The 107,108-nt window shown below is 46.7% G+C and overlaps 2 protein-coding genes across 5 annotated transcripts in view; both read left to right on the top strand.

Annotated features, from left to right (window-relative positions):
• Positions 1–9,272, top strand: part of qars1 (glutaminyl-tRNA synthetase 1) — a 65,536-nt gene extending 56,264 nt beyond the window's left edge. Inside the window, exons 22-24 of the mRNA XM_072280202.1 lie at positions 1,408–1,474; positions 3,181–3,306; positions 8,597–9,272. Coding sequence (XP_072136303.1) covers positions 1,408–1,474; positions 3,181–3,306; positions 8,597–8,647 — 244 coding nt within the window. The 3' untranslated portion in view covers positions 8,648–9,272. The remainder of the gene's footprint in view (positions 1–1,407; positions 1,475–3,180; positions 3,307–8,596) is intronic.
• Positions 9,273–26,486: 17,214 nt separating this feature from the next.
• Positions 26,487–87,432, top strand: LOC140210930 (transcriptional regulator QRICH1-like). Of its 4 annotated transcripts, none has more exons than XM_072280200.1 (11): positions 26,487–26,634; positions 40,950–41,040; positions 43,020–43,331; positions 57,266–58,249; positions 61,151–61,322; positions 66,557–66,711; positions 70,488–70,602; positions 72,459–72,567; positions 74,050–74,201; positions 78,876–78,966; positions 81,844–87,432. In XM_072280200.1, exons 3-11 carry the CDS (start codon positions 43,041–43,043, stop codon positions 82,031–82,033), a joined length of 2,259 nt encoding a protein of 752 aa, XP_072136301.1. In that variant the 5' UTR covers positions 26,487–26,634; positions 40,950–41,040; positions 43,020–43,040; the 3' UTR covers positions 82,034–87,432. The 4 variants fall into 4 exon arrangements, with proteins under 4 accessions (XP_072136301.1, XP_072136300.1, XP_072136299.1 ...); XM_072280199.1 differs by having other exon boundaries at positions 40,950–41,045; XM_072280198.1 differs by lacking the exon at positions 40,950–41,040.
• The last annotated feature ends 19,676 nt before the right edge of the window (positions 87,433–107,108 follow it).

Below are 107,108 nucleotides of genomic sequence, written 5' to 3'. Positions count from 1 at the left end.
AAACTTTAGCAAGTTCTAGATATTTCTGCAGGTCTTTTGCTGTTATCCTTGGGTTCTTTTCATCTCCTTCAGCATTGCAGGTTGTGCTCTAGATGTGATCTTTGCAGGATGCCCACTCCTAGGGAGAGTAGCAACAGTACTGAGCTTACTCCATTTGTAGACAATTTCTCACTGTGGACTGATGAACGATCAAGTCTTTAGAAATGCTTTTATATCCTTTTCCAACTTCATGCATCTCTACAATTCTTCTTCTAAGGTCCTCTGAAAGTTGTTTTGATGGAAGCGTGGTACACATGAACAGATCTTTCTCGAAGGCTGTCAGTAACCTGACTTATTGTGTCTTTTATAGGGCAGGGCACCTCTACAACCCTCACCTCCAATATCATCTCATCGATTGCAACACCTGACTCCAAATAGCTTTGGTGAAAAGCTTTACCCCAGAGGTTCACATACTTTTTCCAACAAATACATGTAATATTGGATTATTTGTCTCAATCAATAAATGAGCAAGGATAATGTCTTTGTGTTATTTATGTAATTGGGTTCTCTTTATCAGGTTTTAGGACTTGCATGATGATCTGATCACATTTTAGGTCATGTTTATTCAGAAACAGAGAAAATCCCTCAGGTTCACAGACTTTCTAGTACCACTATACTAGAATTTTACAAGAGAACCAGTTACAACAAAAATAGTTGAAGTTAGTGCAAAGTGATTAATATGGTGCTAGTTTTCTAAACTGAGATAGAGATTACTCTTTTGGTAGTTCGTTCAAGAACCAAGTGGTTGAAAAGTAGTTGTTCTGGAAACTTCCATGGACTTGCTGTGAAACATTGTAGTTGGAGTTGTACAGTGGGTCAGGTGTCTGTACCTACACCCAATGATGTGTTAATCACAGGAACCTACAGTACAGTGGGTCAGGTGTCTGTACCTACACCCAGTGTGTTAACCACAGGAACCTACAGTACAGTGGGTCAGGTGTCTGTACCTACACCCAGTGTGTTAACCACAGGAACCTACAGTACAGTGGGTCAGGTGTCTGTACCTACACCCAGTGGTGTGTTAACCATGGGTACCTACTCATTTAGTAGGTTTTAGGAGGTTTCCAGAGGGTGGCTGATTTGCAGTGGGAGGGTTTCTCGGGATGGGGTCAGTTTTGAGAAGGTTTCTCGGGGTGTGGGGGTCTGGGTGGATTTCTCAGGGTGGGGCTTTGAGAGGATTTCTCAGGGTGGAAGTTTTGGAGGGTTTCTTGGTCTGCGCAGGTTTGGGAAGATTTGTTGGTCTGAGAGTTCTTGGAGGGTTTCTCAGGGTTTGGGAGGATTTTTTGGGTTGAGGGCCTGAGGGTTTCAGGGTGGAGATACATCGTTTTTGCTGGAATTGATACCTTGACCTGATGTCTTATTTTGCAGATTCCTCCATAAATGTCCTGAGGATGCGAGTGAGGTGCCCGGTGGCTTCCTGTCAGACATTAACCCAGTGAGTATTGTGCCCGAAACATGAGGACTGTACCTTGATCACTGAGAGAGGAGTGGGGTTAGCATTTCCAGGTGTGGTTGGAGATTGGAATGAACCCATCTCCACAGGCTGAAGAGTGGTTGATATTTTGCAGATGTGACTGAAGAAGGAGTTCTTTGCTGCTCCTCCCTCTGGAGGACTGAGTCAGTGAGTCACCCGATGTGGCAGCCACTGCACACAGGAAGATCCCATGAGCTGCTTTGTCACAAATGACCATTTAAAAAGCTCTTTGAGACTTGTCTGTGTGACCCTGCCCCAACACAGCAAATTCAGTCTTGTTGATTCTGTGGACACAAGGCATGTCACTGTCATTCAGGACATGTGAATGTTCCCAACAGAAAGGTGCCTCACATAACCCACTTGAGACATTCCTAGTCAAAGAACATGCAAAGATGGAGGGGTGGGTCTTGTTCAAAGGAGATATGGCGACACGGCAGCATGGCAGCTAACATGATGCTATTACAGCTTTCGGTGTCGGAGTCTGGAATTCAATTCCAGTGTTCTCTTGTGAGGAGTTTGTATGACCTTCCATGAATGTGTGCGTTTCCTCAGGATGCTCTGATGTCCTCCCACATTTCAAAGATGGACCAGTTTGTAGGTTAATTAGTCATTGTAAATTGCCCTGCGATTAGTCTTGGGTTTTAGGTGGTTTACTGAGTGGTTTGGCTCGCTGGTTCTGTGATGTATCTCAAAATAAGATTTTAAAATTTTAAAATGAGGGGCAAGTCTTTCACAGAGCGCTGGGTCCCTGGGATGTGCTGCCTGGAGTGGGGCTGGAGACAGAACTGATAGGCACATGGTTGTGCAGAGAGTGAGGAATATGGGCCTTGTGCAGGCAGAAAGGGTTAGTTTAGTTCTATCCTGGTGAGCCTTTACTGCACCCTCTCCAAAGTCTTATCTGTCCTGTAAATTGGAGACCAGAGCTGCACTTGGTCCTTCAGATGTGGACTAACCAAAGTTTTGTCCAGCTACACTGTGACTTCCCAACTTCTATACTCAACACCCAGACTGGGGTATGTGTGCCTTCACCACCCTAGTTACTTGTGTTACCCCTTTCAGGGAGATGTGGACTTGCACCCCGAGATCCTTCTGGACATCAGTGTTCCTGAGGGTCCTGCCATTCACTGTATACTTTCCTCTTGCACTTGATGACCTGAAGTGCAACACCTGACATTTGTCCAAATTAAACTCTTATTGGCCATTTCTCTGCACACACTTCCAACTGCTCCATATCCTGCTGAATCCTTTGTCAACCTCCACAACTCTGCACATTTTTGTCATCTGCAATCCGGCAAATCAACCAACCAAGATTTGCACTGCAAACTGCAGTGGTCCCGTCGCCAGTCCCTACACAAAACCACAGCTCATACATCTGCAGCGGTCCCATCATTGGTCCCTGCGCAGCACCACAGACTGCAGTCCCCATTGCTGCTTACAGACCTGCAGTCAGAACCACTACCAGAAGGATCCCATGTATATAGCCTTCAGCACCTGAGTCCCTGTGCCGCCAACTAGGACCCCATCATTCCTTGTGTGAGTCTCCTCCCCAAACATCAGCTTCTACTGTCTGGGTTAAGTCCCCCCTGACATTGCTTTGTCTGGTTTACAAAGTGAGCATGAAGTGTGCCTCATTACTCAATTTGACAATGTTGTTTGCCTCTTCCCAGAAATCCATGCAGGAAATCCCCAATGCACTGGTGGATGTTTCGGTGAAAAATGCCAAGCTGTTTGATAAGTTCCAGTTTGAGCGTGTTGGTTATTTCTCTGTGGATCCAGACAGCACTGAGCAGAAGGTGAGTGTAGAAGCACTGAGCAGAAGGTGAGTGTAGTGATGATCCGGCTGTGCTGTGTATTGGTGAGGGATGTCGATGGTGGGTGCCCCACCCACACCAAATCACCCTCGTTATCACATTCCAATCCCCCCCACCCTGTGCTGTAAACCATTCAGATTCATTTGTTTATCATGTAAATCAAAGCCTACAGTTAATGACTAACACACTTAAGCCTGATTTATACTTCTGCGTTAACTGGATGCTGTAACCTATGCAAGTGATTTACCACGTGCATTGTGAGCATTTATACTTGTGCGTTGGTGTGTCTGCGCCGCTCTGCAATTTGCGCACGTCACGCATGCTCACTCACCTGCCCGCGCGAGGCTTCATGGTCATAGTAGTCTTTCTCAGGGTAAACAAGACGCGAGCATCTTTTTTCGTAAAAGCGAAATGTGTCCTCCATAATTTCGGAGGTCTGTAAAGCTTTTATGGAAAGCATTGCAGCCAGAGTTCCTTCCCTGCCCTTCAGTCACCCAATGGCAAGCTATTGCAGCGTAGGAGGAAATGCGATGCTCCCAAGCGGACCAATCACAATTGTTGTGGTCTGCATTGCTGCGATGCACAGTTACATTTTGGGAGAGGTGCGCGTCGCAGCAGCGCAGGCTCTCGCGTAGGGGTCCGCATCGGCTTTGCATAGGGTTTGTGGCGATGCAGAACTTAGGGCAACGCGTTGATGCAGAAGTATAAATCAGGCTTAACAGGTGTGCTTGGGGACAGCCTGCAAATGTCATACATTCTAGTACCAATACTGAATGCCCACAGTGCTAGGCAGAACAATACAAACAACAGCAAAACAAACCACCTTTTTTTTCTCTCCCCCCCTTCTCTCTCCCCCCCTTCTCTCTCCCCCCCTTCTCTCTCCCCCCCTTCTCTCTCCCCCCCTTCTCTCTCCCCCCCTTCTCTCTCCCCCCCTTCTCTCTCCCCCCCTTCTCTCTCCCCCCCTTCTCTCTCCCCCCCTTCTCTCTCCCCCCCTTCTCTCTCCCCCCCTTCTCTCTCCCCCCCTTCTCTCTCCCCCCCTTCTCTCTCCCCCCCTTCTCTCTCCCCCCCTTCTCTCTCCCCCCCTTCTCTCTCCCCCCCTTCTCTCTCCCCCCCTTCTCTCTCCCCCCCTTCTCTCTCCCCCCTTCTCTCTCCCCCCTTCTCTCTCCCCCCTTCTCTCTCCCCCCTTCTCTCTCCCCCCCTTCTCTCTCCCCCCCTTCTCTCTCCCCCCCTTCTCTCTCCCCCCCTTCTCTCTCCCCCCCTTCTCTCTCCCCCCCTTCTCTCTCCCCCCTTCTCTCTCCCCCCCTTCTCTCTCCCCCCCCTTCTCTCCCCACCCCCCCCTTCTCTCTCCCCCCCTTCTCTCTCCCCCCCTTCTCTCTCCCCCCCTTCTCTCTCCCCCCCTTCTCTCTCCCCCCCTTCTCTCTCCCCCCCTTCTCTCTCCCCCCCTTCTCTCTCCCCCCTTCTCTCTCCCCCCCTTCTCTCTCCCCCCCTTCTCTCTCCCCCCCTTCTCTCTCCCCCCCTTCTCTCTCCCCCCCTTCTCTCTCCCCCCCTTCTCTCTCCCCCCCTTCTCTCTCCCCCCCTTCTCTCTCCCCCCCTTCTCTCTCCCCCCCTTCTCTCTCCCCCCCTTCTCTCTCCCCCCCTTCTCTCTCCCCCCCTTCTCTCTCCCCCCCTTCTCTCTCCCCCCCTTCTCTCTCCCCCCCTTCTCTCTCCCCCCCTTCTCTCTCCCCCCCTCTCTCTCCCCCCCTTCTCTCTCCCCCCCTTCTCTCTCCCCCCCTTCTCTCTCCCCCCCTTCTCTCTCCCCCCTTCTCTCTCCCCCCCTTCTCTCTCCCCCCTCTCACCCCCCCTTCTCTCTCCCCCCCTTCTCTCTCCCCCCCTTCTCTCTCCCCCCCTTCTCTCTCCCCCCCTTCTCTCTCCCCCCCTTCTCTCACCCCCCCTTCTCTCTCCCCCCTTCTCTCTCCCCCCTTCTCTCTCCCCCCCTTCTCTCTCCCCCCTTCTCTCTCCCCCCCTCTCTCTCCCCCCCTTCTCTCTCCCCCCCTTCTCTCTCCCCCCCTTCTCTCTCCCCCCTTCTCTCTCCCCCCCTTCTCTCTCCCCCCCTTCTCTCTCCCCCCCTTCTCTCTCCCCCCCTTCTCTCTCCCCCCCTTCTCTCTCCCCCCTTCTCTCTCCCCCCTTCTCTCTCCCCCCCTTCTCTCTCCCCCCCTTCTCTCTCCCCCCCTTCTCTCTCCCCCCCTTCTCTCTCCCCCCCTTCTCTCTCCCCCCCTTCTCTCTCCCCCCCTTCTCTCTCCCCCCTTCTCTCTCCCCCCTTCTCTCTCCCCCCCTTCTCTCTCCCCCCCTTCTCTCTCCCCCCCTTCTCTCTCCCCCCCTTCTCTCTCCCCCCCTTCACTCTCCCCCCCTTCTCTCTCCCCCCCTTCTCTCTCCCCCCCTTCTCTCTCCCCCCCTTCTCTCTCCCCCCCTTCTCTCTCCCCCCCTTCTCTCTCCCCCCCTTCTCTCTCCCCCCCTTCTCTCCCCCCCTTCTCTCTCCCCCCCTTCTCTCTCCCCCCTTCTCTCTCCCCCCCTTCTCTCTCCCCCCCTTCTCTCTCCCCCCCTTCTCTCTCCCCCCCTTCTCTCTCCCCCCCTCTCTCTCCCCCCCTTCTCTCTCCCCCCCTTCTCTCTCCCCCCCTTCTCTCTCCCCCCCTTCTCTCTCCCCCCCTTCTCTCTCCCCCCCTTCTCACTCCCCCCCTTCTCTCTCCCCCCCTTCTCTCTCCCCCCCTTCTCTCTCCCCCCTTCTCTCTCCCCCCCTTCTCTCTCCCCCCCTTCTCTCTCCCCCCCTCTCTCTCCCCCCCTTCTCTCTCCCCCCCTTCTCTCTCCCCCCCTTCTCTCTCCCCCCCTTCTCTCCCCCCCTTCTCTCCCCCCCTTCTCTCTCCCCCCCTTCTCTCTCCCCCCCTTCTCTCTCCCCCCTTCTCTCTCCCCCCCTTCTCTCTCCCCCCCTTCTCTCTCCCCCCTTCTCTCTCCCCCCTTCTCTCTCCCCCCTTCTCTCTCCCCCCTTCTCTCTCCCCCTTCTCTCTCCCCCCTTCTCTCTCCCCCCTTCTCTCTCCCCCCTTCTCTCTCCCCCCTTCTCTCTCCCCCCCTTCTCTCTCCCCCCCCTCTCTCCCCCCCCTCTCTCCCCCCCCTCTCTCCCCCCCCTCTCTCCCCCCCCTCTCTCCCCCCCTCTCTCCCCCCCCTCTCTCCCCCCCCTCTCTCCCCCCCTCTCTCTCCCCCCCTCTCTCCCCCCCCCTCTCTCCCCCCCCCTCTCTCCCCCCCCCTCTCTCCCCCCCCCTCTCTCCCCCCCCCTCTCTCCCCCCCCCCTCTCTCCCCCCCCCTCTCTCCCCCCCCCTCTCTCCCCCCCCCTCTCTCCCCCCCCCTCTCTCCCCCCCCCTCTCTCCCCCCCCTCTCTCCCCCCCCTCTCTCCCCCCCCTCTCTCCCCCCCCTCTCTCCCCCCCCTCTCTCCCCCCCCCTCTCTCCCCCCCCTCTCTCCCCCCCCTCTCTCCCCCCCCTCTCTCCCCCCCCTCTCTCCCCCCCCTCTCTCCCCCCCCTCTCTCCCCCCCCTCTCTCCCCCCCCTCTCTCCCCCCCCTCTCTCCCCCCCCTCTCTCCCCCCCCTCTCTCCCCCCCCTCTCTCCCCCCCCTCTCTCCCCCCCCTCTCTCCCCCCCCTCTCTCCCCCCCCCTCTCCCCCCCCTCTCCCCCCCCCTCTCTCCCCCCCCTCTCTCCCCCCCCTCTCTCCCCCCCCTCTCTCCCCCCCCTCTCTCCCCCCCCTCTCTCCCCCCCCTCTCTCCCCCCCCTCTCTCCCCCCCCTCTCTCCCCCCCCCCTCTCCCCCCCCCCTCTCCCCCCCCCTCTCCCCCCCCCCCTCTCCCCCCCCCTCTCCCCCCCCCTCTCCCCCCCCCCTCTCCCCCCCCCCCTCTCCCCCCCCCCCCTCTCCCCCCCCCCTCTCCCCCCCCCCTCTCCCCCCCCCCTCTCTCCCCCCCCCCTCTCTCCCCCCCCCCTCTCCCCCCCCCCCCCTCGGCAGGTCACCTCTGTGCCTCCAGCCCAGCCACTCACTCTCTCACAATCCCAGGACAGGGCAGGTGGCCTCCGGTTGCCGATCTGGACTCACAGATTTTGGGCCTCAGTTTAGCAACTCAGCAGCCATTGTGCCTCCTGCACCCACGGACCTGTAATGCTGAACTCAGGCAGGAACTCTCCAACCTGGAGATGGCCATCTGCTCTCATCCATGAGGCGTGACATCTGTTCATGGGGATCACTGGTCTCTACCACAGGGCACTCCAACCTGGACCCTGGCACTCTTCATCTAAAACTCTTCATTTACTGAGCCAATCTCTTAACTCTTTTCCTCTGTCCCCTAAATCCTAATCTGTCCTCTTAACTTCCTCTGCTGTCCCCAAAACCATCCCTACAAACATTTCTTTTTAAATATGTCTGAGCCTTGAATCTAGACGTTGCAGCTCGGAGCCATTTTGATCAGAAGTAAAAACCTTCCCTGAAGGGCTAGGTCAGGGTAAACAGGAGCCCCCTACATTTCTAAGCCTGACCCCCCCTCCTCACCCCCAGTAAGTCGTCGTTCTGGCACCTTCTCTGCCTTGCATTTGATGCACTCTGGGTCTGGTCGCCACCAGCATTTATCACCCATCCCTAATTCTCCCCACCCCCGGAGGATGGGGGAGGGGAGGAGAGCTGCAGTCTGTGTGGGGAAAATGCTCCCATGGTGCTGGTGGGGAAGGGGTTTCAGAGATCAGATCAGACCCTGCAGTGGTGAAGGAACGGTGGGAGAGATGGTGGGTTTGGGAGGAGACGTTGGAACTGGGAGAGTTGCTGCGGGAGGGTTTATAGAGGGTGCACACTGCTCCAGTGGTGAAGGAGCAGAGGGTTACCATGGCATTTGCGTACAGCATGGTAGTGTCGCAGTGCATGTACCACTTTACAGAGCCAGTGACACAGGTTCAATTCCTGCCACAGTCTGTAAGGAGTTTGTACACTCTCATCTTGACCACGTGGGTTTTTTTTCCAGATGCTCCGGTTTCTCCCATGTTCCAAAAACGTATACCGGTCAGGGTTATTAAATTGTGGGCATGCTGTATTGGCACTGGAAGCATGGTGACACTTGCAGACTGCCCCCAGCACATTCCTCAGATGGTGTTGGTTGTTGTTGCACTGTATGCTTTAATGTACACTTGACAAATAAAGCCTCTGTCGGTTCGCACCATGCTGAGTTAGGCAGGCTGTTTGCTCATATTGGTGCCAGAGTCTCTTCCTCTCCCTCTGCAGTTGGTATTCAACAGAACTGTGATGCTGAAGGAGGATCCTGGGAAGATTTGAGCTGAGCTATGCTGTGCCTGCCCGCGCCCACACCACGCTGCGTCTTCTGATGGAAGGAGATAGTCGCTTCTTGCCCCTTGAATCGTCACAGCAATAAACTGACATGAGACTGCAGACGATCAGCTGAGGCAGCGAAGAATTTCCCTGCAATCCTCTGTGCACCATCTACACTCTTTTGACTTGGAGCCCTCCAATTGATCTCGGTAACCCCAATGAGTTAACTGTCGAGAGGATCCAGCAGCAGGAAGATGGACCCTCACGGTGACCAGTTGTGCCTCAGGAAGCTGGTGGGGAGTTGGGAGGGGAGAGGGTGCGAGGGGACCTGCTACACGGGGAGGGAGAGTGTTTCGTGATCTCGGATGGGATGGACCATGTCAGAGGTCGTCCAGCTCTGGTATGGAAATACCACAGTAACCTGCGAACCGATCTGCACTCCTTTTTCCAGCTCAGCCCTTCCCTCCCCACCCTTCCCTCCCTTCCTCCTCCCCCCCCACCAACCAAGTGACACCCCCTCGGCTGTTGCCATGCCCCCACCCTCTCTCCCACTACCTCCGTTCAGCTCAAATTTCTTGCAGCAATTGATGTTGATGTCAGGTTTGCAAAAATAAAGCAATGATTTTTGGAACCCCTCTCTTGTCATTGTGGAATTCCAGAGTTCCCATTTCTGAAAGTCACAGGTGCTGTTCTGAATGCTGTGGGAGTCCCCCTCCTTTACTGAACTGGCTGAATGCTGTGGGAGTACTCCCCTCGCTCCCTCCCCACTGCAGCGGGTCGGTACTGTGGGGCCAACCCCACCAGAGGGGTTCAGTGGCTGCCATCATGCAGCCAGTGAAGACAGCTTCAGGACAGGCCCCTGGGCTTGAAGTACACTGGGGTAACTTCCCTGCCCTGCTGTTGTTTCTGAATGTTGGTGTGCTTCTGCAGAAACCCAGCCTCGGGATTAGGACAGCACAGTGGAGTGGTGGTTTGGTCTCGACCTGCGGCACTCTGTGTGGAGGTTCCCCTGTAACTCTGTAGGTTTCATCCAGATCCTCCAGCTTCCTCCTACATCCAACACCATGCAGGTTAATGTTGTGAACTGCCCCCTGGGCGTAGATGGTGGTGGAAGAATCTGAATTGGGAATGTATGTGGGGAAATACTGATGACATTGCCAAGAGCCAGCATGGGCGTGGTAACACCGTAAGTCATACGAGCAGAACGGGCGATTTGGTCAATGAAGTCTGCTCCACCATTCCATCATGGCTGATTTGTTATCCCTCTCAACCCCATTCTCCTGCCTTCTCCCAATAATCTTTGACGCCCTGACTGATCAAGAGCCTATCAAGCTCCACTTTAAATATACCCAATGATTTGGCTTCCATAGCTGTCTGAATTCCCCAGGTTCACCACCCTGTAGCTAAAGAAATTTCCCCTCATCTGTTCTATTCTGAGGTTGTGCCCTCTTGTCCTCGACTTCCTTATATAGGAAACATCCTTTCCATGTCCACTCTATCTGGTCTTTTCAACATTCAGTAGGTCTCAATGGGATTTCTCCTCTCATTCTTCTAAATTCCTGAGAGTTCAAGCCCAGAGCTATCGAACATTAATCCTTTCATTCCTGAAATTGTTCTCCTGAACCTCGTCAGGACCTGCTCCAGTGCCCCCTTTATGGCCTAGTGGTCACCTACATTACAAGAGTATGTGTGAAATGCTATTTTCACCATTGACAAGGTGTAGTTATAAACTACAATGCCCAAGGTGGCAAGGAACCATCGATACTGAGTCTCACGGAGGTGCATACGGGTGATGGAGCTGGGTGTTTACTGGGAAGTGCAGGAACTTGGGTTGACGGAGTAGCAGGAGGGTGGTGATACAGGGAAGTGGAAGACCACAGGGAGAGTAAGAGCTGTGGAAACCTGTACAGCTCGGCATGTGCGATGGGTGCCTGGGACTGAACTGTGGCTCTGCACAAGGATCCAGCCAGGAGACTGAAACATTTACGGATAACAGAACCTTGAATGAGGACTTTGGCATCTAAACTGGTTGTGTGCTGGACAGTGAAGAGGCTGTCAGATTGCAGAGGACTGAGAACAATTGGGAAATTGGGCCAAGGAATGGAAGCTGGATTTTTAACTCTGAGTTTGGAAAGTTAACCAAGCCAGGACTTGCACAGTAGACAACAGAGCCCTGGGGAATGTTAGAGAACAGAGAGCTTGGGGTACGCCAGGAGTGGTGACACGGGTAGTTAAGGCTTACCTTCACTAGCGGGGCATTGAGTGAAGCCGTGAGGGTATAATGTTGCAGTTGTACAGTATTGATCAGGCTGTGCATGCAGTACTGTGCAGGCACCACTGGAATGGTGTGATTAAGCTGGAGAGGGTGCAGGAAAGATTGATAAATGTCACCGGAACTGGAGTTATAAGGAGAGACTGGACTGTTTTCCTTGAAGGGAGGGAGTGAGGGTTGACCTTGTAGAGGTTTATAACATCACGAGGGGCAAAGAAAGGGTAGATAGAAAACATTCTCTCTCACCCCCCCCCCCAATTCCCCACTGCTTATCACCTCATCCTGATGTCCCTCTTTTCCTTTCTCCCAGGGTCCAATCTCTCCTGTTGTATTCCTTCTTCAGATCACCTCACGTCTCACTCATCTCCCTCCTCTTCCCTCTCACCTGTCAGCTTTTACTCCTTCCCCTCCCCCACCGCCTTATTCTGTCATCTCTCCATAGATGCTGCCTGACCCACTGAGTTCATCCAGCATTGTGTGTGTGTGTGTTTCCAGCATCTGTGGAATCTCTTCTGCAGGTAGAAAACAGTCTTGTTGCTTGTTGAGATTAAAACTAGAGAGCAAATGTTTCAGTTGGGAGGAGAAAGGTCAAAAGGAGACCTAAAGAGAAACTTGTTCCCAGAGAGTGGTAGGTTTATGGAATGCCAGAGGAAGCATTCAGGCAGATACAATTACATTAAAAAATATATTGGGATCTGGGCCAAATGGGACTAACTCGGATGTGTATCTTGGTCAGCCCAGGTGAGTTGGGCTGAGTGCCTGTTCCTGTGCTGTGTAACTGACATGGATGCTATGGTGCTGTTGGAGATGTCTCTGCCTTTGCAGTATGTGCTGGGATCCTCACCTCAGTTAAGTCCCACACAGAGGTTTAGCCTCAAACAGGTACACAAAGCCTGGGGGGGGGGCGGGGGAGAGAGGTCAGGGAACAGGAAGTGTGACGGGATTACTCCAGATGCCCTGGGAATGGATTGATGGGTGATCGTGTTCGAAGGTGGGTGAGTATTACAACATATGAGGGTAAATGAATGAGAAGCCACACAGATACCCAGGATACCAGTGGGGAGGTTTGTTAATGCTGCACGGTGGGGTTTCAGGAGAATGGGAGCCAGAGTGCCAGAGCAGATACTGGAGAAATTGTGGAGGCATTTGTTGGAAAGACCTCAGAAAAGTCAGGAATCAAAAGGTCACAGGAAAGGCGGATGAGATCAGGGTATGGATCAACGCCTGGAATTGTGATGTAGCCATTAGTAAGACTTGGTTGCAGGAGGGGCAGGACTGGCAGCTCAACATTCTGGGGTTCTGTTATTTTAGAAGTGACAGAGTGAGAGGTATTAAAGTGGGGGAGCTGGTTTACTGGTCAGGGGAAATGTCACAGCAGTGCTCCATCAGGACAGAACTCAACTACTGAGGCATAATGGGTGGAGCTGAGAAATAAGAAAGGTATGACTACATTAGTGGGGCTAAATGACAGACCACTCAACAGTCCTAGGGATTTAGTGGAACAAATTTGTAAAGGGATGATGAACTGTTGTAAGAAGCAAGGTTGTTATAGTAGGTGATTTTTAACTTTCTACATTGACTGGGAGTCCAATAGTGTAAAGGACTAAACAGGATAGAGTTTGTCAAAGTTCATGAATACAAAGAAGCCACAATGAGAGAGGGCGATATTGGATCTGTTACCGGGGGATGAGACAGGGCAGATGTCAAAAGAAGGGAAGCACTTTGTATCCAGTGACCAGAATGCCATTAGTTTAAAGTAAATATGGAAAATGGTTGTTCTGGTCCATGGGTTGAGATTCTAAATCAGAGAAAAGGCTAATTTTGATGGTATCAGAAATGATCTGACAAGCATGGATTGGGACCAGCTGTTTCCTGGCAGAAGTGTACTTAGTAAGTGGGAGGCTTTCAAAAACAAAATTTTGTGAGTACAAAGCTTGTATGTTGTGCCTGTAAGAATAAAAGGAAAAGGTAAGTGTGGGGAACCTTAGTTTTCAAGAGCTATTGAGGCCCTGGATAAGAGGGGGAAAAAAAGGAGCATTACAGGTATAGGCAGTAGGAACAAAAGAGGTGTTTATGGAGTATAAGAGGACACTTAAGAATAAAACTCAGGAAGGTTAAAAGAAGGCATGAAGTTGCCTTGGACAAGATGAATGAGAATCCTGAGAGATTCTGCTGATGTGTTAAGAGCAAATTGATTACGAGGGTCAAAATTCTTCCTCTGGAAGACCGGAATGTGTCGAGCCCAGACAGATGGGGGAGATCTTTAATTCTTTGCATCTGTATTTACTCAGGAGACGAACACAGAGTCTATAGAAGTGAGGCAAAGCAGCATCAGCTTCATGGACCCTGTACAGATTACAGAGGAGGTATTTGATACCATGAGCAAATCAGGGTGCATAAATACCCAGGGCTTGATAAGGTGTTCCCTTGAACCCCACAAGAGGCAAGTGCAGAAATTACCTGAGCCTTAGCAGAGATACTTAAATAACCCTTAGTGACAAGGGAGGTACCAGAGAGTTGGAGGATGGTCAATGTTGTTCTGTGGTTTTTTTAAAAAGTTTCTAAACCTAAACCAGGAAACTATGGGCTGCTGAGTCTGACAAAAGCTATGGGAAAGTTATTTAAAGGTATTTTAAGGGATGGGATATACAAGTATTTGGATAGACATGGACTGACTAAGGATAGTCAGCATGGCTTTGTGCATGGTAGGTCGTGTCTAACAATCGTAGAGTTTTTCAAGGAAAGTGGATCGAGGCAAGGCAGTGGATGTTGCCCACACAGACTTTAGTAAAGCACTTGACAAGGTCCACATGGGAGGCTGGTCAAGAAGGGTCAGTCGCTCGTCATTCAGAATGAAGTAGTAAATTGGTTTAGACATTTGCTTTGTGGGAGAAGTCAGAGAGTGGTAGTAGAGGGTTGCCCCTGACTGGAGGCCTGTGACCAGTGGTGTGCCATAGGATTCGATGCTGGGTCTGTTGTTTGTCATCAAGATCATTGATCTTGATGATAATGTGGTTAACTGGATCAGCAAATTTGCTGTGACGCAAGATTTGGGGTGTAGCGGTCTGTGAGGAAGGTTATTATAGCTTGCAGAGAGATCTGCATCAGCTGGAAAAATGGCAGATGGAATTTAATGCAGACAAGTGCTAGGTTTTGAACTTTGGTAGAACCATCCAGGGTCGGTCTTACACAGTGAATAGTAGGGCACTGAGGAATTTGGTAGAATAAAAGGATTTGGGAATTCAGGTCCCTAATTCATTGGAAGTCTTTATGTACATTTAAGGCAAAGGTTGATATTGGTCAGGGCATGAAGGGATATGGGAGAAAGCAAATTGAGGCTGGGGGAAAAATTGGATCTGCCAAGCTGAAGAGGGTGTAGCAGGAGATTCTCAGGATGCAGAGGGGCTCTGTGGTCCCTCCATGCAGGACAGCATTGCAGGGGTGTTGGGGAGGATGGGTGGTTGGTAACATCACCCTCTGCCTAAAGAAATATTCCTGTTCTAAATGGACATCCCTCTATTCTGAGGATGTGCCCTCTGCCTCTAGCCTCACCCACTATAGGAAACATCCTCTCCACATCCATTCTATCTAGACCTTTCAATATTCAATAGGTTTCAATGAGATCCCTCCTCAAGCTTCTAAACTCCAGCGAGTACAGGCCCAGATCCATCAAATGCTCCTGATATGTTAACCAGTTCATTCCTAGGAAAATTCTCATGAAGCTCCTCTGGACCCGCTCTAATGCCAGCACATCCTTTCTTAGTTAGGGGGCCAAAACTGCACATCCACTCCCTTGAAGAGTATCAGTGAATGATGAATTTATACAACCCTGTTGTTTTCATGGCTGCCCGTGTGAGGGTACTCTAAATGTAGAGTGGGTGTGCAATTTTGGCCCCTTATCCAAGAAAGGATGTGCTGGCATCGGAGAGGTCACTCCAAATGTGGTCTTAACAATACTTTGTAGTCCCTTACATGGTAATAACCATGAAAACGACAGGGTTGTATAAATCCATCTCGTTCACTAATGCTCTGCAGGGCAGTGGATGTGCTGTTCTTGCCCAGTCGGGTCCGTGTAGCTCCAGGTCCTCCCCTGTTGCCACTCCACAGCTGTACCAGTACAATTTGTCAGACCACATGGGGAGATGAACAGCAATATTCTGATTCTAACAATGGACTGAGCATCAAAGTTGTATACTATATACAATCTTGTGATTCATTTTCTTGGCATACTCAATCCAATAACCATACCAGAATCCATGAAAGACCACACCGACAGGATAGACAAACAGTGTGCAAAAGACAGCTGATTCTGCAAATGCAAAAGAAAGAAAATAATAAATAAATAAACAATAAACATCAATAACCTGAGATGAGTCCTTGAAAGTAAGACCACAGGTTGTGGGAACGTTTCAGTGATGTTGAGTGAAGTTTTCCCCTCTGTTTCAAGAACCTGATGGCTGAGGGGTAGTAACTGCACCCTGCGCCCCCCCCCCCACCCCTGAGCCAGATGATGTGAGCTCTGAGGCTGCTGGCAGCAGTGAGAAGAGAGCGTGACCCAGATGGTGGGGGTGCCTGATGCTGGATGCTGGTGACTGCTCCGTGTGGATGTGCTCAATAATGTGGGGGGATTTATCCTTAATGCATTGGGCCATATCCACCACTTTTTGTAGAATTTCCAGTTGGTGTTTCTATAACAGGCTATGATGCAGCCAGTCAATATGCTCTCCACCACAGCTATAGAAGTTTGTCAAAGCTTTAGATGTCATGTCATGTCATGTCATATCTTTGTAAACCCCTAAGGAAGTGTAAGTGCTGCTGTGCTTTCTTTGTAATAGCACTTGCATGCTGGGCCCAGGACAGGGCCTCTGAAATGATAACACTGAGGAATTTAAAGTTGCTGACCCTCTCCACCACTGATTTCCCCAATGAGGACTGGCTCATAGACCTCTGGTTTCCACCTCCTGAAATCAATAATCATCTCTTTGGTCTTGCTTACATTGAGTAAGAGGTTGTTGTGGCACCACTCAGTTAGATTTTCAATCTCCCTCCTGTATGTTGATTTGCCACTGCCTTTGATTCAGCCAACGACAGTGGTGTCATCAGCAAGCTTGAGCATGGCAGCAGAGCTGTGCTTAGCCACACAACAAAGGTGTAAAATGAGTAGGGCAGGGAGCTAAGCACACAGTCTTGTGGTACTCCTACGCCGCTGGAGATCGTGAAGATGTTGCCAATCCAAAGGTCTGCAAGTAAGGAAATGAAGGATCAAATTGTAAAAGGAGGTATCTTCTGTGGCCCTGTTGTGATGGTAGGCAAATTGGAGTGGGGACCCAAGTTGCTTTATAGTCAGGAGTTAATAGGGTTCATCCCCAACCTCTCAAAGCACTTCATCACAATGCATGTAAATTATACTGGGTGGTAGTCATTGAGGCAGATTACCACTTTTGTAAGTACTGGTATAATCAAAGCCAGGTGGGTACCTCCGACTGCTGAAGCAAGAGGTTAAAGATACCTGTGAACACTCCAGCCAGTTGATCAGTGCAGGTGTTTAGTACGCAGCCAGGTACCCCTTCTGGGCTGGATGCTTTCCAAAGGTACTCCAAAAGTCAATAAACTACATTGTTTTGTTGGTATTGAGGAAGTGGTTATTTGCCTGACAGCAAGTCTTGAGTCCTTCCAGCTCCTCTTTGTAGATTCCATTGAGTCTTGGTGATTTATTCATCTTTAATCTGACTTAGCGATGAATGGCTTCACTGTACCTTATCGATGGGGGAGCGGGGATCTGGACTGTGAACAGCCAGGGAACGGGGAGGAGATTTGGACTATGGACAGACAGAATGGGAAGGGGATATGGACTGTGGACAGATGGAATGGGAAGGAGATATGGACTGTGGACAGACAGAATGGGAAGGAGATATGGACAGACAGGGGATGTGGAATGGGGAAATGTGGCCCATGGACAGACGGAATGGGAAGGAGAAATGGACATGGGATGTGGAATGGGGAGATGTGGCCCATGGGCAGGCTGTGAATGGGGCATACTCCAAAGGTTCATTTTATTTTCAAAGTATACAACTCTGATATTTTCCAGTTCTCTGGGTAGCTATGAAACCAAGAAAGTTAGCACAAAAACGGATCAGGCACGTTGACCCTCAAATCTGTCCCCTTACACAAAAACGAACAAAATGGATCAGGCACATCAAATCCCAAATCCTTGCCCCGCACAAAAAAAAAAGAACACAGCCCCAAAATTCCTCTCCTGGCATAAAAAAAATTGAGAAGATTTGTGAGAATAGATTTAGAATGGAGATGAGGAGAAAATGCTTTTCCATGAGAGTAGTGAATCTGGAATTGTCTGCCCAGGGAAGCGTCAAATATATTTCAGACAGAGTTAGATTTTTGCATAGCAGGGGAAGTAAGCGTTATGAGGAAAGGGCAGGCCAGTGGAGCTGAGTCCACAGCTAGATCAGCCAGGATCTTATTGAATGGCGGGCTCGATGGCTGACTCCTGCTTCTAGTTCTTGTGTTCCTATTCCTTGAAGCATAGGACAGTGAGGGTAAATATAGAGGTGTGTAAAATCATTAGGGGCAGAGATAGGGTAAAAATACAGTCCTTTTTCCCCAGGGAAGGGGATCTAAACTGTGGAGAGCATCGATTTAAGGTCACAGTGTAATTCAGCATGGAAACAGGCCCTTCAGCCCATCTGATCCATGCTGATGACAGCATTCCCCTATTAGTCCTAGTTGCCCATATTTGGCCCGTAGCTCTAAGCCGCTCCCCTCCGTGTGCCTACCCAAATGCGTAAGAGTTTCACCTCGACCATTTATTTATTCGTTGAGATGCAGCACAGAGTTAGCCCTTCCGGCTCTTTGAGCCGTGCTGCCTAGAAGTTAGAAAGTTAACACTAGCCTAATCACAGGGCAATTTACAATGACCGATTAACCTACCCACCGGTCCGTCTTTGGACTGTGGGAGGAAACCACGTGGTCACGGGAAGACTGTACAGGCAGCGGCAGGAATTGAACTCTTGGCTGGTGCTGCAAAGCCTTGCACTAGCCACTAGGCTACCGTGCCACCCCTCTGTCAGCTGAGTGGAAAATCGAACATTAGAAAGTTTTTGACAGGAACAGGCCATTCGGCCCAACGAAGCTTGCCAAATTCCGACTCACATCGTGTGTTGAAATAATGATCGAGTTTAGATTTGAAAGTCTCCAAGGTATGACTCACAACTACACACTAGGTAGTGCACAACTCACAGTGTAAAGAAATGCTTCCTGATGTTAGTCTGAAATCTCCCCTTAACCAGTCTCCACCTTTGGCCCCGTGTCCTTGATGGGTTAATTTTAAAGTATCTGCTGGCATCCACCATACTTATACCCTTAATGATTTTAAACACTTCTATCATGTCTCCTCTCATTCTGCATCTACTTAGGCTAAAAAGATTAAATTCCTCCAATCTTTCTTCATACCTCATACCCTGCAGACCCTGGAATGAGTCTAATCGACCTTCTCTGGAATCTCTCCAGTGCCTTCACCTCCCTCACACAATATGGAGACCAAAATTGTACAGAATATTCAAGATGTGGCCTCAGAAACACATAACACAGTTTAAGGAGAACATCCCCAGACTTGAACTCCACTGAACGCGTTATACAGCTCAACGATCTGTTAGCCTTCCTATTCCAGATGTTGATAGGGAGCCCACATCCCTCTCATACAACACATTTTCTAACTCAAGACCCCCAGTTGTATATTTATATCTAATATTTCTACTTCTCATATGTAATATTTTACATTTACTTACATTAAATTTTATCTGCCCTTTACCTGCCTACATCTGGATTTGATTTCGATCTAACTATTGATTCTACCAACTGAATATTATCAGCTATCTCCCTAATTTTGTGTCATCAGTAGTAACCCCAAAACCAATCCCCGTGGAACCCCACCTTTAACATCTTCTGACTGTGACAGTCTGCCCTTACCTATGTCATTTGTTCCGGCGTGGCCAATGACTACTGGATCCACGCCAGTTCTAGCCAGAAGCTTATCTACTCGTCCAGGAAGGTCAGTTGTGTACTTGAGTAGGTTTCAAACCGTACGAGACTCCTTGTCAGTACCCTCCTGATTTTCAACTCCCGATACGGTAATTGAGGTCCTTTGGGGCTGCTCTGTCCTGCCGACCACCTCAGGTTTCATGGTTATTGCTAAGCATCGCTGGATGTTCAAAATGGTTGGACATCTGGAGCTCTGGAGTTGATAACCCCCGGACAGTGTGCATCTCCTTCCCACGTTCGCCTACCTGTCTCTTTCTTTCTGGTCTGGAGTCTCAACCCGTGCCTCTCTTTCAGTGCACACTCTCTCCCTAAGGGATATCTGGTAGCATATTTGCCAATTCTCTTAAACATCGCAGGTCAGCTATCTCCTCCTCAACCTCTTCTCGAGGTGTTGGATTAGCTAACGTTTCTCGCCTATGAACACCCCAGGGGAGCAATTTTCCGTGAATCCGGACATAAGGCAAGACTGACATTGCAGAGGCTGCATTATTATACTTCTAAGCGGGGAAGAACTACTCAACGACTGAAGATTAAGTGATAGTATTTATTTAAATGCTTAAAAGTGAACACTTTGCGCCTGATGTACCAGATAGCGCCTAACGTGTGCTTGGACCTTCCCCGGGCTTTCTAGATTTGCGTTCCGACTCAATTCGCTTTCTCCGCCGGTAAACTAGACCGCGAAACGACTCTCGGTCCCGCCTTGTTAGGCTACAACCACTTCACCACCGTCTCATTATCGGCTCGCTTTCATGCTGAGCGCCTCGTTTCCTGCTAACGCTAGCGAAATGCTTATGCAAGGGGGAAACAACAGCCGCCCAAAACGAGGGAAATTCACGCAGAGAATGGTGACCATTTGGAACGAGCTGCCAGCGGAAGTGGTTGTGACAGGTACGATAACAACAGTTAAAATACATTTGGATAATTCACTGTTAGGGGATTAGATGGAAGGACACATGATCAGCGTGGATGGTTTGGGCTGGAGGTTGTGTTCCTGTGCTGTCCTGTTCTGTGACTCTGTTCTAGACTAAGGTGGCATTGAGACAGGCACATGACTGTAGGAGACGGACCATGTGGGTAGCATGGGTTTTGTGGGCCGCAGGGCCAGTTCCGGAGCTGTACCTTTCGATGTTAGAATCAGTTTAATTAGTGATCAACTAAACTAATACCTTCTGCCTGCACAACTCCATTCACATGCCTGTCTGAACGACTCAGAAAGGTCTCCATACCACCACCCCAGACTCCCCACGTTTTCTGCATGGATAAATAAAACTTGACCCTTGCATCTCCTTTAAAATTACTCCTTCTCACCTTAAATGCATGCCTTCTAGTATAAGGCATTTCAATCCTAGTGGAAAAAGGTACAGTCTCTCTACTCTACCAATGCCTCCCATAATCTTGTGACTCTCTATCAGATCTCCTGCCAGGGAGCCTCACCCACTTCAAAGAAACCAATCCAAATCTGTCCGACCTCTCATTATTGCACAATTCAGGCAACAATCCAATTCCAAATTTCAAATGCCAGCTAGATATCTGCTTTCTCCTTCACATAGCCTTTCTTTGACCATTTTCGGGATCTCTCTATCATGTTTGCTGTTGTGTGCTGGGGCAGCAGGCTGAGGGTAGCAGACACCAACAGAATCAACAAACTCATTCGTAAGGCCAGTGATGTTGTGGGAATGGAACTGGACTCTCTCACGGTGGTGTCTGAAAAGAGGATGCTGTCTAAGCTGCATGCCATCTTGGACAATGTCTCCCATCCACTACATAATGTACTGGTTGGGCACAGGAGTACATTCAGCCAGAGACTCATTCCACCCAGATGCAGCATAGAGCATCATAGGAAGTCATTCCTGCCTGTGGCCATCAAACTTTACAACTCCTCCCTTGGAGGGTCAGACACCCTGAGCCAATAGGCTGGTCCTGGACTTATTTCCTGGCATAATTTACATATTACTATTTAACTATTTATAGTTTTATTACTATTTATTATTTATGGTGCAACTGTAACGAAAACCAATTTCCCCTGGGATCAATAAAGTATGACTATGACTGTGACTGTGACTATGTGACTGTGACTGTGACTATGACTATGACTGTGACTATGTGACTGTGACTATGACTATGTGACTGTGACTGACTGTGACTGTGACTATGACTGTGACTATGTGACTGTGACTATGACTATGTGACTGTGACTGTGACTGTGACTATGACTGTGACTGTGACTGTGACTAGGAATTTCTCACCACAAATGTTCATTACAGCCCCATGGTTATCTCGGTGATTTTTCAACCCTGCCATTCTTTCAGTTCCTCTGACATTGTCTTCCTTCCTGATGCATGGCTTCCTCTCTCTATGACGGACAAAGTCCTTCACTCGGCCCTCGCCAGGATCTGGGCCAGAACAAGGTTCAGAGTTCCCGGCAGCCTCCACCCTCAACAGACCATTCTCTGTGATTGTTGACATGATTCCCACATCAGACACATTTCCTTCACCTACCCTTTCGGCATTTTGAAGGGATTTCTCTATCTGTGACTCTTGTATCCAGTAACATTATGTGTCTCTCGGCATTTGTCCATGCTCCCAAGACAATGGCACTCCTGCGTTATCACCTCTTCCCTCCCCCACCACCCAGGGACACGACGCCTCCGCCAGGTCAAACACTGATGCACTGCTTCCAGACAGGATGGAACATTATAGCACTGGCCCACTAGTCGTGATGGCATTTCAATCTCCACATCTGCACCAATCGTGATAGCATTTTAATCTCCACATCTGCACCAATCATGACAGCATTTTAATCTCCACATCTGCACAATCGTGTGGCATTTTAATCTCCACATCTGCACCAATCATGTGGCATTTTAATCTCCAATCTGCACCAGTCGTGATAGCATTTTAATCTCCACATCTGCACAATCGTGATAGCATTTTAATCTCCACATCTGCACCAATCGTGATAGCATTTTAATCTCCACATCTGCACCAATCGTGATAGCATTTTAATCTCCACATCTGCACAATCATGATAACATTTTAATCTCCACATCTGCACCAATCATGTGGCATTTTAATCTCCACATCTGCCTGTGCATGATCCTTATACCGTTGTTTTGATATCATTTATTTAGAACAGGGTTTCCCAACCATTGTTATGCCATAGAGCCCTCCATGAACCCCTGATTTAGAGATACAGCACAGAACAGACCTCAGGCCCAGCAAGCCACAATTTAACACCCAGTCTAATAAAAGGATCATTGACAATGAGCAGTTAACCTACCTACTGGTACATCTCTGGACTGTGGGAGGAAGCTGGAAACATCCACACAGGAAGAACTTATAAACTTTCTTACCGAGGACGCTGTGTTGCACTAACTGCTACACTACCGTGCTAATGGAACTGGATGTTTCTGGCTGTCATAGTTTCTGTTCTACATAAGACAAACTGTAGGGCAGAGCACTACGGTACAGGCCTTGTGGCCCATGATGTGCCAAATTTTAACCTACTCCAAGATCAATCAAACCCAGGGGTTCTCAACTTTACTTCATGGTATTGGTCCAGGACATAGAAAGGTTGTGAACACCGGATCTAACTGTTCCCTTCTGGAAAAACACTGTGCATTAACCCTGTCTGTGCCATCCATGATTTTATACACTTCAAAAGGGTCAAGGATAAAAATCCTTGCCTGTCCAACTTCTCCCAATAATTAACCCTTCAAATCCTACCAACATCCTTGTAATTCTCTGTGTTCCTCTTTGCATCTGAATGACATACTTCCTATAAAACAGCATAAGCAAAACTGCCTGCAGTGTTCTAAGTTCAGCCTTCCTTGTTAATGTATTGTACATCCACAACATAATATTACAACCCCAATATTCAGTGCATGACTCTGGGATCAAGAACATAGAATACACGTCCACAGATCCCTTAAAGTAACTGTGCAAGATGACAGGGTGGTTCAGAAGGCATGTGGTGTGTTAGTCTTTAAGGAGTTAAATCACTCCATCTGCTCCTATTCTATCAGATTGTCAATACTAGTTGGTTTTTCATCGGCCGAGGAATTATCTAAGATGTGCTAGCAATGGACAGGGCCTCAGAGGAGGCCCACGAGAATAATTCCAGGAATGAAAAGGATTAAGGTGTGAGGAGTATTTGATGGCTCTGGGCCTGTACTCACTGAAGGTTAGAAGAATGAGGAGGGATTTCATTAAAACTATCGAATTTCAAGAGGTCCAGATAGAATGGATGCAGAGAAGATGTTTCCTGTTGTCTAGGGCCAGAGGTCACGGCCTCAGAATAGAGGAGTGTCCATTTAGAACAGAGATGAGCAGTTTCTTTAGCTGGAGGGTGGTGAATCTGTGGAATTCATGGCCACAGATGGCTATGGAGGCCCAGTCACTGGGTATATTTAAAGCAGTGGCTGTAAGGTTCTTGATTAGTCAGGGTGTCAAAGGTTATGGAGAGAAAAAAGGAGAATAGAGTTGAGGGGATAATAAATCAGCCACAGTGGAATGGTGGAGCAAGCTTGATGGGCTGAATGGCCTGACTCTGCTTTGATGTTTTATGGAATGGCAGAGGGAATTTAACCGGCTCATAGAGCACTGCAGTACAGAAACGGGCTCTCTGGCCCCTCTAGTCTAGGCCGACCTCCTATTTTGCCTCATCCCATCAATCCCTTACCTCGACCACAATAGCCCTCTAAAACCCTCTCATCCATCTATTTCGGGAAGTTAATGCAGGACACCATTTCCAGGGTGAATGAGACAACCCCGGGGGAGGCGTAGCACACAGACAGGAGTACAAGTTCTAGTTTATGATCATCCAAATGAAACAACATTCCTCTGCAGCAGGGTGCACCCACAAAATATATAACACACATATTGCATAAACTAAAATATTACCATAAATAAATTAGTAAAATATAATGCAAAGTGCATGTAGTGCACAGCACAGATCAACTAGCTTGCTGTTCTAGTTGAAAGTTCAAGTAAATTTATTATCAAAATACATATATCTCACCATATACAAGCCTGAGATTCATTTTCTTGTGGGTATTCACAATAAATCCAAGAAACAGAACAGGATCAACGAAAGACCACAACAAACTGTGCAAATACAAAAGAGGAAAAAAGAAATAATAATAATAAATAAACAACCAATAAATATCAAGAACACAGGATGAAGAGTCCTTGAAAGTGAGTCCGTAAGTTGTGCAAACAGTTCAGTGACAGGCAAGTGAAATTATCCCCACCGGTTCAAGGCTGAGGGTTAATAACTACTTCTCAACTTGATGGTGTGGGTCCTGAGGCTCCCATCCCTTCTTCCATATGACAGTGGCGAAAAGAGAGCACGACCTGGGTGGTAAGGTCCTTCCCTGCAACAGCGCACCTTGTAAATGTGCACAATGGTGGGGAGGGCTTTACGCGTGATGTACTGGGCTGTGTCCACTACCTTCTGTAGGGTTTTCTATTCAAGGGCATTGGTGTTTCCATACCAGGCTGTGATGCAGCCAGTCAATATACTCTCCACTAACATCTATAGAAACATAGAAAATAGGTTCAGGACTAGGCCATTCGGCCCTTTGAGCCTGCACCGCCATTTATTATGATCATGGCTGATCATCCAACTCAGAACCCTGCACCAGCCTTCCCTCCATACCCCCTGATCCCTTTAGCCACAAGGGCCATATCTAACTCCCTCTTAAATATAGCCAATGAACTGGCCTCAACTGTTTCCTGTGGCAGAGAATTCCACAGATTCACCACTCTGTGTGAAGAAGATTTTCCTAATCTCGGTCCTAAAAGGCTTCCCCTTTATCCTCAAACTGTGACCCCTCGTTCTGGACTTCCCCAACATCGGGAACAATCTCCCTGCATCTAGCCTGTCCAATCCCTTTAGGATTTTATACGTTTCAATAAGATCCCCCCTCAATCTTCTAAATTCCAACGAGTACAAGCCTAGTTGATCCAGTCTTTCATCATATGAAAGTCCTGCCATCCCAGGAATCAATCTGGTGAACATTCTTTGTATTCCTTCTATGGCAAGAATATCTTTCCTCAGATTAGGGGACCAAAACTGCACACAATACTCCAGGTGGACCAAAACTGCACACAATACTCCAAGCTTGTCAGAGTTTTAGATGATGTCATGTCAAATCTTTACAGACTTCTAAGGAAGAGAAATAAATGTGCAGAATATTTTTCTAAATGGGGAGAAAATCCTAAGATCTAAGATGCAAAGGGACTTGGGAGTCCTTGTGTAGAACACCCTGAAGGTTAACTTGCAGGTTGAGTCAATGGTGAGGAAGGCAAATGCAATGTTAGCATTCATTTCAAGAGGTCTAGAATACAAGAGCAGGGATATGATGCTGAGGCTTTATAAGGCACTGGTGAGGCCTCACCTTGCGTATCGTGAACAGTTTTGGGCCCCTCATCTGAGAAAGGATGTGCTGAGATTGGAGAGGGTTCAGAGGAGGTTCACAAAGATGATTCCAGGAATGAAATGAGGAACGTTTGATGGCTCTGGGTCTGCCCTTGCAGGAATTCAGAAGGTTGAGGGGATCTCATTTCCAATGTTGAAAGGAGTAGACAGAATAGATGTGGAAAGGATGCTTTCCATAGTGGGAAATCTAGGACAAGAAGGCATAGCCTAGGATAGAGAGGGCATCCATCTAAAACAGAGATTCAGAGAAATTAGTCAGAGGTCAGATAGATTAGTGAGAGGTTGGAGAATTTGTTACCACTGACAGCTGTGGAGGCCAGGTGTATTTAAGGCAGTCATTACGGCCTCAAAGGTTACAGGGAGAAGCCAGGGAGTGGGGCTGAGGAGAGGAGAAAAAAGAGTCAGACATGATTGAATGCAGAGCAGACCCGATGGGCCAAATGGCCTAATTCTGCTCCTATGTCTTACGGAAACACCAATGATTTAAAGGGAATCTCAGGGGCAGCATTTCCACATAGAGGCAGTGATGGAGGCAAGTATGATTACAACATTTAATAGAGATACAGGAGATTTAAAGATTGAAATGCTGTCAGATGGGACCAGCTCAGAATCACGCTGTGGCTGGCATCAGTAAATAAGCTGAAGAGCCTGTTCCATGCTACGTGTCTCTATGAACTCCGAGGAGACTTGCTGTAGTTTTGTAGAATAATACCAGGATAATAGCATGATTCTAAGTTTGGTTAGAGAGCCTGGAGCAATGAATGGTCTCCTGCTACTATGGGTAGGTCTAGTACGGCAGGGCAGAGACTGAATGGCCTCCTTCTAGTCCGGCAGGGGACGGACCGAATGGACCTTCTGTAGCGTGGGTGATTATTGGTCCCCTGCATCTATAGCTGACAGTGGCTGGACCATGCTAGTACGAATGGGGATGGGCTGAACTGCCGCTTGCGCCCGGCCCTTTAAGAAGCGCCAGGTCGACAGCAAAGTATCGCGAGGCTTGCGCGGGCGTCAGCGCCGATTGGGTGGGGTGCCGCGGGCGGCCGATGCGGATTGGATGAGGGTTTTGGAGGGCGCGGATTGGCTGCGGCGGGCGGGCTGTAAGATGGCGGAGTGGGCGCTTTAGACGGACGGAAACACAATAAGAGGGCGGGCGGCGGAGTGTGCGGGAGCCGTGGCGAGTGAGCCGAGCGCTGGGGACCGGGATACTGCGGCCCGTAGGCTCAGGTAAGGCCAGGCCGGGCGGCAGGACGTCGCCGGCCGGTGGGCGGACACCGCAGGAAGGGCGGAACGGTGGCGCGGCCGAGCGCGGGCCCGATCCCGAGCCTGAGCCTCGGGCTCTTCCCCGGCGCGGGATCCAGCAGCGGGGCCACGGGCGGGAGGCCGCGCCTTCCTTGGACGCTCACGGGCGATGCCTGTAGACGCTACGTTTCAGCGCGCTCGCTCCCTCTGCGCCACGGCGCCCGTTTGCGTGCGCGTTCCCGGCTGCATGACGCGCTGACGCCGAGCCGGCGGTGGAGCGGCGGCGGCGGGGCCCGAGGAACGGTGGCTCGGTGATAGGCCGCGGGCCTCCCTGGGTGAGTGGCTGCACCTCCTCCCCCGGGCCAGGCTGCAGGACAGGGAGGGGCGCCGAGTCTCGTCTGGAGGTGGATGCGGGTAGCATTCCGCTCACTGCCTCTGAGGCCTCCCCTTCGCCCCACGTCCCCTCCCCTCTGTTTTCTCCCCCGCTTTTTTCCTCTTCTCCTTCCCCCAGCCCCGTTCTCCCCTGGAAAAGGTCCCTATCAGAACCATAAAGCACCCGCATCTCACTTGAAATGTCATTAATCTCAAATGTTAACTCTGTCTCCTTTCCACAGATGCTACCTAACTTGCTGAGTATTTCCAGCATTTTCTGTTTTTCTCTCAGGTTTTGAGCAGCTGCAGATCTGTTTTTAGTTATTCACATGTCACTCTGTCATTCCTACAACCCCAGCTCTCAACACCTGCTGAACACCCCAGTGTGTCATCGGCCCTACACTCATAGCTCCCATTTTCATCTGCACTCCAACAAACCTTCACTCTGCCCTGCCCTTTTGCTGGGAAGGCAGGGTAGGATTTTATCATAATATGATGGAATTCTCCCTGATAATTGAAAAGGACAAGCTAAAGTCAGATGTATTAGTATTACAGTGGAGTAAAGGGAATTGCTGAGGCATGAGGCTGTTGTGTGCTGGGGCAGCAGGCTGAGGGTAGCAGACACCAACAGAATCAACAAACTCATTCGTAAGGCCAGTGATGTTGTGGGGATGGAACTGGACTCTCTGATGGTGGTGTCTGAAAAGAGGGTGCTGTCCAAGTTGCATGCCATCTTGGACAATGTCTCCCATCCACTACATAATGTACTGGTTGGGCACAGGAGTACATTCAGCCAGAGACTCATTCCACTGAGATGCAACACAGAGCGTCATAGGAAGTCATTCCTGCCTGTGGCCATCAAACTTTACAACTCCTCCCTTGGAGGGTCAGACACCCTGAGCCAATAGGTTGGTCCTGGATTTATTTCATAATTTACTGGCATAATCTACATATCACTATTTAACTATTTATGGTTCTATTACTATTTATTATTTATGGTGCAACTGTAATGAAAACCAATTTCCCCCGGGATCAATGAAGTTTGACTATGAGAGAGGAACTAGATAAAGTTGATGGGAAGGTGGCACTAGCAGGGATGATAGCAGAATAATCATGGCTGAAGCTTTGAGGACAGTTCAGAAGGCTCAGGATAGATACATCCCAAAGGTGAAGTATTCTAAAGGGCAAATGAGTGGGCATCTAACAGGCAAAAATTAGTGGGAAGTTAGAGGATTGGGAAGCTCTTTAAGAAGCAGCTAAAAAGCAAGACGAAACATGGAAGAGATTTGGCTAATGATATAAAAAAGGTTACCAAAGTCACATGCACCACGGTAGCAGAGTGGTTAGTGCAGTGTTATCATAGCTAGGTGGGTTGGAGTGCGAAGTTCACTCCCGGCATGTCTGTACGTCCTTCCCAGGGGAATGCATGGGTTTTCTCCCGTTTCTTCTTTCTGCCCAGGAAGTACTGGGTAGGTTAATTGGTCATTGTAAATTGTCCTGTGATTAGATTAGGGTTAAACTGAGTTGTCATGGGTTGCAGGGTGGTGCAGTTCAAAGGTTTGGAAGGGCCAACTCTCTACTGCATCTCTGAAGGCCAGTTACCTGACTTCAGTGGTTGGAAAGGTGTTGGAGTCTGTCATGAGACTGGGATGAGATTTTGGGGTAATTGAGTATTTATGATAAAGTAAACCAAAGTCAGCATGGTATCCTTAAGCAGAAACCTGGCCTGACGGATCTGGAATTCTTTGAGAAAATAATAGGCAGGATATGCAAAGGAGAGTCGGTGAATGTTGTTCATTTGGATCTTTAGAAGGCTTTTGACGGATTGCTTAACAAGGTAAGAGCCCATGGCATTACAGGAAAGATGGCTGGAGGGTTGGCTGCCTGGTAACCAGTGGTGTTTCAGAGTCAGTGTTGATGGGGGTTTCTTTTCACATTATTTGTCAGTGATTTGGATGATGGAGTTGATGGCTTTGTGGCCAAGATTGCAGATAATTTGAAGAAAGGTGGAGGGGTAGGTAGTGTTGAAGCAGAGGTGCTACAGAAGGACTTGGACTAGGAGAAAATATGCAGAGAAGTGGCAGCTGGAATACAGTATGATGTACTCTGGTAGGTATCTACAGTTCAGTGAGATGCCCCGGTCTTTTCCTCCTATTATCATGTTCTTGTGCTTCTGTCATTCCCAGAACACAGAACAGTATAGCACATTACAGGCTATTTGGCCCATGATGTTGTACTGTGCATTTAACCCACTCCAAGATCAATCTAACCCTTCCCTCCTACCTAGCCCTCCATTTTTCTATCATCCATGTGTCTTTTAAATGTCCCTAAAGTACCTGCCTCTACAACCATTCTGTAATAAAAAAAACTACCTGTGACTTCAAACTGTCCTTGCAGTCATCTTAAAGCGACGCCCCCTTGTATTATCCATTTCTGCCCTGTGGCTGTGTACTCTGGTCTTGTGCATCTCTCTCATGCTACTGTGCTCATCAGTGTCCCCGCTCTAACCGTCAGTGCATCCTGTAACGTAGAATTGGAAGTGGGCAGTGTGACCCCAAGCCTGCTTGGATATTCTGTGGCCTCATTCCAGCACCTTGCTCTTTCCCACCTGAGAGCATGACAGACAGGAGCTTCAGTGAGGTGGTCACGCCTGAAATGTCGTGGTCTTGGGGGGGAGCAGGGGGAGTGCTGTGAGGAAAAGAGAGGGAATAGGCAGAGTGCACAAACCCATCGCTAACAAGCATCTTGTTTTAGACGGTTTGGGGAGACGTCCTTTTGGGGAAGAGCTGTGTTACAAGGACTGGCTCGTACAGTGGTTAAGGTTGGAGACTGGGAGAGCTGTGCTGGGGGAGAAGCGGAGGGACTGGCATCAAATAAGAGTCTGTGGCTACAAGCAAGGCTCCGTGGTAGTGCATTACCTTCCTGGTGTCACTGTCAAGGATGTCCCTGGTTGCAGAACATTGAGGTGGAGGGTGAACAGCCACAGGTACCAACCACACAGTTTAAACAAAGAGTGAATCGAGGGAGCTGGAGAGAAATTTGAAAAGCAGAACCTCGGTTGGTCGTCTCTGGGTTTTTCCCTGTGCCCCACACACTCACACAGCTAAGGACACTCCAAATGAATGAGAAATACCCATCTAGTGCTGGTGCAGGGCAGAGGGTTCAGGTTCCTGGGCAGAGATGGCCTGTATCAGAGGAATAGAATGTAGACCAGTACAGGCCCTTCAGCCCATGATGTTGTGCTGACCTACTGGGGTTCCCAACCTGGTGTCCAAGGACACTTTGTTTACTGTTATTGGTCCATGGCATAAAAGGTTAGGAGCCCCTGTTCTAACCCTTCCCTCCCACGTAGCCCTTCATTTTTCTTTCATCCATATGTCTGAGTTTCTTAAATGTCCCTAGAATCTGTCCCTACTGCCACAGAAGAGGTTAGAACACAACGGTGCACTGAGGCCCTGTGTCCCACAATGGCTGAGCTGAGCACCAGGCCAATTAAACTAATCCCTTCTGCCTTGAATGGGAGCAATCTCCCTCCATTCCTGCGCATTTACAGGCCTTTCTAAAGCCTCTTAAATGCTACAGTTTTATGTATCTCTGTCACCACTGCTCAGTCTATGTTGCAGGCCCCTTCAAACTTTCCCTGCAATATCCTCCTCCATTGGGCATCTTTGCCCTGGGGTATTGGTCTTTAATTTATTTGAGAGAAGCAATACGGAGCTGGCTCTTCCGACCCCGTAAGCCTCGCCACCTAGCAACCTGCCAGTTTAACCCTAACAGGACAGCTTACAGTGACCGGGTGATCTATTAATGAGTATGTGTCTGGACTGTGGAGGAAGCTGGAGGAAAGGAATGTGCTCATAGAGGAGGCCAGAATTGAACTCTAGCTCACCAAGCTGTTAGCGTCACACTAACTACACTGCAGTTACTGTCACATGTACTGAAATACAGTGAAAACCTTGTCATCACAACAACAACAATGCAGAATAGAAGTATAATAGTTAGCTACAGAGGAAGTGCAGTGCAGGTAAACAATAAGGTGCAAGACCATAATGAGATCGAGTCATTACGTGCTTTCAGGCTTTTGTATCTTTTGCCTGATGGGAGGGAGAAGCTTGAGTGTCTGGGGTGGTTGTGGTCTTCAGTTATACTGGCCACTTTACTGAAGCAGCGGGAAGTGTTGGCAGTTTATGGAGGAGAGGCTGGTTCCCACGATATGTTGTCTGTGGCTGTGTGCAGTTGCCATGTGTATACCCAGTTGCTTTCTGTGGTGCAGCAGTTCTCTTCTTAACATTGAAGGAAAAGGTTGCTGTCATGACATCATGTCAATAATCTCTCTACCTCCTTCCAGTACTCTGACTCATTGCTATTTGAGTTATGGCCCACTACGAGTGGGAGGCTTTTTTAAAAATAAAAAGAGCTCAGGGAAAGCTTGGCAGGATTGATGACTGCTACAGATGCCTCCTTTTTCTGGTCAGGCTGTCTGTCAGGTAGGGGTACAGAGATAAAGTGAATCCCTTGAGGGTTGGGAAATAAGGGGCAATAAGCTAACTGCAAATGACAAAGAAGCAAATGGGTGATGAGGGAAAGATGGGTATTTCTCATCTGTATTTGCTGTGTAGAAAGTTCAGGAACCCAAAGTGTTAAGGTAAGTGAATAAACATTGGAGATCCAGAGCAGCACAATGCTGGAGGAACTGAGCAGGTCAGGCAGCGTCTGTGGAAACGTTTCAGGCCAAGACTTTTCGTTAGGACAAGGGGAGAAGACAGTGTAAGAAGGTGGAGGAAGGGGAGGAGGAAGTACAAAACGGCAGGTAATGGGTAAAACCAGGAGAGTAAAGAGTTGGGAAACTGATAGATGAAAGAGATAAAGGACTGAAGAAGGGGATGGAGGAAAGGGAAGTGGGGAGGTGGTGGGGGGGGATCAGGAATGGTGAAGGGGGGGCAATTACTGGGAGTTGGAGAAATCGATTTTCATGCTATCAGGTTGTTGGTGTCTCTGATCAGGTGAATCTCTGGGTCCTGATCAGGTGAGAAGCCAGGGAATAAATTTCCAAGGGCCTGGCAGGAGTTGTTGTATCAGAGGAGGGATACCAGAAGACTGGAGGATGGCTACGCTGTCTGTCTGTAATGCTGTGCCTACAATTCTGGGAACTACAAGTTGGTGAACCTAAAGTCACCAGTGGGGAAATTCCATGAGGCTTTTCTGAGCACCAGGATTTTAATGCATTTGGAAAAGCAGGGACTTGGTAAGAGATGGTCAGCATGGCAGTGTCTCAAGTTTGACTGAAGTTTTTGAGAAGGGAGTGAGAAACGTTGATGAAGGCTGGGTAGTAGATGTTTACATTGCAGCGAGCCTTTTGACAAGGACAGGTGTAAACAAGTCTGGCGGTGAGATCTCCTGGGATCCTGGGTGAGCTAGCTAATTAGATACAAACTCTGTTTCCTGAAAGCTGGCAGAGGGTGGCACTGGAGAATTGTTATTAATTTTTGAGGTCTGTGACCAGCGTCAAAGGGATCAGAGATGGGTCTACTGCTGCTTGCCACCTACATTAACAGTTTGGATGGCACGGTTGTTAACATGGATAGTAAGTTTGTGGATGACACCAAAACTGAGGTGTGGTCAACAGCATCTCTCTGCACCAATTGAGTGGGCTGAGGGATGGCAGATGGAACTTAACCGTGATGAGTGAGACGTTGCATCCAGGACAGCACTTGCACAGTAACTGACGTGCCCCCTGGCACTCTTGTAGAATAGAGAGTTGGGGGGTCATGAACATGATGTCACAGGTAGACAGGGAGGTGAAAAGGGCATTTGGCATGCTCAACTTCATCGGTCAGGATACCAAATATTGTAAATCATAAAGATGAAGTTCTGCAGGTACTGGAAACCCACAGCAACACACACAATCTGTGGAAACGGATACAGTTGATATTTTGGGCCAAGACCCTTCATCAGTCGTTGGGACATTGTGGCACAGCTCTACAAGTCATTGGTGAGACCACGCTAGCAATGTTGAGCATAGTTCTAGTCATCCAGCTGTAGGGAGGATGCCATTAAACTGCAGAGGGTGCAGAAAGGATTCATAAGGATATTGTTGAGGCTGCAGGTATAACAGCCTGACCAGCTGGGACTGAGTTAACCCATGAGATATAGGAGTAGAAGCAGGCCATTCGGCCCATCGATTCTGCTCTGCTATTCAATCATGGGCTGATCCAATTCTTCTAGTTGTCCCCACTCCCCTGCCTTCTCCCCATACACTTTGACGCCCTGGCTAATCAAGAACCTAGCTACCTCTGCCTTAAGCGCACCCAATGACTTGGCCTCCACAGACGCTCGTGGCAACAAATTCCACAGATTTACCACCCTCTGACTAAAGTAATTTCTCCGCATCCCTGTTCTAAATGGACATCCTTCAATCCTGAAGTCGTGCCCTCTTGTCCTAGACTCCCCTACCATAGGAAATAACTTTGCCATTTCTAATCTGTTCAGACCTTTTAACATTCAGAATGTTTCTATGAGATCCCCCTCATTCTCCTGAACTCCAGGGAATACAACCCAAGAGCTGCCAGACGTTCCTCGTATGGTGACCCTTTCATTCCTGGAATCATTCTCATGAATCTTCTCTGAACCCTCTCCAATGTCAGTATATCCTTTCTAAAATAAGGAACCCAAAATTGCACACAAGTGTGATCTCACGAGTGCCTTATAGAGCCTCAACATCACATCCCTGCTGTTGTGTTCTATATCTCTAGAAATGAATGTCATTCACCTTCTTCACCACTGACTCAATCTGGATATCCTGCACAAGGACTTCCAAGTCCATTTGCATCTCTGCATTTTGAATTCTCTCTCCATCTAAATAATAGTCTACCCATTTATTTCTTCCACCAAAGTGCATGACTATACACTTTCCAACATTGTATTTCATTTGCCACTTCTTTGCCCATTCCCCTAAACTATCTAAGTCTCTCTGCAGGCTGTCTGTTTCCTCAACACTACCCGCTCCTCCACCTATCTTTGTATCATCGGCAAATTTAGCCACAAATCCATTAATCCCATAGTCCAGATCATTGACATACATCGTAAAAAGCAGCGGTCCCAACACTGACCCCTGTGGAACTCCATTGGTAACTGGCTGGCAGCCAGCCAGAATAGGATCCCTTTATTCCCAATCTCTGCTTTCTGCCAATCAGCCTAAGCTCCACCCATGCTAGTAACTCCCCTGTAATTCCATGGGCTCTTATCTTGCTAAGCAGCCTCATGTGTGGCACCTTGTCAAAGGCCTTCTAAAAATCCAAGTACACCACATCCACTGTATCTCCTTTGTCTACCCTGCTTGTCATTTCCTCAAAAAATTGCAGTAGGTTAGTCTTTTCCTTTCAGGAAACCATGCTGGCTTTGGCCTCTCTTGTCATGTGCCTCCAGGTACTCTGTAATCTCATCCCTAACAATCAATTCTCAGAACTTTCCAACCATGAGCACAGGAACCTGAGGGGTGAGATAGTAGAGCTATATAAAATCAGGTGGAACATAGATAAAATGGATGGTCAAGGTCTCTTTCCCAGGTAGGAGAGTCAAACTGGAGGAATTGATTTAAGGTGAGAGGGGAAAGATTGAAAATGCAACTGAGGGGAAGCTTTCCACATGATCAGTATCTGGAACAAGCTGCCAGAGGTGCGTAAAATTAAAATGTTTAAAAGGGATTAAATTAGGTGTGCTAATATGGCAGGCGAGACTAGGTTAGATCAAGTCACTGTTTATTGTCATTTCGACTGTAACTGCTGGTATACTGTAAACAACGTTTTTCAGGACCATGGGCATTTGGGTCAGCGTGGATGGGTTAGGCCAAAAGGTCCGTTTCCTTTCTGTATCCTTAAATCCTTGATTTTCTTCTCAGTCAAAAATCAGCTTCCGGTCTTGGCTGTATTTGAGGACTGGTAGTCTCTACTGTTTGCAGTAAATATCAGGCAGTAGTAAATTGAGGCAACTGGACTTGCTGTGTTGTCTGGAAGACATTTCGCCACTCATTAGAGACTACTTCATTTCTGATCCATGGTGGGCAGTTTTCTGGTTTATAAACTCTTGAGTTTAAAGATATAGCAATCACATGAGCATTGTTAAGAGTCGTAGAGGTAATGAGAGGGTCATTAGTCTTTGCATGAATGACGATGTGAACTGTTGTGGAGACACTGGGATGGAGATGTTAGGACTGCATTGTAAGTAGCTGATGGGTGGTGTTGTATCCCACCCCCTCTGTTCAGGGATGGGTTTTCCAGTTTGACAAGGATGGCTTTAACCCCTCTTTCAAACCACCTGTCCAAAATGTGCGCTTTGTTATCGTCAAAGGAGTGTCCCTTTGATAACAAAACCTCTTCTAGACAACACAGCAAGTCCAGTTGCTTTGATTTGCTTGATATACAATGACCTGAATGACTGAGAACTTCCATAGACAAGTTTGCAGTAAAGAATTGTGAAGCTTCACAAACCTATAACTGTACCCCAGTTCTGTATTTCTTACCCCCCCCCCCCCCCGGAGTGAACCTCTCAGTGTCTGTTAAGACTCTCAAAATTTCATTTTGACGATACAAAGCTTCACTGATGTCCTATCCATTTTGTCCTGGGCAGCCATTTGTGTATTTGCCGATATTTTTAAAAAGTCGCCTTGTATTTGAGAATGAGGTGCCAGTGTTATGCTGTGGCTGGTCTACTAGGGTAGTCATCTCTGCATGTATAAAAGGATAAGAGGCCAGTCTGAGCTGTCAATACCTTGCCCAGTATGTCCCACATCGATTTGCCTGTCTTTAGTTGCATAAAAACCACGAGGGTCTCAATTTAAAAAGAGCAACATGGCACAGACGGTTGGTAGGGATTTCACAGTTCACGTCATTGAATGATGTGATGTTTAGAGACCCATTTCTCAGTATGGGTGAGGGTGCTGTCACCCCTCTGAATTTTCTTTAAGTATCTCTTGACATTTTTTTCCAACCCCTAAAAATCCTCGTGATGCAGTGAGTCTTTCCCCAGTAAGATGTCATCTTTGCAGTCCTCACCCAGCGAGAGTGTCTTACCTGGTGGGATGATGTCTTTAAACCCTCTTCCTGCGGGAGAGCCTTGCACAGTGGAATGGTATCTTTGTTGTACGTTTTGTGCTACTGGGATGTCAGAACTTCCACCAAAGCCAATGAGAGCTGGTTGACATAATAACCAGCAGTTTAGCAGGAGTAAGCCCCGATATTCCTCAAACCTGCTCTGAGATTGTGTTCTTGTAACTTTAACTTTGCGTTCCTATCAAGCCCTGATGAGTTTTCACCCCTCGCTCATTAAAATTCAATTTTGCTTCCCCTTTCTGACTTTGACCTTTTGACAATGAAAATGCTAAAGAATCACAACCTGCCTAAAACAAACTTCAGTTTTGTTGTGTAGGCGAGTTCATATTTCTAAATAGCACTAGTCCTAAACCAGGGCTTCCCGAACTCTTTTATGCCATTGAGCCCTACCATTAACCGAGGAGTCTGTGGACCCCAAGTTGAGACCCCTGTCCTGGACTCTACAATGCTGACACGACCCTCAGAACATCGTGTTTCAGTCAATTTGTCCAGCAAATGCAGTCCTGACCTGTGCAACCTTTCTTCATGAGACACTGTGTCCATTGTCGGGATTAGTCTAACTTCTTGAGATGTTTCCAATGCCTTGGCATCTAACTACGCAGCTTGATACGATTTGCTGTGCTCCAAATGTACTCTCACCTGTGCCCTATATAACTGAGACATAACCTACTTTTGTATTCCATGCCACTTGCAACAAAAGATAATGATGTTCACATTCCTAATTACCTGGTGTACTTGTAGACTTTTGCGGTTCTGGACTAGAATACCTGAATCCTGAGCTTTGTAATTTCTCACCAATTAGATAAAGGGCTGATTTCCCCCCCCCCCCCCCCCCCGTTCTGGATCCAGTGTCACAAATTGGGTTTAGTTGTAGTGGATAGCCATGATGTCTTCTGATGCCTTGTCATGCCCTTTCCTCTCCATGGAGTGTTGCAATACTGCCTTCCTGGCTGTTGTGCCTCACTCTAGATCTCATTTGCCCAGTCCACCAGAGCTGATTTTACATGTTAGGACAGCAATGTCCCTATTTCACCAGGGTATGAGGTCACTTGTTCAGTTTGCCTGCTGAAACTGTGTACTGGAGGTGTGGCTGCAGTCACATGTAAACAGCTACTTGGGGCCATTGGTAAATTCATTGCATCTGTATTTACTTGGAAGACATAGAGTCTATAGAAGTGAGGCAAAGCAGCATCAACTTCATGGACCCTGTAGGGATTAGAGAATGAGGTGTTTTCTACCCTGAGGCCAATGAGGGTGGATAAATCCTCGGGGCCTTTCAAGGTGTTCCTATGGGGGGGCAAGTGCAGAAATTGCTAGGGCCCTAGCAAGATACTAAAAGCATCCTTAGCAACAGGAGAGGTACCAGAGGATTGGGCAATAGCCGATGTTCTGCTGTTTTTAAAAAAAAAGGCTGTAAGCCGAAACCAGGAAATTATATAAATTATATGCCAGTGAGCCTGACATCAGTTGTGGGAAAGTTATTGGAGAGTATTCTAAGGGACTGATGTAAAAGTATTCGTATAGATATGATCTAATTAAGGATAGGCATTGTGGCCTTGTGTGGTAGGTCATGTCTAAACTATCTTAAGAGTTTTTTTGATGAAGTTATCAGAATCAGGTGTAATATCACCGGCATGTGTCGTGAAATGTGTTCATCAGGAAATTGGATGGAGACAAGGCAGTGGATGTTGTCTACATGGACTTTAGTAAAGTATTTGACAAGGACCCACATGTGAGACTGGTCAAGAAGGTTCAGTCGCTTGGCATTCAGGATGAGGTAGTAAATTGGATTAGACATTGGTTTTGTGGGAGAAGCCAGAGGGTTGCTTCTCTGACTGGAGGCCTATGACTAGTAGCGTGATGCAGGGATTGGTGTCTGGTCCTTTGTTGTTTGTCATCTGTATCTAGCTGATGATGTGGTTAACCAGATCAGCAGATTTGAAGATGACACCAAGATTGAAGGTGTAGGGACAGTGGGGAAGGCAATCAGAGGGATCTGTATCAGCTGGAATAATGGGCTGAAAAATGACAAATGGAATTGAATGCAGCCAAGTGCAAGGTTTTTCACTTCAGTAGGACCAAACAGGGCAGGTCTTGCACAGTGACTGGTAGGCCAACGAAGAGTGTGGTAGAACAAGGAGATCTGGGAATTTAGGGAGTGGTGGAATTCATTGCTATGGATGTCCGTGGAGGCCTAGTCACGAGTATATTTGATGTGGGGGTTGATGGGTTCTTGCCCATGAGAGAATTGCGAACAGACTTGATCGGCTGAATGGCCTAAATCTGCTCCCGTGTCTTGTGGTCTAATCAAGGAAATGTTGAAAACATTAAAGCCAATGCTTGAGCAATCTCACTGACTTTACTTTTCAAACCACAGCCTAAAGCCCATCTGGACTGGGCCATACATGATACACTCAGAAGAAAGAAAATGTTTAAACCATGTTATATGTTGAGGTGCTGTAGCTAGTGTGTTTAAATTAATGTTATAAACTCAGCACGCAGAAAAGCTCAGTCTGCACTTTGGCACTTGGCTGATCCGGCCGTGGTCTCCTCTACACCTACCTGCTTTTTCCCCGTAACCCTTAATTCCCCTACTGTGCAAAAATCTATGCAATATGTATTTACTGAGGTAGCCTGTACTGCTTCATTGGGCAGAGAACTCCACAGATTCACCACTCTGTGGGGCGGGGGGGCGGGGGCAGTTCCTGCTCATCTGTCCTAAATGTACTCCCTCATACCTTGAGGCTGTGTCCCCTAGTTCTACTCACCTACCAATAGAAACTACTTTCTTGTCTCTATCTTATCCATCCCTCTCATAATATTGTAGGTTTCTAGAAGATCTCCTCTCATTCTTCTGAATTCCAGTGAGTACAGTCCCAGGCGACTCAATCTCTCCTCGTGTCTAACCCCCTCATCTCTGGAATCAACCTGGTGAACCTCCTCTGCACCGTCTCCAAAGCCAGTATATCCTTCCTCAAGTATGGAGACCAGAACTGCACACAGTACTCCAGGTGCGGCCTCACCAGTACCCTGTATAGTTGCAGCATAACCTCCCTGCTCTTGAATTCAATCCCTCCAGCAATGAAGGCCAACATTCCATTTGCTGCCTTGATAGTCTGCTACACCTGCAGACCAACCTTTTGTGATTCATGCACAAGCACTCAAATCTCTCTGCACAGCAGCATGCTGCTGTTTTTTAACCATCTAAATGATAAACTGCTCTTTCATTTTTCCTTCCAGAGTAGGTGACCTTGCAGTAACCAACATTGTACACCATCTGCCAGACCCTTGCCCACTCACTTAACTTACCCATATCTCTCTGCAGACTCTCCATAAATTCTGCACGATTTGCTTTTCCACTCAATTTAGTATCATCAGCAAACTTAGATACACTACAGATTGATACTGTATATCATGAACAATTGCAGACCCAGCACCAACCCCTGTGGCACACCGCTCACCACTGCCAACTGGAGTAACACCCATGTATCCCAACTCTTTGCTTTCTATTAGACAACCCTCTATCACCTATGCATCCTTATCTTGCAGATAGGTCTTTTATGTGGTATGTTATGGCTGATACTAGAGGGCACAGTTTTAAGGTGTTTGGAAATAGGTACAGAGGGGATGTCAGGGGTAAGTGTTTTTTTTTTTCAAATGCAGAGAGTGGGTGAGTGTGTGGAATGGGCTGCTGGTGATGGTGGTGGAGGCAGATACAGTAGGGTTTTTTAAGGACTCCTGGGCAGGTACATGGAGCTTAGAAAAATAGAGGGCTACGGGTAACCCTAGGTAATTTCTAAAGTGAGTATATGTTCGGCACAGCATTGTGGGCTGAAGTGCCTGTATTGTGCTGTTGGTGTTCTATGTTTATCAAATGACTTCTGGAAATCCAGGTAAATCCACCCTGTCCAGGGTCCATGTCTTCCCTGCCCCATCCAAAGTCTGTTCTCCCCATCTCCATCCGCACCTCGTTCTTGGTCCATTACTCTCCCACCCCCAATCCCACTACCCCTGACAGCACATACTGGGTACCCGTTTTTTTGCCTCGTAAGTTTCCTTTAAGATTCCCCCTTTCTCCTTAAAGCTATGCCCTCCAGTATTTGTCATATCAACACTGGGGGGAGAGAGGGGGAATATTCTGACTCACCCTATCCATGCTGAGCTGCTGCTCCAGAAAAAACAATCCAAGTTTTATCCAGTTTACAAAATCACCATGTATTTTGTGTTAAACTTGTGAATCAGCCTACCATGAGGAACCATGTTGAAAGTTTTCCTTAGTCAATGTATTTGCATCCGTTGTCCTGCCCTCAATATATCACCTCTCCTGTTGGGGAGATGGGGAGAGGGGGCAGGTTGAGAATGGAGGTGTATCCTGTGGCCCTCATAACTGCTTACTGTTCTAATTATTTAAGCCCATCACCCCTACTGCGGCATAGGCCACCCAATGGTTTCATTGCACATCTGTATTTTGCACTGTTACTTTAATGAACATTTTGGGGGAGGGGGGGTTGTGCCTTAATGCTTACATTTTGTATACCTGACTGAGCAGCCTTGCAACGCTAATTTCCTACAGGATAAATAAACGTATCTGGGGTTAGCCTTTTGCCCAAGATGGAGATATCAAATGCTAGAGGGCGCTGTGTGAGTGGGGGAAAGTTGAAAGGAGATGAGCAGGGTAATGGTTTTAGAGTGCTAGGTCCCTGCAACATGGGGAGGGCAGATACAGATACAGTGGCAGCACTTGATGGGTATATGAATAGTCAGGTGCGATTAGTTTAAATTGGCATCTTGGTTGTCATCGACTGTATGCTCTGCTTTCAGGTTCTCCTCAGTATTACTGTCAATCACCTGAACATGCTACAAGCTTTCCACTCTTCCTGGTTCCTTTTTCTGAGGTGGCTTCCTAATCAATGTAAGGTATTTAATTAAGTTCCTTCATGTGGCAAATTAAACCTGTCCACCCTCCTGAGCGTGACAGGTCAATGTTGAACATTTTAACATTGTGACAGACCAAATATTCACAGTGGAACATAGAGTTTAACACAAAGCAGGGCAGAGGAAACATGCTGTCCTTTTAATTCTCAGCCCATTAAACAGTCAGATAACCTAGTCAATGCAAGGTCTCCCTGTAGGTCAGCAGTTCTGGTGGAAGCGTTGAGTTGTGGAGTGCTTTGGTTAATTGGTGCAGCAAGGCATTCTTGTGCATCTTTTCATGTGCAGAAACTGTAGCGTGTTTACTGAAACTCTTTTGAAAATTTGTTTTTGACATTTTTTTGTATTGAAAGCCTTTTAAGTAAAAACTGAGAATTGCTGTCTACTCTGAAGTTAAACAAAATTCTTAGACTGCTTAATTAGCAAGTACAGGAATCTAGAGCATGCAAATCACTTTTTTTTAAAAAAAAACTTTTTTTGAAGGAGCGAAAAACAGGTTTATTTCTAGGAGGTTAGAATCACAGAATGGAGATTCCACAACACAAGGCCATTCAGCCCACATAGTCTGCCTGCCCTTGTAAGTGGAGGAGTTGGGATATGATGTTACACTTGTATAAATCACTGGTTAGACCTGAGTTGGAGTATTGTGCGTTCTGATACCTTGCTGCAGGAAGCGTGTGATTTCTAGTTTGTAATGCCCCTCCTTATTCTTCCTACCAAAATATAACACTTCTCATTCTCCATGATTTTTCATCTACCCGTCCACCAGCTGCTTTGTACTATTGTGTTGAATCTGTGGATTTGTGCATTTAATTTCCAGCTTGTTGCTGAATTGTCCTCAATTTAAAGACTTCCCATTGCTAACTCTGTATCTGAACAGTGAAATTTTCCTGTTATCATTGGCTTCTGTATGTCACTTTCCATTTCTACTCATTCACCTTCCTTCATCTGCTGCTCTATTAAAAGGCAGCATGGAGTAACACTGTTTTATTTGCCTCTATTCGTGTATGGTTGAATGACAATTAAACTTGAACTTGTGTATCATAACACTATTACTTCCAGCACCAGCAATCCACTGCTATCTGTAGGAGTTTGTACACCCTCTCTGTGCAAACCCATTCTCCACGTGGGTTTCCCCTGGCTGCTCCTGTCCTTCCCAGTCTCTGAGGATTTACCAGTAGGTAGGTTAATCGGTCACATTGCGTGGCACAGGACAGGCTCATTGGGTAGTTACTGCACTGTATCTGTAAATAAAATGATACTTCCAATATTATAATTAGACTTGTTTCTTCAAGACAGACCTTGATTAATTTCCCATGAAACTGATCTAAATGAGTTGGAGCCCCTGGGATTCAGGGCATACTGGAACCAAAACTGGCTTGGTAATGTGGAGCAGAGGGTGGAGAATTGCTTCAGTCTTTGAAAGCCTGTGACTATGATCACCATGGGTTGGTGGTGTTGACAATGAGATCAGTACTCTTGCAGAATGGTGTTGGTAAAGGGGGCAGAGCAGTGAAAGGTGAGATTTATCGATGAGTGAAGTACCTTGAAAGGATTAATAAAGATCAGATGGATGGAATGAAGGTTAACCCTTTCATTCCCAGGATCATTTTTGTGAACCAGCTCTGGACCTTCCACATGTCAACACGTTCTTCGTTGAAACAAGGAGCCCAAAATGGTTCACAATCCCGTGTCGTCTGATCAAAGTCTTATAAAACCTATGGATCTGTTTTTAAGCTGAGTTATTATAGCATTTCTTTCAACAAGCATTTGACATTAAAATCCTGAGACTGATGCCCTGGGCTAGTTTTTTTTTTTTTTTTTTTTTTTGTCATCTTCTTGCAGTCCTGTCTTCTAGCGACCCAGAAGTATATTTATCTTCAAGGAGTGTGGCTTGGATGAGGGGAATTGATAATAGTACATTTATTATGTTTTAATGTTTGTTAAACCTTTGTTCAGGATTACAGGTAAACTGTAACCATGAATAACTCATTGGATAACGCTATGTCGTTTGAAGAGTACATTCGGTTGAAAGCACGCACTATCCCCCAGCACAGAATGAAGGAGTTCTTGGAGTCACTGGCTGCAAAAGGGCCGGAAGCATTGCAGGAATTCCAGCAGACCACCATGACTGTGTATCAGCAGGGTGGCAACTGCATCTACACAGACAGCACTGAGGTGGCTGGCTCCCTACTCGAGCTTGCGTGTCCGGTCACATCAACTGTACAACAGCAGGAGCACCAGATCCAACAGCAACCGCAGCAGATCCAGGTATGGCTCAATGTACATTTCTACTTTACTTAGGGCAATACAGGTCCCTTTGACCTCTTTAGTGGGCTAAATTGCCTAATTCTGCTCCTAATTCTTGTGTTCTTTCATCAGCCATATATAGAGCCAGAGGGCCTTCAGAGGCAGAATAATGTGTACGGCACTGTACAAGCCCTTCAACCCACGGTGTTGTGCTGATCTCTTAACCTACTCTAAAATCAGTCTAACCCTTCTCTTCCACATAACCCACGATTTTTGCCTCATCCATGTGTCTCTGTAATCTCCCTAATGCATGTATCTGGCTCTAGCACCACCCTTCGCATTCCACACACCCACCACTGTGTATATATTTTTTAAAAAAAAACTATCCTCACTTTCCTCCAAGCACCTTAATATTATGCTTTTTTTCCTCATTAGACATTGCCCCCCTCACCCCCCGGGTCATGGCCGGTATAAAGAGGAGAGGGGGAGTAGTGAGGCAGGAGGAGGGGTGAGGAATGGTGGACAGGTTGGGGAGGGGGGTGAGGTTGAGAGAGGGTACATGATGGATGGTCACGGGGAAATGGAGGTAGTTGGCGTGCGGTGGAGGAGGCAACAGGAAGGTAAAGGTGCTCAGCTGCTGGAGGGAGGTGAACATGAATACCAGTGTGGCACTCCGAGGTGGTAATGGAACCATTCGGAGAGAAGTCGATGGCAGATAGAACCAGGACCAGGTGGGGGAAGGGAATAGAAGGAAACCTGGGAGTGAATTGCGTATGTGGTTGATGGATGGAACTGGGAAAGGAGGCAGTTGTGTAATAGAACTTTGACCAGTGGCTGGTTGGTATTTAGAATTGAATTAGTAAGAGCAAGTTAAAAGAAGGCAGGGACAAGTGCAGCAGCTGTCATCGGAGTGCACAGAATCGGACAAAGGCTTTAGCTCTTCAAGGCTTCAGTGAAGAGAGGCTTCACTCGGAGAAAGCAGAGGAAAGAAAAGCTCAAGTTTTTCTCCTTCCCTCTATATCTGCTCAGCTAGGACAGTAGAGATGTCAGGCAGGATAGCGCAATGCTCCTCTTGCGGGATGTGGTAAGGCAGGGAAAGCTCCAGAATCCATGACCACTACAACTGCAAGAGTTGCATCCAACAGCAGCTTCTAACAAACCGTGCTAAAGAATTGGAACTGGATGGACTTGGAATCATTTGGGAGGCTGAAGGGGTGATGGGACATGGCAGTAGTTACACCAAAGGTGCAGGACACTGGGTGTGACTACCTTTATAATCATAAAGGGGTTAAGGAGCCAGTGCACAGTGGCCATCCCCCTCAACAATACTGTGGGGTGGGGGGAGAGAAGCGGGGCAGGGGAATGACCTAACAGGAAAGTCACGGTGGTTGGGTCTCTGGCACTGAGTCTGCCTCTGTGACTCAGAAAGGAAGAAGAGGCATGCTGTGGTGTTAGAGGGTTTATTAGTTATGGGAACTGACAGGAGGTTCTGTGTGTGAGAACAAGATTCCCGGATGGTAGTTGCCTCCCAAGTGTCAGGGTCTGCGACATTTCGATCGAATCCTCAAAATTCTTAAGTGGGAGGGTGAATAGCCAGATGTCTTGGTCCATGTAGGTACCAATGACATGGGTAGGACGAATGACTAGGTTCTGTATTTGGAGTTCAGGGAGTTGGGTGCTAAGTTAAAGGGCAGGGTCTCCAGGGTTGTGATCTCAGGATTGCTAGTGAGGCTAGAACTAGGAAGATTATACTATTAATACATGGAAGGAGGGCATAAGATTTTTTTGGATCATTGGTCTCTGTTCCGGGGAAGGTGGAACCTGTATAGAAGGGACAGTTTTCATCTGAAATGGAGGGGCACGAATATGCTAGTGGGAAGGTTTGTTTATGCTGCACGGTGGGGTTTCAACTAGAGTTGCAGAGGAATTGGAACAAGAGTGCCAAACCATTGGTGGACGGATTGTGGAGCCAGATGTTAGTAAGACCTCAAACCAAGTTAGGAATCAAAAGGCTGATCATAGTGCGACAAAATCAAAAGTGGTGAATACAGGACTGAGGTGTCGTATCTGAATGCACGCAGTATATGGAATAAGGTAGATGAACTTGCAGCACAATTGCAGATTGGCATGTATGTTGTAGCATCACTGAATCATGGCTGGGAGCTTAATGTCCAAGGATACTCAAGTATTGAACGCATAGATAGAAAGGCAGAGGGTGCAGCATTGCTCTGTTGGTAAAAGATGAAATCAAATAGTGCTGACATAAGGTCGGAAAGTGTTGAAAAATTTTCAGTTGAGCTAAGGAACTGCAAGGGTAAAAAAAACCTCCCTGATGGGAGTTGTATACAGACCCCAAACAGTAGTAAGGATGTGGTCCACAAGTTACAATGGGGGATAGAAAATGCATGCCAAAGGGGCTGTTACAGTAGTCATGGGGGACTTCAATATGCAGGTCGATTAGGAAAATCAGGGTGATGCTGGGTTACAGGAGTGGGAATTTCTAGGATGCCTACAAGATGGCTTTTTAGAACAGCCCACTGGAGGATCAGCTATTCTGGATTGGGTGTCGTGCAATGAACCAGAATTGATTAGAGACCCTAAAAGGTTTAAGGAGCCAGTACAGAGTGGTCTCCTTTGGGGGCAAGTTGTCAAATTCACCCTGAAATTTGAGAAGAGGCTAAAGTCAGATGCATCAGAATTAGTGGAGAAAGGGAATTACAGAGGCTGGCCACAATTGATTGGAATGACAGTAGAGCAGCAATGGCTGGAATTCTCAAGCAATTTGGAAGGCACAGGATATATACACCCTAAAGAGGAAGGAGTATTCTATAAGAAAGATGATGCACCATAGCTAACGAGAAGTCAAAGCTGACATGAAAGCCAAAGAGGATATATAATAGAGCAAAAATTAGTGGGAAGTTAGAGGATTGGGAAGCTTTTAAAAAGCAACAGCAGGCAACTAAGATGGAATACAAAAGTAAGCTAGCCAATAATACAGAAGATACCAAAAGTTTCTTCAGATACAGAAAGTGTAAAAGAGGAGAGAGTGGATACTGGACCACTGGAGAAGTAATGGGGTCAACAAAATGGTGGATGAACTGAATAAGTATTTTGCATCAGTCTTCACTGTGGAAGGCACTAGCAGGTGTCGGGGGCACGATGTATGTGACATTATTGTAACAAGACCGAAGGTTCTTGAGAAACTGAAAGGTCTGAAGGCAGATAAGTCACCTTGGACCAGATGGTGTGCAGAGTTCTGAAAAAGGTGGCTGCAGAGATTGTGGAGGCATTAGTAATGATCTTCCATGAATCAATAGGTTCTGGAAGATTGCAAATGTTTCTCCACTCTTCAAGAAGGGAGAAGGGCAGAAGAAAGGAAACCATGGGCTAGTTAGTCTGGCCTCAGTGGTTGGAAAGATGTTGGAGTTGAAATGGCAGATGGAATACAATGTTGGGAAATGTGCAGTCATACACTTTGGTAGAAGAAATGAAAGAGCTGACCATTTCTAAATGGAGAGACAATACAAACTGAGGTGCAAAGGGACCTGAGTCCTTGTGCAGGATTCTCTGAAGCTTAATTTGCAGATTGAGTCTGTGGTGAGAAAGGCAAATACAATGTTAGCATTCATTTCAAGAGGACTAGAATATGAAAGCAAGGGTGTAATGTTGAGACTTAGAAGCAGTGGTGAGACCTCACTTGGAATATTGTGAATAGTTTGGGGCCCCTTATCTTAGAAGTTACTTGCTGAAACTGGAGAGGGTTCAAAGGAGGTTCATGAAGGTGATCTCAGGATTTAATGGCTTGTCATATGAAGAGCGCTTGATGGCTCTGGGCCTGTATTCACTAGAATTCAGAAGAATAAAGGTCTTGATAGAGTGGATGTGGAGAGGATGTTTCCTCTGGTGGGAGAGTCTAGGACCAGAGGGGACAGCCTCAGAATAGAGGAGTGTCCTTTTAGAACGAAGAGCAGGAGGAACTTCTTTAGCCAGAGAGTGATGTATCAGTGGAATTTGTTGCCACAGGCAGCTATGGAGAGCATGTCTTCATATTTAAGGCAGAGGTTGATCGATTCTTGATTGGTCAGAGCATGAAGCGATATGGGAAGAAGGCAGGAGATCGAGGGTGAACGGAAAATTGGATCAGCCATGATGAAATGGTGAACCAGATGTGATGGGCCAAATGGACTAATTCTGCTCCTATATCTTATGGTCTTGGGGTTAAAGATGGGTGATGAGGGGATGGGGGGTGTGGAATGAGGACAATAGGGAGAAGGAAGGGATATCTAAAATTAGAAAACTCCTCTGCCCTCCTCCATCATCCACCTGCCTCTGTCTCCCAACTCCTCCTCTCCTCTGTCCACCATTCACATTTGTCTCCTGTTTCATCATTCCCTCTCTCCTTTATTTTAATGAATAGGTACATTTGATGTCAGAGAAATGCACACAATATACATCCCAAAATTCTTTTTCACAAATATCCACAAAAACAGAAGTGCCCCAAAGAATGATTGACAGTTAAATGTCAGCACCCCAAAGCTCCCCCTTCCCCCACAAGCAGCAACAAAGCAAAACCCCCCTCCCCCACCAGCAAAAAAGCATTGGTGCCCCCCACCGAGCACTCAAGCGTGCGGCAGAGCATCAGTAAAAACACAGACCTGCAGTACCCCAAAGACTACTCGTTCATCTGGTAATTCAATGTACTGCAGCCTCTCTCACTCCCTAATAAGGGAGAGAGAGGTGTCCCCATTTCACAGCAAGGGAGACGTAACAAACAATTTGTGGATTTATAACAATAAGTCTGTGTCACTTTTTCCAAGCTCTGCATGACAGTTGACCCCAAGGGTCAAGTCTCTCGACACGGCCCACGACAGCTAACCCACTGCTCCTAATGTTCCATGTTCTCCCACGACGCCTCAGTCAGGAGCATTGGCCTTGAATCAGCCTGTCTCTAGAGCCATGAAAATCCAGCATCCTGAAGACATGCTAATCTTTCAGGTCATGTTCTTGGGATATCAAAAAGTGGCCTGCCCCATTCCTGCAAAGAACCAAAGTCAGTGTAACTGCAGGTCAGGGTCTTCAAAAGAACCTCGAAAAGTGGGGTGGGGTGGGGGGAAGAGATATGAAAGATGGAAATAGAGCTATTTCTGAAGACGCAAGCAAAGGAGTCGCCATTTAGTGCCATCATCACTTTGCTCCGCCCCATTAAAAAAAAGTACAGCACAGAAACAGGTCCTAGAGTCCATAGCAAACAATTTAAGATTCCTATTCCCAGTGACCTGCACCAGGACCATAGCCTTCCGTTCTGCCATCCGTGTACCTATCCAAACTTCTCTTAAACGTTGAAATCGAGCTCGTATGCACCACTTGTGCTGGCAGCTCATTCCACATTCTCACATCCTCTGAGTGAAGAAGTTTCCCCTCATGTTCCACTTAAACTTTTTAACTTTCACCCCTAACCCATGACCTCTTTATAGTCCTACCCAAACTCAGGGTAAACATAAGCAGGCTTTTTCCACTATCTCCCTCATAATTTTGTATCTCTATTATATCTCCACTCAGTCTTCTACAATTCAAGGTGTAAAGTCCTAACCTGTTCAGTCTTTCCATATAAATCTGATCTTCCAGACCAAGTATCATCGTAAACTTTTTCTGTACTCTTTCAATCTTGCCTATGTCTTTCTACATCTTTTCTGTAGGTCAGTGACCAAAACTGCACACAACAGAAATCGCATCTCTGTACTCAGTAGATTGGTTTATGAAGGACATTTGGCCAAAACCTTTCTCTATGATCCTACCAACCTGTGACCCCACTTTCAGTGAATTCCCAGATGGCTTTTTTCTGCTACGCTCCTCAGTGCCCTACCGTTCACTGTGTAAGACCTACCCTAGTTGGTCCTACTGAAATATAATTGCATTTGTCTGCATTGAATTGCATCTGCCATTTTTCCAGCTGTTGCAGATCCCTCTTCAAGCCGTGATGGCCTTCCTTGCTGCCCACTACATCCTCAATCTTGGTGTCATCTGCAAATCTGCTGATCCAGTTAACCACATTATCATCCAGATCATTGATATGGATGACAAACAGCAAAGAACCCAGCAATGATCCCTGCAGCACACCACTAGACACAGGCCTCCAGTCAGATAGGCAACCATCTACTACCACTCTCTGGCTTCTCCCACAAAACCAATGTCTAATCCAGTTTACTACCTCATCTTGAACCTTGACCAACCTCCCATGCAGTACCTTGTCAAATGCCTTACTAAAATCCATGTAAACAACATCCACTGCCTTGCCTTCATCCACTTTCCTGGTAACTTCCTTGGTGGTGGGGGGGGGGGGGAGTCTCTAAGCTTGGTTGGGCATGATCTACTACTCACAAAACCATACTGACTATCCCTAATCAGTCCATGTCCATCCAAATACATGTATAGCCGCTCCCTTGGAAGTCCTTCCAATAACTTTCCCACTACTGATGCCAGGCTCACTGGCCTATAACTTCCTGGTTTATTTTAGACCTGTCCTCAAACAGTGGAGCAACATTAGCTATCCTCCAGTCCTCTGGTACTACTACTGTCTGCTAGAGCCCCTGTAACCTCTGTACTTGCCTCCTGTAGGGTCCGAGGGAACACCTTGTCAGGTCAGGCCTGTGGATTTATCCGCACTCATTTGCTTCAAGACAGCAAGCGCCCTTGTTTGTAGTCTATACAGGGTACATGAAGTTAATGCCATTTTTGCCTCACTTCTCTAGACTGTCTGTGTCCTGAGTTTTGGTTAACTTTCCTCTTTCTTATTTTTCTGCACTAATTTAAATATATGTTTTCATTGCTATGTGTTGCCTAGTACCTATGCTGCAAAATAACATTTCACAACGTATGCTGGTGATATTAAATCTGATTCACTGTGCTGATGAGTTTCAAACTGAAATACCAACATTTGCAACCCTTTTGGCTTCGCAAATCACATCTTAACAACTTGTATAGTTTTTCAGAGATGGCAGTGGAAGTGATGGAGGGTGGGCCCATTCCATTTAAAAGGCATTGAGGCAGGTAATTAAGCAGGAAAGCCTGGAAGGAGAGGGTTAAACAGAAGTGGAACTAGCTCTGGGTAGGCAACTTGGTTGCACGGATGTGATGGACCGAACAGCCAGTTTCCATGTTGTATAACTGAATTGCTACCATTTCACTTTACTGTCTGCTTCATCAGCGAAGGTTACTGCGCATGTCGGTGTGAGTAAAAGGTTTGGATGGAAAGGGAAGGAATTATTGCAAGTGGTGGCAGCTTTCCATTTCAGAATTCTTCTAATCCCAGCAGCCAGCTTCCATTTTATTGAACAACGGCTGGTAAAGTAATTAACTGGATTGCTTGCAGAATGAGCCACGTAGTGGTTTAAGTTCTGCACTCATTAAGAAATAGGATTATTTGTCTGTTTATTATTTACAAGTCAAACTCTAAAGAATGCTTGAATATCTATAAAAATCTAGAGATTTTCTCAATGATCAAAGAACATTTATTATTAAAGTGTGTATAATATAAACTGCCTTGAGATTCACCTCTTACAGGCAGCCACAAAACAAAGACGCACATTAGAACCCGTTTTTAAAAGACAGTCAAATACCCATGCAAAAAACGAATCGTGCAAACAATAAAAAGTAAACAAGTGCCATTCAGAACTAAAGTTCACAAAAATGATCTCACAGCATGAAGTGAGTCGGGGCCGGTCCAGGAGCCTGTTTGTTGCAGGCCACAGTCTCAGTTCAGCACAGAAACGGGGTAAACCTTGCTGAGAGCGAGCTGAACACCAGCTGGTACCTTGCCTCTGGTCCTAACACCCTGACCTTTTTAATCTGGCCCCGCACTTAAATTAGCCAGACTTCGGCTTGTTCTTCATACTTGGGCCTGGGCCCTGCCTGTACCCGACCTTTTCAATATGGCCTGGCACTTAAATCAGTCAAACATCAGCCCTGCTGACTCACCATGGTTCGCCCCACCTCAGTTCTGCAGCTTCGAATCTGCTCCAGGTCCGCTCCAGCAGTGGCCAAATGCTGGTTCATTCCCGACTGTGGGGGCCCAGGGCCCGGGGCCCGCCTGGTCAGTTTGGCCCGTACACCTTTGAGCCGTGCCGCACCTTTGAGGCTTCAGTTCACACTGCAAAAATGCCAGGTCATACAGGCAGTTCAAAAGCTCAACTCTGACAGGGAAGTTGCAGACAATTGATTGCAGTGATCATTTTCCAGAAATGTGTGATAAGAGTCATCACTGTGTCTCACCAGCTCCATCTTAAACTTACATTGCAACAGAACAATACAGTTCAGAGCAATCGCTCTATGTGATGCTGATGTATTTTAGCAAGGTTATCAGTTCCAAAGACAACAGTGCCTTAATATCTACTCATTAATTGATATGTATTGAAATCATCAGAGTTCCTAGCCAGAAATGGAAGTTTGGTTAATCCCTTTTGCATTCGTGGGTCCACAGTCCTGCAGATGTGGCAGTTCAAATGCTCATCCAGACAGTTTCTGCTCCCACTCAGATTTTAGAGCCCCACTGCTCAGTAAGTGAAATACATTTTCCCTGTCTAATAATTTGTCCTGCTGATTTAAATCTGTGTTACTGGTCACCACTGTTGGACTCAGATGTTTTAAATCCAAGGTTCTTATGGAAATTGGGAAAGGAGCACAATGTCATTTTAAGCATTAATAGAACAAAAAATTGAAAATGAGAGTAACTGGAGCAGAGGACAGTAGCAGCTGTCACCTCATGGTCAGCTCTTTTTATACTCAAAGATGAGAAACTGAGGTCACATGTTAGCCTAGTAGTTAGCCAACCCTTTGGAGTACCAGCAACCCAGGTTCAATTCTGCCCGTAAGTTCTTCCCATGACCGTGTAAGTTTCGTCCAGGTGCTCCAGTTTCCTCCCACAGTCCAAATATGTACGAATGGTAGGTTAATTGGTCATTGTAAATTGTCCGATGTTTAGGCTAGAATTAAATTGGGAGATTGCTGAGCAATGTGTCTCGAAGGGCAGCAAGGCCTTTTCTGCGCTGTATCTCAAATAAGCATTCCAGTCAAATTTGTAGATAAGAGTTAACCAATCAGATACTCTCTTCAAATAATGTTTAACACCAGAGAGGTGATCTTGTTTATCCAGTATTTGTGTAAGTGTCATTATGTAGCTGCAGAAATAGCTGAATAGCAGAAATAGAATTTTTGTGTTAAAAACACTTATTTGAACTTTGTATGAGCAGTAATGTATGCAAAATGGTGGACATGAAGTTCCCTTCAATAAAGCTAGAAAGCCCAGATTTCCTTGGCCTTTGACTTCAACTTTCAAAAGTTTGGTTAAACCTGTTGAACTGCTATTTGCGTGTTTGGAACACAGGAAAATAACTGTCACTGCCTTTTGGATTTAGTGATTTGAGATTGTGGTAGGCTAGCCCAGCTTAGACAATGTGTAACCAGCATAAGATTGTTTTAGTTTTTCTGAAAGTAAGTTCGAATAGTTAGTAATTTTCAAGCCAGGTAACTACAGGCTGGACAGCCTGTCATCAGTAGTGGAGAAGTTACTGAAGGGTAATCTGAGGGAAAGGATCTACCAATATTTGGGTAGACAAACTCTGATTGAGAGTGGGAAGTAGTTTTTAACAAACTTTTATTGAGAGATTTTTGAAGAGGTGACCAAAAGGGTAGATGAGGATAGCGTAGTGGATATTGTCTGTTTAGACAAGGCTTTCTCAACCTTTTTGCCCTGGAGGAACCCGAGAAGTAATTTTCAGGTTTCAGGAAATGCGTGTGTGTTTTTTAGAAAAAAGTAAATAAATTGTAGAATATATATATAAAATATCTACAGCTCACTGTTTATTAGCATAATTAGTAAGTTGTTAGTTTCTGTTTAAATAAAGAATCTTGCCACTTGAAGTCAAAATATTTTATCCAGGGTGTTGCAGAGATTTGTTCAACTGGTTCATATGATAAGTGTGGCTAAGCCGTTCTTCATCTTCAAAGCACTCAGCAAAATCTAGCTTAATATTTTCTTGAAAGTATTCCTGCAATTCACCTTGTAGCTCTAACACCCTATTGAGAACTCTTCCTCTGCTAAGCCACCAGATTTCTGTCTGTAGCAGGAGATTGCTGTGCTCTTGGTCCAGATTTTCAGTCTTTTTAAGCATTCTTGAGTGAACTGGTCTTTGTATAATAATGTTAACCATTTTTTTGTAGCATCATCCAGAACTTTTTCATTTCATCTCCAAGAGTTTTTGACATCAGCATCTCTGAAGAAAGTGGTGTTGTGACAACTCTTACAAAAGAGATGAAACCTCTCATAGAGCCAACCACTGGGGCACCATTGATACGGATGCCAGCACAGTTTCTCCAAGACAGGCATTTTATTTACAGATATGAAGACAAAGCATCAAATATATCTTGGCTTTTGCTTGTTTCTGCAGCTCTTTGCAACAGTAAAAGCTTTCTTGAATTTCACTGTTTACAGATTTACAAATGTCATCTTGCAGCATGACATTTATTGGTGAAATCTGTTAACTCATCAACATGGATAGAGAAGCTTTTGCTTAGTTTATCGTACAAACCTCTTCTGATATCATGTGATCAATACATAAACTCTTAGTACTGTTTGAGAGTGAACCTTTTCAATTTCTCATACTGCATCCTGCCCTAGCATTTTACCCACTATGTTTACAGGCTGATGTTATTAGTTTCTCTCCAACCGTGTGACTTTTCCATTTCTGGATGAGTCACGACACATAAAAATTCCCTCTTTAGAATGAAAAATTCCCTCTTTAGAATGAAAATTTCCCTCCAATTTTTACTACGTTCCCTTAAGTCCCTGAACACTCCCTTAAGTCAGTCGGGGCATGTAAGGGGAAGTTGGGGGAGGTAATTCAGAAGGGAGATCCTGGCATCACAGCCCAAGTTGGGCACGTCCATTCAATGCTTGTAAAATGCACTTCACGCTCCTCAAAGGCCTACAGTCCACCTCTCCATGCAATGCAGAACTCACCAATTATCAACAGCCTCTCCAATCTTGCGTCAAAAACTGAGAATGGACAACCAATTAAACACGGTCCTACTGTGCACTACCATACTGGGCTGAGAGACCTCTTGGTAACCAGGCTGTTCGGTCACTGCCCACCATTGCGAGTGCTAGCATAGCATGTTGCGTGAAGTTCAAAAAAACAATGTCGTTTTTTAATCGTGACTTTCATGGAACTCCGGTTGAGGAACCCTGATTTAGACTTTAGCTAGGCCCTCAAGGTCCTGCAAGGTCTGGAAGGTAAGGTCCCATGGTATCCAGGGAGATTCCAAATTGGCTTGGATGATAGAAGCAGAGGGTGCTGGTTGAAGGTTGTTTTGCAGAATGGAGGCCAGTGGCCAGAAGTGTGTTGCAGGGGTCAGTGTTGGACCCTTGGAATTCATTATGATGTGGATGTAGATGCACAAGGCTCAATCAGAAACTTTCCAGATGCCATGAATTTAGGTTTTGTTGATGGTGAAGGTTATCATAAATTACAGGAGGACCGTTATCAGGTTTGGGAGTGGGCCAAGGAGTGGCAATGGATTTCAATACAGATAAGTGTGTAGTGATGCATTTTGGAAAGTCAAACCAATGTAGGACATATAATGATTAGATTATGAGAACCCTCAGTCCTCTTTTATTGTCATTTAGAAATGCATACATGCATTAAGAAATGATACAATGTTTCTCCAGAGTGATACCACAGAAAAACAGGACAAACCAAAGACTAACACTGACAGAACCATATAATTATAACATATAGTTACAGCAGTGCAAAGCAATACCATAATTTGATGAAGAACAAACCACAGGCACGGTAAAAAAAAAAGTCTCAAAGTCCCCGAGTCCCCGATAGCAGGCGGCAAAAGGGAGAAACTCCCTGCCATAAACCTTTAGGCACCGTCAACTTGCCGATGCCTTGGAAGTAGCCAACACTGAGTCTGTCCATCCGAAAACTTTGAGCCTCCGACCAGCCCCTCCGATACAGCCTCCTGAGTGCCATCCTCTGCCGAGCGCCTTTGACCTCGCCCTGATCGCTGAAACAAGCAAAGCCGAGGATTTGGGGCCTTCTGCTCCGGAGATTCCGGTTACCACACAGTAACAGCAAAGCGGGCATTTCAGAAGTTTCTCCAGATGTTCCTCCGTACTCTCACGTCCGTCTCCATCAAATCAGGATTGTGCATGGTCCCGTACTTGACAGATTACAGACATCATTCACCGGAGAGGCTGCGCGCGCTGCCATCGTGCCACCATCTTCTCCTCCTCCAGAATGATAGGGCACTAGGAAATGTAATGGGACAGACGAACCTAGGAGTACAGGTGCATAGTTTGTTGAAAGCAGCGACACAGACTAGATGGTGAAAAGGGCATTTGGCACGTTGGCTTTCATGAATCCATAAGACATGGGAGCAAAATTAGGTCATCTGGCCCATCGAGTCTGCTCTGCCATTTAATCATGGCTGGTACTTTTTTTCTATCTCTTTCTCAATCCCATTTCTTGGCCTTCTCCCCGTAATCTTTGCCATGTCCATTCAAGAACCTATCAATCTCTGCCTTAAATACACCCAACCACCTGGTCTCCACGGCTGCATGTGGCAACAAATTCCACAAATTCTCCATCCTTTGGCGAAAGAAATTTTTCTGCATCTCTGTTTTGAAAGGGCGCCCCGCTATCCTGAGGCTGTGCCCTCTTGACCTAGTCTCTTCCACCATGGGAAACATCCTTTTCACATCTACTGTCTAGGCCTTTCAACATTCAAAAGATTTCAGTGAGATCCCCCCCTCATCCTCCTGAATTCCAGCGAGTGCAGACCCAGAGCCATCAAATGTTCCTTGAATCAAGACACTGAGTGTAGGAGTTGGGACATTATGTTGCAGATTTACTGTATAAGTGGTTGGTGAGACCACGCTTGGAGTACTGTGTCCAGTTGTTGGTGTGGAGAGTTGTCACAGATTACGTGACATGGACTAAATGTAGAGCTGGACTGAGAGTTCAGTCTGGAGAAGTGTGAAATAATTCACTTTGGAAGGTCGAATTTGAAGGCAGAATACAAGATTAATGACAGCATTCTTAGTGTGGAGGAACAGGGACCTTGGGATCCATGTCCACGGATCCCTCAGTTATCATGCAAGTTTATAGGGTTGTTAAGAAGACATATGGTGTGTTGGCCTTGGATAGTCAGTGGATTGAGTTTGAGCTGTGAGGTGATGTTACAGCTCTATAAATTCCTGGTTAGACCACACTTGAACACCTCATTATAGGAAGAATGTGGAAGCTTTAGTGCGAGTGCAGGGGAGATTCACTAGTAATACGGCTCTGTCGAGGCTTTTCCTTATCCTGTTTTTGTTTTCCATTTTCCTCGTCTCAGGGCCACAGAGGAGTTGGAATGGGTTCCGTAGCAGGATTGTAGCCATCATGACCAAGGTGGTTCCATTGAGTTGCCTACCAATATTTAGTTCAGTGGACAGGCATTTGGATCAGAAATGGAAGGCCCCGTTGTGAGGTGGCAGCTTTAGAAAATTGGAAGTGAAACGGGCCTTGGCTGAGGAGCTTCCATTATGCTCTCCATCTGGGTCTCGCTGTTGCTATGTTGCCCTTGCTCAGCCTGACGTTGAGTTTCTGCGGTGTATTGCAGTTTGTAAATTGGACTGGTTCAGACTGGATTGAATCTCTTCTGTAATTTTTCAGGCAGTGCTGTTTAACCCCACAAATCAATTTCTTTCTTTTTTTTGCCAGTGGGTGGAATCTACCCAAAAGAGCTAATCATTAAACAAAGCTTTCAAAGTTACAAGGTCATTGTAGAACTGCTGTTTAAATTTTTACTGTGTAGAGACTTATTATTTCTCTATTATTTTTTCAAATAGACATGGATGTAATTGAGAAGTGCTGTTTTATAAAGTGCCTGTGCTCTTGTGGTCTTTGCAGGTCCAGGTTCAGGTGCAGCAGTCTCCGCAGCACGTGTCCACACAGCAGCTGTCTCCCCAGCTGCACCCGTCGCCCGATCAGATTCCAGTGCAGGTGCAGTCACAGCCCGTGGCCGCCCCACAGCAGCCCTCACAGATTCAGACCATGCACAGTCCCAACACGGCACAGCAGCTGCAGGCCGCCCAGATCTCTGTACAGCACATCCAGCCTTCCCAGCAAATGCAGACATCGGAAATCTCCGAGGAGCACATTCAGCACCAGCAGATCCAAGCCCAGCTCGTCTCTGGTCAGGCTCAGCAGATACAGATTCAGACAGTGGGTACCCTCTCCCCAACTCAGCCGCAGGGGTCTCCCCGTGAGGGGGACAGGCGATCCAGTACTTCAAACGTACTCCAGCCGGTCAAGAAGCGCAAGGTGGACATGCCCATCACGGTATCTTACACCATTACTGGGCAGCCGGTAGCCACAGTGCTGACTATTCCACAGGGGCAGCAGCAAGGATATGTGTCTCTGAGGCCTGACCTTCTGACGGTGGACAGTGCTCATCTCTATACGACTGCGGCTGGTACAATCACAAGTCCTAGTGGGGAAACGTGGGCCATCCCTGTGTATTCCACGCAACCACGTACTGATATCCAGCAGCAACAAACGCCCACACACGTCGCCATCCCTCAGGAGGCCTATAATGTGGTACACGTCAGCGGCTCACCCACCACTGTGGCCGCTGTGAAGCTGGAGGATGATAAAGATAAGCTGGTGACCTCTGTAATGAAGAACTCTCATGAGGAGGTTGTTCACACACTGGCCAACACCATCTTTCCAGCACAGTTCATGAATGGGAACATCCATATTCCGGTGGCAGTGCAGGCAGTGGGAGGCTCATACCAGGCTCAGGCGCAGTCTGTACAACTCTGGGACCCGCAGCAACAGCAGCCGCAGCAACAACAGCCGCAGCAACAGCAGCAGCCACCGCAGCAACTACAGGTAAGGCAGAGTGACAATGAGCTGTAGCTGGCTGTGTGTAATGGGCTGTAGGGGAGTAATTACCTCCCTCGCCCATTTCTTCCTGGTCTGTGCAGAGTCAGCTTCTTGATCGGTAACACACACCTTACCACAGCACCACACCCCTGTACTTGCCATGTCCAATTTCCTTTGGCAGCGTAGGAGAAGGATGGGAAGTTTGAGGGGAATTGATAAGGCAAATGCAAGCAGACTTTTCCACGGATGTTTGGTGAGACTACAGCTGGAGGTTAAGGGTGAAATGTTTAAGGTGGACATGGGGGATCTTCACTTAGAGTAAGAGCTGCCAGCAGAAATGGTGGGTGCAGGAGAGATTTCAATGTTTAAGCGAAATTTGGATACGTACGTGGGTGAGAGGGATATGAAGGGCTATGGCCCAGGTTCTGGTCAATGGGACTAAGCAGAATAACAGACATGATCTAGATGGGCCAAAGGGCCTGTTTCTTTGCTGTAATGCTCCATGACTCTGCTCCTGACCGACAAAAAAGAAACTAGAGACTGAACTCTGAGAACTCAGTGGGTCAAGTGCATCTAAGGAGGCAAAGGATATACATTGAGACCCTGCATCACGGATGTTGTGAGGTACTGAGACAGGTGATTAAGGGATTTTATGGATTATCTTAAAAAAGACAGGAAAGATTTAAGGAAGCAATAACAATGAAAGGGAAATCACTGGGACTGGGCTGTACCACCAGGTATTTCTTATTTTCATCACCAACCTTCACTGCCTTCAAAGTATTCCCAGTCCTCTCCATGTCTTACTCAGAACTTTGAAAATTCCCTGTTCTTTGAACCATCCATAGATGGAAGCAGCTTCTGTCTAAATACCCTTTTAGCCAGTGAGGACCTTGTGAACACCAAACAGATCTCTAACAGGACGACCCCTTTTCACCCCTCCAGTCTTGTAGGAGAGCTCCCTCACCCTGCAACCTTTCCATGTCATTCCCTCCCTGACCTTTTTAGAACCTAAACTATTAAGACCAAAATTAGATATGGCATACTAGTCAGGGCTTAACCAATGATTGTGTTCAAAGCAGCCTTGCTATTGTAGTCCAACCCACTATTGTGAATCCATAGCTCGTGTTTTAACCATTCGTATCATGCTTAAAGGGCCTTGCAAGGAAATCATTGAGATGAAACTAGCATCAAATTTCAGAATTTCCAATAAATAACTAAACACATCAATTGTAGAGCCGCCGATTTCTCGTTCAGCCTTGCAGTAATTGAAACCTTCTGTAAATCCAAAGATTTGTTTACATCAACAATCAACCTTGCATAGAATTATTAACTCTTTTAATTTAATTGAGGTTTGTTGGTATCATAAAACATAGAAAATCTACAGCACTGTATAGGCCCTTTGGCCCACAATGTGCCGACCAGCCACTCTGAAAGCTGCCTAGAATTTCCCTACTGCATAGCCCTTTATTCTAGGCTCTGTGTACCTATCGAAGTGCCTTAAAAGACCCTATTGTATCTGCCTCTACCACTTTCACTGGCAGTGCATTCCACGTACCCTCTACTCTCTGTGGAAAGACTTGCCTCTGACATTCCCCTTGTACCTTCTTCCAAACACCTTAAAACTAAGCCCCCTTGTGTTAGCCATTTTAGCCCTGGGAAAAAGCCTCTGGCTATCCACATGGTCAATGCCTCTCATCGTCTTACACACCTCTATCAGGTCACCTCTCATCCTTCATCGCTCCAAGGAGAAAAGGCCAAGTACACTCAACCTATTCTCATAAGGTGCATGCTCCAATCCAGGCAACAACCTTGTAAATCTCCTCAGCACTCTCTGTAGTATCCACATCTTTTCTGTAGTGAGGTGACCAGAACAGCACAGTACTCAAAGTGTGGTCTAACTAAGGTCTTGCATACTGTAATGTTACCTAATGGCTCTTGAACTCAATCTCACAGTTAAAGGCCAACACACCATACGCCTTCTTAACAACACCATTAACCAGGGCAACAGCTTTGAGCGTCTTATGGATGTGGACCCCAAGATCTCGCTGATCCTCCACACTGTCAAGAGTCTTGCCATTAATATTATATTCTGTCTTCAAATTGGACCTACCAAAGTGAACCACTTCACACTATCTGGGTTGAACTCCATCTGCCATTTCTCAGCCCAGTTCTGCATCCTATTGATGTCCCACTGTAACCTCTGACAGCCCTCCAGACTATCCACAACACCCCCAACCTTTGTGTCATCAGCAAACTTACTAATCCACTCTTCTACTTCTTATCCAGGTCATATATAAAAATCACAGAGGAGGGGTCCCAGAACAGATCCTTGGAGAGCTACACTGGTCACGGTCCTCCATGCAGAATACGAACCACCCACAACCTACTGTGGCCAGGCCAATTCTGGATCCACTAAGCAAGGTCTCTTTGGATCCCATGTCTCATTACTTTCTGAAGGAGCCTTGCATGGGGGACCTTATCAAATGCCTACTGAAATCCACATACACTACATCCACTGCACTACCTTCAATGTATCGTGCCATATTTTCAGTTAGCTGTCGTCTGTGCTTTGCCATTCTGAGTGCATGACTTGCATGAAACCGACAAACACACAAACTGTTAGTAAGCTGCCTTTTCATGACGATGTCAAACTTCTGCGAACCAAGTTTACCTTAACTTTTTATTTATGGGAAAACTAAGCTGAAAGTGTTCTATAAAATGTCAAGTTGTAAAGAGGTGCAAATCATGTTAAACCCCAGAGTGGCCCCACAAGACCACATTTGTTCAGTGCTTTCTAGGATGAAATGTAACACACACCTGTGTTCGCCTGTGTTTAGGCTTTTTATATTTTTGTGCTTGTTCACTGTATCAGAGCATTGGAAATGTCTTGTTTTTGCTGGGCACTAGGGTCAAGCAGTGCAGGTGGCTGAAGTGGAACCTCAGCCTCCAGCAGCTTCAGAAATGCTTTTGCCAAACACACTGAAGCCGGAGGAAGGCCTTGGCGTTTGGAAAACTTGGGCAGAGACCAAGAACGCAGAGTTTGACAAGGACTCTGAGAACAGACCAGCTCCCATTGGCCGTAAGTACTGTTATAGCTGAATAACCTGTTTAAAGAATGTCTCTGTAGCTAATGCAGCAATGTCCTAGGCTGTGAGATTTGATTAACTTTAATTCCAGAATGTGAGAAAAGGGGAAATGTATGTAGTCAAAGTTGGTGTTTAGAAGTGGGGTCTATTGAAGATTGTGACTCCATCCATCAGATACTGAGATGAACAAGAATGCTTAAAACAAATCTGCTAGACAAGAGATTCTGCAGATGCTGGAAATCTAGAGTATCACACAAAATGCTGGAAGAACTCAGTATCTATGGCAATGAATAAACTGTCGATGTTTTGGACTCAGACCCTTCAACAGGACTGCAAAGGAAGGGGGAGGGTGCCAGAATAAAAAGGTAGGGGGTGGGGATAGGAGGTGAAACCAGGTGGGTGGGAAAGGTAAAGGGCGGGAGAAGGAATCTGATGGGGAGAGATGAGTGGACCATGGGAGAAAGGGAAGAAAGGGCAAGGGGAAGGTGATAGGTGGGTGAGAAGAGGTATGACGCCTGAGTGGGAATAGAAAGAGGGAACTTTTACTGGAAGGAAAAATCAGTGATTGTGTCATCAGATTGTTTTGTTTTTTTTTTGGCTGGCGTGTGAGTGTGCGCGCGCGATGTTGGTGGGACGATGTCTTTTTCATGCCTTTACAAGGCACAGAGTGACATAAAGACTGTATGGCATGCCATTCCTCACACAGACATTTCGCACTATTTTTCCCCTTTATTTTTATGAGGTCAAGTTGCAATCTCAACACTCAACCCAGCATGGTTGGAAAGCATACTTGGGAGTGGCCCCGACTGGATTTGAACTCAGGAACTTTTGTTCCCGAGTCCAGCGCTGATATCATTGCGCCACCAGCCGGCCCCGTGCCATCAGATTGGAGGCTATCCAGACAGAATGAGGTGTCGCGCCGCCGCCTTGAGAGTGGCCCCATCATGGCAAATTAGGCCATGGATCAACATGTTGTCTGGGAGTGGGGATAGGAATTAAAAGATTTGGCCCCTGGGGAAAATCCTCTCAGTGGATGGAGCTGATGTGCTCGACAAAGTGGTACCCCAATTTGCGCCTGGTCTGGCCAGTGTAGAGGAGGAGGTAGCATTGGGAGCACCAGAGACACTAGACCACCACAACAGATTCGCAGGTGAAGTGTTGCCTCGCGTGCAAGGACTGCTTCCAGAAATCTGCTATCCTTCTTTCTCTAGAAAGGAATTTGTCTTAAGAGTATGTGATCACATTTAAAGATTAAGTTGAGTGCTGATATGCGCACTGAAAATGTGTTAATTTTCTTCCTAGCTGTGAGTCATAGGCTCGTAGAGCAATCCATATGACTTGGTGTCTGCCTCAGCCATCGTGTACCCAGCCCATTTACTAATAATTGTCTGTACCCATCTCTGCCTCAGCGGTTCAACTACAGTCAGCCTTCATCCGCGAGGGATTGGCTCTGGGACCCCTCACGGATACCGAAAAACACGGATGCTCAAGTCCCTTATTCAACACGTCTCAATGCAGTGGACCTTAGGACCCAGTGGAACCCCGGACCTTATTTAACCTGTCTCAGTACGGTGGACATTAGGACCCAGCGGCGGAGCTCTTAATCCGCAGTTTATGTTCACGAAAATAATCTCGATCGCAATTTAAAATAAAGTGGAAATAATAAAGCGATTGGAAAGAGGTGAAACGCCATCGGTCATTGGAAAAGCGTTAGGCTACAGTCGGCCAACGATTGGAACAATTTTAAAGGATAAAGTTAGAAAGGCCCTGCCCTAATGAAAGCTACAATTATTACTAAGCAACGTAGTGGTTTAATTATTGGGTTTTGGGCTTTTGATCCTTCACATCAACCTGGCACAGATGGAGAGCGCGCTTGGGTGCGCTCTGTCACTGGATGAACTCGGGAACTTCTGTTCCCAAGCCTGGTGCTGAAACATACATTTAAGTGTTTTATATGCATAGAAAGGTAAAATATATACTAAGACAAACGTTTGACTAACTGACGCTAAATAATACCAGAGGTACCTGTTCCGACTTGCTTAGGGAGAGAACTTCCGTTTTTTTCCGATCCCGATCCATGGTAACCTATGCACATCCTCCTGTATACTATAAATCATCTCTAGATTACTTAGTACCTAGTATAATGTAAATGCTATGTAAAATAGTTGTTATACTGCATTGTTTAGGGAATAAAGACAAGGAAAAAAAAGTCTGTACATGCTCGAACAACAAGTGCTGGAAGAGCACTTCCGGGTTTTCTCGATTGGTTGAATTCACACATGCGGAACTCGCGGATAAGGAGGGCTGATTGTACTTGTCTGGGTACTTGCATATGGTGAGAGTCTCTACCTCCACTACCCCTTGGGAAACAGCCCCAGATTCCAGCCACATCTGAGTGATTTGTTGTACCCCCTCTAAAACTGTGCGCTCTTGTTTTGGACACCTCTACTCTCGGGCTTGGAGAATCTGCTTCCTTTGTTCTACACCTCTGGTTCATAGTGTACTGGTTTTGTTCACAGGCCAGCATGTTACTTAGCCTAATGGTATTTGATTCACTTGTATATAAGCAGTGCAGTTACTGCAGAGTTTAGTATTAGTGTTTCCTCAAATTAGGAAATAGTGAAGTGGAAAAGTAATAAAGACAAGTTAGTTTTCAGATAAATATTAACTCTGTGGTGGTCAAATAGACCTGCTGAGGCTTGGTTCTAAATTCTCCAGGTATGTACCAGGGCAGACCTACGTAAGTCTGACCTTTTTCTTATGTGGTGCTGCTGTTCAAACACTATTTCACCTGCTCTGTGTAACTGATGTGTTGGGTTAATCCTGAGCCACAATGAAAGTGAACGATGCTAGTATGCATGACGGTCATCGCTGTTGAGCATAATGTTGTTCGACTATTGTTATCACAATTGGAGCAGCTGAGATTAAAATAAACCAAATAGAAAATGCTTCAGGCACAGCACAATCTGCCTCTGCCTTGTAAGAATTAGGCCATTTAGCCCATTTAGTCAACTCTGCCATTTAACCCCATTTTCTCACCACATCCCCATAATACTGAACTACTTTACCTATCAAGAATCTCTGCCTTAAGTACACCCATGACTTGGTGGCAACAGATTCTTTATATTCACTGCCCTCTGGCTGAAGAAGTTCTCCATCTCAGTATTAAAAGACTTTTTATTCTAAGGCCGTTGCCTCGGTTCCTGGTCTCTTCCACTACTGAACAGGGCAGCTCCCAGGTGCCAGGTTCAGGGATGTCTTGCATCATGTCCGTGGCATTCTGCAGGTGGAGGGAGAACAGCCAGTTGTCTTGGAACATATTTGTACTGATGACGAAGGAAAAGCAATGAGGTACTGAAAAGTGAATTTCAAGAGCTAGGCAGAAAGCTGAGAAGCAGGACCTCCAAGGTAGTAATTGGACTCTGGCATGGTGCCAGAGGACTGGAAAATTGCAAATGCCACTCCACTCTTGAAGAAAGGAGGAAGGCAGTGGAAAGGAATTTATAGACCAGTTAGCCTGACCTCAGTGGTCGGGAAGATTTTGTAGTCAGTTGTTAAGGATGAGGTTATGGAGTACTTGTTGACCTAGGATGGGATGGGACAACTTCAGCTGGTTTCCTTCATGAGAAATCTTGCCTGATGAGCCTGTTGGAATTCTTTGAGGAGAATTCTTTGTAGGATAGGTAAAGCGGATGCAGTGGATATTGCATATTTGGACTTTCAGAAGTCCTTTGAAAAGGTGCAACACATGAGGCTGCTCACCAAGTTAAGAGCCCACAGTATTACGGGAAAGTTACTGGCATGGTTAGAGCATTGGCTGATTGGTAGGAGGCAGCGAGTGGAGTAAAAGGATCCTTTTCTGGTTGGCTGCCAGTGACTAGAGGTGTTCCGCAGGGGTCTGTGCTGGGGCCGCTGCTTTTTGTGCTGGTATCTGATTTAGATGATGAAATAGATGGCTTTGTTGCCATGTTTGCGGCTGATACAAAGATTAGTGGAGGGGCAGGTAATGTTAAGGAAACGGGTAGGCTACAGAAGGACTTGGACAGATTAGGAGAATAGACAAGAAAGTGGCAAATGAAATACACTGTTGGAAAATGCATGGTCATGCACTTTGGTCGTAGAAATAAATGTATGGAGTATTTTCTAAGCAGGAAGAAAACCCAAAAATCTGAGCTGCTAAGGGCCTTGGGAGTCCCTGTGCAGGGGAAGGCAAATAATTTCCAAAGGTCTAGAATACAAGAGCAGGGATGTGATGGCGCTGGTGAGGCATCACCTTGAGCATTGTGAACAGTTTTGAGGTCCTCATCAAAGAAAAGATATGCTGGCGTTGGAGCGTTCAGAGGAAGCTCATGATGATTCTGGGAATGAAAGGGTTATCACACAAGGAATGTTTGATATCTCTGGGTCTGTACGCACTGGAATTTAGAAAGATGAAGGAAGATCTCATTGAAACCTTTCAAATTTGAAAGGTCTAGACGGAGTAGATGTGTAAAGGTTATTTCCCATTGTGGGGAAGTCTAGGACAAGCCTTAAGGTAGAGGGGCATCCACTTAAAACAGATGCGGAGAAACTTATTTAGACGGGGGTGGTGAATTTGTTGCCACATGCAGCTGTGGAGGCCAGGTGTTGGGTGTATTTAAGGCAGAGATTGATAGGTTCTTGATTGGACATGGCATCAAAGGTTACAGGGAGAAGGCCAGGGAATGGGGCTGAGGAGGGGATAAAGGATCAGCCATGATTGAATGGCGGAGCAGACTTGATGGGCCAAATGGCCTAATTCTGCTCCTGTGTCTTGTGGTCTACTGGAGTCAGGCCCTTTGGCTCAACTGATCCAAGTTGTCCACTTGCCTGCAACTTGTCCCTATATCCCTCTAAACCAAGGGGTCCCAACTTGGGATTCACAGGCCCCTTGGCATATATATTTTTAAAAAAGTTGGGAACCCCTGTTCTAAGCCTGTCCTATCTATGTACCTATCCAATATCTAACACTGTAATTGTACCTACCTCTACGAGTTCCTCATACAGATCGTCCAATATATCACCAGCCTCTATGGGGGAAAAGTTGCCACTTTAAAGTTTTCACTTCCGAAGAGAGGAATAATGTTCTTGGTGCATTCCCATTATATCCTGCTCAATCCCAAGGACGAGCTAGTTTTGGCAGAATGAATTTGGAGAAGGTACATTTATGCAGTGCACCAGTGAACATGCCATCTTCTTTCTCGGCAAGGCCGGCAGCCACTGCGCTTCCAGGAAAACCTCCTGTCCTCAGCAGTGGCAGAACTGAACTACGGACTGTGCCTGATGCTAAAAGAAGCCCGCAACCCAGAGGGTGAAGTCTATGATCCAGACATGCTGTACTATATCTGTCTCTGCATTCAAAAGGTATGGCCAAATAGGTCAAACTTTCAAACAAGTCTGACTTCACTGTGTGCAGTTTGTTTTCATGTAACCTATTGAAGTAAATAAAATACTGCAGAAGCTGAGAATTGGGGGGAGAAACACAGTAGAAAAAGCTGGAAATACTCGGCAGATGTTGTGGAGAGAAACAGTCCTGCAGAAGTAGAATAGTGAGAAAACAAGTGAGTTTAGTTGTGGGGAGTGGGAGAAATGTGTCAACCAAACTCTGTGGTTGAGTGTCCAGCTAATGAATCTGGGCCTATAGTGTCCACTGAATTAAACAGTTTTGGATGATCATCCCTCCTGGTATGTCAGAATTGGCAATCCACCTGTAATAGCTGTCCATTCCTCTCCCCAGATGCTGTCTCACCCATTGTATCTTACCAACAACTTCTCTCCTCCCCTCCCTCATAGAAACATAGAAATCCTACAGGCCCACGGTGCTGTGCTGAACACATACTTATTTTCGAAACTACCTAGGGTTACCCATAGCCCTCTATTTTTCTAAGCTCATGTACCTATCCAGGAGTCTCTTAAAAGACCCCATTTTATCCGCCTCCACCACAGTCGCCGGCAGCTCATTCCACACTCTCGTCACTGCGTATATTTATATAAAAAAAATACAAACAAACGTTCCCCCAACATCCCATCTGTACCTTCTTCCAAGCACCTTAAAACTATGCCCTCTGGTGTTAGCCATTTCATTCCTGGGGGGAAAAGCCTCTTTGACTATCCACACGATCAATGCTTCTCATCATCTTGTACACCTCTATCAAGTCACCTCTCATCCTTCATCACTCCAAGGAGAAAAGGCCGAGTTCACTCAACCTATTTTCATAAGGCATGCTCCCCAATCCAGGCAACATCCTTGTAAATCTCCTCTGCACCCTTTCTATAGTTTCCACATCCTTCCTTTAGTGAGGTGACCAGAACTGAGCACAGTACTCCATGTGGGGTCTGACCAGGGTCCTGTACAGTTGTAACATTACCTCTCGGCTCTTGAACTCAATCCCACGGTTGATTAAGGCCAATGCACCGTATGCCTTCTTAACCACAGAATCAACCTGCACAGCAGCTTTGTGTCCTATGGACTTGGACCCTAATGTCCCTCTGATCTTCCACACTGCCAAGAGTCTTGCCATTAATACTATATTCTGCCATCATATTTGACCTACCGAAATGAACCACCTCGCACTTACCTGGGTTGAACTCTATATGCCACTTCTCAGCCCAGTTTTTCATCCTAACAGTGTCCTGTTGTAACCTCTGACAGCCCTCCACACTATCCACAAGACCCCCAATCTTTGTGTCATCAGCAAATTCACTAACCCATCCCTCCACTTCCTCATCCAGGTCATTTATAAAAAGCACGAAGAGAAGGGGTTCCAGAACAGATCCCTGAGGCACACCACAGGTCACTGACCTCCATGCAGAATATGACCTGTCTACAACCACTCTTTGCCTTCTCTGGGCAAGCCAATTCTGGATCCATAAAGCAAGGTCCCCTTGGATCCCATGCCTCCTTACTTTCTCAATAAGCCTTGCATGGGGTACCTTATCAAATGCCTTGCTGAGATCCATATACACTACATCTACTGCTCTTCCTTCATCAGTGTGCTTAGTCACATCCTCAAAATTCAATCAGGCTAATAATGCACCACCTGCCTTTGACAAAACTATGCGGACTATTCCTAATCATATTGTGCCTCTCCAAATGTTCATAAATCCTGCCTCTCAGGATCTTCTCAATCAACTCTCCAACCACTGAAGTAAGACTCACTGGTCTGTAATTTCCTGGGCTATCTCTACTCCCTCCATCTGCAACCCTCCAATCCTTTGGAACCTCTTCTTTTCCCATTGATGCAAAGATCATTGCCAGAGGCTTAGCAATCTTCTCTCTCTCTCCTCCCACAGTAGCCTGGAGTACATCTCATCTGATCCTGGAGACTTACCCAACTTGATGTTTTCCAAAAGCTCCAGCACATCCTTTTTCTTAATATCTACATGCTCAAGCTTTTCAGACTGCTGTAAGTCATCCCTACAATCATCAAGGTCCTTTTCCGTAGTGATCAGTGAAGCAAAGTATCCACTAAGTACCTCTGGTTTCATACACACTTTTCCACTCTCATACTTGATTGGTCCTATTCTCTAACATCTTATCCTCTTGCTGTTCACATACCTGTAGAATGCCTTGGCGTTTTCCTTAATCCTGCACACAAGCCCTTCTCATAGCCCCTTCTGGCTCTCCTAATTTCATGTTTAAGGTCCTCCCTGCTAGTCTTATAATCTTCTAGATCTCTATCAGTACCTAGTTTCTTTTTAACCTTTCGTAAGCTTTTCTTCTTGACTAGATTTTCAACTGCCTTTGTACACCATGGTTTCTATACCCTACCGTCCTTTCCCTGTCTCATTGGAACATGCCCATGCAGATGCAAATACCCCTGAACATTTGCCACATTTCTGCTGTACATTTCCCTGAGAACATCTGTTCCCAGTTTATGCTTCCAAGTTCCTGCCTGATAGTTTCATATTTCCCCCTTACTCCAATTAAACACTTTCCTAACTTGTCTGTTCCTATCCCTCTCCAGTGCTCTCGTAAAGGAGATAGAATTGTAATCATTATGTCCAAAATGCTCTCCCACTGAGAGACCAGAGACCTGACACCTGACCAGGTTATTTCCCAATACCAGATCAAGTACAACCTCTCCTCTTGTAGGCTTATCTACATATTGTGTCAGGAAACCTTCCTGAACACACCGAATAAACTCCACCCCATCTAAACCCCTTGCTCTAGGGAGGTGCCAATCAATATTTGGGAAATTAAAATCTCCCACCATGACAACCCTGTTATTAATACACCTTTCCAGAATCTGTCTCCTCATCTACTCCTTGATGTCCTTGTTACTATTGGGTGGTCTTGTGTATTTTAAAAAAAAAACACCCAGTAGAGTTATTGACCCCCTTCCTGTTTCTAACTTCCACCCACAGAGACTCAGTAGACAACTGCTCCATGACTTCCTTCTTTTCTGCAGCCATCCCCAGCTCTTTTGCCTCCCTCCCTATCCTTTCTGAAAGATCTAAAGCCTAAATCTCATTGGCACTAAGGCCAGTTGTCAGCTGGACAACAGTCTGCATCTTGTTTTCTCACTTCTCCAGTTCTTCTGAAACAACAGCTGTTTCTCTCTCTCCAGAACTTGCTGAGTGTTCTGTTTTTATGGCGCACAATCATTTATTCCTTTGTGAAATCAAAGTTGTAAATTGGTGGATCTATTTGGTGGGGGCAGTCGGTACCTGTGGAGGAAAAAAAGAACTAGGGTCATTACTGAACTCTTCAGCTGTATACACAGCACACTTGGGGAGCACGGCAGTCTACAGTACAGGCGACACGGGTTCAATTCCCGCAGCTGCTTGTAAGGAGTTTGTACGTTCTCCCTGTGACCATGTGGGTTTCCTTCAGGTATTCCACAGTCCAAAGCTGCACCGGTGGGTTGGCTAATTGGTTATTGTAAATTGTTCCATGAGTGGGCTCGGATTAAATCTGGGGATTGCTGGGCGTCGTGGCTTGATGGGCCAGAGGGGCTTATTCCGCACTGTATCTCCAATAAATTGTCAACCTGAATACTTCCGTTTCTCAGTACCCGACCTGCTGGGTGCTTGCTGCTTTTTGTTTCAACTTTCCATCATTTGCAGAAATTTTGATTTTAGATTCAGTACCCGATTTAATGTTAAATTGAAAATTTCTCTAACTTTTTTTTTTGCAGTATCTATTTGAAAATGGCAGAGTAGATGATATATTTTCAGATATCTATTATACAAAGTTCACTGAAAAGCTGCAGGAAGTGTTAAAAGACTGGCAGCCTCAGATCAGCACTCTGGGTAAGTGATGCCATGGGTTCTTCACTACAGCCACAAACGTTTAACCGTTGCCTTGTTTTCAGAAACGGCTTGTCACTTGAAATAATAGTGTATCGCTGTGACGTGGAGGGCCAGTGTTCTAACTGAAATTTTCTGCAACATGGTCCCTCTTCTCCAGTGGGTGTACAGAGGACAGGCAAGGGAATTCTAATTGTAGGTAGAAGAGAAAGGGTTGTAGTTTTAGTTACTAGATTGACTTGCAGCTGTTCCATTGCTGGATAAAGTATTGTTGTACAACTGTCAATAGACGAGATTGCCTTGTCAATTGCCAAAGCAATTCCCTTAAGCGGCTTCCTGCTGTGAACTGGCAGCCTGCAATCATTGCTCTTGGCAAACCAGTTCTTGTACATTTGTGAAAATTCCGTAAGAGTGAGTTTTACTCAATACTCAATGTTTGGTGTTTTGTGAATTCCGTAAGTGACTTTTTTTTAGTTGTTTTATAAACTTAGTAATCTTATAAACATCTACAGGGTCTCAGCTCAGGATCCGCTTCTCCAGAGAAAACAATCCAAGTTTGTAATCTCTCCTTATAAGCAGCTGCCCTCTAATCTAGGCAGCATCCTGGTGAATTCTCTGAGCTCTCCAAAGCCTCCACGCCCTTCCTGAATTGAATGCAGTGAGGCCTAAATAGTTTTATAAAGCTGCAATGTAACTTGCTGACTCTTGAATTCGGTGCCTTGGCTAATGAAGAAAGTACGTGTGCTGTGTTTACCACTATCTATCTGTGCAGACACTTTCAGGCAGCTGTCAACATAAATGCCCACCATGTTCAGCAGAACACAACAACCAACAAAAGAAGCCCCGTTGCTACCCTCCCACCCATAATCATGGGCAGTCCTTCAGCGCCAGGATGGATCTCCAGGCTTTGGCAATTGGGTTTCAACTTCCAGTCTAGCGATTGACCTTTGGTCTCTGATCTTTGATATCAAACCCCGGGCTAGCTGCTGACAGGACCTGAACTCCAGGTGCACTGACTGTGGTCTTTGTGCAGTACTTGTTTAGGACCTTGCCCACACCCTCTGCCTCCAGGCATGCTTCCTCCTTTATCCTTGAATAGTCCTGATCCCTCTCTCGTTATTCCTGAATGTTCATCATTGCCGACTGACTACTACAGTGTTTAATGTTACCCCTCACTCTCCTGTCACCAGTCCTCCACGCCATTGTGGGCTTACTGCCCCAGCATTTAGTGTTGCTCCTCTCTCACCTGTCCTGTCTCCAGCCCTCCGCAGTCTGGTTTCACATAAACTAACTCATTTTCTGTCTTTGGATGAAATGTACTTTTCCAGAAAGACCCCTGACTACCAGATCCTCAGTTCCCAACTACATCTTCCATTTTATCTCTCTTCTAAAGTTAACCATCCAGGACCATTCTTGACCTTGGTCACTTTGCAACTACATCCCTGCAATCGCTGTTGGATTGCCCCATTCAGTTCTATTTGTGAAATTAATCCACCTGCCTGCTAACAAATCCTTTTTTTAATCCGTGCAGTAAAACTGGCCAGTTCCCCTCATTGATTTTTTCAGTTTTGTTAAGCTTTTATGTGCACTCTACTTCCTGTTGTTTGTACTTTCGAAAAGGTTAGAAAACAGCTAGATGGCGAAGGTGCTGAATGGGACATGGGAAGCTTGTTTTACATTGACTATCGTTGTTGAGTTCTGATCAGATTAATTGTCCCTCTTGCTGAGTAGCTTGCTGTCAGAAAATCTTGCCTCTGGTTCCCAAGATGGCACAACTTAGCCAGAGACTCTCAGAAGTACTTACTAAATAGTTAGTATCCAGTCATACAACATTTATAATATGATGCATTGTTTAATAGGTTACATCATCCCCAGTCACATCACTGAGGAGATGCTGTGGGAATGCAAGCAGCTCGGGGCTCACTCGCCTTCCACTCTCCTCACAACTCTCATGTTCTTCAACACCAAGTGAGTACCACAGTGCTCCTGTTCAGTGTCTGTTTGCATGTACAGTTCTGAAGCTGATGCCTTGAGTTTTTTGTAATATAAAGAACTTGTTATGAACAATATTCTTGTGCAAACAATTACGGATAGCATGGTCCCATGTGCGTTTGGGAAAAGTGTATCTGCTTCACACTGGGAAGTATGCTTCAGTTTTGTCTCCTATGTTTTAGTGCTGAGCTAAAATAATTCTCACCTTTGTCAATGTAATCCTATTCTAACAACTTTCTCCACATAGAGGAAAAGGCTCCATTAGACTGAAAAATAGCAAATGTAAGCCCTTCATTCGAAAAGGGAGTGGATATAAAATTTTGTTATTGAAATTTAGTTTTAAAATTTAGAATTCATTCCACACGAATGGCAGAAACAAATCTGCAATATTCAGGCTGATGTAGTCAACTTCTCTGTTAGGAAAAACTGATTTTAAAAAGTTATTGTACAGCATTTCAAAGTTCAAGTTAATCAGCAAAGTTAGATGGCTTTGAGAGGGGGAATAGTTTCCAACTAATTTATTAGAGCTTTTTGAAGAAGTAACACTATGACTCTTCAGTGACATGTTGTGGGTGAAGAGGAGCAAGCAGATGTTGTCCGCTCACATTTCTAGTAGTCATTTGAAAATCTGGCGTGGCAACGGTTATAGTGGAACAGAAAATTGCTGGCCTCACTGGTACCATGTTGGTGTGGTAGGCATGCAGATTTCCACTTGCTTCCCTCCATATACTGGGGCTGGTGGTGGGGCCTCAGTTTTACAACTTCTATAAATAATATGGATGGGAAGAGCTGTGGACATCACAAAAGATTGGTAAGTCAGTAGGAAAGGGAGTTGTGAAGATGACATAAGGAGAAATGGGTGAAGTCACTGGGCAGGGGTCTCTCAAATGGTGTATACTGTAGGAAATGTGATATTATCCACTGGCAGCACAAGTAAAGCTTATCCAGATACAAGAGGGGTGCAGTGTCCTAGTGCATGGTTTGCAAAGAACAAGTATGTAGGTACAGCAAATAACTGAGAATGCTAGGAACTGCATCTGCTGGGTGGAACAGCATCAGTGGGGTGGGGAAGGAACTACTGACTTTTCTGGTCAGAGCCCTTCATCCTCGATCATGGATGAAAGTGCCACAGTCCCTTCAATCTCTTCCTGAGCTTCCCACATTTATGCACCTTAAGACCATCAGCAGCACCACTTTTGTAATAAAAATATCTTTCACTGTTCTCTTCCCTGAATTCCTGAACTTCCACATTTGGAAAGCCTGTCTTTGTGCTCTAAGACTAAGTGCAAAGTTTACTAGAATGGGTAGGTGGTCTGGTTTAACAAAAAAAAAAAAAAAAAATCCATTCAAGGCGGAAGGCATTTTGCTTTTCCCAAAGGGCAAACCGTGGGAACTTTGGTGTGCCATTCAGGAGGTCTTGTTGAGTTTTCAAGATTTCGTCTTGTTCTCTTCATTCAGGTACTTCCTATTGAAGAGTGTGGAACAGCACATGAAGCTGGCCTTCTCGAAGGTGGTTCGACAGACGAAGAAGAACCCAGTCAATCCCAAGGACAAAAGCACAAGTATTCGTTATCTGAAAGCATTGGGTCTCCATCAAACTGGTCAGAAAGGTTGGCACCTACCTGTCTCAAACTATTTGTATGTCACTGGGAAGCAGTTTTCCTGGCAGTTCTCTCCCTGTGTCCTCTATGTTTACACAACAAAGATTGGATGCTAGGTTTCTAAAATTAGTTCCTAAATCTCAGTAAATGCTAAGCATAAATGGTTGTGCAGCATGGAAAACTGGGCATTTGAAACGTGCTGGTTTGGTAGTTTAAACCTGTTTAAAGTTCATTACTGTTAGTATTTTGTTCACGGTCTTGCTGCAGCCCACAGATTTCTCAATGCATATGCAACAAGGTGAGTCACTGAGACTCTGGAGGGAGTACCTCCGGCTCTCATTTACACAAGATGCACACAAGGCTGACGGTTCCTAGTTTATTACAAATGGGCACAGAACTCAAAGTACATACGTCACCATATAAAATGCTGAGATTTGTTTTCTTACGGGCATACTCAGTTCAAGAAATTCGGTAGAATGAATGTAAGACCGCACTCAACAAGATGGATAAACAATCAGTGTGCAGGCGACAAACTGCAAATACAATAATAGAATTTGAATAATAAACAATAAATGTAAAGAACATGATGAGAGGACTCCTTGAGTGAGCCCATAGGTTGTGAAACAGTTCGCTGATGGGGCGAGTGAAGTTGAAAGAGGTTGTGCCCATTTGGTTCAAGAGCCTGATGGTTGGGGGGTGCTACCTGTCCCTCTTGGCAGCAGCATGAACCGGGTGCTGGGGTCCCTGGTGACAGATGCTGCCTTCCTGCAATAATGTTTCACGTAGATGTGCTCAGTGGTGGGAACGGTTTTGCACCCTCTGCCACACATTTCTAGCAGTTTAACAAAGTTTTAGATAGCATGCTGAATCTTCACAAATTACTAAGGAAGTAGAGGTGCTGCTGTGTTTTCTCCATAATTGCACATGCGTGCTGGGCCCAGGACAGCTCCTCCAAAATGATAACACCGAGGAGTTTAAAGTTGCTGACTCTCTCCACCTCTGATCTCCTGATGAGGGCTGGCTCGTGGAACATCTGGTTTCCTCCTCCTGAAGTGAATAAACAGCTCCTTGATGGGAGCTTCATGAGTATAAAGCATGTAGAGCAGGGGGCTAAGCACACAAGCCTTGTGGTGCCCCTGTGCTGATGGAGATCGTGGCGGAGATGTTGCCAATCACAAAGATATAGTTTACCATCAGGCGTCTCAAGCTGGTCCCACCAGTCATAGAGCTTTACAGGCCTTTTGGATCAACTTGTCCATTTCCAGCAAGTTGCCTTGAGTTTTCCTGCATTTGAGTCATATCCCTCTAAGTATTTCTTGTTTATATACCTATCCAAATATCTTTAAAATATCATTAATACACCTGCCTCTACTACTTCCACTGGCAACTCATTTCATATACCCACCATCCTCTGAGAAAAGTTTCCCCTCAGGTGCCTCTAAATCTTTCCCCCTCACCTTCAACCTGTGCCCTCTAATTTTGCCATATCTTGAGGGAAAGACAGTGACTATACACTTTATCTAGGCCCCTCATGATTTTAATCTCGGTAAGGTCACTCCGCAGCCTCTCTTCTTCCAAGGAAAACCGTCCCAGTCTCTCCTTAGAACCTCAGTCCTCCAATCCTGGTGACATCCTTGTGAATCTTTCCTGCGCTCTCTGCAGCTAAATGACATCCTTCCTATAGTGTATCTGCCCACAGTACTCTAACTGCAGTCACACCAATGTCTTGTACAGCTGTAACATGATGTCCCAACTCTTGTACTCCGTGACTTGAATGGAAGTAAATGTGCCAAGCTCTATCTTCACCATTCTGTTTGCCTGTGTCACCACCTGTGCCTCTTTGTTTCTCTGTTCTGTAACACTCCCTAGGGCCCTACCAGTCACTGTCCTGGCTTGGTTTAACTTTCCAAAATGTATCACTTTGCCCTTGTCCATTGACAAGAGAAACATCAGTTAACTATCTGGTCTGCAGCCAGGTTCAGAGATTCACAGCTCCATAGAGAAGAAACACTAACCCAATTTTGAATTAATCTTGGTAAATGAAACCTGCTGTGCTCTTCTCTTTTGTAATCCAGGCACGCTGCTGGAATTGTTGGAATTGTTGGCATTGGTCACTGTATCTGAATTGGGATGACCTGGTTTAAATGTGAAGATGTCTGTTAAGCCTTTAAATCATGTCTTGAGATTGAAGTGCAGTTGCCTTGCAGGTCACTCAGCCTTTCCAACATGTTCTGCCTGGATTAGAGAGCATGTCTTATGAGGAGAGGTTGAGTGAGCTACAGCTTTTGTCTTGGAGTGAAGGAGGATGAGAGATGTATGCAAGAGGCAGAGATCGAGTGGATAGCCAGAGCTTATTTTCCAGCGCAGAAATGCTAATATCAGGGGGCATAATTCAAAGTGCTTGGAGGAATGCATGGTGGGAAAATGTCAGAAGCAGGTTTATTTTTACTGGTGAATGCATGGAATGTTGCCAGGGTGCTGGGAGAGGCAGATACTTTAGGGACATTTAAGACTCTTAGTTAGGTGATTAAAAATTGGAGAGCTATGTGGCTGGAAGGGAAGGGATAGATGTTGGAATGGGTTGAAGGATCAACATAACATTGTGGACTGAAAGACCTGTACTATACTGTACCTTTTGATTTGTAGCTGCTTCCTCTCCACTATCTCAATATTGTTCCTGTTCTCTTTGGATAACCTTGATGCCCTTTGTCTCTTAAAATCCAGTTATCTAATCACCCTGAAGGTCAGTGTACTAAACACCCATTTCACCCTCCTGTCTGCCTTTGTTGCTGCTCTCAATGAGCAGTGTGCTCTTATGTTCCTCTTCCATGACACTCCCTAATGTCCCTATCATTCATAGTGCAAGTCCAACATTGGTTTGACTTTCCAAAATACATCCTTCACATTTATCGGTATGGAAATCTATTCGGCACACCTCGCCACTTCTCAAACTGATAAGATCTCCCTGTAATCTGCAATAACCTTCACTATCAACAACACCTAATTCCATGTCATTCCCATATCTGTTTGAATGGCAGAACAGCTCTCGGGGCCAATTGGTCTGTCGCTGTTTTCTGTACTCAGTGGCCATTTTATCATGTACTTCCTATATCTAATAAAGTGGCCCCTGAGTGTATGTTCATGTAGCCCATCCACTTCAATGTTCAATGTGTTGTGTGTTCAGAGATGCTCTTCTGCACACCACTGTTGTAACGTGTGGTTATTTCAGTTAGTCACTTTAAACCAGTGTGGCCATTTTCCTCTGACCACTCATTCACAGGGCATATGCAGCCATTGAGCTGCCGCTCACTGGATGTGTTTTTTGTTTCTCTCATTGTTCTTTGTATACTCCAGAACAGGGGTTTCAAACCTTTTGTGCGATGAAACAATACCATTAAACAAGGGGTCTGTAGACCACAGGTTGGGAACCGCTATGCTAAAGAATGTTGTGTGAAAATCCCAGGAGATCAGTTTCTGAGATGCTTAAACCACTCCATCTTGCACCAACGATCAAAGTCACTTGGGTCACATTTCTTCCCCCATTCTGATGTTGGGTCTGAGCAACAACTGAATCTCTTGACCATGTCTGCATGCTTTTATGCACTGAGATGCTGCCACCTGAACAGCTGTTTAGATATTTGTATTAACAAGCAGGTTAGCTTCGATACTGCAATACCCTCTACTCCCACCTTGGTGCCTCTGATATGGACCCCACAGCTTTCAGAATAGGAGTCACCTGATTAGCGATACTGGAATTGAGGGAAATTAGTTAGGGGACAGAAAACAGAATTAATGAGATGGGGGGGGGAGGTTACTGGTGGGAATTGGGCTGAATCCTGCCATTTGCAACCTATGCTTAAAGGCTATGATGGAGGCCTGAGTGTAAGCTGTCCAATTTTATAAAGAAGTGAAGATGGAAGGCAGAGAATATAAATGGGAAAGGACAGTGTGGAGTAAATAACTAGGAGCACAAGCTGCCATATACCACTCAACTCTCTGCACCATTCAGGAAAATTGTGGCTGCTCAGACCTTGCCTTAACTAAGATGGAGCAGTGCCTGTGGAGGCAAAGTGTGGTCAGGGCCCACGCCAGGACTGAATCAGGATATCGACCTGATCCATTTACTATTCCTCTGCCTCCGCAGATACTAATCGACCTCCTGAGTTCCTCCAGTTTATTCTTTGCTCCAGATTCAAGCATCTGCAGTTGCTTGTGTTTCTCTCCCCTCTTCTTTCTCTCTCTCCCCAACCTTGTCACCACTCAGCCTGCCCCCACACCGAGACCACCCTGCTGAAGCCTTGGTACTGTCATCCTGAGCTCTTGACTGAGACTGCCCTGCCAAAACCTTGGCACTCTCGCCCCAAGCTCAGCAATTCCATTTCGCAAACAGCCCTTCTGAAAGCAGACACGTGCACTAGAGTTCACCGTCTCACTAAACTTCCTCCTCCAACTCGACATCAGACCTGCTGCTGGGGCAAGGCAGCAGTGGTTTTAGGGGATAGTTGAACAGACTGCCTGTTCCTGGTTGTCTTGGACTGTTCCCGACTGTTTATTATGCCAAGGCGAATACCAAGGATCTGTGGGCCCCAGATTGGGAATCCCTGATTTGTATTGAAATACTTTGTTCTTGAAGTGCAGAACATCAGTCGGTGCTGATGTATAATGTTGATTTGTGATCTTCAGTTACAGATGACATGTACGCAGAGCAGGCGGAAAACCCCGAGAACCCACTGCGCTGTCCCATCAAACTGTACGACTTCTACCTCTTCAAATGGTGAGTGTTTCCGTAAACCCGGGGCAAATGATGAATTTAACTTGTAGTGTTTGTGGTTTTTAGCACTGATCTAGCTGTCCCATCAAACTGTATAACTTCTACCTCTTCAAATGGTGAGAGTGTTTCTGTAAATCCGGGGCAAATGCCTCCGTCCTCAAACTGAAGTGAATTCTCCTGTAGTGTTTGTGGTTTTCAGCCACCTGTAGTGGCTCAGTGATCTCCACTTGGCTGATGCCTGACTGAATGACTCTCAGGGATTGAACTAAACTGTCCTGCACTGTATTTCTTGGAATGAGTTGAGTGCTCTCACGTGACTACCTAGATTTGACAGGGTGGATTCCTGCTGGGCCAGCCAGTGACCAGCATTCAGCTATTTCATAGTAATCATTCATTCATTCATTGTATCAGTGGCTCCCAACTTGTTTTATGCCATGGCCAACACCGTTAAGCAAGGGGTCTGTGCATCCCACTTTGGGAATCTCTGACATGTATTCAAACAAATACTTTGTCCTCAAAATGTATGTGGTCATTTCTTAGAAGCACAGAAAACCTACAGCACAGTACAGGCCCTTCGGCCCACACAGTTGTGCTGAACATGTCCCTACCTTAGAAATTACTAGGGTTACCCGTAGCCCTTTTTTTTTTTTAAGCTCCATGTACCTATTCAAAAGTCTCTTAAAAGACCCTATCGTATCCACCTCCACCACCGTTGCTGGCAGCCCATTCCACACACTCACCACTCTCTGCGTAAAAAAAAAAAAAAAACTTACCCCTGACATCTCCTCTGTACCTACTCCCCAGCACCTTAAAACTGTGTCCTCTTGTGGCAACCATTTCAGCCCTGGGAAAAAGTCTCTGACTATCAACACAATCAATGCCTCTCATCATCTTATACACCTCTATCTGGTCACCTCTCGTCCTCCGTTGCTCCAAGGAGAAAAGGCTGAGTTCACTCAACCTGTTTCCACAAGGCATGCTCCCCAATCCAGGCAACATCGTTGTAAATCTCCTCTGCACCCTTTCTATGGTTTTCACATCCTTCCTGTAGTGAGGCAACCAGAACTGAGCACAGTACTCCAAGTGGGGTCTAACCAGGCTCCCATATAGCTGCAACATTACCTCTCAGCTCCTAAATTCAATTCCACGATCGACGAAGGCCAATACGCTGTATTCTTCTGTGCTGATTCCATGGCTGGCTGAAAACTGATCTGCTCGGGGACCTTTATCCACAAAGGGATGTGCTGGCATTGGAGAGAGCCCAGAGGACGGTCACGAGAATTATTCCGGGAATGAAAGGGTTGGTATATGAGCTGCATTTGATTCTGGGCCTATGCTCACAGGAGTTTAGAAGAATGAGGGGCGATCTGAAAGGCCTAGATAGTGGGTGTGGCGGGGATGTTTCCAGTAGTGAGAAGGCCTTTGACAAGGTGCTGCATATGAGGCTGCTAAACAAGATAAGAGCCCATGGAATTACGGGGAAGTTACATACGTGGATAGAGCGTTGGCTGATTGACAGGAAACAGAGTGGGAATAAAGGGATCCTCTCCTGGTTGGCTGCCGGTTACCAGTGGTGTTCCACAGGGGTCCGTGTTGGGGCTGCTTTTTACGTTGTACATCAACGATTTGGATTATGGAATAGATGGCTTTGTGGCTAAGTTTGCTGATGATACAAAGATAGGTGGAGGGGCTGGTAGTGCTGAGGAAACGGAGAGTCTGCAGAGAGACTTGGATAGATTGGAAGAATGGGCAGAGAAGTGGCAAATGAAATACAATGTTGGAAAGTGTATGGTTATGCACTTTGGCAGAAGAAATAAATGGGCAGACTATTATTTAAATGGGGAGAGAATTTAAAGTTCTGAGATGCAGCAGGACTTGGGAGTCCTCGTATAGGATATCCTTAAGGTTAACCTCCAGGTTGAGTCGGTGGTGAAGAAGGCAAATGCAATGTTGGCATTCATTTCTAGAGGAATAGAGTAGGAGTAGGGATGTGATGTTGAGGCTCGATAAGGCACTGGTAAGACCTCACTTGGAGTACTGTGGGCAGTTTTGGTCTCCTTATGTAAGAAAGGATGTGCTGACGTTGGAGAGGGTTCAGAGAAGATTCACTAGAATGATTTCGGGAATGAGAGGGTTAACATATGAGGAACGTTTGTCTGCTGTTGGACTATATTCCTTGGAGTTTAGAAGAATGAGGGGAGACCTCATAGAAACATTTCAAATGTTGAAAGGCATGGACGGAGTGGATGTGGCAAAATTGTTTCCCATGGTGAGGGAGTCTAGTACGAGAGGGCATGACTTAAGGATTGAAGGGCACCCATTCAGAACAGAGATGCGAAGAAATTTTTTTTAGTCAGAGGGTGGTGAATCTATGGAATTTGTTGCCATGGGTGGCAGTGGAGGCCAAGTCATTGGGTGTATTTAAGGCAGAGATTGATGGGTATCTGAGCAGCCAGGGCATCAAGGGTTATGGTGAGAAGGCGGGGGAATGGGACTAAATGGGAGAATGGATCAGCTCATGATAAAATGGCGGAGCAGACGCGATGGGCCGAATGGCCAGCTTCTCCTTTGTCTTATGGTCTTAAGCTGTGAGGGCACAGCCTTAGAATAGAAGAAAGTCCATTTAGTACTGAAATGATAATTTATTGAGGACAGCCCTTACTATTGCTCATGGTGACGTAGGGTTGTCGTCAACTCCCTGAGGACCTGGCACCGGTTGCCTGACAGTTGTGATGAGTGCGCTCTCACCTGGTGACTTGTGCCAATGGAGGGGGTGTCTCGGTGTGACCAAGGTGACAGGCATTGAATTCTTATCAAATCTGTTGTGAGTCTCTGAGGAGAAGATTGATTTTCCCAAATAACCTGTGACATCTTGTTCAGTCCCCAGAGTGTGAAGGGCAGGAACGACACCTTCTACCTGACGCCCGAGCCTGTGGTGGCTCCCAACAGTCCGATCTGGTACTCGACCCAGCCCATTAGCAAGGAGCACATGGAGCAGATGTTGACTCGGATTCTGACCGTGCGAGAGATCCAGGAAGCTTTCGCCATCGCGGCTGCCAACCTGCACTGAAGCCTGGCTGTGAGGGTGGGCAGCACGCACACTCTGTGCACTACAAGGGACACTAAGGCCTTTCGCTGTGTTTCCATGGAGGCTTCAGGCTGAACCATCGATTGTATATCTTTGGATAATTTAGTATAATCTGGTTTCGCTCCGGATACAAGGAGTCTGGCAGTTGCCTTTCTCAAGTGGCAGATTTGATTTCTACTTTATTTTTTGATGCGTGGGAGCATTTTGTGCAGCGAGAGGGTCTGCTGTTATGAACTCCAGTGTGAGGACTGCCGAAACCCCTCAGGACGAACTCATCATGTGATTGGTGTGAGACGGATGTATTTGTAATCTTTCTGCCAATTGCTGGCGTAAACCTGGCCTCCACTGAAGAGAATTTAACCTGGACGAGAGAATAGAACGCTGATGAAGGGTTATATAATTAAATGTTTTTCAATACTTAAGACAAAAATAATGTTTTTTAGACTGACTAGAACTGAAGACTTTTCACACATCTGGCCTAGTGTGAGGCCTTAACTCCAGGCAAGATGCAGAGCAAAATAATTGTAATATACTCGTTTACCATTATAAAGAGACCTTTGTTTTTCTGTGTTCTGTTCTGATAGTCTGTGCGACACAGCAGAAATTTCTCGGCCTTGAATAACGTGCGAGGTTTTCACTGTAGTTGAGTGAAGTGCATGTGAGACGGAGGGAGGGCCAGACCCTGCACTTGTTCATCGCCTGTGAACACAGTTGCAGCTCTGACAGCCTGGTGTGGTCTGATCATTGTTAACTGGCTGCCGGGTGAAATCACTTCACTTCTGATCACTAATTCCATTGGCTTGTAGTCACGTCTGTGCACTGACGTCGAGGTTAAGCTGTGGCACTGTGATAATATGTCTTCACGTTAGGAATACAGTAGTACTTATTGTGGTAGCTAATAGTCATGGTGTAGACACTAACTTTATTTTGGATAATTTCTGACTTTATACTTTTTGCTAGAAGGGTGATATTACCATATTGCAATATTTGCAGTGTCAGGTGGTGCAAGGTGTGACATGTTGCCCATTGCAAGCCGCACACATAAAGTTGAATCACAGTCCACACCCACAATAACAGTGAACTTGTGCGGTACCCACAGGGGAACCAGATTTCCACAAAGTTCCTTGTTGGTTTGAATTAACCAGCCTAGCTGAACTAGTGTTAGGCACTACATGTTCGCAGTGCAACATGCAATTGTCAGTCTTTGATTAGTTTGGTAAAGGGTAACATATCTGGCCCTTGGTGTAGCAGGGATGAGATATGTTTGTGACGCCTGCTCAGGTTCTAGTGTACTGTGCACTGAAGGGTGTTGTTTGCCATTCCAGACTGCTGAGAAAACCTGCAGTGCCACCGGCTGCTGACCGGACAATCTAGTGACCAGTGTTTCAGGGGACACTCTGGTGCACTCTCAGTGAACCTCTACTTTTGGTATCCCAGGACAGCCCATTCACAGTTGGCATGTTGAGTTTTTGTTTAGTTCGAGTAGATGGTTGCAGACATTTTTAATTTAGTGATAGAGATGGTCTATACCCATTGACTCTGGAAGGTGATAAACTTGAATTCATTTTCAGTGACGATAAAGGGACGATAACACATTCCCTGAGCCACCTGCAAGAAACCAGCTGCTCCAATCTGACTTCTGGTGAAATGATTTCCTCCACTGTGTGTGTGTGTGTGTGTGTCTCTCTCTCTCTCCACAATTCTGTTTGTGGGGGAGATTGGCCCATGTGTGTGCTAGAGTTGGGATTTATTCTTGCTGCAGTTTGTGAAGGTAGACTTGGACACCGGGCGATGGGAAACTTGCATGCACTGTCACTGATGGTTCTCAGTTTGATCACAGCGCCATAGAAATTGCAATGAAGTAGTGTGCAAATGTTCTCGCTCTGTTTCCACAGAGTTGGGAGGAGCTGACAGGAACAGCACAGTGCTGGAGAGCAGCTCGTCATCACCCACCCCTTCCCTCTGTCCCACTCTACCCTTGCCCAGTAGTTTAGGAGCCATTTTAAAATCCTGTTTAAAAGAATTGGGATTCAGGGAAAGTTCAGTTTTATTTACCGGAGTGCCCATTTGCTGAACATGAGGTGGATAACAGAATCGGGTTTAATATCACTGGCATATGCTGTGATACTTGTTTGTTTGTGTTTTTTTTTAAGCACACATGAGGCTGCTTAACAAGATAAAATTCTATGGTGTTACAGGAAAGGTACTGGAATGGATAGAGGAACGGCTGACAGGCAGGAGGCAGCGAGTGATATTAAAGGAGACCTTTTCTGGTTGGCTGCCAGTGACTAGTGGTGTTCCTCGGGGATCAGTATTGGGACTGTTACTTTTCACATTGTTTGGCAATGATTTGGATAATGGAATTGATGGTTTTGTGGTAAAGTTGGCAAATGATATGAAGATAGGTGGAGGGATAGATAGTGCTGAGGAAGCAATGTGATTGCAGCAGGACTTAAACAAATTGAAAGAATGGGCAAAAAAGTGGCAGATGGAATGCAGTGTTGGTAAATATGATAATGTAGTTTGGTAAAGGGAACAATAGTGCAGACTATTGTCTAAATGGGGAGAAAATTCAAACATCAGAGATGCAGAGGGACTTGGGAGTCCTCGCGCAAAACTCCCAGAACGTTAATTTACAGATTGAGCCTGTGGTAAAGAAGGCAAATGCAATGTTGGCATTTATTTCAAGAAAATGAGGCTTTAAAAGATTCCAAGTCAGGCTGCACTTGGAGTATTGTCAACAGTTTTGACCCATATCTCAGAAAGGATGTGCTGTCATTGGAGAGAGTCCAGAAGAGGTTCACAAGGATGTTTTCTAGAATGAATGGGTCAACGTATGAGGAGCATTCAGTAGCTTTGGGCCTGTACTCACTGGAATTTAGAAGAATGTGAAGGGATCTCATTGGAACCTACCAAATGTTGAAAGGACTAGAGATGGTGGATGTGGAGAGGATGTTTGCTCTGGTGGGGGTATCCAGAACTAGACGGCACAATCTCAACACTGAGGGGTGATCTTTTAGAGCAGGTAAGGAGGAATTTTTTGAGCCAGAGGGTGGTGAATCTGTGGAATGCTCTGCCACAGTCTGTGTATATTTAAGGTGGAAGTTGATGGTTTCTTGATCGGTCAGGGCACCAAAGGATATGACGAGAAGTCAGGTGTCTGGGGTGAGTGGGATCTGGGATCAGCCAGGATGGAATGGCGGAGCAGACTCAATGGGCTGAATGGCCTAATTCTGCTCCATGTCTTGTGATCTAATGCAATACATAAGAGGAAAAAAAATTAGTCTTTATATTAAATAGTTAAAAGAGTAGTGAGGTAGTGTTCATGGATTCAACGCCCATTCAGAGGAGAAAGAAGCTGGATGATTCTGGAAGATTTCAGCACTAACCGTATTGCTGCCTTTGATCTGAGTTCTGCCACTGACAACTGCTGTTTAAAAAATTTTGAACCTACTATGTTTTATTCAAATGTTCCAAAAATAATTTGTTTTGATTGTGGGGTTTATAAATTCAAGACCCCCATAAATTATAAATGCCCCCTTTAGCAGATGTTCCTATTAACACAGATTGCTTCCATCCAGTACAACTCCAGACTGTTCCTGAGCAGTCAGTGTGGCCACCAGAACACAACTGTGTTCCCCTTTCACCTGCCACCAGTTCCCTCACCAACACACCCCTTCTCACTGCTCTCATTCTTGCATTTGAAACTTCAACCAGCTCCCCGTATCTGTATGAGGAAACGCCTCCTGAACAGGACTGTGCCCCCAGAGGGGATGGTTTCCATAACAACTAATCGTACGTAGTGATACAGCACAGAATTGGGCCATTTGGCCCCTCTAGTGTAAGCTGAACCATTACTTTGTCAAGACCCATCAACCTGCACCCAGACTATAGCTGAACCCCTCCCCTCCTTACACCTGTCCAAGTTTCTCCTAAATGTTGAAATCAACCCTGCATCCACCATTTCCACTGGCAGCTTGTTCCACACCACCCTTTGACTGAAGAACTTCCTCTTATGATCTCTAGTTCTAGTCTCAAACAGTCTCAGTGGAAAAAGCCTGCTTGCATTGATCTTATCTGTACCCCTCATAATTTTGTGTACCTTTATCAAATCTCCCCCTATTCTCCTTTGCTCCAGGGAATAAAATCCTAAACTATTCAACCTTTTCCTATAACTGGGGTCCTCTACCTGGAATGATGTAGGAGCAGTGGCCACTGTCAACCCCTGCAGGCCAGGGAATGGTGCTGATCTCAGCCTGCCCATCTGACCCTGGTGTCTGAACTGAAGGCAGTGTGAGCTGTTGCACTTCCAGGGTAGGGCACTGAGGAGTGCGGTAGAACAAAGGGATCTGGGAATACAGGTTTATAATTCATTGAAAGTGGAGTCACAGGTAGATGTTGTAAAGAAAACTTTTGGCACATGAGCCTTCAAAAGTCAATGCATTGAGTACAGAAGATGGGATGCTATGTTACGTTAGGACTGTATTCTTTAGAACTAAGAAGATTGAGAGGAGATTTCATAGAGGTATACAAAATTGAGGGGTATAGATGGGGTTTAATGCAAGCAGGCTTTTTCCAGAGGGGTGGGCCTATGAGAGGTCATAGGTTAGGGGTGAAAGGTGAAAAGTTTAAGGGGAACACGAGGGGAAACTTCACTCAGAATTGAGATTGTGGAATGAGCTACCAGCACAAGTTGTGCATGTGAGCTTCATTTCAGTGTTTACAAGTTGTTTGGATGGTCGGGATATGAAGGGTTATGGTCCTGGTTCAGGTCAATGGGAGGAGGTAGTTTAAATAGTTCCAGCATGGGCTAGATGGGCCAAAGGGCCTGTTTCTGTGCTGCACGTCTCCATGTCCCCTCATGGTTTCCGGCTGATCCCCCTCCCTCCTTGGCCATGGCTGAAGGAGCTTTTAATCAGTGCTTCATCCATAGAATGTGCAGCGGACGAGTGCTTTAACCCCACATGCACCCTGGTTTACTGTGAGACACACCCCACCATCACACGTTTCATGCTCTTCAAACTGCCTCGTCACTGAGTGTTTTTGAAACTGTTGCTTTCCCATCATCCTAAAGCTACTAAATGATCTGTAAACTGCTTGGTAATCCTGTCTACCCTATAACCAGGGGAGTTGTGTGTGGCTGTTCAGAGGTTGCCTACAAGGTGTCAGTCTGGAGCAGTGACTGGTGATCCTACGAAATCAAGTTTCTGCTCCCCTCACAAACAGAACATCTGCAGATGCTGGAAATCCGACAGACAGACAGACACACCTGTACTCATTTCCATAGATTCTGCCTGACCTGCTTGAGTTCCTCCAGCATTTTGTGTGTGTTGCTCTCTGCTCTCCTACCTGCTGGTCCACTGCGTGGAAGGGATCCTCGCCCCCACCAAGAATCTTCAATCAGGGTGCCTCCCTGCTGGACTCATCCTTGCTCTTCTCTCTTCTCTCCCGTCCCCATCCAGAATCACCTCACAGTCTGGAGTGATTGATCCCGAGAGACTGTCGATACAAGGCTGGGCTCGTCTTTACATCCACCTTCCCCCAGTCCAGAGTTGCCCCACTGTCTCAATCCATGGTGATCGGTCCTGATGGACTGTCGATACAGGGCTGGACTCCCATCATTAATTTTTTTTATCCAACAAAAAAGGAGAAAGTTTTTACTTGTAAAATATTCTTTTGCTTATTTTGTGATACAGTTTCAAGTATTTTAAATAAAAGTTAAAAGAAAATTAAATTGTTTTTTAAAGAAATAATCCATTTGTGGAAACATACCTTTTGGGGAATTTCACTGGGGAATGGCCTTCACCCTCGTTCTGCTCAATCAGGTTAACTCGGACAAGCCTGTCTATTTCCAGTTCTGTACTTGTGACAGTCATTGGTATAAATACCACCATCCTCCGTCAGAAAATTATCCCCTGCTGAGGTTTGTAAATCTGGGAGGCAAGTGTGTTTGTCTCCCGTTGGGGTGAACTTAACTGTTTACAGCAGTTCAGAAATTTATTGGCTCTGAATGTTGAATGTTTTCTCCCATCTCTTCAAGCAGGTGATTGTGACCTTCCTGCTTTACATTCCTGTCACCTTTCCCTGAGCATGGTGACCAGTTTCCAGAAGGGAACTAGCCAGGGCCGATGGGAACAGACAGAGGTGCCCAGCTGATCGGGGGGCAGGGTTGCTGGGTGTTCCTTCACAACGTTCATCGTGGCAATTTGTGTAGTTCCTTGCTGTGGATTACCTGTATCCCTGACCGTAACAAAACTGTTCAGATGGAGGAGATTTGCTATTAATCATGGATGAGTTGTAGATTTGTTTAAACAACAAATTTCATGACCTACGTCAGTGTTATTGAATCTAATTCTGAAGAACTGAACTCAACTCAACCTGCTCCTGGAGGCAGTAGTCAGGGTGATACAGAAGGTGACAGGGCTTTGACACCTCACCTCTCCCTCCCCAATTCTTCCCTTCTACAAGTTGGATGAGTTTTTAACCCCAAGCTCTATATCTTCACCAGGCAGTGAGCCTCCACAAAAGTTATAGGGTGTGTTCATGCCATTAAATGTGACTAAGTCTGCCGTGTACCAGCAGAAGGGAGTTGCTGTGTGGTAGATGGGTGGCAACCTTCAGCATTGCTTTAGAGGGCAGAACTGGCTGGAATAACTACATGGAGGAGCCATCCCCTCCTGCACTGTCTCAGCAGTTTGCCCAGTGCCTGTGAGCTGCTTAACAACATTGTTTTGGAGCAGTCTGTGGTGACTTTACACCCATGATTCTCAATGTCATATGTTCTCCCAATGGCCCAACTTGTCCATGTGCCTACCTGAGCAAGCATCTTTTAAATGTTGTAATTATACCTGCCTTCAATGGTGTCCTTTTGCCGTTATTTCACGCCTCCACATTTTGCAGAGGAAAAAGTTGCCTTTCAGGTCCCTTTTAAATGTGGGAAAAGGACAGTAACCATCCACCTTATCTATGTTCCTTTATTATTTCATGAACTTCTGATAGTCTCAGCCTCTCCAACTCTCAGACCTCAGGTCCTCCAGTCCTGGTAACATCCTCATGAATACTCCCCACCTTAATGACGTGTCTCCTGTAGATGAGGAAACAGAAATACACAATATGCCAAGTGTGGCCATAGCTGTAACGTGACATCCCAATTCCTGTACTCCACCCTGATTAGGGCAAGCACCTTCACCACATCTTGACCCGTGTCTCCCCTTTAAGGGAGCTACAGTATATACTTGTAGCCCTAGGTCTCGGTTCTTTAGCACTTCCCAGGACTCACTATTCACTGTGTAACTCCTGCCCTGGATTAACTTGCCACTTCACACTTGCACAGGTTAAATTCCATCTGCCATTCCTTGGCCCACTTCTCCCATTGATCTTGGTCCTGTTGCAAATTTCATTCACTGTCCATCACACCCAGTAATTTTGGTGTAATCTACAAATTTAGCATTGTGCCAACTGCATTCTCATCCAAATTGTTAATGTAGATTAGTAAGTGGACACAGCCTCATTTCCTGTGGCACATGTCTGCAGAACAGCGCTCCAGTCTGCAAAAGAGCCCTCACTACCACCCTCTGACTCCTTGCACCACACCAATTCAACATCAGCCCGCTCACTCTGGATCCCATGTGATTAACCTTCTGGACCAGACTACCATGTAGGATCTTGTCAAAGGTCTTAATGAAGTCCATGTCCCTGCCCTTGCCGGTCCTTTTCATCGTCTCTGCAAACATTTCAAATTTGGGAAGCAAGATACACACATTCAAAGCTGCACCGACTCCTTAATCAATCCCTGCTGTTCTAATGCCGGTAGCTCCTGTCCCTCTGAATCCCTTCCAGTAGTTTCAGTAACTTTCCCACCACCGACAGGCTCACCAGCCAGTCGTTCCTTGGCTTGTCCTTGTCCTTCAGCCACTCTCCAGTCTTCTGTGGCCAATATTGTCTCATGGGCCTCTTTTCTCCCCCACCCTTCCCACAATGTCCTGCGATGCATTTAGTCTAACCCCAAGATTTAATGTGCTTTAGCACCACCAGTGCCTCTTATTTCATAATGTGGGTGTGTTGCAATCACTTTTCATATTTCCACAATCCACGTTATTTTCCTTTACCTTCAACATGGTCAATACAGATGAGTAATACCCAACTGACCTCTACCATCTCCTGTGGGTCCATGCATAGATAATTAATACTTAAGGGGACCTTTTCTCTGATCCACAATTTGCTTGAATCCAGCTGTCTATACCTGTCACATGCCTCCTCTTACTCCTGAGAAGAGCCACAGTTAGTAAGGGCAGCCTTGTCCTTTGCTCTAACAGGAACATGTTGGCCTTGAACTCACTTTTTAAAAGCCTCTCACTTGTCAGATGTTGCTTTTACCTGTGAACAGCATCTCCCAATCAACCTTGCAATCATATTATTCCCATGCTTGTCTGTGATTCCCTGTATATTTGAGAACAGATGAGGAATTTCCTTAGCCAGAGGGCAGTGAATCTGGGGAATTCATTACCACAGACTGTGGAGGACAAATCATTGGGTGCATTTGAAGTGGAGGTTGATAGGTGCTTGATTAGTCAGGGTGTCAAATGTTGCAGTGAGAGGGCAGAATGGATTTGAGAGGGAGAATTCAGCTATGATAGAATGGTGGAGCAGACTCGATGGGCCAAATGGCCTAATCCTGCTTCTGTGTCTTGTATTTGTTTACTGACTATTGAGTGCTTGATATTCTCATTATATCAATCACTGCCCCCGCTTCCTGTTTCTAAGTTCCATCCATACAGTGTGACTGGGTCGTCTGCCAGGAATATCCTCCCTTACCTCAATGCTTCAGCAGGTCAGGCGGCATCTGTGGAGAGGGTTTCAGACAGAGACCCTTCAAGATATTCCCTTAGTATTGCTGCAATGTTCTCCTTGATCAAAACTGCCCCTTATCCTCACCCCTCTGTCATATCTATACCCCAGAACATGGATCTGCTAGTTCTGTCTCTCCCTCAGCCATGTTTTTAATCATGGTTCAGATACCCCATCCCACCTATCAATCTATGTCCTCTTTCCATCTGCCTTACCAGTCAGGCTTCTGGCATTAAATGGCAACAATAGGCACAACCCAATTGGTGCAACACACATCAAAGTTGCTGGTGAACGCAGCAGGCCAGGCAGCATCTCTAGGAAGAGGTACAGTCAACTCAAATCTCTTCACGGGGGGCCAGGGATCCAGTGGGGAGGGGGCGGGTGGGAACGGCTGAGTGTAGGCTGTGTGAGGGGGTGCTGTGGAAGGAAGGGGTGAGGGGTGAGAGAAGGGTGGGTGGGGTACAGGAGAGGGAGGGGGTGAGCTGGGTGTGGACTTTCAAATCTCTTACTATCTCTTCTTTCAGTTAGTCCTGACGAAGGGTCTCAGCCCGAAACATCGACTGTACCTCTTCCTAGAGATGCTGCCTGGCCTGCTGCGTTCACCAGCAACTTTGATGTGTGTTGCTTGAATTTCCAGCATCTGCAAAATTCCTCCTGTTTACAACCTAACTGGTGTTGGTGATGCTACTGAGGACCGGCCAAGGGTCTGGATGACAGTACCACTGAGGGGGCACGGGTCTGGAAAGCTGTGGGATTTGTCTGTTTCAATGTTCAGGATGTGGCCTCCATGATGGTAGGGTTGGTGACACCCTCTGCAGTTCCACTGTATGATTCAAATTCTTCAAACCACTGCTCCAGATCCAATTTAATACCTCCCTGAACTCCCCAACTTCTGCTGAATGGAGATGTTGGAGTGAGAGTTAGGATCAACCGAACTCTAACCCTTCAGAGCATTAGGCCTACTCCATCATTCAGCGTGATACCACTTCCCTGCAGGGACACAATCCCCATTTCCTTTACATCTAATGTCTTGAGTGTACTCGCTGCTCGAGACCCGGCTGTACACTTTCACACTACACAGAATCAATGGATGGGGATCAAAAAGAATATAAAACCTTACCTGCAGCCATTTTCAAAGAGCTGCTGTCACTCCTGGGCCAACTTATACCCTGAAGCCTCTCGAGCCATAGCCTCAGCTTGCCACGCTGATTGACTCTCAGTTTTCATTGGCTGCTGTTAATTGACCAATCAATTATTACCTTACAATGTGCAGTTCTGCCCCTTTTAGGCTCCTGATGAATAAAACTCCAACTTCCCTCCTCTAAACTCTGGCACCTCTCGCTCCAATCTGACGTGATTGAGAAGCTGCGAACACTGGCGATGCTGAAGGTCCTGGGACCAGACAGTGTCCCAGCCGCGGTATTGGAGACATTTCTCCAGAACTTGATGTGCCACTGGACCAGCTTTCCAGTGCAGCCAGAGACTCACAGAGAGAAACAGGCCCTGTGCTGACCAACACCACGTATACCAATCCTATTTTATTCCCCATATTCTCAACAACTCTCCCAGATACAAACACACACTGGGGGGGGGGGTGCAATTTACAGACACCAATTAACTCACTGATGCAGAATGTCGTTGGGATGTGCGAGGAAACCAGAGCACCCGGAGAAATGTTGTAAACTCCACACAGATGAACGTGCATGAATGCAAGAAGCTGCAGAGTGTGGTGGGTTCTGCTCAGTACATCACAGGCACGTCGCCTCCCACCACTGGTAGTACCTACAGAGAAAGCAACACCCATTGTCAATGATCCAGGCCATGCCATCTTCTCACAGCTCTGAGGCTCCACCCGTCCAGGTTCAGGAACACCTGCTGATCAATTCCCTTTAACCATCCAGTTCTTAAACAACCGGCACGTTCCAGACACCCACTATTCTCTGGGTGGGGGAAAAAACCTCTTGCACTGCACATGTCCTTTGTACTCCCACCCACCTTCAACAATCACCCTCTCATACTGGATGTTTCTATCTGGGAACAGAACACTGGCTGCCTGCTCTATAATTTTATAAAGTTTTATCAAATCTTCCCCCAGTCTCTGCTGTTGTAAAGAAAACAACACAAATTTGCCAAACCGTTCCTTATGGTCTCCGAACCAGGCCGTATCCTGGAGAACCTCTTCTGCACCTCTCCGAAGCCTCCACACTTTTCCTGGAATGGGGTGATCAAACCAAACACAGTTCTCCAAATGTGCCCTTTTACAAATCCATAACGTAGGATCCTGGATCTTGAACCGAACGCATTAGCTGCTGAAGGCAAGCACACCAATACTTTCTTACTATGTTATTTACTCGTGTGGTCACTTTAAGAAGTGATGTGTATACCTGGACTACCATGTCCCTCTGCTCATCAACACTATCAAGGATCTTGCTGTTATTAATTGTATCCTCACCTTTTATGTCTGTTCTCCCAAACTGCAGCAGCTCCCACTTGCCTGGATTGAACTCCATCTGCAACTTCTCTGTCTGTATGTGTACCTCATCCATCATCCCACTGTGTCCTTCGGCAACCTTCCATACAATCCACAACACCACCAATCCTGCACACTTACCTACATATTTTCAAGCAAATCAAGACCGTAAGACATAGCAGCAGAATTAGACCATTCCATTGTGGCTGCTCCCAGATCCCACCCAACCCCATACACCTGCCTTCTTGCCAAATCCTTTGATGCCCTGACCGATCAGGGATGTGTCAACTTCCGCTTTAAATATACCCACGTACCTGGCCTCCACCGCAGTCTGTGGCAGAGCATTCCACAGATTTACTACTCTCTCACTTAAAAAAAAATCCTTTTAGAAAAGGTCACCCCTCAATTTTGAGGCTGTGCCCTCTAGTTCTGTGTACCCTCAACTTAGGAAACATCCTCTCCACATCCACCCTATCTAGTTTTTTCATTTGGTTGGTTTCGATGAGGTTCCTGCCCCCGCCCCCACCGCATTCTTCTAAATTCCAGCGAGTACAGCCCCAAAGGTGCCAGACACTCCACATACGTTAACCCCTTTATTACTGAAATCATCCTCGTCAACCTGCTCTGGACTCTCCAATGAGAACACATCCTTTCTGAGATGATGGAGCCCAGAACTGTTGACAATACTCCATATAGCCTGATTAGTGTCTTATAAAGGCTCAGCATTATCTCCTTGCTTTTGTATTCTATTCCTTTTGAAATAAATACCAAAATTGCATTTGCCGCCTTAACCACAGACTCAACCTGTAAATTAACCTTCTGGGAGTCTTGCATGAGGACTGGTGTGTCCCTCTGCACCTCTGATGTTTGAACCTCCTCCCCATTTAGATAATAGTCTGCACAATTGTTCCTTTTACCAAAATACATTATCGTACATTCCCCAACACTGTGTTCCATCTGCCACATTTTTGCCCATTCTTCCAATTTGTCTGGGTTCTGCTGCAATCACATTGCTTCCACAGCATTACTGACCCCTCTAGCCATCTTCATATCATCCGCAAACTTTGCCACAAAGTCATCAATTCCATTATCTAAATAATTGACAATGTCAAAAGCAGCAGTCCAAATAATGACACCAATTACTGGTAGCCAACCACAAAAGGTCCCCTTTATTCCTACTCGCTACCTCCAGCCTGTCAGCCATTCCTCTATCCATGACAGTACCTTTCCTGTAATGCCATAGGACTTTACCCTGTTAAGCAGTCTTGTGTGTGGCACCTTATCAAATGCCTTCTGAAAATCTATGTAAATCCACATCCACAACCTCCACTTTGTCCACCCTGCTTGTTACTTCCTCAAAGAACTTTAACAGATTTGTCAGGCAAGATTTTCCTTTACAGAAACCAAGCTGACTTTGACTTAATTTATCATTAGTCTCCAAGTACCCTGAAACCTCATCCTTAATAATAGACTCCAACACTTTCCCAAACACTGAGGTTAGTCTAACTTGCCTACAATTTCCTTTTTGCCTCCCCCTCCCCCCTTCTTAAAGAGTGGAGTAACATTTGCAATCTTCCATTTCTTTGTCCCCCATTACTACCTCACCAGCATCATTTCCCAGTGGTCCATTGTCAACTCTCACCTCCCTTTTACTCTGCATATAACTGAAAATACTTTCAGCATCTTGCTATATATTATAGGTGAGTTTGCCCTCATATTTAATCTTTTCCCTTCTTCCAAGTTTCCCAATCATCCAACTTCCCGCTCACTTTTGCTACCTTATATGCCCTTTCCTTGGTCTTTATGCAGTCCTTAACTTTCCTTCTCAGCCACAGTTGCCTAGCCCTGCCATTTGAGAACAACTTCTTCTGTGGGACATATCTATCCTGCGCCTTGTGCACTATTCCCAGAAACTTCAGCCACCTCTGCTCTGCCTTCATCTCCACCAGTATCCTCCTCCAATCCATCTGGGCAAGCTCCTCTCTCATGCCTCTGTAATTCCCTTTATTCTCAAATTTCAGTATGAATTCAATCATATGAGCACTGCCTCCTAAGGGTCCCTTTACATTAAGCTCCCTAATAAGATCTGGGTTATTACACAACATCCAATCTAAGATAGCATTTCCCTGAGAAAGCTCAAGCCATTTTGTAGGCATTCAACAACCTCCCTCTCTTGTGATCTGACACCAACCTGATTTTCTCAATCCCCTTGCATATTGAAGTCCCCCATTACAATTCTGTCATTACCCTTATTATATCCCTTTTCTAGATCCCTTTGCAATCTCAACCCCACATCTTGGCTACAATTTGGAGGTCTATATATGATACTCATAATTTTTTTTTTACCTTTGCAGTTTATTAACTCCACCCACAAGGATTCAACATTCTTTGATCCTATTTCACCTTTTTCTAAAGATGCAAATTCGATCTCTTGCCAAGACAGCCACACCGTCGCCTATGCCTTCCTACCTGTTCTTTCAATACAAAGTATATTCTTTTGATGTTAAGCTCCCAAATATGGCCTTCCTTTAGCCACGTATATACTTGACAAACAGAGGTCCCTGCAGAATATCAGTGTTCATGGACTTCCACCTATAATAAGACCGATCCATTATTATCCATTAGCCTCTGAATCTAGAATTAGCTTGTCCATAAAAGACAATCAGCCAAGTCACTGTGAATCCCATGCATCCTAATTTTCTGGATGAGCCTCCTGTGAGGGACGGTGTCAAATGACTTGCATAAATCTATGTAGACAACATCCACAGCTTGATCGCCTATGGATCAGCTCATGATAAAATGACGGAACAGACTCAAGGGGCCGAATGGCCGACTTCTGCTCCTTTGTCTTATGGTCTTTTGTCATCTCAAAAATCCTTAATCAGATGAGTTAGACACGACCTGCTCCATGCAAAGCTATGCTGACTGTGCCTGATTACACTGTACTTCTCCCAGTGCTCAGCAATCCTCTCCATTACCTTCCCAACCACTGATGTAAATCTCACTAGTCTATGGATTCCAGGATTATCTCTGTCCCTTCTTGAACAAAGGAAGGAATTGATTCCTTTCCTGCCCTCCAGCACCCCACCTGTGGCTAGTGAAGATACTCAGCTCTTGCTCAAGGCCCCATCAATCTCCCTTCTCAATACCCTGGATACATCCCATCCAGCTCTGAGGACTTAGCCATCTTAACGTTTGTTGTGTTTGATATTGTGGGGGAGTGCACAGAGCACACCAGCATAGCAACATGCAGGCCATTCAGCTGAACTTTATTGACAATCCTGCTTGTACAAAATGTGAACCCCTCCCACATGGGAGCAGCTAACTGAGTGGTACAGGATTAACCCATTAACTACCACAACATCTCCCCTTGGGAAAAAAAGAAAAACTAGGTGTGTACTCCTTGTCTGTAGATCTGTACTGAAAGTGTAGTCACTGAAACTTGTGTTTCAGTTCACATTACCCACAGCACGCAACTTGCGCTCTTTACATAAACAAGAACTGGCAACATTAGGACAGTCTTTCTCTTTGTTTTTAACATCTCTCACTGTTTTCCTCCTTTTGTTAACCAATTCCTTTTGTTTAGAACAGTCTCATTTTGTGAAATGTTTTCAAAATTAGAACTCTTCTTTAAAAAAAACACTAAATCTAATGGAGGTCGGGGTAGACTACCTGAACACTTTGGCGACGTGAAAGGATTATTCTGCCCCCTTAGTCACTTGCCCTAAGCTACTAGGCTACGGAGTATATCTCAGATAAATGAGCATACCTAGCATAGGTTTCTGGAAGTGTTGGAACAGATGGAGATTCTTGAACGGGTGCGTCCACCTCAGGTAAATGACCCTCATCAGAAGGATCAGGCCACTCTATTTCTTCCTCTATCTTTTGTGGACTTTGAAGACTCACAAACACACACCTGTTCTGCTTGATTTCAATTCTGAGCAGCTGAATTGTAGACCATTGTGTTCTATGACATGTGAATAGAACTTTCCGGTGCTGCATAACTGCTGCTGAGGACATAGAGCTTGGACACCTCAACATTCCGTGAGTAGTAATCCACAGTGAGATTTTTGTCTCATTTCAGCTTGAAGATGTCTGTGCCTGCAATTTGCCAAGGAAAGTCTGGGAATTCTGTGGGACAGAGAGCTCCAGCATGATTTTTGTGCAGTTTTCTGCATGCTTCTCACAATCTCCCAGCTGTGTGCTCAGACCAGGCCACCACATGGATTGCCTTGCTGTTAGACAACATTTTTCAATACTTGATGTCCTTGGTGGATTTGACTGATGATTTTGGTGTGCATTGAAGCAGGAATGATGAGTCTGGAGCCCTTTATCAGCAAACAACAAGAGTGGTGAGTGTGCCTCTTTCAAGCCAGTAAAGTTGGAGTTTGAGAGCTCCTTTTGGAACAGCTGGCATCCATGCTCACAGTACTGCTTGACCTTGCTGCAGATTTAATCCTTTTTCAAATCAATGTGAATTTTGTCCAGTTCACTCATGACTCGAGTAGCAGCAGTACTCTCAATGAATACAATTAAATATTCCCCTTTCAGCCTGATACAGCTAAAAAGCACAACTGCTTCCAAGGTCAGTACAGTCAAAAAAGATGTCTTAATGTGTTTAAATAAACTATCGCTGCTTAAAAGTGATCGAAACAGCACTGAATATGGTTGGTTGCACCCATGGAGGATACCTTGGAGGAAGCGCAAGAGCAGAGCAGGGTTACAAGGAGACAGGGTTTTAAACTCCCTATACCAACTTCAGGAAGGGTAAGACGAAGGAACACATACCAATCCTCATAGAGGGATCAGAATTGGAGAGAGTGAGCAGCTTCAAGTTCCTGGGTGCCAAGATCTCGGAGGATCTAACCTGGTCCCAGCATATTGATGCAGTTATAAAGAGAGCCAGACTGTGGCTATACTTCATTAGGAGTTTGAAGAGATTTGGCGTCAACAAATACACTCAAAAACTTCTATAGATGTACCGTGGAGAGCATTCTGACAGGCTGCATCACTGTCTGGTATGGAGGGGCTACTGCACAGGACCGAAAGAAGCTGCAGAGGTTTGTAAATCTAGTCAGCTCCATCTTGGGTACCAGTCTACAAAGTACCCAGAACATCTCCAAGGAATGGTGTTGTAGAAAGGCAGCGTCCATTATTAAGGACCTCCAGCACCCAGGGCATGCCCTTTTCTCACTGTTACCATCAGGTAGGAGGTACAGAAGCCTGAAGGCACACACTCAGTGATTCAGGAACAGCTTCTTCCCCTCTGCCACCCCATTCCTAAATGGACAGTGAACTGTTGGATACTACCTCACTTTTTTAATATACAGTATTTCTGTATTTTGCACTTTTTAAAATCTATTCAATATATTTATACTGTAATTGATTTATTATTATTTTTTAAAATTATATGTATTATTATTTTTCTCTTCTACATTATGTATTGCACTGAACTGCTGCTGCTAGGTTAACAAATTTCATGTCACATGCCGGTGATAACAAACCCGATTCTGATTCTGAGACGGGGCGGTAAGTCATCCGAGTGTTTCAAGCGGAGGGGGTTCACCAGTGGCTTGTGTTCTGTTGAAAGAAGAAATTTAGTGCCTATCAAGCAGCAGCTGAAGCATTCACAAACCACACAAGAACCAGCGTCTCCTTTTTGATTTGGGTATAACACTGTTTAGTAAGAGTCAGTGCTCTTGATGCATATGCCACTAGTTCCCATATATCACTGCAATTTTGCATGAGGACACCCCTAGGCCAAAGGAGAGGCATCTGCTGAGACCTTGGTTGCTTCGTTCGGATCAAAGAATTCCATTGTTGGCGGAGAGATAAACTCTGCTTTAAGCAATGAGAATGACTTCTCCTATGGTGTGTCTCAGGTTCAAATGTTTCTCCAACAAAGGAGGTCACGTAGTGGCTTTGATTTCCCTGCCAATCTAGAATTAACTTTCTCAGCTGGTTTACCATACCAAGGAAACTGTAGATCACTGATACATTCATAGATGTTTCATGTTCCGAAGACTTGGATGGCTCAGGGGCAGGAATGGTTACTTCAAGTGCCAAGCTTTATATGTTTCAGAAAGGACAGGGAGGGAGGCAAAAGAGGTGGGGGGGGGGGGTGGCACTGCTAATCAGAGATAGTGTCACGGCTGCAGAAAAGGAGGAGGTCATGGAGGAAGGAAGTTAGGTGGAAGTTAGGAATATGAAGGGGGTCAATAACTCTACTGAGTGTTTTTTATAGACCACCCAATAGTAACAGGGACATCAAGGAGCAGATGTCGAGGTTACATTCTGGAAAGGTGTAATAACAACAGGGTTGTCGGGGTGGGAGATTTTAGTTTCCCAAATATTGATTGGCATCTCCGTAAAGTGAGGGGTTTAGATGGGGTGGAGTTTGTTAGGTGTGTTCAGGATGGTTTCTTGACACAATATGTAGATAAGCCTACAAGAGGAGAGGCTGTACTTGATCTGGTATTGGGAAATAAAGCTGGTCAGGTGTCAGGTCTCTCAGTGGGAAAGCATTTTGGAGATAGTGATCACAATTCTATCTCCTTTACCATAGCATTGGAGAGGGTTAGGAACAGACAAGTTAGGAAAGCGTTTAATTGGAGTAAGGAGAAATATGACGCTATCAGGCAGGAACTCAGAAGCGTAAATTGGGAACAGATGTTCTCAGGGAAATGTACGGCAGAAATGTGGCAAATGTTCAGGGGATATTTGAGTGGAGTTCTGCATAGGTACATTCGAATGAGACAGGGAAAGGATGGTAGGGTACAGGAACCGTGGTGTACAAAGGCTGTTGAAAACGTAGTCAAGAAGAAAAGAAAAGCTTACAGAAGGTTCAAAAAACTAGGTAATGGTAGAGATCTAGAAGATTATAAGGCTAGCAGGAAGGAGCTTAAGAATTGAGCCAGATGGGGCCATGAGAAGGCCTTGGCGAGCAGGATTAAAGAAAACCCCAAGGCATTCTACAAGTATGTGAAGAGCAAGAGGATAAGACGTGAGAGAATAGGACCAATCAAGTGTGACAGTGGAAAAGTGTGTATGGAACCAGAGGAGATAGCAGAGGTACTTAATGAGTACTTTGCCTCAGTAGTCACTATGGAAAAGGACCTTGATGATGGTAGTGATGACTTACAGCGGACTGAAAAAGCTTGAGCACTTAGACATTAAGAAAGAGGATGTGCTGAAGCTTTGGGAAAGCATCAAGTTGGATAAATCTCTGGGACCAGATGAGATGTACCCCAGGCTACTGTGGGAGGCGAGGGAGGAGATGGTTGTGCCTCTTGGCATTGATCTTTGCATCAATGGGGATGGGAGAGGTTCCAGAGGATTGGAGGGTTGCAGTTGTTGTTCTTTTATTCAAGAAAGGGAGTAGAGTTAGCCCAGGAAATTATAGACCAGTGAGTCTTACTTCAGTGGTTGGTAAGTTCATGGAGAAGATCCTGAGAGGCAGGATTTATGAACATTTGGAGAGGCATAATATGATTAGGAATAGTCAGCATGGCTTTGTTAAAGGCAGGTCGTGCCTTACGAGCCTGATTGAATTTTTTGAGGATGTGACTAAACACATTGATGCAGTAGACTGCATTTCATTGGCTTTGTATCTGTACTCGGCACAATGATGATAAAGTTGAGTCTAGATGTAGTGTATATGGATTTCAGCAAGGCATTTGATAAGGTACCTCATGCAAAGATTGAGAAAGTAAGGAGGCATGGGATCCAAGGGGACATTGCTTTGTGGATCCAGAACTGGCTTGCCCACAGAAGGCAAAGAGTGGTTGTAGATGGGTCATATACTGCATGGAGGTCGGTGACCAGTGGTGTGCCTCGGGGATCTGTTCTGGGACCCCTTCTCTTTGTGATTTTTATAAACGATCTGGCTGCGGAAGTGGAGGGATGGGTTAGTAAATTTGCTGATGACACAAAGGTTGGGGATGTTGTGGATAGTGTGGAGGGCTGTCAGAGGTTACAGCGGGACATCGAAAGGATGCAAAACTGGGCTGAGAAGTGGCAGATAGAGTTCAACCTAGATAAGTCCCTTCAACCCTTGGAGTGACAGAGGATGAGAGGTGACCTGATAGAGGTGTATAAGATGATGAGAGGCATTCATTGTGTGGATAGTCAGAGGCTTTTTCCCAGGGCTGAAATGGCTAACATGAGAGGGCACAGTTTCAAGGTGTTTGGAAGTAGATACAGAGGATATTTTTTATGCAAAGAGTATTGAGAGCATGGAATGGGCTGCTGGTGACTGTGGTGGAGGCGGATACAATTGGGGTCTTTTAAGAGACTCCTGGATAGGTACATGGAGCTTAGAAAAATTGAGGGCTATGGGTAACCCTAAGTAATTTCTACAGTAAGTACGTTTGGCACAGTATTGTGGGCTGAAGGGCCTGTATTGTGCTGTAGGTTTTCTATGTTTCAAGCACCTTAATTCTCTCGTTCAATTTTGACTTTGACCACGGCGAGACCTATACCAGTCCCATTGATGAACAAAGAGTAGGGCATCGTTCGTGGCCTCATTTGGGTAAGGTACTCTTCTTTCAGTACCCCCAGGACTGTGAACAACTCCGGGTACTTCTCCTGTCACTTGAACATTGCTTAGTGAATCCAGCCTTGCAGAGGTTCAGCTTCTCGATGTTGTGTCGTCCCAATAGCGGTGAGAAGAGATTCTGAACAACATAGATACCCTCTTTTAACGGTCTCACATTTTTATGGATGGCATTAGTAAACATTCCTTTCACACCAAGATTATGTTTCCCTGCCCCTACGAACACATTTTTTGTCGAGTATAGCATAATGCCTGATTTCTTCGCCCATTTTGTTGTTAGACATTTGGAAATGGCTGTAGCATCTGCCCCAGTGTCCATTTTTAATGCAACTGAACCGTAGACCAACTGCCTTGTCTATTTGAATCTAGAGCCCCAAGTAAAGCTCCCTTTCTGTCCAAATCATGGTCTTCTTTGACCCCTGAAGAACTGTTCTTGACACCAGCTTTTAAAATCGCTAACTCTATTGCCATTTCACTTCTTTTGCTAGACAGAGTCCTTTGACATGGAATGGAGACTTGCTGCATCTCCTGCAGTTGGATGTTTTATCTGTTCTGTTTCAGTTGTCTGTTTTGTTTGGTCTGAGCTCTACTGTCCCCTCTTTCCGACTGCACTTTGTTTCCTCTTGTATCACATTTTGCTTTCCTGTGAGATAGTCTTTGAATTTGTCCTGTAGTTTTGTAATCCTTTCCCTGAGCATGTCAGTCTTAATCCACCCATAATGTCATCTGCTTTGCTGCCCATGCAGTATATCAGTGTACTTTCTTGATGCATTTCTGAAGCCTGAGTGATGTTGCTTGAAACCCTAAATCTCTCAAAGTGTCTTGGCCATTGCTCAAGGTCCCCTGGTTTAGAGAAATCAAATGTCTCAGGGACTTTATTAAGTAGATGTAGGTACTGCAGGTATTTGCTCCATTTCCCTGTTTGTTTGTTTGTTTGTTTATTTATTAGGATTACAAGTGTCGTCTTTTCCCTCTCCCTGAAAGTTTGACTGACTCCTCTGCTGTGTCTGTGTCTCTGTGCACTTCCACAGGCTAGTGGCCCACAGATTATTACAATGTATCTATTTTTGGGTGTAGCTCAAAGACGTTGCCCGGCAACCCTGGCCAGGTCTCAGTTTGCAGTTAGCAACTAGCTAAGAAGTCCCTTGACACCTCCCAGGGATGTACTGTATAGTCATAGTCATACTTTATTGACCCTGGGAGAAATTGGTTTTCATTACAGTTGCACCATAAATAATAAATAGTAATAGAACCATAAATAGTTAAATAGTAATATGTAAATTATGCCAGGAAATTATGAAATAAGTCCAGGACCAGCCTATTGGCTCAGGGTGTCTGACCCTCCAAGGGAGGAGTTGTAAAGTTTGATGGCCACAGACAGGAATGACTTCCTATGACGCTCTGTGTTGCATCTCGGTGGAATGAGTCTCTGGCTGAATGTACTCCTGTGCCCATCCAGTACATTATGTAGTGGATGGGAGACATTGACCAAGACGGCATGCAACTTGGACAGCATCCTCCTTTCAGACACCACTGTGAGAGAGTCCAGTTCCATCCCCACAACATCACTGGCCTTACAGATGAGTTTGTTGATTCTGTTGGTGTCTGCTACCCTCAGCCTGCTGCCCCAGCACACAACAGCAAACATGATAGCACTGGCCACCACAGACTCGTAGAACATCCTCAGCATCGTCCGGCAGATGTTAAAGGACCTCAGTCTCCTCAGGAAATAGAGACGGCTTTGACCCTTCTTGTAGACAGCCTCAGTGTTCTTAGACCAGTCAAGTTTATTGTCAATTCGTATCCCCAGGTATTTGTAATCCTCCACAATGTCCACACTGACCCCCTGGATGGAAACAGGGGTCACCGGTACCTTAGCTCTCCTCAGGTCTACCACCAGCTCCTTAGTCTTTTTCTCATTAAGCTGCAGATAATTCTGCTCGCACCATGTGACAAAGTTTCCTACCGTAGCCCTGTACTCAGCCTCATTTCCCTTGCTGATGCATCCAACTATGGCAGAGTCATCCGAAAACTTCTGAAGATGACAAGACTCTGTGCAGTAGTTGAAGTCCAAGGTGTAAATGGTGAAAAGAAAGGGAGACAAGACAGTCCCCTGTGGAGCCCCAGTGCTGCTGATCACTCTGTCGGACACACAGTGTTGCAAGCACAGGTAGTCAAGAATCCATGATACCAAGAACAGTCTTACTGCAAATTCTTTCTTGTTAGGGATCTCCTCTGGTCCTTAGCCCGAATTCAGATTCAGAATCAGAATCAGGTTTATTATCACCAGCATGTGACATGAAATTTGCTAACTTAGCAGCAGCAGTTTAATGCAGTATCTTGACACCCAGGAACTTGAAACTGATCACTCTGTCCACTTCTGATCCCTCTATGATGATTGGTATGTGTTCCTTTGTCTTACCCTTCCTGAAGTCCACAATCAGCTCTTTCGTCTTACTGACGTTGAGTGCCAGGTTGTTGCTGCAACACCACTCCACTAGTTGGCATATCTGACTGACGATCAGTCCTTTCTGAAACACGTTGTGTTCGATATTGAGGGATCAGAGAGCACAGCAGCAAAGCAGCATGAACTTCATTCATTCGCTTGCTTGTGAACTCCTCCCAAGTGGGGGCGGCTAACCGAGTGGCGTAGGTTTAACCGATTAACTACCACAACGCAAACAAGAGAAATCCAAGCAGCACACACAACATGCTGGAGAAACACAGTCCCTTCACCCACCACACCATCGTACAATCACTGCCCCCACCCCTCCCCTCACTCATTCATTCCTCCCCTCCCCTCACTCCCCCTCCCCCACTCTCCGCTCCCCCCATTCACTCCTCCCCTCACTCTCCCCACCTACCCCATTCACTCCTCCCCTCCCCTCACTCACTCTCCCCACCCCTCACTCATTCACACCTCCCCTCCTCCGCTCCCCTCCCCCATTCACTCCTCCCCTCACTCTCCCCACCTACCCCATTCACTCCTCCCTCCCCTCACTCACTTTCCCCACCCCTCACTCATTCACACCTCCCCTCCCCTCACTCACTCTCCCCCACCCTCACTCATTCACTCCTCCCCACCTCCCCTCCTCCCCTCCCCTCCCCTCCCCTCCCCTCCCCCCTCCTCCCCTCCCCTCCCCCCCTCCTCCCCTCCCCTCCCCTCCCCTCCCCCCCTCCTCCCCTCCCCTCCCCTCCCCTCCCCTCCCCCCCTCCTCCCCTCCCCTCCCCTCCCCCCCCTCCTCCCCTCCCCTCCCCTCCCCCCCTCCTCCCCTCCCCTCCCCTCCCCTCCCCCCCCTCCTCCCCTCCCCTCCCCTCCCCTCCCCCCCCTCCTCCCCTCCCCTCCCCTCCCCTCCCCCCCTCCTCCCCTCCCCTCCCCCCCCTCCCCCCCTCCTCCCCTCCCCTCCCCCCCTCCCCTCCCCCTCCCCTCCTCCCCCCCTCCCCCCCCCTCCCCCCCCTCCCCTCCTCCCCCTCCTCCCCTCCCCCCCTCCTCCCCTCCCCTCCCCTCCCCCCTCCCCCCTCCTCCCCTCCCTCCTCCCCCCTCCTCCCCTCTCCCCCTCCCCTCCCCCCTCCCCCCTCCTCCCCTCTCCCCCTCCCCTCCCCCCCTCCCCCCCTCCTCCCCTCCCCTCCCCATTCACTCCTCCCCTCACTCTCCCCACCTACCCCATTCACTCCTCCCCTCCCCTCACTCACTCTCCCCACCCTCACTCATTCACTCCTCCCCACCTCCCCTCCTCCCCTCCTCCCCTCCCCCCCTCCCCTCCCCTCCCCTCCCCCATTCACTCCTCCCCTCACTCTCCCCACCTACCCCATTCACTCCTCCCCTCCCCTCACTCACTCTCCCCACCCTCACTCATTCACTCCTCCCCACCTCCCCTCCTCCCCTCCCCTCCCCTCCCCCATTCACTCCTCCCCTCACTCTCCCCACCTACCCCATTCACTCCTCCCCTCCCCTCACTCACTCTCCCCACCCTCACTCATTCACTCCTCCCCACCTCCCCTCCTCCCCTCTCCTCCCCTCCCCTCCCCTCCTCCCCTCCCCTCCTCCCCTCCCCTCTCCTCCTCCCCTCCCCTCTCCTCCTCCCCTCCCCTCTCCTCCCCTCCCCCATTCACTCCTCCCCTCACTCTCCCCACCTACCTCATTCACCCCTCCCCTCCGCTCCCCATTGGACGCCCGTGCCGCCGGATATCCGCTGAGAGTCACGTTGTGGCGGCGATGGCGGAGCCCGGGGCCGAGTTTCTCATCAGCGGCGGCACCGGCTATGTCCCGGAGGACGGGGCTGAGCGGTGCGCAGCTCCTGGGGGCCGGTGACGGGCTGACCTACAAGTGAGAGCCGGGGTCTGGGAGAGGGCCGGGTCTGAGCGGGAGCGGGAGCGGGAGGGTGGTGGGGAATGAAGTGTGCCGGGGGGAAGCTCGGGGAGAAGGGGGGGGGTCGCCCGGTGAAGCCGGAGAGAGAGGGGGGAGGGACGGGCTGTCCATGGCGGAGCGGGAATTGGCGGGGGGGGGAGGAATGGCCCAGCGGAGCGGGAATTGGCGGGGGGGGGAGGTCCGGCGGAGCGGGAATTGGCGGGGGGGGGGGAGGTCCGGCGGAGCGGGAATTGGCGGGGGGGGGGAGGTCCGGCGGAGCGGGAATTGGCGGGGGGGGGGAGGTCCGGCGGAGCGGGAATTGGCGGGGGGGGGGGGGAGGAATGGCCCAGCGGAGCGGGAATTGGCGGGGGGGGGGGGGGAGGTCCGGCGGAGCGGGAATTGGCGGGGGGGGGGAGGAATGGCCCGGCGGAGCGGGAATTGGCGGGGGGGGGGAGGTCCGGCGGAGCGGGAATTGGCGGGGGGGGGGGGAGGAATGGCCCAGCGGAGCGGGAATTGGCGGGGGGGGGGGGGGAGGTCCGGCGGAGCGGGAATTGGCGGGGGGGGGGAGGAATGGGCCCAGCGGAGCGGGAATTGGCGGGGGGGGGAGGTCCGGCGGAGCGGGAATTGGCGGGGGGGGGGGAGGAATGGCCCAGCGGAGCGGGAATTGGCGGGGGGGGGGAGGAATGGCCCAGCGGAGCGGGAATTGGCGGGGGGGGGGGAGGTCCGGCGGAGCGGGAATTGGCGGGGGGGGGGGGGAGGAATGGCCCAGCGGAGCGGGAATTGGCGGGGGGGGGGGAGGTCCGGCGGAGCGGGAATTGGCGGGGGGGGGGGGAGGAAT

This window comes from Mobula birostris, chromosome 16 (assembly GCF_030028105.1).
Source record: "Mobula birostris isolate sMobBir1 chromosome 16, sMobBir1.hap1, whole genome shotgun sequence".
In the NCBI taxonomy this organism is placed as follows: Eukaryota; Metazoa; Chordata; class Chondrichthyes; order Myliobatiformes; family Myliobatidae; genus Mobula; species Mobula birostris.
This window is presented reverse-complemented; position numbering and strand designations above follow the sequence as displayed.

What these genes read in the sequence shown, in the direction of transcription:
- LOC140210930 (XM_072280198.1), top strand. Translation starts at nt 43,041, where the DNA reads ATGAATAACTCATTGGATAACGCTATGTCGTTTGAAGAGTACATTCGG. An exon ending in AGCCACCGCAGCAACTACAG is followed by an intron (nt 58,250 to 61,150) that starts GTAAGGCAGAGT and finishes GCTGGGCACTAG; the next exon opens with GGTCAAGCAGTGCAGGTGGC. An exon ending in TCTGTCTCTGCATTCAAAAG is followed by an intron (nt 66,712 to 70,487) that starts GTATGGCCAAAT and finishes TTTTTTTTGCAG; the next exon opens with TATCTATTTGAAAATGGCAG.